The sequence below is a fragment of the Equus quagga genome, chromosome 15 (genome assembly GCF_021613505.1).
Source record: "Equus quagga isolate Etosha38 chromosome 15, UCLA_HA_Equagga_1.0, whole genome shotgun sequence".
Lineage (NCBI taxonomy): Eukaryota > Metazoa > Chordata > Mammalia > Perissodactyla > Equidae > Equus > Equus quagga.
Window position 1 is genome coordinate 71,743,071 of NC_060281.1, and position 144,179 is coordinate 71,887,249.

The 144,179-nt window shown below is 38.8% G+C and overlaps 1 protein-coding gene across 2 annotated transcripts; it reads left to right on the forward strand.

The window, feature by feature from the left end:
• The first annotated feature begins 28,464 nt into the window (after positions 1–28,464).
• On the forward strand, positions 28,465–110,596 carry IFT81 (intraflagellar transport 81). 2 transcript variants are annotated; one of them, XM_046641366.1, is made up of 19 exons: positions 28,465–28,591; positions 31,171–31,335; positions 31,850–31,953; positions 32,485–32,665; positions 35,330–35,419; positions 37,786–37,851; positions 38,165–38,275; positions 39,515–39,599; positions 49,198–49,361; positions 50,670–50,765; positions 57,658–57,804; positions 78,744–78,893; positions 88,878–89,006; positions 89,985–90,074; positions 99,045–99,131; positions 100,165–100,236; positions 100,321–100,406; positions 104,305–104,350; positions 109,855–110,596. In XM_046641366.1, the coding sequence occupies exons 2-19, from the start codon at positions 31,192–31,194 to the stop codon at positions 110,035–110,037; spliced, it is 2,031 nt and encodes a 676-aa protein (XP_046497322.1). In that variant the 5' UTR covers positions 28,465–28,591; positions 31,171–31,191; the 3' UTR covers positions 110,038–110,596. The 2 variants fall into 2 exon arrangements, with proteins under 2 accessions (XP_046497322.1, XP_046497323.1); XM_046641367.1 differs by lacking the exon at positions 28,465–28,591 and adding an exon at positions 28,602–29,009.
• Positions 110,597–144,179: the final 33,583 nt, after the last annotated feature.

Here is a 144,179-nt window from a genome sequence, read left to right on the forward strand (position 1 = left end):
TAAACACAAAGATAAGTGGGAACTTAGCATATGATAAAAACATTTAACATCAGGGGAGATAGAAATTACCTCCAGTAATTTCAGAGCAATTGGCTTAGCCATTTAGAGAAGGGCAGTGGAGGGAGGGGGATATGGTATTCTAACTTGTCATATTTAAAAAGATGTGTAAATGTTTGAAATGTGATAGAATCATCCAAAGTGAGCAAAATCAGGGCCGGCCCAGTGGCGTAGCGTTAAATTCACGCACTGGGACTTGGCGGCCTGGGGTTCGCAGGTTCTGATGCAGACCTAGCACCGCTTGTCAAGCCATGCTGTGGCAGCATCCCACATTAAATAGAGGAAGATTGGCACAAGTGTTAGCTCAGTGACAAATCTTCCTCAAGCAAAAAGAGGAAGATTGGCAACAGATGTTAGCTCAGGGCCAATCTTCCTCACATACACAAAAAAGTGAGCAAAATCAGCTACACAAAACAGGACATGCAACTTACTGATATATTTGTGTTGTGCACATTTTGCATTATGGTGGAAAGTGCGAACAGAGATAATGGATTGTTATTTGAAATACCTCAGCTGATAAGGACACTGTCACCTGGCTGGTGTTTGGTTCTTCCTCCCACTCAAACTCTGTTGGTGTCAATACCAGAGTGGATTTGCACAGTGACACAATTATACCAGCCTTACTCTCCTTCAGGAGTGCGATATTTCAGCCAGGATTCACTGTAGTTTCTTTCTTGGGAACCAGAGCTACTAAAAAAGCATGTCACAGTGATATTTTTTCCTATTTCTCCATAGCAATTCCTCATTAACGTGCCTTTCTATCCCTCTCTTCTTTCCTTCTCATCACCTAATTCAGAATCCTTATAAAAAATTCACTGAGTCTACTGCTTAGGGATGTCACTGAATTAGGAGAAAGCCCAGTGCCCTGATATTCAAAAAATGTTTTTGGGGGGCCTGCCCCACAGCCAAGTGGTTAAGTTAGCGTGCTCCACTTCAGTGGCCCAGGGTTTCACCAGTTTGGATCCTGGGTGCGGACATGCCACTGCTTGTCAGGCCATGTTGAGGTGGCGTCCCACATGCCACAACTAGAGGGACCCACAACTAAAATATACAACTATGTACTGGGGGGATTTGGGGAGAAAAAGCGAAAAAAAAAAAAGATTAGTAACAGTTATTAGCTCAGGTGCCAATCTTTAAAAAAGAAACCCACATTTTTCTTGGAGTTACACTGAACCAGTGTTGTCTATCATGGTGGGCACTAACCACATACGGCTATTTAAATTTAAATTAAATGAAATTTAAAATTCAGTTATTCAGCCACACTTCCCTAGTTTCAAGTGCTCAATAGCCACATGTGGGTAATGGCTACCACAATGGACAGTGAAGATATAGAACATTTCCACCATCATAGAAAGTTCTATTGGACAGTGCTGCTGATAAATCTGTGGGATAGAGGAAAAGGTGAGTACGGTTGCAGATGAGGAAGGTGAGGGCGGGCCCGGTCAGATGGCATCTATTTTCTGTGTGAAATAGGAGGAAGTTCCCTGATGAGAGAGAAAGGGAAGGCAGAGGGGTAGGAGGTTTGATGAGAGTGAAGAAAATTCAAAACAGTTGCCATGGTGAACAGGAGACGAGAGCCAATAGAGAAAACAGGAATTCCAGGGTGGTGCTGAGAATTAAAGATCATCAATTTGTTTTTGCAACAGTCTGCGTGACTAAGATTATGAAAGAGGCTGGGGCCTTCCCACCTCCAGAATCTACCTCCCACGTCCACACCCAGAGACCCACCAGGTCTTGCCAAGTGATTCAAATAGTTTTAGAATTTGTATCATTGATATCTACTACGTTTATTCTGGTCTTCTACATTTGTTCCTGAAACAGTGTGAGCAAAGCTCTATCTCTTGCCCTCCTTCCTCCTAAGTCACCCTTCCCTGGGGCTTGTATCCTTTACAAACAGGGCAAGAGTCTTCCCTTTGTCCCCTAATGCAACCCAGGCACTAGGGAATGACTTGGTTCACTCAATTTATTCTGGGTATAATGGTTCTATCCTTCTTATGGATGCTAGATTTCTTTGAATCTTGGGGTCTCCCCTCCACTTCACTTCACCCAAGCCCAATATACATATTCTCCTTGGGAACTTTTCAAATCCATTTCCAGGCCAGCCATGGTGGCCTAGTGGTTAAGTTCGGCATGTTCCACTTCAGTGGCCTGGGTTCCAGTGGGCGTGGACATACACCACTCATGTGTCAGTGGCCATGCTGTGGTGGTGGCTCACATACAAAAAGAGGAAGATTGGCAGTGGATGTTAGCTCAGGGTGAGTCTTCCTCAACAAAAACAAGATAAAATAAAATCCATTTCCTAGTCAAGACAGCTGGCCACTTTAGGTAGTAACTGAGGTCTTCTGCAATCCTAAACACAGAGGCTGGGGATGGGTGGGGAAAACTGGGGTTCTCCTTCTAATGATAGATGGTAGCAAGGTGTCTGAGATTTCTAGGGGACCAGGACCCGTTGTTTTCTCCATCAGTCTTAGCAGGACAGATACGAAAACTGAATAGAAGGAAATTTACATTGATTGAGGGCTGCTTTTGCTGGGGGCTGAGAATTACGTCATTTAAGGTGCTTTTGTCTGAATGTAACAGAATGCCTGACTCAAAGTGGCTTGAATATGAAAGAAATTATTATCTCATTTATAGGATATGCAGAGAGAGGACAAACTTCAAAAGGGGTTGATTTAGTGGCTTGACGACATCATCAAAGGTCCAGGTTCTTTCTATCTCTCTGGACTGCCACCCTTGTTGTTGAGTTCATCCTCAGAAAGAAAAACCATCAATTCTTTTGTCTCTTTCATGGAAAAATCTTGGCCAGAGCCCCCCTCTCTTCACCTCACCCTACCGTCTAGTTCTGGAAATGAATCACATGCCTATTCATCCCCTGACAAGAGAGAGGGAATCACCATGACTGGTTTGGACCAATCATCTGAGTTGGAGTGGATGTTGGGGTGTCATCCCCAATGTCCACTACTTGGGCACTGGCAAGAAAGTGGCTAAAATGAGGACCAAGGAATCTATCCTGGATAGGGAAGGAAGTGGAGGAAAGAGGGTCCTAAGAAGGAGAAAGTAGAAGGGTCAAGGGATTCTGGAGTTCAGAGAACTGCTAAGCCTGGAATAACTGAAAGAACAGAGCCTGTAATGAGAGGAGTTGCAGACTTCAGAGGAAGATTAGTTCCAGCAGCAAGTGAGGTCCAGGACACAGTCTAGGGAGGCAGTGGCTGAAGTAGAGTGAAGATCACGGAATGAGGAGGGAGAAGAGCCAAGGGGCCTGGAGGCTGGCCAGGTCTTAGGTCATCCTAATAGTCATTAAAGTCATTGATATGGTGGTAGGAACTGGGGTGGGTAGGAAGGATGAGCCAGATGCCCAAGTCCTCTGAGAATAAGGGTTGACTGTTTTAGTAGACACCAGCAATGAGAAGGCATAGAAGGTGGCACGGCTAGATGCAATGAACCTCAGAGTTTACTCAAAATGGAGGACCATTGATCTGGAAATAGAGTTGGGGAGCATGGAGGACACTGTGAGAGTGGAAGAAAGATTAGCATCCTCTGGGGAGGACTTCCAGGATTCTCAGAGGAGAGCCAGGTTTTACTTGGGCCAAGGAGTAGAAAGAACTCTGTGTACTGAGGTCATGACCTAGAAAAGAAAAGAGAATGCCCTCCGCTCTTCTCTTTCTCCTTCCCACAAGCTGGAATGAAATCTGGAGGTGAGCCATCTCTGACCCAGAGTATAGGAACTCATACTCTCACCCACTAGTTCATGAGAAAAGCAAGTCCAAAACAACCCCTCCCAAGTGCCCATTAAGCCCCAGAGCTTATTGTATCCGAGGGTGTAGCAGACATTTTTGGTTGCCCATCCAAAATCCATTCTCCTTTTCTTTGCTAACAGAATCTCCAATTTTGTTCAGGTTTCAAACCCTCAGGCAAGATAACTCTATCCCCTGCTCAGGGGTATCATGTTAATCCTGCTCTACCCATGGGTGACTACTTTAGGTAGGAATGGGTATGAAAACCCATTTTGGCCACTGAAGCACGAGGGAAAGTTTGTTAGTGTCTTCAAAAGAAAGATTTCATTCCTAAGAAAGAAGCATGAGAAGAAATGGTCTTTCTAATGTGACATGCTCAGGATGGCAGAGCAGAATGAAGGAAAGAATTTGTTGGAACTGCTGAGTTAACTAACTCTCGATCCATCCTTCCTGGGACTTATCCATTCACCCCGTTGTTTAAGCCATTTTAACTGGGCTTTCTTTTACTCATGGCCAAAGCATTGTGATTTAAGCATTGCTGGGGAACCCTTATAAAGTTCATCAGGAGGCTGGCAGACAACATCTCTGAAGCACAGAACAGACAGAGATAGAATTTCTGTGGTAATCAAAGATATTGGACAGCATCCCTGAAGCAGAGACAGGCGGGGACCCAAGTGCCAAGAGGCAGACTCCTTGGGTGCTGGGATGCATTTTAGGTCCAGCACCTCGGCAGGCCACCCCCTGTGTCATCTTTTCCTTGGTGTCCTTTCCCTGGCATCTCCTGGTCATACCCTGAACCATAATATTGGAATGTGGCTCAGTATCTGCTACCTTGTATACCCAAGTCTCAATTCCCTTCCCTGTCCTCATTCCCTGTGCGAGTTCTGCCAACTTCTCCTTTAGACCAGTTAACACAAGAGATGCTCTCACTTGAATAACGGATGGGTTGACTACCTCTAACTTTCCAAAACCCAAAAGCTTTTCTAAAAAACTGTGGTAAAATATACATAACAAATTTTACTATTTTAACCATTTTTAAGTGGCATCAAGTACATTCACATTGTACAACCATAAGCCCCGTCCATCTCCAGAACTTTTTCATCATCTCACACGGAAACTCTGTAGCCATTAAACAGTACCCCTCCATTCCTTCCCTCCCAGCCCCTGGCAAACACCATTCTACTTTCTGTCTCTATGAGTTTGACTACTCTGGGTGCCTCAGAGAAGGAAATCAGACCATATTTGTCCTCTTATGTCTGGCTTATTTCACTTGGCATAATATCTTCCAGGTTCATCCATTTTTGTAACGTGTCAGAATTTCATTCCTTTTTAAAGCTGAATAATATTCCATTTTGTATATACCATTTTGTTTATCCATTCACCCACTGATGGAGATTTAGATAGCTTCCACCTTTTTGGCTATTGGAAATAATGCTGCTATGAACATGGGTGTACAAATTTCTGTTCATCCCTGTTTTCAATTCTTTTGGGTATATAACCTGAAATGAAATTGCTAGATCACATGGTAATTTTATGTTTAATTTTTTGAGGAACCAAGTTGTTGGGTGTTTTTTGTTGTTGTTTTTTCTTTAACCTACCAGGCTATCCACATGTGCTTGACAGCTTCTTCTTTTTTAAGGCAAAATCTGAATTCGTTACCCTTGGGAAAGGAAATACCTTCCTTATATCAGTGAGTTACCATCTCTCTCATTAAAGTAGAGATAAAAGCCATTAGTTTAATTTCAACAGGGCATTCTGTTACAGAGAATAGAGGGGGAAAACAGAATAAACTTATGCCAAGGGGCTGGCCTGGTGGTGCAGTGGTTAAGTTCGTACATTCGGCTTCGGCGGCCCAGGGTTGGCCGGTTCGGATCCCGGGTGCGGACATGGCACTGCTTGGCAAACCATGCTGTGGCAGGCATCCCACATATAAAAAGTAGAGGAAGTGGGCACCGATGTTAGCTCAGGGCCAGTCTTCCTCAGCAAAAAGAGAAGGACTGGCAGCAGATGTTACCTCAGGGCTAATCTTCCTCAAAAAAATTAAAAGATAAAAATAAAATTATGCTGAATAGATGGGAATTTAGCACATGAGACAAAAAGCAGAAGCAGAGAGAGAGAGCAGACAGAGTGGAGCTGAGGGTGGGGCTGTGGCGTGAAGACCCACCGGCTCCAAGGTCCCTAGAGTGATTCTGAATAAAGAATTCCTCCCTCGTTCTGGACTCCAAGAAGACTGACCCAATTACATTTCTGGCTTTTTTTTCCCGTGAAATCCTATTTTCCATATTTCTCTCTGAGCGTGTGCATAACGAACCCTTGTGTGACTAAAAGGAGAAAGCTCCGTCTCCCTCAACGCTCACACCACTTCTGACACCAAATGTGTGGGTTTTCCACATCAACCAATTCTCCAACTCTCTGGACACCAACTGGGTGTCCTACTATTCAATTATGACACTAACTTCCTGGAGTTAGCACAGACCCCACAGGTTAAGGGCTCAGTCCCACAAGACTGTGCCCACTTCAAATGCCAATCCCAAGTACTGGGTCCCCAGGTTACCCACATTTCTGTCTGACTGGACTACAAATCGGGAGTTCTCACAACCCCTTCCTCAGGTTCAAGAATTTGCTGTAATGGCTCACAGAACTCAGGGAAACACACTTACTGGTTTATTATAAAGGATATAATACAGGATACAGAAGAACAGCCAGATGAAGAGGTACATAGGGCGAGGTCTGGAAGGGTCCCGAGCACAGGAGCTTCTGTCCCTATGGAGTTGAGGGGTGCTACCCTCCCAGCATATGCATGTGTTCACCAACCCCGAAGCTCTCTGAACTCCACAGTTTAGGGATTTTTATGGAAGCTTCATCATGTAGGCATGACCAATTATTAACTTAATATCCAGCCCCTCTTCCCTACCCAGAGGATGGGGGATGGGACTGAAAGTTCCAAGCCTCTAATCATGGCTTGGTCTTTTTGGTAACCACCCCTCATTTTGAAGCTATCCAGAAGACCACCAAGAGTCGCCTCATTAGGACAAAAGATGCTCCTGTCACTCAGAAAATTCCGAAGGATTTAGGAGCTCTGTGTCAGGAACCAGGCGCTGCGACCAAATATATATTTCCTACTATATCATGGTGACAATGTGACTGAGTATTTATTACTCACAATCAAACAAACTTAACCAAAACACAGCCTCGTTGTCTTGGCCTCCACCAAACTGATATCACCTTCATGTCAAAGATGTTGACTCACTTTGGCCCTTTTTGTTGAGCCAGTGACGTGGCATTCATCAGGGTAGTCTCAATCCAGCTCAAGGGCTCCAAGCCAAATGAAGAAGCCAATGGAAGGGGCAGGAACAGGGGTCAGGTCACCAGGCTGAAGCTAGACACATGGACATGGGATAGAGCAGTACAGGAAACAGGAAGTGAGAGCCAGAGCCCAGGGGCAGGTCTGGAGGCCCTGGAAGAGGGTAGGGAGAGCACCCTTGTTCTGCTCACTTGCTGGAAGAAGGAGCGGGTGGTGGTAGAGTCCATGATTTGAAGATCTCTGTACTTGTCCCTGCCCATTTCATTGCTCTTACCAAAACTCACTGTCCATTTTATCCAGTCAAACCAAATTTCCCTTGGCTCTCTCTCTCTCTTGCTTTTTTTCATACCCACCCCCATTTCCCTTATGCCTGGAACAGTCTCCCACTTAGCATCTGCCTGCCCAGGGCCTTGCCTTCCTTTACAACTCCACCTACCACTTAGTGTCTCTGATTAAGTGAAAGTTGAATAATTATACTTCTTTCCCCAGAGCACGCCTCTTAAATCCCCAATGCCCCTAAGGCTGCCATATATGATGAAAAGTGTCTGACTGACTGATTTTCTTTAAGGGAATTAAATGAGATTACTCATTAAAAGTTCCATCCTTGGTACATAAAATACTGTCCAGTGAGTTGCCACTATTAATTAATAATGAAATGTTATTAGTAATAGTATCAAGAAGAAGAAGAGGATATAAGCTCTTAGAAGACAAGGAGAGTGGTTACTCTATACCCAGGTTCAATAACCCAATATTCAAATATTTAATTATAGCAGAGATTAATAGACTTTTCTGCCAGGCCTAACTTCTCCTTTTAGCTCAACCTGAAATCAGCAGGCCTTTATATCCCTAACCATGGCTGATTGGACCAGGACCTGCATCTGCCCAGGAGAGCCAGACCATTGGCTGGCCAGTGGCCAACTGGGATCTCTCTATCAGGAATATTAATTAAGAGACAAAGACACTAAAGGATCAAGTAAAAAGAAGAGGACTAGAGTGAAAGTTCTCTTCTCCAGCTCTAAATGATGTGGTCCCTGGAACCACTCTGATTCTTGCCCTTCCTGAGGCCATAGCTTTTCTAGAAGATTCCATGAGAGCTACATCCTTATTGTGAAAATTATTCTCTGGAGTTAATTTAAATAAGTGGTTCTGAGCTCATATCACAACTCTGCCACTTCTATGTGACTTGGAGAAAGGTATTTAACTTCCCGGAGCCTCACTTTCCCTATCTGTAAAAGGGGCTGATAATGCCTATTTTATGTTTTCCTGATGATTAAATGAGGTAGTGCTCTCTTGTACTAGCATTTATCAAGGGTGTAGCATCTTTATTTCTTCCCTTTCTCTTCCCTAAGGACATTCGCAATGTCCAGATACAGGCATTATATCAGTTAGGATATGAGTTCAACTGCATGCAATAGAGATCCCAAATAACAGTGACCTAAATAATATAGAAATTGATTTCTTTCTCACATACAGTCTGGATGAAGATGGTCTTAGAGCTGGTATGGCAGCTCTGAGCAATGAATTCATCCAGGGACCCAGATCTGCCATCTCTAGAGTATTGCCCCCATTGGCATGGTCCAAAATGGCTCCCCACTAGGATCAAATTCCAAACAGAAGTCTGGCAAAAGGAGGAAAGGAGAAAGAAAGGGCATGTTCCTCCCTTCAAGGACATGACCTGTCACTGCCACTTGCAGCACATTGGTCAGAATTTAGTCACATGGCCATACCTACTTGCAAAGGGAGGTGGGAAATGTAGTCCTTATTTCTGTTCAACCATGTTCCTTGCTTAAAAACAAGGATCCTCTTACTTTTATTGAGAAAGGAGAATGGATATTGAAGGGCAAACAAGAGTTCCTGCCACTGGTACCGATGAAACAGTCCTCTGACCTGGAACCTCTCCCAAACGTGAAAGGAAATCTTTGTGTTCACAGGGAACCTGGACAGCTATAAGGCAGATGAAACAGCCCAGCCAGGGAAGAGCTCCATAGAAAAGAATTTATTTTCCCAGGGATATACAGATAAAATGATCTGTTTGTGTTTTTCCAGAGGGAATGGGCCCATACAATTTGGTCTATCTAGCTTGGCACTGATGAGGGCATCTGAAGATCAGAGTCTCAAGGATGGAGTATTGCTCTGACAATCTCCTAGGCTATGTGTCCTGGAAATGTGCTGGGTCTCTAGATATCCTCAAAGGTCACTGATTTCACAAGATCCACAAAGCCTTCCCTGATCCACTAGCTAAAAGAAATTGCTCTCCCCTTTAAATTCCCATTATACCTGGCGTAGACATCTGTTGGTTTTGATGTCTGGCTTTACCTTCTCTTCTGGTTTTCCTTTGGCAGAACTATGCCTTCTACATTCTCATTGGCCATTTGTGTATCTACCCAGAGAAATGGCTAAGTCCCTTGCCCACTTTTGAACTGAGTCTTCTTGTCATTGAGATATAAGAGTGGGGGTTGAACTTTTAAATAGCGTGATCAGAAAAGGCCTCCCTGAGAAGATGACTTTTAAGTGAAGACCTTAAGAAGATGAGGGAACAAGGCACTGGGATGTCTGGGAAGAGCATGGCAGGCAGAGGGAACAGCAAGTGCAAAGGCCCTGAGGCAAGTCATTTTCACTTGTCTGTAACTGTTTTCCTGTCTGCAAATGGGGGAAAATATGACCGTGAAGACAATATCACATAGAATGTTAGCAAACTGTCAACACCTGGGCTCGCCTGCACACTTGAGCAAGATAACTTCTCGGAGCTTCAGTTTGCTCATCTGAAAATGGGGATAATAATCACTATCTACCTCACAGCGTTCTCGCAAGAATTAAATGAAATAACATACCCAGCCAGGGCCTGGCACATGATAGTGCTCAGGAATGTGGGGTTGGAACCCAGAGCAAGAAGGCTTCAAATCCTGAGGCATCCAGGAGGGAAACGGCTTACAGGAGAGTTTGAGGGGTGGCATAGCTGGGAGCCTGCAGGCCAGCCTGACCCAGGCTACCATATACTTTCCTCTATTTGTGGATTTGAGAGCATAATTTATTTGTATACTAATAGCAAACAGGAAGATTCGAGAGTCTGAATGCTGGCTTTCGCTGAGTGACCTCAGGCAAATTTTTTAACCTCTTTGAAGTCAGTTTCCTCATTCGTGCCTCAATATTGTGGACGGGATTCAAGATCATATAATTGTCAATAGAAGAATTAGCAGCTAGTGTACGTGAATGTCACTGGCATGTGGTAGGTTCTCAAAAGATTTCCCTCTCTCATTGCTTCATCATGTGTCTGCTCAGTATTCAAAAAACCAACATTACCTTTAATCCTATCTTCAACACAAGTTGCCATGACATTTTGCTTTGTTTTGTTTTTTGGTGGCAGGTAGAATGTGGGCTTTGGGGTCCCAGGCAAGAGTTCAGATCCCGACTCCCATGCTTACCAGCTATTGGACCTTGGGTAAGTGTCTTACCTCTTTGAGCTTTAGTTTCCTGGGCCACCTTACAAAGCAGTTGTAAGAATCTGAGATCGTTTTTGTAAAGCACCCAGACCAGAACTCTTGGTCTCAGGGCCAACGGTGGCTGGCTTGGTATGAAGAAAAGGACAGGAGGTCCATGCAGGTTGGGTGGCAAGGGAAGAACAGGAGAGGAAAAACCCTAATCAGACTATCTAGTAAAGCTCCTGAAAGCCTAGCAAGCGTGAAACCATAATAGGTGAGTTTCCAGTCCTCGTTTTTCTCCCTCTGGAAAGAGCTAAAATTCAGGAGTCCCAAATGCTCTGTCCAAGGCTAGCTCCACACCCTCAGGCAAGTCCCTTCCCCTCTCTGACCTCAGTTTCCCAGGGGTCCCTCTCCAAGGACCCTCTTCTCTCTATAACCATCTGTGACACCACTACTGACCAGCAGAGGGCAGCGATGCACCAGCATCCGCTATGGAGTCTGTGCCTCCAAGTCGGGTTTGCTGAGTTGCTATTGTCCGACCTGGAGCCAGAAAACTGCAGTAAATTAACAATAGTGGTATGTTTCTCTTTTTCAAGGAGCCTTATTTCATCGTCAATGCACAGTCAGAATGAGGCCTTGCCACAGTATACAGATGAGGAAGCAGAGCCTCAGAGGCATAAGAAACTTAAGGCCGCATATAAACAATAGACTGACAATTTTGGTCACAGCAATCCGCAATTCATTCCCCACACTGCTGTATATCTGGTCTGCTGAGTATTGATAACCCGTCACCCGCTTTATGATTCAGGAAGTATTTTCTGATCCTCAACATCAGAGGATTCTCATCTTGTTCTCCTCAGCTTACAGATAAGCAAATTGAGGCTTCTAGAGGTTATGCCACTTGGCTCAGCATTTTCTTTTCTTTTTTTTTTTTTAAAGATTGGCACCTGAGCCAATATCTGCTGCCATTGCCAATCTTCTTCTTTTTTTAATTCTTCTTTTCCCCAAAGCCCCCCGGTTCATAATTGTATATTCTAGTTGTGAGTGCCTCTGGTTGTGATATGTGGGACACCACCTCACATGGCCTGATGCCATATCCGCGCCCAGGATCCGAACCGGCAAAAGCCTGGGCCACCAAAGCAGAGCACACAAACTTAGCCACTCAGCCATGGAGCCAGCCCCAGAATTTTCTTAATCAGCTCCGTCTTAGAGGCTGTTTGGTGAACTCCAAGAAATATTAGCCTAAAAACTACAGAACTTGGTGTTTTGCAGCAATTTTCATGTGATAGGACATAGTGGGTTCTAGGCCAAATATTGCTCCTTGTTTTGCAGAAGGAATTAAGCCCCACTCTCTGCCTCAGCATCTGCACAGGTTATTAGCAGTTATTCCTGGAATTGGAATAGCTTTTGATCAGTAGTGATACTCAAAAGGGACTCTCAAATGATACACCTGTCCCCAGCTCTAGATTCTGATATCCACCCCCAACCACCCAGCAAATCACTGTTTTTAATGGTCGTTTTATTCATATGTGTATGCAAGGCCTTTTTACAGACCTCTGGGTTGGTTAACACACTGTAATAGAATGGCATGACTCAAATTAGCTTGAACACTTAAACATTAAGGAAAATTTTACTTCATATATCAAGTAAACTCCAAGGTGGCTCATGCAGCAACTCAACGTCTGCAGAATTATCCTGCCCCAAATGTCAGTAGTGCCGAGGCTGAGAAACCCTGGCTTAGACCCAACAGGATTTACCCTCTAGTGCAGGGGTTGGGGCTGGGGTTTGCTTCGATGAAGCACATTGCAGTGAGGAGGAGGTGGGAGGACACTGCACGAAATCGGGGTTTGGAGCATCTGAAAGAGGAAAGGGGGACTGGCTTCTGGGAAGGGAATCAACAGTCTCTGTTATAAGCCTGGATTGCTGTTAATTTAGCTCCCAATGAGCTCTAACTGGCTCTTACACTGTGTGTGCCCCGCTGTTGGGAGTTAGGGGGCTATAACAGGATCAACACTTGGTCCTTACCCCCACCTTGCTTATAATCTAGCTGTTTAAACCAGACTCACATTACTTCCGTCTCACTATTATCATTTTGTTGTCGTTGTTGTTTAATTGTAGAAAATACTGAAAGGAATAAACCCAGAATTACCCATAACCCGTCAGGATAGCTACCACTAACATTTTTGTTTCTTTCCTTCTCGCCTCTTTTTTCTAATTATTGCAGTTGGTGCGGATTATCTCCTCATTCATTCATTCAACAGCTATGGAGCTGAGTGCTGCTGTATATGGTTCAGATTCTCTCTGTACTAGGAGTTCCCAGAAAAACGATTTCATTGTAGCCTTGAATGGTTGAATAGGGGAGGCTTAACCTGGGTCTTGAAATCGATTTGAATGAGGAGAGAGGATACAAGGATAGCCTTCCAATGAGAGGAAGGGCAGGTCCCAGGAACAAAGGCAGGGCAGGTTGGGGTCGAGGAGAAGACTAGTGTATACTGGAAAGCTAGAGAGAAGGAGTGAGAAGTAGGGAAGATTCTGGGTGTAATGGATATCTGTTTTTTTGGCCTGTCCATCATTGTCCCCCCTTCTAATAACAATACCTGCTTTTTGTTTGGGGAGTCACTCCTTCTCCATTCCAGCTCCTATTTGGGTGTAGCTAATCCCACCTTCTTATTTAGAGGTGATCACATGACTGAGTCTGACCAATCAGAACACCACATTGCTCTGGCCAGTGATTGGCTCATGGGCGGGCACATGACTAGATCAGGCCAATCAGGACCAGTGAGATGCAATTCTGCTTGTTGGGACTGTCTGGAAGGAGAACTTTTCTTTCCAGTTGGATTGGAAGCTACTAGGATGAAGTCTAGAGCTGCAAGTAGCTGTCTTGCCATCATGAGGGGAGAGGCTGCCTTAGAACAAAGCCAACAGAGTAAAGAGTAGAACGGAGAGATGGAGAAGGATTGACAGAGTCCTGAGGACAACGTTTGAGCTCCTAGATCCAGTTGTTCTTGAAGCCCATGGCTCCTTTTGGTCGCCCAGTTGCATAAGCTAATAAGTTGCATTTTTTGTTTAAGCAAGTCTCAGTTAACTTTTTGTCTTTTGTAACTAAAAGTTTTAATACACTTTAGAGCCTAGGGTAATGAAAAAAGTATTGGACTTAATGTCAGAAGGACTTTCCTCTGCCATCTATGTCCTTGGCAAACCACTTCATTTCTCCAGGACTCAGCTCTTCTCTAAAATGGAGGCAATAATATGTGCCTCTTGGGTTGTTGGAAGAAGTGAATGACAGTGCTTTGTGAACTGAAGGGAAATAAAAATATGAAGGATTCTTATGAAACCACAGGGATAATTTTAGGCAGGGGATTCCAGAAAGGCTTAAAAGAATGACAAGCTTAAAGGTAAACTTGGATGCTGCCGATGCCAGGCAGCAATGTAAGAGGGTGAAGTGGGACAGGTACAAGAAAGATCATAGGCGTCGTTGTCTACCTTTCCCATTTGATAAATAAATAAGACAAAGGAATATTATTCCAAGAAAAATGACAGCATGACTATGATGATAATCAGTAACTGACACTGGTTTCAGGATCACATATGATAGGGAGTGGTGGGGACTGTGGCAAACTGGACAGTAACGTGTCCATCTGAAGCAGGCAGCCTCTTCTCAGCTCCAGCCAATCTGCCACACAGTATATCCAGATTTCCTAAATTTTCAAGGGAACCCAGAAATCCAGACAGTCCCAACAAATGGAATTGAATCTCATTGGTTTTGATTGGCCTCATCTTGAAATATCTCAGTTTTCAAATGGTTCACCCTATTTGTTTGTTTGTGTAGCACCCTGTGAGCCAAAGACAGCTTGTCTATCTGTCGAACTTAGTCGTGGGGATGCTGGTTTGTTGTCCCCGTGTGGGTGCCAAGATGAATCTTAGTTGGAAGGATGAGAGGCTAGCAGGGAGAGATTCATACAAAATCAAGGGATGGGCAGAAAGTTTGTGCAGGAGGACTTCCATCTTCTCCTGAAAAGCAATTCCATAAATATTCATTCAATCCTCACATCAGCCCTATGAGATAAGGCAGGTTAATTCCATTATGCAGAGTGGGGAAACCAAGGCTCAGAGAGTGCCCACATCCACAAGCTACACGGTAGCCCCTCAAGGCTGTGCTCTTTGCCTCCTTGCTGGTTGTACCCAAGTGAGAGCTGACTTTGAAGATCACCAAGAAACTTGAGACATTGCAAGGAAAATGGACCCTTTTGCTTAAAAGATGCCAGCCTGGCTTTTTTACCCGCTGCATCTCTGGTGCTTTTTGTGTCTTCTTGCCTTAAGGCTAATGTAACTACTGGGCAGCACTTCTCTGATGATGTGGCAGCCATGGGGTGCACCGCTCAGAACTCCTTTGAGAGATTCTGCTGTGAAGAGCATGGTTGACTGACAGCCCTAGTTCCTACCACTCTCGATCCACCAAGTTCATGCCAAGGCCCAGGCTGCTCCCAACCAATGAGTGAGCACAGTGCAGGTGCTAGTGCAGCCCCACGGCTGCCTGACCTGGGATTCCTCTTACGGCTGACTTTGGCTCAGGAACTCCCGGTGAGTATGGCCGAAACCTTCTCAGGACTGCACTGCTCTTCAAGGTCTTCCTGCCCACTCCTTCCCTCCCCCTCTCCTTCCACAGGCATCAGACCAGCACTGCAGTCTGAATTCTCTCCTGCCTGCTCTCACTCCCTTCCCCCTTATGCTTCATAGGCATAAATAAAAAAATCCTCAGTAAATGTCTTGCAAGTCTAAGCCCACCTTGGTGTCTCCTCCTCAGAGGATCTGAACTAGCACAGATGACTTCCATTTTGTGGAATGAGCTAATGAAGTCTACAACCATCCAAAACCACAGTCATCTGTTGTCAAGGAAACAGGGTTTCACATTGTAATGGTTAGGCCCATGGGCCTTGGAATCAGAATGACTAGGGTATAAGTCCTATTTGTCAGTAGTACGACCTTTAGGAAGTTTCTTAACCCACCCAGAGCCTTGACTTCCTTGTCTGTTGAATCAGTGGTTCTCAACCAGGAGTGATTTTGTCCCCTGGGGACATTTGGCAATGTCTGGGGATGTTTTTTGGTTGTCACAGCTGGAGGAACCTGAGGGAGAAAGGGTCATTGCTACTGATGCTTAGTGGGTGGAGGCCAGGGACGTTGCTAAATATCCTACAGTGCATGGTGCAGCAGCCCCAACACACACACACACACACACACACACAAACACATACACGCACAATAAAGAATGATCCAGCCCAAAATGTCCATAGTGCTGAGGTTGAAAAACCCTGTATTAAATGGAGATAGTGATGGTAGCTAATTCAAAAAGCTGTTGTGAAGGTCCAATGGGATCACTTGTTCAACATTTGTCATTTCTAGTCTCCTCCACAACACTTGCAATCTCCACAAGGGCAGGGACCAGATGATTCTAGATCAATGTTCTGTATTGCCAACGAGTAGAAAGTGAAACATATTAGTAAACTGTTATGAATTGAAATATTTATCAGATGAGTGCAAATCAACAAATGGTAACTATTGTCATCATCATCATCAATAACAACACTGTCTTCCCAGCGTCTGGCTCAGAGCCTGGGGCATAATTGGTCCTCACTGTTTGTTGAATGAATGAATGAGAAATGAAGGGGTATTTACTCATTAACTACTAATTTATGTGCTTTGGAGAAATATTGGAAAATCTTGGGAAAGAGGCCCCAGTCTTTTCCTTGTTAATTCCAGAGACGAATCTTGTTCGTCAAAGAAATGACTTTAAAGGATTGAGACCTCTGCCAAGCCAGACTTGGGGGCCCACCTCAAAGTCATGGAGAGCTCAGGACGCACATCTTGCTCCACTTAGGCAAAAAAGGAAAGCGGGCCAGGCTTTGTGCGAACTCGCCGTGAAACAAGAGCTGTTTTCAGGGCCCAGGAACACGCTCTGTCCCATGTTTAATTTCTTCCATCTGTCTGGTATCTGACCTCTGCTGCCCTCTAAGCCATTGCCACACATTGTCTGCGCACGCTCCCATATAAGGTGATCTCTCTCTCTCTTTCTCTTCCTCTCTTCCCCTCTCCCTCTCTTTCTCGGGGTTGGACTGCAGCAGCACCAGCTTCCTCCTCCCTGCTCTCCCTCTCTCCGCCTTCCCTGGCAGACTCTGCTGTGAGGATGGATGGCTGGAGAGCGGGAAGGGGCAGGGGGCTGCCAAGGAATGTGGCAGGTTTATTTTTGTTCGCGCTGCATTCTTTGCCAGGCCTGCAAGCCCCAGCCACTTGGGGATGTCACATGCTGATAAGACAGTGGGGGGTGACTGAGACCTGTGGCTCAAATCTGCAACACCCCAGGTGTGAGCCGTCGTCACAGAGTCGGGGGCTGGGGGCGGGGCCAGGCAGGGATTCTGAGGTCATGGGACTTGCCTCTTCCCACTGCCGTGTGTCTGATTCCCAAAAGAGAAGTTCGATCCTTCAGGGAAGCAATTGCAGGAACTGAGATTTGTAACCAGTCAGGCCCATCTCTGGGTAAAACCCAACATCTGTGGCAGAGTGGAAAAGAGCCAGGTATCAGGGTGAAATTATTAGCTGTGTGACCTTGGGCAAATTGCCTGACCTCTCTGACCCTCAGCGTCCTTATCTGTCAAAAAAGTATCAACAAATCTGCTTGGTACTGTTCTAGCATCATAGCAAAATGTAAACTCTGTGAGGGCAGAAATTATGGTCTATTCTGTTCATTGTTATTTCACCAACACACAGTAGGAGCTCAACTGTGTATGTGTGGAATAAGTTAAATGAGATAATGCTTTTAAGTGCTCTGCACTCATAAATGATAGCTATTATTTCCTATTCAACAACACAGATGTTTATTCAGCACCCATTAAATGCCAGGCCCTATTAGGTGCTGAGGATACAGCCATGAACAGGACAGACAAGGTCCCTGCCCTCAGAGAGGTTATATTCTTTATTTTTTTTGAGGAAGATTGGCCCTAAGCTAACATCTGTTGCCAATCTTCCTCTTTTTGCTTGAAGAAGATTGTTGCTGAGCTAATATCTGTGCCGATCTTCCTCCATTTTATGTGGGATGCCACCACAGCATGGCTTGACAAGTGGTACTAGGTCCTCGCTGGGGATCTGAACCTTTGAACCCTGGGCCATGGAAGCCGAGCACGTGAACTTAACCACTATGCCACGGGGCTGGCCCCGAGAACTTATATTCTAATGGGGGAGATGTATAATAAATTAGGTTCAGAGAGTACTAAGTGCTATGGAAGAAATTTTAAAAGGGATGTGAAAGAAGCGTGTTTTTCAGATCTTTTGACTGTGACTCAGCAAGAAATATGTTCGCTGCGTGGCCCAGTGAACACACGTGCATGGTTATTAAACTGAAGTAAAACTTTCAAAAAACAGTTGTGGTAGATTGTCTGCAAAGATGTCTGCCAACAATTTGGCAAACATCATTCTTGTTATGCACATGCCACTCCTCAATCAAGAGGTAGAGTCTATTTCTTCTTTCTTTGAACTTGGGAGTGTCTTATGACTTGCTTTGACCAAGAGAACACGATGGAAATGACACTGTGCTTGTTCTGGGCCTCAGCTTTTTTTTTTTTTTTAAAGATTGGCACCTGAGCTAACATCTGTTGCCAATCTTCTCTTTCTTTCTTCTTCTTCTTCTCTCCAAAGCCCCCCAACACATAGTTGTCTATTCTAGTTGTGAGTGCCTCTAGTTGTGGCATGTGGGATGCCGTCTCAGCATGGCCTGATGAGCGGTACCACGTCCGCACCCAGGGTCTAAACCAGCTGAAACCGTGGGCCGCCAAAGCGGAGCACGTGAACTCAACCACTGGGCCATGGGGCCGGCCCCTGGGCCTCAGCCTTAAGAGACCTGGTGGCTTTCACCTTTGTGCTCTTGGTACAGTAATCATCCCTTTATGCGCGGTTTCACTCTTCCCTGTTTCAGTTACCTGTGGTCAACAGAGGTCTGAAAATATTAAATGGAAAATTCCAGAAATAAAGAATTCATAAGTTTTAAATTGTGTGCAGTTCTGAGTAGCATGACGAAATCTCACGCTGTCCTGCTCCATCCTGCCCAGGATGTGAATCATCCCTTTGTCCAGCGCATCCATGCTGTATACGCTACCCACCCATCAATCACTTAGCAGCTGCTTCGGTTATCAGATTGACTGTCATGGTATCGCAGTGCTTGTGTTCAACTCACCCTTATTTTATTTAATAATGGCCTCAAAGCACGAGTAGTGATGCTGGCAATTCAGATGCGCCAAAGAGAAGCCATCAAGTGCTCCCTTAAAGTGAAAAGGTGAAAGTTCTCAACTTAATAAGGAAAGAAAAACAATCATATGCTGAAGTTGCTAAGATCTACGGTAACTTTTAATACAGTATATTGTTATAATTTTTATATTTTATTATTAGTTATTGTTAATCTCTTACTGTGCCTGATTAGTAAATTAAACTATATCATGGTATGTATGTATAGGAAAAAACATAGTCTATATAGGGTTCAGTACTATCCGTGGTTTCAGGCATCCACAGGCAGTCTTGGAACATATCCCCTCAGATATGGGGGGACGACCATACTGTTAAATTACTTTAAAAAGAAAGCCATTAGACTGATGTGACTGTAATGCCGTGGTGGCCTATGTAAGCAAACCAAAATCTAACCCTGTAAATGCCTCAAGGTTACGAAATCAAAACACTAAGGACAACCAATCATAAACAGCCAACTAGGCTTTTAGCTCTAGCCCATCCAATAATTTCCTTTCTTTGCTTCTGCGCTTTCCTCTATGTGAGTCTTTCCTGTGGCTCCTGTCCACAGAGGCTCCTGCCACTTCTGGTTTGGCACTGCCCGACTGGAATCGATTTTTGCTCAAATAAACTCTTAAAATTTTGGGGCCTGGGGCCGGCCTCGTGGCCGAGTGGTTAAGTTCACGTGCTCCACTGCAGTGGCCCAGGGTTTCACTAGTTCGGATCCTGGGCGCAGACATGGCACCGCTTGTCAAACCAGCTGAGGCGGCATCCCACATGCCACAACTAGAAGGACCCACAACGAAGATATACAACTATACCTGGGGGGATTTGGGGAGATAAAGCAGAAAGAAAAAAAAAGAAGATTGGCAACAGTTGTTAGCTCAGGTGCCAATCTTTAAAAAAAAAAAGAAAAAAAATATTTGGGGGCTGGCCCGGTGGTGCAGCCATTAAGTGTGCACGTTCCACTTCAGCAGCCCAGGGTTCACCAGTTCAGATCCCGGGTGCAGACATGGCACCGCTTGGCACACCATGCTGTGGTAGGCATCCCACATATAAAGTAGAGGAAGATGGGCATGGATGTTAGCTCAGGGCCAGTCTTCCTCAGCAAAAAGAGGAAGATTGGCGGCAGTTAGCTCAGGGCTAATCTTCCTCAAAAAAAAAATAAATTTTAATGTGTCTCAGTTTATCTTTTAACAGAACCAGCTGCCAATGAACGATGAGAGACCACAAGGAGAAACAGAGAGTTCACATGAAGGAGAAATGGCAGCCAGCACTGAGGGCCAGAAAGGAGGGAAGCCATCTTGGATGTTCTAGCCCAGGAGAAGCTCCCAGCCGAAGTCAGCCACGTGGTGACCCCAGCAGATACCACGTGGAGCAGAAGGACTGCCCAGCTGAGCCCAGATAACCCACAGACTTGTGGAAGAAAGGTATTGTTTTTAAGCCAATAAACTTGGACTAGTTTGTGACACAGCAAAAAACAGTTCTGACATAGAATATTTACCCTTATTCTGTGAGATATTTTCTGTTCCATTTCATTTCAGCTTCTTCAAATGTTAATGAAGACCCACTAAACTGATTTCAATACTCACTAAGAGGCCATAGCTAATAGTCTGAAGAATATGGTGACGGAGAATGACTGGTAGGTGGGTTACGTTAAGTAAGAGATTCAGCTAAGGTCTCCCTGAGGAAGTAGCATGTGAGCTGTGGCCTGAGTGATGAGAGGAGCCAGGCTAGGGAGGATCTGGGAAAAGAACAGCCAGGCAGAAGAAACAGCAGTGCAAAGGTCTTGAGGCTGAGATGGGTTTGGTGTGTTTGAGCAACAGAAAGGAAGCCAGTGGTGGGGGAGTGGAGAGAGAAGGGAAGCCTGGAATGAAATTAGGCCTCACACCAAGCAGCGCCTGGGATGTCAGCTGTGGAGAGCAACGACAGCTCGGGAAACTTGGGGCGGACAATTGACCTCCCAGGGCCCTGACTACCCATCATTTTTTAAAAAAATTGAGGTGAGATTCACATAATATAAAATTAACTGTATTAAAGGGAACAACCTGGGGCCGGCCCCATGGCCAAGTGGTTGAGTTCGCATGCTCCACTTCGCCGGCCCAGGGTTTCACTGGTTCAGATCCTGGGCATGGACATGGCACTGCTCGTCAGGCCACGCTGAGGTGGCGTCCCACAGGCCATAGCTAGAAAGACCCACAACTAAAAATATACAACTGTGTACTGGGGAACTTTGGGGAGAAAAAGGAAAAATAAAATATTAAAAAATAAAAGGGAACAACTTAGTGGCATTTGGTACATTCACAATATTGTGCAACCACTACCTCCGTCTGTTTCCAGAAGATTTTCATCTCCCCAAAAGGAAACCCCTACCCATGAACCAGTTGCTCCACATTCTCCCCTTCCCCAAGCCCCTGGCAATCAGCAATCTGCATTCTTCTCTATGGATTTACCTTTTCTGGATATTTCATATAAGTGGAATCATACATTATGTAGTCTTTTGAGTCTGGCTTCTTTCACTTAACATAATGTTTTCGAGGTTCATCCATGTTGTAACATGTATCAGTGCTTCATTTCTTTTTATGGGTGAATAATATTCTGCTGTATGTTTATACCACAATTTGTTTAGCCACTTATCTGTTTGTCCGTAATTTTGATTCTATAATTCCATCTATAGCACACTTAGAGACCTTGATTTGACGTCATCAGCCCAGGAGGGAGAAAAGGCCTTGGCGACATGAAAGAGAAGGACAGTTTGTGCGTGCTGATCTTGGCCTTTTCTTGTTCCCTCCCATGAACCATTTCCTCTGTGATTCTGAGCTTCCTGATGGCCCAAAATGCAGCTCCACTGCTGGTTACCCTTAAATACTCCCCCTGAATTCTATAAATACACCAGCACTCAGCTGGGAAAAAAGGAACTTGAAAGGCATCTGAAATGAAAATACACTTTTTTCCCATCATCGGCCAAGTGTTTTCTCCCTGCCTTCCCTCCCTGTGATTCTGGGGTAAGCACTTGGATTTCAAACCGTCATCCCTACCTGGGTAAGAGAAGAGTTTCCCTGGCAAAGCCGTTGTAGGCAGAGAAAGCCAGACAGTGTGTTAACACTGGCCCTCCCACACAGAAAATCCCTCTGCCTGCCACCTCAGCGGCCTGATTTATAGTCCTTCTTCCAGACTCGGCTGAGCCGGTTTTGAGCCAGTTTAGTAGGTTGGTGAAAATGACTTTGGGATCAGGCAGACCTGTGTTTGAATCTTGGCTCAGCAGGCTGCCAGCTGTGTGAACTTGGGCCCTCTATTCACTCTCCAGGCCTCAATTTCCTTAATTATAAAATGGAAAAAACAATACCTTCCTTGCTGTCTCGTTGTGAAGATTAAATGAGATGGTGTGAGTGTGGGCAGTGTGCTGAAGTGAAATTAGGCCTAACTCCATGCGATGCCTGGAACTTCAGTTAGGGAAGCCAGGGCAGCTTAGAGATGTGGGTGTGGTTTAGTTGACCTCACAAGGCCTTTCTGCCCGGCATTTTGATTGTATAATTCAACATATAATTCAATTTATAATTCATTCCATCTGTCTGAATCCTCCAGATCCCCACCCCACCATTTTCTTCCTTGCTCTGTGTCTTGGGAATCCAATCTACATGGATGATCTCAAGGTGTTGCCTGCCCCTTTGGTGCCCTGTTGGGTTTAGCCAATGGGAGGCCCAGGCAGGAGATCAGAGGGTGGGAGGAGAGTGAGGTCAAGACTGGCTGCATCTAAAGGCTCCCATTGGGCAGCGTTCTCTGTACAGTTGCTCTGTTGGGCTTCTGGTGCCTGTTCCCTTCTCTTGCTGCTTCAGGCTTAGGGCAGTAATGGCTGCCTTTGTCGCTGGACCCGTGCTGGTTTCCCTAAACCCTGCCCACACCTTTATAAATAGTCTTTTATTAAGTCTCCTCAATTGCCCAGAGTGTGCCATCTGTATTCTGCCAGGAAGCTGACTGATACAGAGGGTATTCATTTTAGTCCACGACTCAGATTTGCCAGAGGAAGGACATTATTTTATAATCAACTGACATCCAACTCGGAGCCCCTATCCTGTCCTTATTGGGCATCTCCCCCTCACACACACCTTGGGGGATGCCAAGTCCCTGGGCTCTTTTGCAGTGACAAAGCTTCGGAGAGTCATTTGCACTCTTCTGTCAATAGCCCATCCTGGTGACTGCTTGGTCACCCACCTATCACCCCAGGCTGCCTGGTCCTTTTCTGTCCAATGGCATTGCTGCGTCCATGTTAGGCCTAGGACAAGGAAAGCTTTGGCTACACTGAAAGCCACTGGATTAATGATGTGGCCTCCCCAGCGTATTTCCCCCTTCTCAGGAGCTGCCCCAGAATTATCAACTTGTGATCCTTTCCCAGTCTTCTTAGCATCTCTCTTCTCTCTTCTTACTTTGGAAGGAAATCCTCTCTCCACTCCCTCCTTGAGGACAACAGGTATAATCTCCCCCAAAGACCTCTACAGAAGACAAGAAGTATAGCTTCTGATTTCAACCTGCAAAACTTCAAGCCATGCAAATTATTTCAAGAGGAGGGGAAATGGAAGGAGTACACACATAAATTAATGTTTTAATAAATTCTGACATATAGGTGGTGTATTTAACAAAGTTCCTGACATACACTAAGCACTCAGTAAGTGATAACATAATTATTAGTTGAGCCCAGTAAAAATGTTAGGTACATTCTCTATTTCAATCCATACTTATAACCAAGGAATTAATATGGATTGCATGTTATTTTGACTCCTCTACCTTGCCCATTAATCTCAAAAACACATTAAAAAACTATTTGACAAAGATGTAGTACAAGGCACACATTTAATAAGACCTCTGGAATCTCATCCATTCAGTTGAATGTTTCGCGTATTATTTATCTTTTCACCTTTTAGAAAAGCCCATTCTGCTACTAAACATACCCACAAGATTAAATTGCCAGAGCAGAGACAATTTAGGATATCTGCAAAACTCAATTCAGGCTTCCGTTTAAATTTAATTTCTTTCATCTCCAAGTAACCCAAATGGCAAAAGCATTAAATGACAATTAATGGCTAACAGAATAACCCACTTCCGAATTTGTTCCTGCGTCTGGGTTGTTTTTCCCAGGTTTAAAAGAATGAGATAAAGTGGGCAGTGTTAAGAGTAGCCCCAGATGGGATAGCATCTTGAAAACTGGCATGCACTGAATACTCATGCAGAATCCAGAAATATCTCATGGTCAGGATGAAAGGTCTAAATTTAATACCAAAAACAGAAAATTGGCGTGGCTTCCCTGTACTCTGCACAGGAAAGTTCTTGTTCGGAAGTTCTGAAAAGAGAAGGGGCTGGAGACATTATGTTCACGGCATACTGAGATTTTTGGGGGGATCTGGAGGGTCTGATGTTATCCCAAGACATCATATGGCCCATGATGGAAGCCTGCATTGCAGAAAGATAATTCATTGGAAAGAAATTAGGGAGAAAGTTTTCATTGATACAGATACTCCCTAAAATAAGTATAGGCTTATTTCTTCCTCTTCTGGTTTTGCTTAGCCAGCTTTCAAGATTTAACTACCTTCCCTGACCACCTGTATGAGACATCTGTTGTTCTTGTTGGCATTACATCTCTGCCTCTGGTAAGAAAATGCAGCCCTTTGTTTTGGGGAGCCACTCTCACCCAGTCTGTTACTATGTCCATCAGAGTCCTAGCAATTGATTCAAGAATGGTCTGCCACCTTTCAGACCATTGAGAGTCAGCTGTGGGAATTTGCTGGAACTATTGGAGAAAAGATTTTACTTTTACTGAGGTTGCTAGGCTGGCAGAATGTAAGGCTGTTGCTACTAGCAGCTCATTCTGGGGAGTAGGGATGGGAGACGGAGAGATGGAGGGAGAAAGCATGTCAAGATGACATCATTGAGCTTTTAGATCAAGCTATACCTGAAGGTAATAATATCCTTGGATTTCACAACTGCATGAAATAATGACCCCTCTCCTTATTTTTTATCTTGTACTAAACTGAGTCTTGAAAAATACACCTGACGAGGAGTGATTGTTTTCCCCTCTGAATAACCAGAGCAGAGGTTCACAACTGTGGATCGTCCTTTCAGTATCTACAAGGTTAGGTAAGGGAGAAGCTTCCAGTTTCTCTCCCACCTCCTCCATTCCCTTCCATCCTCTCCTCCACTAGAGGCTGGTGAACACTGAAAGGACGATTCCATATAGCAGCATCTTCTCATCAGAGGGCTCATCAGAGAAGCAGACTGGGAATTTTAATGGTTTGGTAGCAAGGGACACGTAGGTTTCAACAGCTGTCTGTTGTTACAGTCGAAAACTGCTAAGGAATCCACATCTTGGGTCCTGTAGTCTACAACCACGGGCCCCCAAGAGGCCAAACTTAATAAGAACTGCAAAGAAAAGACAAACTCAGGAATGCATGGCCACCCTCCCGCCGCTTACCCGTGTTCCTGATGTGCATACCATGTTCACCTGACTTAGCCAATGGAAGTGCTTTATATAAAGTGGAGGAACGTACATGAATGTTCATGGCAGCATTGTTCATTACAGCCCCAAAGTGGAAACAATCCAGATGTCCATCAACAGATAAATGGATGAACAAAAATCCATACAATGGAATATCATTCTGCCATAAAATGGAATGAGGTACTGATAAATGCCCCAACATGGATGAACTTTGAAAACATTATACCAAATTAAAGGAGCCAAACACAAAGAGCCACGTATTTTATGATTCCATTTGTGTATATGAAATGGCCAGAAAAGGCAAATCCATAAAGAAGGAAAGTAGATTAGTGGTTGACAAGGGCTGGGAAGTAGTGGGGTTTTTTAATTGCAAATTGGGAGATGATGGCTAAAGGGAATAGGGTTTGTTTTTGGGGTAATGAAAATGTTCTGGGATTAGATAGTGGTGAGGTCGCATAACTTTATGAATATGCTAAAAGCAATTGAATTGTACACTTTAAGTAGGTGAATTGTATGTATGTGATTTATATCTTTTTTTTTATGAGGAAGATTGGCCCTGAGCTATCATCTGTTGCCAATCTTCCTCTTTTTTTTTCTCCCCAAAGTCTCAGTACGTAGCTGTATATCCTAGTTGTAGGTCCTTCTAGTTCTTCTATGTGGGATGCCACTACAGCATGGCTTGATGAATGATGTAGAGGTCCAGGCCCAGGATCCAAACCCACAGACCCAGGGCCGCCAAAGTGGAACATGCGAACTTAACCTCTGGGCCACCGGGCCAGCCCCCGAGTGATTTACATCTTAATAAAGCTATTTTTTTGGAAAAAGAGAAAGAGTCAGGGTAGAAGTGGGAGTCTTTCAGAAAGGCTGTCTCATACAAATGGGACTTCCCTTCACCTAGTAAAGATGTCAAATATAGTCCAGCCAAGAGGCATCTATCTTGAGGGGTTTACAAGGAAGACTCAGCATAGCATCTAAGGAAAAAAAGTCTTCAAGTAGGTGGTTTGACTTGGGATGTAATCAGCAATGCCTTCACTGTGGTGAAACTGTGCTGAGAAATTCCTCTCGGATCCCTCCACGAATCCGTCCACGGTTTTATCATAAATGAATCAGGGAGTGGTAGCAAATCTTCCTTTGGCCTGTGTCTGGGCCCTGTAGATAGGCAGGGACCCAATAAGTGCAGGCCTCTCTACGTCTCTCTTTTTTGCTTCAAGTTGGAACATAAGCTTCTCGGTATATGGATCCCAGGAAGCATAGTGACTGGCCTCAGATTCTTCCCTGTGTTCCAGAGCAATCACAATAAGCATAAGATCCCTTCAAGTTTGAGCACAAAGAGCAGATTCCACTGCTTACTTGAATTTACATAGTTTGCAGTCTCATAACGGAAAAGTATAGTGTTTCTATAACAGCTGTAACAGGCAGAAGAGGAACTAAAAACTGTTAGATAAGCCACTCTTCTCTTTCCATAAGTTACATCTGTAGACCCTACAGAAGGAATAAATCTAATCATCTCATTTTTTTAAAAAGAAGAAAGTGGTAAAATGTCCTTAGCTCTTCCAGTGTCAGACACTGTTCTAGTCATTTTATCTGTATCAACTCAATCCTCACATCAACTCTTTTGGGGAAGGTATTATTACAGCCACATTTTACGGGTAAGGATACAAAAGCTCAGAGAGGTGAGGCCACACAATGGCAGACCTAGGATTCGAATCTGGGCAGCCAGGAGAATCTCCCAATACACTAAACCGGATCAATTAATTATTGTAGTCCCTTATATGAATCTTTTATTGTTTTTCCCAGAATTATTTCAATTATTTAACTTTTCAAGGTTTTAAGTGTTTCCTCCTCCAACTGGTTGTGAGCATCTATGATCTGGTATCGGTCTTCATTTTTCACCAAGTGTCTCGCAGAGTGCCTTCGCTTGACAGTTCAATAGTCAGAATGCAGAATGTTCTGTTCCCTCTGACCGGAAAACTCTCCCCTTTCCTATTTGGCTAAAATTTTTACCGATACATAAACATCACTTTGTCCAGTGGAACTTCTCCTCATGGTACGGTCCCTTCAGCCCCAAATAAGCTTGGGATCCTTACTCTGGGCTCCCTCATCATCGGATCCTTTTATGATAGCATTTGTCACAGTTGTCTTAGTGTTGCCCATTCAATTGTCTCTCTTCCTGCACTAGACTGTCAGCTCCATGAGGACAGGGGCCAGGTAATTCCTGCCCTCCACTGCATCCCCAGCAGCCAGCATAGTGCAGGGCATAGAGGAGATGCCCACTATGGAATTTGTTGCTATTATTCTTATTTTTGTAAACCTGATGCTAAATCTGTAGTTGGTTTCTTCCAAGATGTTTGAGCAGACAACAAAGTTTTCAAGGTGCGAGGAATTTCGTGTTTTTCTTCTTTTTATTGCCAGCTGCCATCACCAAGTACAGTGGTCTCCAGTCTAACAGAGGTGGGTTCAAAATACCATTCACTAACTAAGGTCTCCCTTAAGTCAGCTAGTGCAATCCTGGGGTCTCTAGTTCCCTAGACTTCCGATCCTCGTCTGTGATCTGGGCACGAAAATCTTCCTCCTGCCCACCTCATAAGATATGAACTCCAAGACGACGACAAGGAGGACTTCATTTCTGCTGGTGCCTAAAGACACTTTCAAAAGGAGTCTTAGGCCATTTACTTTTTTTTTTTCCCCCAGGCTCTCAGCATATTAAAAAAATTACCGGATTTAAAGAAATTTAATTCCCAGTACAGGCTACGTGGCCCAATAACGTGAGAAAGAAGCTGAAATCTCTGTGATGAATGTGTCTTCTTTTAATCCTGCCGGAGACTCTCCAGCTGTTCCCACCTATAACCTAATTTGTAGATATTTATGTCAAAAACTTAAATTTGAAGCTCAGGCCAAATGCTTCCTCAACCCAAATCCCACTGGCCCTCAAAGAAGTCATCACCGATGCTTGGTGAATGAATGAAAGGGCACACTCACTTCAATGGGTTAATAATGAAGAGAGTATTTTGTAAACTGCAGAACGTCCGGGAAAGTTTATTGCCAGGGTGATAACCGCGCATTCCGCAGGCTGCCCGCAGGGGCTCGGAGGCCCTGAACCCGCTTTGCAGGGGGCGCGGCGCCGGCTCTGCGCTTCGCCCTCCCGGGCCTCGGCCCAGCGCGCGCCCGGGGGCCCCGCGGAAACGCGCCCGCCCTCCCCGCCGGAAGTGAGCGAACGCCACGGCCTAGCAACCGTTGCCAAGGAGCTCGTCTCTAGGAACCCGCTGGAGCCCGGATGCCTCCTGGGGGGGGGGGGGGGGGAGTGGTTTCGTGAGGAGAATTTGAGGTAACCTCCCCAGCCCGCGGTCGGAAACTCCCCCGAACCCCGAAATAGAGGAGAACTCCCGCCCCCTCATTCCCAGGGCAGCGCCTCACAAGTGGAGGGGTCGCAGCAGGGAAGCCCTCAAATTGGGGGTCGGCCCGTGTGGGGCCGCGCGGTGATCCAGGCCGCTCCCCGGCGGGGTGAGCCGTCGGGGAGCCCAGATCAGCCCCCGCTAGGTGCCCGGGGCGGATGTGGGGTCCCCTCTCCCTCTCCCGAGCTCCGGGGTGGGGAGGTGGGGACACTATTCTGGGGACTCTCAGGAGGCTGCTGGTCCAGCGCTCGTGCCAGCCTGGGACCAGAGCGGCGTCGTTTCTGTCCCGAGTTGTGCCAGATAAACTCACGTCCTGGTTTTCGCCCCCTCCCCCTCCGGGTTCTTACGTGGGTAAGTGCTTGTGAATCAGTGGGGCGACTTTCCGCTGCAGGAGGGAGAGTAATTGCTTTTGCTAATTTTAGAGCGCAGAGCCCACTGGGCATAGACAACCTACCTGTTCAGAACATCTTTGTCCTTCGCGGGTGACCGTCTGAAAGCTGGTGGGCCGCTAGGGGGAACGTCTCCTAGTTTCTTTTCCTCTCCTGGCAACGTTGTACTTTTTATCCAAGTGTTCTGTTTTTGTTTTTTTGAAAAAAAGAATATGTATGTGTGTGTGTGTACATGTTAAATATTATACATATTAAAATTTTAAATCGTTGAAGATTAGATACATGTGCGAAGATTGTGACGTGGACTTTTACTTAAAATACTTTTAACTGGAAAATTTGCATCTCCAATGTGAATTTGTACTTAATTTATGTAAAGATTTCCCTTTAATAGTTTGAAGGAAACTTCAAATTTTAAAACCACATTGGTTATCCTTTCTACCGTCTTTTGACTTATATGTTTAACAATAATAATCATTTACTCATAGTTTTATCATAATTATGGAGAAAGGATAATATCTTCACATTTTTATGTTTTCTAAATATCTGGCTCCACCCACCCAATTTTAAAAACCTATTACAGAGCAAGATGCATGCAGCCCCACAAATGTCTTTGGGTAAAATAGCATCTGTCCATTTCATGGTTAAAAACTACTGGAGCACTGAAGTAATTTTTTTCTTTGTTTCTTTTTTAGCATTTAATTTTTAACTCATTTTTTAAATTGCTAGTTTAAAACATTGCCTGCCTGCAAAATTTATACTGCTTCTTCCCATACTAAACAAGTGACATCTGCATGGAGAAAACACTTGGAACCTTAGTAAAGCTGTTTCAGCAATTAAATAATGAGATAGTTTTTTAAAAAGTTATGGTCTTTTTCACTGCCAGCCTGCTTAGGCTTACGTTTTTTCTGGCCTTGATCCTGTGAACAAATTCATTCATTCTAGTGGAAGAAGTCACTGTTTGAGATGCAGTGGATGTTCAGAGATGGAATTAGGCACAGGTGTGTCCTGGTGGAATTTACAGTTTTGTAGGGAAGACAAAAATGTACATTAGTAACTAGTACAAAATACAAAAGTAACTGTAGGAGAGCAGTGCAGATAAAGTGTGGTCAACTTGGAGGAGCAGGGGCTGTTACTCTTGCAGAATGTGGGGGCTAGCTTGAGAAAGATTCCCCTGGAGGGACTTGCATTTGGAGGGCTCCAAGGACAGTTAGGATTTGCACCTCTGGTGACCTGGAAAGGGAGAATAGTCCTTCTAGGCAGAGAAAACAGCATTAATTGAAGGCAAAGGTGGAAACACTATTGAAAGTCAACTGAAGTTTGAAAAGGTGAAAGGTAACAATTTGGAAATAAACTTGGGAAAGGCTAAATTCACCTAGATCTTAAACAGTCTCAAAATCCAAGAAGTTTTGACTTTATTTTGTGTGCAATGAGAAGCCTACAAATGATTTGGAATGGGAGAGTCAGAAACTAGAAAACATGAGGCTGTTTCCATGTTGAAGGCAAAGGAAATGGAGGCCTGAATTACTCTAGGGTGGTGGAGGCGATCCCTCCAGGGCTAAGCTGACAACACAAATGGGTGGAGAAGGCTTGGTGGAGGAAGCCAAAACAAAGCCGAAGAGCGCATACCCAGGCTGAAGCTTGCAGCCTACGCTCTGCTTCACTTGGATGTGGCCCGGTACCAAGTGGGCCCAGGGTTGCCAGATCTGATTTTCAAGAGAAATTGGTAATCTAGATTAACATGGGTTACTAATAAAAAAAATTAGAAGTATGTCTGCCGGTTAACAAGTTTTTACCCCTAGATAGAAGTTGTGGAGATGAATGGGAGAGATGTTAATGTAGGTGGGATTTATTATTCATTTGTTCATGTTAATTCAGATGATTGCTATCACAGCAGTTGCATATGTAAAAACATTTGGCATTAAATATTAACAGTATGTACAGTAGGATCCATATTAAAGTCTTCATACTCTGATTTCTTTCAACAAAAGAACCCTTCTCACAGCATTTTGTATGCCATGTGGAGTTATACTTTTCATGCCTACTTCCTATCAACTTAATGCTAATTTTTTCCGGAACTTTTGTTACTAACATTGAGGAATTTTTCTCTGTTTTTTACTTTTTAGTTTATTTTATAAGACCTAATTATGAGTGATCAAATCAAATTCATCGTGGACAATCTCAATAAGGAGCCTTTTAGGAAGAACTATAATTTAATCACATTTGATTCCCTGGAGCCAATGCAACTATTACAGGTTCTCAATGATGTTCTGTCTGAGATTGACCCAAAGGTAAGAGTTTTCTTTTTTTCTGTGATGAAAAGGGTGTCAGGAAAGCCAGTTTCTACCTCTAAATATTTGTCAGTCTTGGGCAAAGTATTTAACTTCTCTGGGCCTTATTTTCCATGCCTGAAAAGTAATAGTAAATGATCTTTAAGGTTTCTCTGTTGGCTCAAAAGTTAAATTTTCTACTTACACCTTATTTAGAAATTATTTCTCTACTTCCAAACATAAATAGAATGAAAATGCTTTTACAAAAGGTTTTATTGTGTTGCAAGTTACCTCATATCTCTCATACACTTGTCTTTTTCATAAGACTTTTAAGCTTGATGTTCTTAATAAGAATCCTGATCTGACTTGTATGTACCCTCACTTGGAACCTAGGAGCCTTCATACTTAATCTATTTTATGAAGAGACCATTGTGCCTGTTGTGTTCTAGCAGAACAATTTTGTCAGTGAGTTTAAATATTGTCTTTGTTAGATATACAATAATAACGTATTTTTTCCAATTTCTTTATTTGTTAGCAAGTTGTTGACATCAGAGAGGAGATGCCAGAGCAGACAGCCAAACGGATGTTGAGCCTTCTTGGTATTCTTAAATACAAACCTCCAGGAAATGCCACAGACATGTAAGAATCTGAGAGTGTGTTGCTTTATTAAAACTGTGCTTTAATATCTAAGCCTTCATAGGCTACAGTCAATCTTTCTAGGCAATACCTGGTCTCCCTAAGCCAGTGGCCTCAGAACATCACTAAATTTCAAAATAATCTTGAACTTTTAATGTTATTTGGTCATGCACAAGTCTTAAGTGAGTCAGTTCTTTCTCCTAATCAAAACAGTCAGATAAAGCCACTATTCCGTTTTATCATTTGTCTGTCATCCTAGATAAAAACAATAACTTAAACTTGCCTAATTAGTGAAGTATTAAAGCTGACTGTACCAATTAATGGTTCCAATACAACCTCCCCCTATATTCCAGTGATATATTGAGGGCCTAATTTTATGTTTATTGTTAATATACAGACTTACTTTAGAATAGTCTTGGTTTTATCTTTTTTAAATAGTCATGGAAAGCAGTCATGAAATTGTAAGTAGGATTTTGAACAAATGTTTCAAGGTTTACTTATAAGCCTGTGTGTATGTGTGTGTTCTTTTCATAGGAGCATCTTTCGTCAGGGTCTCGTGATTGGAAGTAAACCTGTAATTTACCCAGTGCTCCACTGGCTTCTTCAGAGAACTAATGAATTGAAAAAAAGAGCATATTTAGCTCGTTTCTTAATAAAGCTTGATGTACCAAGTGAGTTTCTTCAGGATGAAACGGTTGCTGATACCAATAAACAGGTATACAATACATAAATGGTAATTTAAACTGTCTGTAATGGATTACAAGGTGCACATGTTCAAATACGTTTTAATCTCTCTCTAGTTTATTTGCTGTCTCTCTGTTTCCAGGTGACACCAAAAGGTAAAACAGTTATCAGCAAATGTTCAGCTGTAATCATGTATGAAAATATTGACTTTTGCACACAAATACCATTTCAGTGATAGTGGTACGTGGAAGAAAAAAACTCTGAAATTAGGATTTTAGAATAATTTAATACTTAAGAATTGTGTATAGAAAGGATACTGGGCTTGGGACTGCAGAGCACTTTGGCGATCAGTTAGGTCTATACAATTTGTCATCCAAATCAGAGGGAAAGGGATTGTCATTATAATTACATTAGGACAAAAGGTATAAATTGACACTATCCCAGGCAAGTCTGGACATGTAAGCCCCTGTGAGGGTTGTGTGTAGGCAAAGAAGCTTGGCTTTGCATTTCAAAGGACTTCTCAATCAGGCAGAAGATAGAGAAAGGGCCTGGAGTTTGAAATATCAGTATACTTTTCTCACCAGAATTCTGGGTAATATTAGGCTCTGGCCTTAAGATCCTAAAGCTCTTAACTACTGAGGATTCTGGATGATCTGGCTCCTGGTCCTGGGATTTCAAAGCACATTGCTGATCAAAGACTATGAAAAGAGAGGATTCGCTTGGCACGCCATGCTGTGGTAGGCGTCCCACGTATAAAGTAGAGGAAGATGGGCATGGATGTTAGCTCAGGGCCAGGCTTCCTCAACAAAAAGAAGAGGACTGGCAGTAGTTAGCTCAGGGCTAATCTTCCTCAAAAACAAAAAAAAGAGGATTCAGGCTTAAGATTTCAAAGGACTTTGATTAAAAAACACAAAAAGTACCTCTGTTTAACACTTTATGCTTTTATTCCATAGTAGGTACATAGACTGATTTGTGCCAGTTTGTTGTGAATGGCTTGTCAATCTGTCTCTCTCTCTAGATTGTGAAGTTTATGAAGATAGGTATCATGTCTTATCCATCTTTTTTTTCTTCTAGAGTTTTGTAGAGTTGCTTCTATATGGTATGTGCTCAAAATTTGGATTGAGTCAAAACAACCAACTAAATGTTTTTTCATAGATTTTGTTATTTTGGGTAGCAATAGCAGGCGCTCAGAGTCAATATTGATCTCTTAAGACATTTCTGCAGTTGAAAGGTTTCTGCAAATAATTATGTCAAATGTCACAGAAGATGCCATGGGAGAAGTACAGCAGAATGAGACCACACCAGCCCCTACTTTTGAAGGCTTTATATAATGTAGGAAATAGGGAAGTGTAACTGTGAAATATTTTCTCCTCCCTACCCTCCTCCATCAATAAATTTGATAAATACTAATTCTTCTGAAGGAAGTTTATTAATAGTTTTTACTAAATATGCCCAGTTAACTAATGGAAGAATTAATGATAATAAAGACATATTTGTTCTCGAAGTATATTTGAGGTGTGTATATATAAAATGACTTACATGTTTAGCCAGTCATTTAGCAGAGAACCTAATAAAAAATTCACCTTGTCTTTCTGAATAAAGAGTCTTTGAATGAATGATTTACAGATTTGTAGGATATGATCAGTCAAGAAAAATATTATTAATTTCCTGTCATTGCTCACCAAAAATACTGTTTTTTAAAAATTTTGGGTAAGAGTTGTGATTTTTTCCATTCATTCAACTACTTTTTATTGAACACCTAAATGGGTTATGCGCTGTGCTAGGCTCCAGGGATGCAAAAGTGTACACGATCAATATGATTTTTGTCCTCTTGGCTCTTACTGTCTAGTGGAGGGAGACAGACAAATAACTAGGCAATTATAATTTTACATGATATCTACTCTGATATCATGATACTCTGATATAGGATAGGTACAGGGCTGGAGAAGCTTTCTCTGAGGATAGTGGTATCTATGCTGAGACCTGAAGGATGAATAGGAGTTATCCAGGTTAGAGATGAGGGCGTCAATAGAGTATTCTTGGAGGGAATAAGGTGCGTAAACTGGAGATGAGAGTATGGAATGTTCCAGGAAGTGAAAGAAGATCAGTGTAGCTGGAATATAGACTGTAAGGTAGAAAAGTAACCAGAGGGGCCAGCCCCGTGGCCGAGTGGTTAAGTTCACGCGCTCTGCTTTGGTGGCCCAGGGTTTCGCCAGTTTGAATCCTGGGTGTGGACATGGCACCGCTCATCAAGCCATGCTGAGGCAGCATCCCACGTGCCACAACTAGAGGGACCCACAACTAAAAATACACAACTATGTACCAGGGGCCTTTGGGGAGAAAAAGGAAAAATAAAATCTTTAATAATAGATGGAGTAGGATGAGGGGAAGAGAAAGAAGAGGAGGAACAGATAGAGAGAAAAATCCAAATTACTGCAATTAAGAGCCTAGATGAGATGGGAGTTTTTTTTAAATAAAAAAGGAAAGAAAAGTAACCAGAGAGGAAGCTGGAGAAGTATTTAGTGACCAGATTATACACACTTACCTTGTTGTGTCCCATATAAATGTTTAGGATATGTTTTTAATACTGTTCTATAATGATTTAAGTAATCACTATAAGTTAATTGATAACCTGATTAAGAAAAGCCTACTTGACCTAGTCATTAGTTTATAATTTTTTAACTTGTTCTTTTAGTATGAAGAATTGATAGAAGCCTTTAAAACTTTGCATAAAGAATGTGAGCAGCTCAAGACATCTGGATTTTCGGCAGCAGAAATAAGAAGGGTAAAGAAAATAAAGCATAATAATATTTTTTTGAATGATATTAGATTTAGTATCTTTGTTAGTTAATTGAGTATAAGTCTTAAGACTATACAGAAACTAGTGACAGCAGCTGACAGATTTTCTTTTGTAGGACCTTTGCTAGTTCTTTACTGAAGAAATTAATGAGGCCAGAGTAAATTCATAGTGAGTTCTCATAGACCACTGTCATAGATTAAAAAGATTACGTTTTGGGTCTTTATCTAATATATATACATCAGTTATATATTATAGACAATAGAGAAAAGAACAAAAAAGAAAAAAATCATCCAGTTGTTAATGTGTTGTATATCCTTCTAGGCTTTTTTTTGTATGTATGTGTGGATTTGGGCTCACGCCATACATAGTAATTTGTATCTTGGTTTTTTAATTATTACATTGTAAATATATTCTCATTATCTTTCTATAGTATGAATTTTAATGACTAATATTCCGTAGTATGGATAGGTAAATCATTTTTTGTTTTTATTTTTTGCTATTAGAGATAATGCTATGATTATCTTCTACGTGAATTTATTTTTGTGTAGCTGTGATTGTTTCCTTAGAATAAATTCCTAGAAATGCAATTGCTCATTAAAGCGTCTGGAAATTTTTAGGATTTTTAATGCATGTTACTTAATGTTCTCCCAAAAATATTTTTACATTGTCATCAGTCATATAAGTTCCTTCTCTAAACACTTGGTAATTTTCACTTTCATGGATTTTGTGTTTTTAGAATTCCTGAGTTATCAACACCGTCTTTATCTTATTCAGTCAGGAGACATTGGAAGCTGCTTCCTTGGGGAGGCCTTTCCTGATTCTCTAGATAGATTAGTTTCCCCAATTCTTTTTGTCTAATAACGCTCATTACACTTATAATTACTTTAATGTCTATCTTCCCAACTACCCTGAAGCCCTATGAGGGCAAGAACTATGTCTGTATATCTTGTTCACCACTGTATCCCCAGTGCCTGTCACAGTGCCCTGCACATGGCATGTTCTTAATAAGAGTTTGTTGAATGTATTAGGAATGAAAGATGAATTCACATCTAGTGGGGGAGAAAGACCCATAAGTTGATACCTATAACATAGTTTGGAATAAGAATGATAAATGTCCGTCTGCTGTTCCTCCATTATGTCATGTGAGTAAACTGAAAGATAAAATAACCTAGAGTCTATAATTTTAATTTCATTAATTATTACCAAAGTATTTTTGAGCGTATTCTTTGTAGAAAATATGATTAAGCAAGATATAGAAACTAATTCACTCATAAACCCATTCTCTAGAGATAATTACTATTGACATTTTAGTGAATATATTTAAATCTTGATATTATACTGTAAATAAATGTAATCTGCTTCTTTCAAGTAATGTCATATCATGGCTTTTTCTCATGTTATTAAACATTCTTCTGCATAATTTTTAATGACTTTCATTGTATTGTGCCATAATTTATTTAATAATCCTCAGACATTTGGGTCATTTCCAAATTTTAGATATAATTAGCATTTATGAGAATCCTTATAGAGAAGTCTGTGACCTTTCATGAGTATTTTTTTAGGACAAATTCCCAGAGGTGGAATTACTGGGCTAGAGGGTATCAACATTTATTTTAAGACTTTTGATATTGTCCTTCAATACAATGCCACCAGTAATGAGTAAGAGTGCCTGTTCCCTCAAATCCTATCAATACTGACTACTATGTATATTTTTACCTTTAGTATTACTATGCTGGATAGGCTATTCGTTTTTTAGGTTTAGGAAGGAGTTTTTACTTGTTTGTTTTCATTAGAAAATATGGAGCTGGTTAAAAGGAAGGTGGCTTATTTTTGAAGTCCTTATTTTTAGGAAGGGAATTGGTTAATTGACAAAACCAGATACAAATTTATGTCTTGAAAACACCATAGCCTTAAAAATAATTTTGATGGAAAATTGGCAGAATATATAGTTTGGTATTTAACAGAGCAGATGGGATGTCAGCAGCTGTTGTTCATGTTTTTAGACCTGCATACTTTCCATTATAGAAGATTTTTGAAAAATCGTGTGGCCATATTTGGAAGCAGAACACAAATGTGCTGGTTGGCAGCTTTACCTTGCTACGTTATAACCTGTCCTAGTTGCTTTTCTAGATGAACACCAAGCTGCCAGATAAATTACCCTGCATATAAATAAAGAAAGAAAGAACCCTGGGGGGGGAATAGAAATGCCCTTCACGCAAAAGAGGATCTTTGTTCCTTAATACTCTGGTTTAAGTGATAAAAATGGTAGATGCATAATCATATAAAACCTTATCTGAAGTGTACAGACAAAGAATACTTTTTCTTATAATAATTTCTTGACTAATTTTTAGGATATCAGTGCAATGGAAGAAGAAAAGGATCAACTCATTAAGAGAGTCGAACGTTTGAAGAAAAGGGTAAGGAAAGAATTAGCACTGTTAGACTTTGGCCCTAAGTCTCAACGACTTGGAAAGGTTTAGGAATGCAAATGAAGATTAAGCAAAGCATGGGTATACATCTGAGGATAGACTCAAGTAACACTGATGGAAAGAGAATCTCCCTCAGCAGTAGCCCAACACTTTTAAGGACCTGTAGTCTAGAGCTTTACTGTCATCTCTAGGGAGTACTGTTTACCAAAAGGAAATGATGAGTGGATGGCTGAGTCACGTGACTTGCTGATTTCTTTCTTAAATTTGACAGTAACATGTACTACTTATTCCCTTACTGTAGGTGGAGACAGTTCAGAATCATCAACGGATGCTTAAAATAGCAAGGCAACTTCGGGTTGAAAAAGAGAGAGAAGAATTTCTTGCACAGCAGAAACAGGAACAAAAGAATCAGGTATCCACATAAAAGTTTATATTCTCATGATGAAAGAAATAATTCCTTCTGATAATTCAAATGTAAAGAAAGAAGAATTTTAGAATTGTAGAAGTTCATATTTCCCTTTCTTAACACTTTGGAATACTCTTTTAAGAGTACTTTGTGGTGCCAGTAGCAACAACAATACCACCTTCGGGTTCTGAACTCTGTGTGTATCTATACGATATCTTTTGACCTTTGTTTAACTCATGTTGTTCCAACATTACAGAACATTCATTGTAATGCTAAGCAGCAAGGTCAACTGCTGATAAAACTTCTAGAATCTCTCAAGGGTGTCCTGAGATTCTGTGGCTATGAGAACCTCCTTTCTATTCCACTGACCACAGTACCCTCTACACTTTACTCCAGTGGCAAATAAGCAAATCATGAAAAGGCTCAAAATCACCCACACTCCACATTTTTAGACTTTGTCTTAAAGAAAAAATAATTTGTCCAGAAAGTATTACTTTTATTTTGTTAAAAGTCTATCTTAAAACTAAGTAGACTTAATACATTAAAAATATAGTTCCTGGGCTGGCCTGGTGGCGTAGTGGTTAAGTTCGTGTGCTCCACCTTGGTGGCCCAGGGTTCATAGGTTCAGATCCCAGGCATGGACCTAGCACTGCTCCTCAGGCCACACTGTGGTGGCGTCCCACATAAAATAGAGGAAGATTGGCATAGATGTTAGCTCAGCGACAATCTTCCTCACACACACTCAAGTATTTATATATATAGTTCCAGTTGGTGCCATTTCCTACAAAATAGGCAGTTTAGATGTTTGGCTCTTTTGGAACTTGAGTTGGCATCATAGGAGTTCCACTGCAGCAGTAAGCTGCATTGCCCAGGCCCGGAGTGGTTACTTCGCATCAGTTTCTGATTCTGAGACATCATTTGTGAGGATGCTTGCAATCCTTATAATTAAGAAAACTATGTTATGACAAGAAAAGCCTGGTACATATATTTTTTTAACAAGTATTTTTCCTTGATCACCAAATTCAACAAATAACTAAAAAAATTTCTTAAAACTTTTTTTTTAAGTTTTATGTGAAAGCGTATTGAGTTACATTTTGGGTTTAATATAGTAATTTTCTTAGTTTTTATTATTTGTTCCTTCTATATCACAACAATTATGTGCAACTTGTGTTTTTCATTGCTTGTCTATATGAGTGGTAAGTTTCAATAGACTAAGCAAGTAATGAATCTAATTGTATTTTAAAGCTATTTCATGCAGTGCAGAGACTGCAAAGAGTACAAAACCAGCTGAAAAGTATGCGCCATGCAGCAGCAGATGCAAAGCCTGAAAGTAAGTAGAAGTTGTTATATCATATAGGTGACCAGAAAATATTAGTTTAAATCACTTGTCTTCCTTAAAGTAATCGACTAATGGAAATTAATTATCATCAAGTGATATCTCAGCATATTGGAGCCTCATTTCCTAGCTAGTAAGTGAGAGTCCTAATGAAGACATCCTTAAGTTTTCACCTGGGGTTTTATATTCCCCTTCAGTGTTTCATCAGAAGGTGAGGGTAGTGGAAAGCACCATGGGGGCTGGCCTGGTGGCGCAGTGGTTAAGTTCACATGTTCCACTTTGGCGGCCTGGGGTTTGCTGGTTTGGATCCCAGGTACGGACCTACGTACCACTTGTCAAGCCATGCTGTGGCAGGCATCCCACATATAAAGTACAGGAAGATGGGCATGGATGTTAGCTGAGGGTCAGTCTTCCTCAGCAAAAAGAGGAGGATTGGCAGCAGGTATTAGCTCAGGGCTAATCGTCCTCAAAAAAAAAAAAAAGAAAAAGGAAAGCACCATGGAGGGAGGAGGAAGGTCTCCTGTGTGTGAGTATATAAAGTACTTAGGATGGATGAAAAAGGTGGATGGAAAAAATGTGAATCATTATTTTAGAACCAGGACTACAAAGAAAAAGAATAAAATACTGAACCCTTAAAACTGAGTGTTTTTTCATATTTTTGGTTGTGCTGATGGCATGGATATCCCTGACTCTGTTGTCCCATTAGCTTTCTATAGAGGATAAATTGTTCTGATATCCCAGATTACACCACCAAATCCATCCTAGGCATTTTTAAAGTGTTTTTGCTCATCAGAAGGGACCACGTAAATTAGAAGAACAGTGCAAAGCTCTCATTGGTATTGGAGAAATATTCCAATGTAAATTTCCAGCTGTTAGAGGGGTAATTCATCTTTCTGTAGTATTCTTTGGAATCTACTCTAAGGTATAATATATAGAATGACTATAATAAAGAGAAACAATAACAAGTATTGGCAAGTATATGGGGAAATTGGAATTCTCATATGTTGCTGGTGGGAATGTAGAATGGTGCAACTCCTTTGGAAAACAGTTTGGCCTCAAACGTTAAACATAAAATTATATTTCTCAGTATCTGCCCAAGAGAATTGAAGACATATGTCCACACAAAAACTTGTACATAAATGTTCATAGCAGCATTATTTAGAAACAACCCAGTGTCCCTAAACAGATGAATAAGTAAGCAAAGTGTGGTGTATCCATACAATGGAATATTATTCAGAATAAAAGGAATGAAGTATTAATGGATGCTACAGTATGTATGAACCTCAGAAACATGTTAAGTGAAAAAAACTGGTCACAGAAGACCACATATTATATGATCCCATTTGTATGAAATGTCCACAAAAAGCAAATCCATAGAGATAAAAATCAAACTAGTGTTTGCCTTAGAGTTAGGGGGTCAGCTGTTGGGGTGGGTGGGGGGAGGAAGTGATTGCTGATGGATATAGAGGCTTCTTTTGGAGCTGATAAAAATGTTGTAAAGTTGATTGTGGTAGTAGTTGCATAAATCTTGGAATAGACTAAAAACCATTGAATTGTATACTTTAAATGGATGAATTTTATGGCATATAAATTATATCTCAATAAAGCTGTTAAGAGATAATACAGTATTTCCTTAATTCTAGACATATATTCTGTCCCATTTTAGTTGTTTTTATAATCAGGATGTATCTTACATTATATATGTTCATTTAACGTGGTATTTGTAATTTAGTTAATGGCACATTAACTAAAATTCTTGGCATCTTAAAATCAAGGAAATATGGTATATTTAATTGATATTTAAGAAGCCAGTACAGTACTCCCTACAAGATGTATGATTAATACGTTAACTAGTAGCTTTCCATACAATTTCTCACTCCTCTCAGTCATTATAAATTCAGATTCAAGCAATACCTGGGAGCTGCTATGCATTTAGTTGTTGGTGTTATTTGATTCTTTATTTGCTAAGTTTTCACTTTTTAGGAGAAAGTTAATTTTCAGGACAAAATAAAATAATTTTTTAATGATTTTTTCCCCTTAGTATAATATGTATCTTTTCAGTGTATGTTCTTTGGATTGGATGTAGATTCCTTCACCACATCTTTGTTATAAAAAATTAAGATGAATCTTCAAAAGAAATTCATTAAATTATAGCCATTTAAAAATTAATATCAGTAAGCAATTTTTAGGCCTACTCTTGTTAAGAAATTATTAGAACTTATTATTAATAGTGAATTTTTGGAAATGAAGATAATGAATATAAGAATTGAAAGATTTGGTATGCAGAAAAATAATTGATTGATCAGTACAGTTTAATACCATTTAAAATGTTAGCCTGAACATATATTTCTGCAATATCTATTATCCTTAATTTTATTAGGTTAAATATTTCTTGCTATTATGTTTTAGTTCTGGCAACTAAACAGAATAACCAGAGATATTTGTAGTATTAGTAATATTTCATTTTTTATTTGAGTTAATAGTCTTTATTTTGCTTTGGCTTTCTAGCCTAAATAGAAATTGTTTGGGCCAGGAAATATGTAATTATTTAGTAATAAAATAGACAAATAAAGTTCTGTTTGGGGCATCTCTTGGAATGTTGGTTTAAAATATTAATGTAAGTAATATGTTAGTAGATGCTACAAAACAAAATCTATTGCATTGTTTAGCAATAGGAATAATCGGCTCAAAACCAATAGTCCGTTAACTCAATATTTATTGAACATCTTCCACATATCAGGTACTATGCTAAGTTCTAGGATTAGAAAGAAAGATATTTCTATTAAAGTACTCACAGTCTAATGGAGGAATGACAAACAGCGGACAATTGTAACGCAGCACGACGATGGAGCTCAGGATAAGGTTCTGTGAGAAAGAAGAGATAAAGCAAACCCTACAGTGTCAGATGGCTTCCTGCACATGGTGGCAACTGAGCTAAGTTAAAGTTGGAAAGATGAAGGAGTAGAAGACATCCCATACCAAGGCACGGTGATCTGAAAGAATGTAAATACAGTATAGTGGGCTGAGCAAATAATAGATGAAGTAGAGATAATAGAGTAGGCTTCTTCTGACTGCTTGTTTTTGAAAAGAGGGTAAGAGAGGGAGTGTGCAAATGAATGAGAAAGACAGTACTGTGCCTAGGTTGAGGGAGGGTAGTAGTGTAGTGGTCTTTATATGCTGGAAGAAAGAGTTAGACAAATGGAAATTTGAAGATTCAGAAGGAAAAGGTGAGAACTGATAGCCTTTCCTGTGTGCTCCCATTGTACTCCATGCATTGCATTGAATGTTCTACAGCAATTACCATGATATGTTAATTGTTGGCATATCTGACTCTGACTCAACTAAATTCCAGGCTAGTCACCAAGTCATAATTGGTCTATTTCCAGGCCCTAGCACACTAGGTTACACATGGCAGGTATTCAGTAAATATTCTGTTAAATTGTTGGGAGGTGAGAGTAGAGACCTTAACCCTGGATAGGAAGAAAATTATCTTTTCTACAGGTAGGAAGGGAATCAAGTAAGAAAAAATGGCTGAAAATATAAAAATAAGCCATTATGTGTGCAATATGTGTTTTTTTCTGGGTAGAACGGGAGTAGGGAGCAAGAAGTTAAGGAGTTCTTGCCTTGTTGACATCTTTCTGGGAAACAGAGTCTCAAGGGTTGTATTCAGCAGCCTAGGAAAAGAGTAGATTAAACAGATGTTTAATTGATCCAGGTTTTTAGTTTAATAAGGTCTACCTAAATTTTTTACTAAGAAAGAATGTTACAAAAAGTTTCTTTCTATTTACTTAAGTGACAGAAAGTGTTTTTAGTGTAACGATGTAATTTGTATTTTTTCAGAATAATGACCATATTATAAAGCATTCATTGAAGTTAATTCATCTTTATACTCTACACATTCAGGACATTTATTATATAAAAGGACTCTGCATTCAGTTATAGTAGGATCAGTGAGATGTTGTCAGAGGGTTTTTAATCAAAAAGTTTGATGAGATCTTAGTGACCTTATTTTTAATTTCATCAGGATTTTGAAAGATATTTTTTAAAAAACTTTAGAAACATATGACTACTTTTCAAGGTCTAAGTTGATAGTTTTTTTATTTTATTGAGGTTGTATTGGTTTACAACATTGTGTAGTTTCAAGTGTATGTTATTTTGTATCAGTTTCTACATAGGCTGCATTGTGCTCACCGCCAATAGCCGAGTTTTTATCCATCAGCATACATGTGCCCCTTTACCCCTTTCACCCACTCCCGCACTCCTCTCCCCTTTGGTAACCACTAATCTGTTTTCTTCATCCATGTATTTGTTTGTCTTCCACATAGGAATCAAATCATATGGTGTTTGTCTTTCTCTGTCTGGCTTGTTTTGCTTAATATTATACCCTCAAGGTCCATCCATGTTGTTGCAAATGGGAGGATTTTCTCTTCTTTTATGGCCAAGTAGTATTCCATTGTGTGTGTGTATATATATATACACCACATCTTCTTTATCCATTCATCAGTTGATGTGACTTAGGTTGCTTCCACGTCTTGGCCATTGTGAATAATGCTGCATTGAACATACGGGGTGCATAGATCTCTTTGTATTGTTGATTTCATGTTCTTTGGATAAATAACTAATAGTAGGATAGCTGGATTGTATGGTATTTCTATTTTTAATTTTTCTGAGAAATCTCCGTACTGTTTTCCATAGTGGCTAAGTGAGTTTGCATTCCCACCAGCAGTGTATGTGGGTTCCCTTTTCTCCACACCCTCTCCAATGTTTGTTGTTTTTTATCTTGGTAATTATAGCCATTCTGATGGATATGAGGTGATATCTCATTGTCGTTTTGGTTTGCATTTCCCTAATAATTAGTGATGTTGAACGTCTTTTCATGTGCCTGTTGGCTATCTGTGTATCTTCTTTGGAAAAATGTCTGTTCATATCCTCTGCCCATTTTTTGATCAGGTTGTTTGTTTTTTTGTTGTTGAGTTGTGTGAGTTCTTTACGTATTTTGGAAATTAACCCCTTGTTGGATATATGATTTGTAAATATTTTCTCCCAATTGGTGTGTTGTCTTTTCATTTTGTTCATGGTTTCCTTTGCCTTGCAGAAGCTTTTTAGTCTGATGTAGTCCCATTTGTTTATTTTTTCTTTTGTTTCCCTTGCCTGAGTAGACATGGTATTCAAAAAGATACTGCTAAGATCCATGTCAAAGAGTGTACTGCCTATGTTTTCTTCTAGGAGTTTTATGGTTTCAGGTCTTACATTCAAGTCTTTAATCCATTTCGAGTTAATTTTTGTATATGGTGTAAGATAATGGTCTACTTTCACTGTTTTGCATGTGGCTGTCCAGTTTTCCCAACACCATTTATTGGAGAGACTTTCCTTTCTCTATTTTATGTTCTTGGCTCCTTTGTTGAAGATTAGCTGTCCGTAGATGTGTGGGTTTATTTCTGGGCTTTCAGTTCTGTTCCATTGATCTGTGCATCTGTTTTTGTGCCAATACCATGTTGTTTTGGTTACTATAGCTTTGTAGTATATTTTGAAGTTAGGCATTGTGATGCCTCCAGTTTTGTTCTTTTTTCTCAGGATTGCTTTGGCTATTTGGAATCTTTTGCTCCATATAAATTTTAGGATTCTTTGTTCTGTTCCCATGAAGAATGTCATTGGGATTCTGATTGGGATTGCATTAAATCTGTATATTGCTTTAGATAATATGGACATTTTAACTGTGTTTATTCTTCCAATCCATGAGCATGAATATCTTTCTATTTCTTTGTGTCTTCTTCAATTTCTCTCAATAATGTCTTATAGGTTTCATTGTATAGGTCTTTCACCTCCTAGGTTAAATTTGTTCCTAGATATTTTATTCTTTTTGTTGAGATTGTAAATGGGATTGTATAATTGACTTCCCTTTCTGTTAGTTCATTATTAGTGTATAGAAATGCTGCCACAACTCGAAGGACCCACAACTAAAAAAAAACATGCAACTGTGTACCAGGGGGCTGTGGGGAGAAGAAGGAAAAATAAAATCTTTGGGAAAAAAAAAAGAAATGCAACTGGTTTTTGTAAGTTGACTTTATACCCTGCCACTTTCCTGTAGTTGTTGCTTATGTCTGATAGCTTTCTGGTGGATTCTTTAGGGTTTTTTATATATAGAATCATGTCATTATTCTGGCTATTTATTTCCTTGCTCGAGGTTTTCTAAACCTTTCCCTTTTTGTTACAGGTAGGAGGGCTTCCTTCCTCATTTCTTGTGAGGGAAGTCTAGTGGTGATGAACTCCCTCAGCTTTTGTTTATCTGGGAAAGTTTTTATTTCTTCATCATATCTGAAGGATAGTTTCAGTGACTAGAGTATTCTTGGCTGAAAGTTTTTGTCTTTCAGTATTTTGATTATATCATTCCATTCTCCCCTAGCATGTAAGGTTTCTGCTGAGAAATCCTCTGAAAGTGTGATAGGGGTTCCTTTGTAGATTATTTTCTTCTGCCTTGCTGCCCTTAATATTTTTATTTGTCATTGACTTTTGCCAGTTTTAATAGTATATGCCGTGGAGTGGGTCTTTGTGCATTGATGTAATTAGGAGTTCTGTAGGCTTCAAGTACTTGTAAGTCCAGTTTCTTCCCCAGGTTTTAGAAGTTCTTGGCTTTTATTTCTTTGAACAAGTTCTCTGCTCCTTTCCTCCTCCCCTCTCCCTCTGGAATACCTATAATCCTTATGTTGCTTTTCCTAATTGAGTCAGATCTTTCTCAAAGAATACCTGCATTTTTTAAAAATCTTAGTTCTCTCCCCTCCTCCACCTGAAACATTTCTATATTTCTATCCTCCAAATCACTAATTCTGTCCTGCATAATGTCAGATCTATTTTTTATGAATTCTAGATTATTTTTTATCTCATTAATTGTGTTCTTCATATCCAGAATTTCTGTTTGGTTTTTTTTTTAGAGTTTCAATCTCTTTGGTGAAGTATTCCTTCTGCTCATTAATTTTATTCCTGAGTTCACTGAACTGTCTTTCTGAGTTTTCCTGTGACCTGTTGAGTTTCTTTATGATAGCTATTTTGAATTCTCTGTCATTTAGATTGTAAATTTCTGTGAATTCAGGATTGGTTTCTGGAGACTTGTCATTTCCCTTCTGCTCTGAAGTGTTAATGTAGTTCTTCATGGTGTTTGATGAAGTGATCCTTTGCCAGTACATTTGTGGTAGTGTCAGGTCACAGATTCCACCTGCCACCACTGCGGGTAGAGGGTGCAGGCAGGAGCTGTGTTTTCTGATCCCACGCTGTCTGCTGGAATTTGTGTGGGTAGGGCTACTCTGTGTTTTCCCAGGCTGGCTGCAGCCACTCTGCAGGTTGCACTCACGTGGGCAGGGCCTTTGTGCTGGGTGGGCACATTGGGTACCATAGACAGGGCCTCTGGGTTTGGCAGGGGACTCACTGAGCTGCTGCATGCTAGGCAGGAGGGGCACCTATGTGGGGTCTGAGCCGCCACTTGGTTGGTCCCGTGGGCTGCTGTGCTCCATGGGCGAGGCGCTTTCTTGCCTGTGCTGCTCTAAGTGTGAGGGGTACCCACAAGGGGGCTGAACTGCAACTTGGTGGATCCCTGGGGCTGCTGTACCCCATCGGTGGGGGCATCTTCTTACCTGTGCTGCACTGCGGGGAGGAACACCCATGCAGTGGCTGAGCTTCCATCACTCGGTGTAGAATGTTCCCACGGGTGGGGTCACAGCAGCACATTGGACACTCCCGTGGGCCAGGCTGCAACTCCAAAAGCATTGGCTCAGGCTGGGCTGTCCCCACCTCCTCTTATGGTCATGCATGGCTGCTATGTGAGGATCTGTGAACTGACTCACCACCGCTGGGCAGGGAAAGGGGTGTGCTTACTTAGTTCCACTGCCCCATCCACCTGCCTTCAGATGTATAGCTGCACGGATCTCTCAGAAGTGTTGTGCTGTGCAAGGCATCCTATGCTGGTTAATTAATGTCCATTTAGTTATAACTTAAAGGGGAGAGCCTGAGGAAACAACTCATTCTGCCATGATGCTGATGTCACTCCTAAGTCAAAATTTTTAAGAGAGGAATTGAAAATGTGATGGAAATCTGTTTTTATGTTTTTTAACAGCTTTATTGAGGTAAAGTGGATATAAAATAAACTGCACATATTTAAAGTATGTACCTGATAAATTTTGACATATGTATGCACTGGTGAAACCATCAGCCGTAATCAAGATAACAGATATGTCCATCACCCTCAAACATTTCCTTATGCCCCTTTGTAATGTCTCACTCCTGCCCTCTCTGCCCCTCTACCCATCCCCAGGCAACCACTGATCTGCTTTCTGTCACTATAGACTAGTTGGTATTTTCTAGAATTAGCAACTTTTTTTTAAATAGGAAAAATAATATTTAAAACTTTAAATCTTTAAAAACATTTTAGATTTTGGTTCCTCATACCTCTGATTACATGCAGTATGTTTAAGAACTTGAAGATGGAAAAACTAGTCATGTAATAGCCCGAGAAGCCAGGATGTAGATTTAATCAGAAACTACAGAGGAATGACTGCCTAATTATAGTGTGATTCATTAAGCGTTTTCTCTTGCCTCCCCTTCTCCAGTCCCTGAAAAGGGGGGAATATTGTAGGGATGAATGGAGAACTTGTGAATTTGCCATTAATAAATTTTTACATGTTAATATATGGCTAGCACAACAGAACTAAAAATAATTTTAAGGCTTTGGGCCAGATTTATTATGCAATCTACGCACGCAGATTACTTAAACCGGAAATCCAGTGTTTTAAAAAGTCAAGCCAGAATTTGTAAATGTGTAATGGAAAGATCTGAAATAAACTTTGTAAAGCTCTCTAGGCTGGGAATTTATAACAAAGCCATTATTCACTGAAAATCTGTGTGTGTGTATATTTGTGCACTCTGCCAAAATAAAACTATTAAGTCTTAAAAATACAGTTTAAGTTGCCACATAACTTTAAACGAATACTTTGCAAAAGCAAAACGACCAAACATGGAAAACTGCAAACATTTATGAATGTAGATAATTTCTCTTTTTTGGATTTTTAACTTGTACTTTTAGTAATGTCTTCATTGGTTTGAAGCTGACAAATTATAATGTATTACCATTTGTGGAGTATTAAAATAGATATAAATTGCTTCAGAAGTATTGCCAAAGAAAAAGAATAAATGACCGCTTATAGAAGAAAGAATCTGGGTTAGATTTCATTTTTGTTGTCATTTGGTTTGTGGATTTCTTAAATACTTACAAGGCAAAATGTGACCCGACAATATATCTGGCTCTGCAAATGTTATTTTTGCATATTGTAGAGTATAAAAGAATTAGGTGGTAATTTAGAAGATCATAATATAACTTTTTCTATAATTATTTAAATATTCTTCTTTGTAAATTGTCCTCCTTCATTATCGTTCTAATTAACCTCAAAAGATTTCAATGGCCAATCTTTTTTTGTACTATACTAGATATTATACAGAATGCTTTAGACAGATATGCCCTACTACCCAGGTCTTATATTTTCAAGTGTACAAAGTATCAATATACCTACTCTCTTGAGCTGAGTATACATTTATTTTATTTTTAAAGGTTTAATGAAGAGACTAGAGGAGGAGATAAAGTTTAATTCATATATGGTAACTGAAAAATTTCCTAAAGAATTAGAAAGCAAGAAAAAAGAATTGCATTTTTTACAAAAAGTGGTTTCAGAGCCTGCTATGGGCCATTCTGATCTTCTTGAACTTGAATCTAAAGTAAGTGACAATCATCTTCTTTTAATAGATCCCAATTTTATCTCATCCACAGTTCTGTGAAACTTATGTGAACTGCTTTCTATAGTGTTCTACTCTTGACTCTTAAGTTGACAGCTCTTATGAACAGTTGTTCTTTATGAGAAATTATAGCATATAATTCTTTTACTTAATCCACATGATGTTGTAAAAACCTAGTCAAATGATTAGGTAACTAAATAACTTGGATATATAAATTAATGCATATGATTGGCTCATAGGTTTATGTATTCATAATGGGATCATTTAGAAGACAAATTTTAAAATATTTTAAATATCATTAATTTTTATTTCTAAGAATAATATTATAGCAATTTTATATTTAAAGCTAATATTTTTTATTAGCCTTTTATACTTGCTTTGGAATTACTAAACTTTCTTGTAATGGTCATTGAAACCTGGTAACATAACATTTTTGTTCCCTAGAAGTAAAATGCTAATCAGATGTATATTTCTTAAAAGTAATTAAATATCATGAAAATTGATTGGAAGGTTTTGACTTGCAAATCCTTTAATGTGCTTACTATGTGTTTAATAGCCACTACAATTAAATATATAATTCTGACCATTTTATTCTTTTAATTTACTTATAGAAATTAGATGTACAAGTCATATTTGGCTCAATTTTAATGTCATAGAATTGACAGGAGAACTCTAGTCTTTTCAAAGGAAGGATATACTGAAAGCCATGTAATTTTTTTTATTTTTTGAGGGACTATATGCTTCTCTTGGCTTTATTCAGTTTTATTTTATTACGTTTGGGAAAGGTTTAGATTAATGAGTATGATAAATGACAGCTATGATAGAATCACAGATCATTAGAACAGGAAGAGTTTTTAGATGTCATCCATGTCACCTCCCAGCTGGGTTCATGAATTCCTTGTACTAAATCCCTGGGGAATGTTAGTCCAGATTTGCTTTATCACTTGCAGTGACTTGAAAGTCACAACCTAGGTGAGCGGATAACTTCAGATTGTTAGAAATCATCTTTTTTATAATAATGCATAAATATTTCACATAGAATATTTTAGGATAATTTAGACATGGATGGTTGAATCCATATAAGTAATCAAATTGTGTGAATATGTATCCTGAGCTGTGAAATGTAAATTGTTTTTAAAAGTAATTGTTACAACCCACATTAATGGAACTGTTCCTCCCATGAAATCACTGATAAGAACTGTAAATTCAAAGCTTGGTTTGACCAGATGTCCCTTAGTTTATATAATCATAGGAAGAGTTTTAACCTTTTCTACTTTCATACTGTTTTAGATAAATGAAATGAACACACAGATCAATCAGCTGATTGAAAAGAAAATGATGAGAAATGAGCCAATTGAAGGCAAACTCTCACTATATAGGCAACAGGTAAGACCACTCTTTTGGCCCACATAGTTAGATCTGTATTCTTATTGGTGAACACCTTCATAAACACCAGGGGCTGTATTATTGATAGTCTTAAAGGGAGAAGGCAATAAAGAATAAATGTTCTTCTGTCATTGCTAGTCTCCAGGTTATAACGGAATTTGTGGAAAAGCCACAAAAGATGCCTGTGTAAGTTTGAAATTCAATATACCTGATAATGCTTAGTTTCTTTAGTGTCTGCCAACTGTGCTGACAGAGCTGTTGGTGTTTATATCTGTGAGTGTGGAATTTGATTTTTAAATGAAAGCTTACCTTAAGTGATATAAATCAAAATATTCGTGATCTTTAATGAATTAAGGTAATATAACTTTTTCAGATTTCAAGTTAGTTTGCAAGTATAGAATAAAGTAAATTTTAGTACTAAGGCGTTTATCATTTTATCCACAACTATTAGATTATGAGAGTATATATGTTATTATGTATTTCTAGACCAAAGATTCAAATGAAAGCCATGGATTATCTGAAAAGAACCCAGGTTGGGGGAGTTTAGTGTGAAGAGAATTCTATGATCTCAGAAAATACTGAGCTACATGACAAAGCGTTAGTCAAGGATGCTAGAATTTTTAAAAACCTTTTTATAATGGAAAATTTCAACCATATACAAAGGTAGAAAAAATAGTTCAATAAACCCTCATGTGTCTCTAAACTATAGCAATCATGGCCATTCTTGTTTCATATGTACCCTTGGCCCTGACTGGATTATTTTGAAGCAAATCTTAGACTTCATATCATTTCATCTGTAAATATTTTATAACGTATTTCTAAAAAAATAAAGGCTTTTAAAAAACTTAGCAACATACCACATCTGAAAAATTTAATAGTTCCTTAATATTGGCAAGTATCTAGTCAGTGTTCAGATTTCCTTGATTGTCTCTTTCTTTCTTTTTTTAGTTGCTTTATTTTAATTAGAATCCAGACAGGATTCATACACTGCATTTGGTTGATATGTTCAAGTCTCTGTCTTTTTTTTTTTTTTTTTTAAGATTTTATTTTCCTTTTTCTCCCCAAAGCTCCCCTGGTACATAGTTGTATATTTTTAGTTGTGGGTCTTTCTAGTTGTGGCATGTGGGACGCCACCTCAACGTGGCCCCTGATGAGTGGTGCCATGTCCGTGCCCAGGATCCGAACTGGTGAAACCCTGGGCTGCCAAAGCAGAGTGCACAAACTTAACCACTCGGCCATGGGGCTGGCCCTATTCAAGTCTCTTTTTATCTATAGGTTCTCTTTCCCAGTTAGTTATTTGTTTATTTAATAATTTTCTTGCAATTTATTTATTGAAGAAACTTGTTTATTTATCCTATTTCGTTTCCTATAGTTTGTAGTTTACTGATTGTGACCTTATGGTTTCCTTTTAACATGTTCCTCTGTTTCCTGTATTTCCTATATATTAGAACAAGAAGCTTGAACAGATTCTAGTTTGATTTTTTTTTTTGGCAAGAATATTTTCTAGGTGGAATTATGTACTTTGATTTGGAGGTAATAATGTCTGGTTGTCTCTCTATGATGTTAGCAGCCATTGATTATCATTGCCTATCCATTAATTTCATTAGCGATTACAAAATGTTGGTGCTGTGATTCCTTCTTCGTTTATTAGGTGGACTACTTCTGCAAAGAGAAACCTCCTCTCGTCAACTATGTGGTTATCCTGCTCTCTAGTTCATATAGGAAAGGCAGGGTACTTGCTTGATTCTTATTTTTATCAATTTTCAAAATAAATTGGTTTTCTCCAACTCGTTTTCTTCCTCCAACAGTAAGTGTGATCAATAAGGGTTAGTTTTTTATTTTTTGTTTGCTTGTTTATTTAATGTCATTTTGAATCATAGATGTAATCATATTTGATAAGTTTCAAACATTTTCTTTAATGATGCTCAAATTGTCCCATTTGGGGCTAGTAGGAGGCTTTTCAAGTTAACTTCTCAGTTCTTTTAAGATTCTATTTGTCTTTGATGATGTTCTTGCTTTCTGATATGATTAAAATATTTCTAAGCTCGTTTTTTACATTTCCTACCCTAGACCTGGAATTAGACTTTCTTCTATGAGTGTGATTTGTTTTAGTAGGAAATTATACTTAGAGACCACAATCTGGGCTTTGCAGGACCTTTAGTCCTGTCCAAACGTCCATAAGACGTGTGGTCCGTAAGACATTTGGTCTACGCTAAAAGGTCCTTGATATCTGGTCATATTTGGTCCTGTCCAAAACGTCCATGGAGAAATTGGGTCTACACCAAAAGGTCCTTGGTAGTTGGTCCTGTCCAAAACCGTTTGGCATGGACCAAATGTCAAGGACCTTTTGACATGGACCAAATGTCTGCTAATCCAATCTGGGTAGTATTAGGATTTCTCCTTGCTACTGGGGTGGCCAGTTGTTTTTAGGTCTTTTCAGTGGACAGAGCTAGGAAGTAGTTTTTCTCTTTTTTTTCTCATGAAGTACACTGTGTACATCAAAATGTACTAAAGTACACCATGTACTAAAGTACATCATACTAATCCTTCCAGTTCAGATTCAAGACTACTGGGTTTTTACTTAACCTCATCAATCTCACATCTTTCTCCTTATGCCACAATGAAAATTCTGGTTCTCAGTAACACCAGCATAATTTAATTTGTTCTCTGCTTTAGTCCTTTGGCACTGTCATAATTTGTCATTTGCTTTAATCCATACTTTACATACAATAGTTTCAAAATAGAAGTACCAGTACTACCACCAAAAATATGATTACTGCTGAAAATTGTTCTTTAGTTTGTTTTTTCTTTAGCGTATATCCCACTAGGGACATAGAGTCGAAATACTGTTTTAAAGTCATTTAGAATAGTTCTTCTGTGTGGTTATGCCAAAAATTAAACTGGATACATAGATGTGGTTTTTTTATATTTTTAGGCATTATTTTTTAGGGATTAATTTGTTTTATAATTATTTAAAATATTTACATGATTCCAAGTCAAATCTACAAAGCAAGAAATATTCAAAGAAGTTCCTAGCATCTACCCCTGTGCTATCCACCCTATTCTTTCCTTTCCCCATAGGTAATTATTTTTTTAACTTTATAGTTTATTATTCCATTAAGAAATAATGCTATATATTCATGTATCTCCCTTCTTAGGGAAAGAAGAATATATTATACACACTTTTATTCTCCATGCTTTGTTTATTCTTAACAATATATGCTGGTGAATAGTAGAATAATCCTTATTCCTGTTTTTTATAACTTTATTGAGATACAATTCACATACCATACAATTCACCCATTTAAGGTGTACAATTCAATGATTTTTAATATATTCACAGAGTTGTGCAACATCACCACAATCAATTGTGGAACATTTTTATCACCCCAGAAAGAAACCCTAAACCCATTAGCAGTCACTTCCCCTTACCGCCTGAACCTCCAGCCCTAGACAACTACCAGAGGCCAAACTGTCTCAATAGATTTGCCTGTCAGGGACAGTTCATATAAATGGAATCATGCAGCATGTGGTCCTTTGTGACTGACTTCTCTCACTTAGCGTGCTGATTTTGTAGTTCATTCAAGTTGTAGCATGTGTCAGTACTTCATTCTGTGTTTATTACTGACTCATATTCCATTGTATGTATATATCACATTTTGTTCATCCTTTCATCAGTTAATGGGCATTTGGGTTGTTTCTACTTTTTGGCTATTATGAGTAATGCTACTATGAACATTCTTGTATAGGTTTTTTTATGGAAATATGTTTTCATTTCTCTTGAGTATATTCCTAGGAGTGGAATTGCTGGTTCATGTGATAATTCCTTATTCAAAATTTTGAGGAAATGTGTGACTGCTTTCCAAAGCGGCTGTACCATTTTACATTTCCACCAACAGTGTAGGAAGCTTTTGCTTTTTCCAGGTTCTCGCCAGCACTTGTTATTATATGTCTTTTTCATTAGAGCCAAAGTAGTGGGTATGCTTATTCCTGTTCACAGTCACGTAGTACTCCACTGAGTGGGTTTTCCACAGTTCATTCAACCAATCCCCAGTTGGTGGACATTTGGGTTGTTGCCATTCTTTTGCTATTACAAATCGTGCTTCCATGAATAGCTTTTTGTTTATGTCTTTCATGTTTTTTGCTAGTGTATCTTTAGGATATAGTACCAGAAGTGAGATTGCTACATCAAAGGGTAAATGTATATGTAAGTTTGCTAAATATTGCCACATTCCTCTCCATAAGGGTTAGAGCATTTTACATTCCCACCTGCAATGGAGGAGAATGCCTGTTTCCTCACAGCCTTGCCAATAGAATATGTTGTTGAACTTTTAGAGTTTTGTAACCAGAAATGATATCTTATGATAGTTTTAATTTTCATTTATCTTACTATAAACAAGGTTGAGCATCTTTTCACATGAGCAACAGTCATTTTAACTTCTTTTTATGTGAATTGTACCTTCATATATATATCCATTTTTCTATAGGGTTCTTGGCCTTTTATTCTAGTTTTAGAAACTCTTTATGTATTAGGAATATTTACTTTTTGCCTAGCTAATAAGTGTAGCATTTTTCCCCAGTTTAGTATTTGCCTTTTTACTTTGCTTATGGTGTTACTTTGCCATGAAAAAGTTCTTCATATTTATGAAATCAAATTTATCAATTCTTTCTCTTATTACTTCAGATTTTGAGTCGTATTTAGGATCATTTTTTCTTCTTGCAAGTAAAAAAATTTACTCATATTTTCTTTTCAGACTTCTACAATTTAATTTTTTATATCTCTGATCTGTTTAAAATTTTTTCTGATGTATGGTATTTATCGTCTGTGGCTATCCAATTATCCAGTTGTCCCAACACCTATTAGTAAAAAGTCCATTTTTTCCCCTGTGGATTTGAGATTCTACCTTTGTTTTATTTTAAATGTAAAAATGCTATTGGATTTATTTCTAGATTTTCTATTGTTCTACTGGCCTGTCTGTTTGTGTACTCATATTAACTGTTTTATTTAAAGAAGCTTTATAATAAAGTTGTAATATCTAATAAAAGTAGCCACCTTCACCCCAACTGCTTTACTTTTTCAGGGTTATTCTGAGAATTCTTGTTAGTATGTTTTTCCAAATAAGCTTTATTATCAACTTGTCTAGCTCTGTTAAAAAGCCATAATTTTTTAATTATTGGATTTGCTTTATATTTATTAATTACCTCAGGACTTACATCTTTATGATATTGAGTCTTCCTGTCTAAGAATATGGTGTGTCTCTCCATTTGTTTATTTTTGTGTCTTTCAGGAGTGTTTAATAGTTTTCCTCATAATGTTTTGGAACTTCTCTTGTTAAATTTATGGTTACATACTTTATTTTATTTTTTGCTTTTATAAGTAAAGAGTTTTTCTTTCCTTATGTCTTCTGACTGATTTGTTTGTCTATGAAAGCTATTGATTTGTTTATTGTAGTTTTTACATAGATTCATTTGGTTTTTTAAGTATGTAATCTCATATATACTATGAAAATTCCAATTTTTCTTTTCAAATTCTTATACTTCTTATTGCTTTCTCTTGTCTAATGGTATGAGTAAATACCTTCAACACGATATTAAATTGTAGTGGAGGGGCTGGCCCAGTGGCATAGGGGTTAAGTTTGTGTGCTCCACTTTGGCGGCCCAGGTTTCTTGGGTTCAGATCCCAGGCACGGAGCTACACACTGCTCATCAAGCCATGCTGTGGAGGCATCCCACATACAAAATAGAGGAAGATTGGCACAGATGTTAGTTAGCTCAGGGACAGTCTTCCTCAAGCTTGGCAGCAGATGTTAGCTCAGGGCCAATCTTCCTCAAAAAAAAAAAAAAGAAAGAAAGTAGTGGAGATAGTGGGCATTTTTATTTTGTTCCAGACTTTAGTGGGAGATAACCTCATGTTTCCCTATTAAAGAAGATCCTGGTTTGGACTGAGGTTTATATTTATTTATTCTCTCATGTTAAGGAAACATATCATCAATTCCTATACAATTCCAGTACTCTTATCATTTCTTCTCTCCCTTTTTTTTGGTGGAATAATTCTATAGAGAGAAATATTCCTTCCTCACCTGTCTTTTCATTTTTTAAACACAAAGGACAATAGAATTTTTTAAAGGATTTGTATTAGAGATTTCCCCTCTCCCATCAAATCTTTTTGAAGAAAATATTTGTACTATTTCACTTAAGAAGGCACTTTGGTTAATGTTTTTGTTAAATTAGTATAGCCATGATTCATTTAAGGAAATCCCCCAAGAGTTGCTAACTAATACAAAATGCGGCATTCATGGGTAAGAGCAGCCATTTGGGTTTGTAAACATTTGCATAATTCTGATGAGTCAGATGTTTGGTTTTAAACCTGCATTTTGTTCACTAGAATGCCCCAAATATAATAGATGTTTTAGTATTTCATTTTAAAAGTATAGATGTTGAACTTAGATAAGATGACCTGTGTTGTAGTTGTGAGAATAAACCATTCTTGTTTTCTTTCAATAAAAAGAAACCCACCAGGCAGAAAAACAATAGACTTAGTGATAGCTTCTATTTACTTACCTAGAAGGTATTTTCATTAGCATTTGAGTGTTACTTGACAAGATCTTAATATTTTTATTACTATTGAGTTTTTGTTTCTCTGCTGATGTGCCCTATATTTCCAGTGCTTTTGTCTTCCAAAATGTTTTTAGGTTAATGTTTAACATATATTGCATGCTCATTCCTAAAAATATAACTGGTGATGATAGATGGTAGGGCAAGAAGTATTGGTCAGGGGAAGCCAAACTGATATTAAAAATTTAGCTCAGTAAAATCTAAAAAACAGATAATTTCACAAGATAATAGAAAGTTAATTGTATCTTATTTTACATTCATTTTAATGCTCAATTAGGCATCCATCATTTCTCGTAAAAAAGAAGCCAAAGCTGAGGAACTTCAGGAAGCAAAGGAGAAGTCAGCCAGCTTGGAGAGAGAGGTGTCGGTGAAGACAAATCAGACCCGTGAATTTGGTGGCGCTGAAGTTTTGAAGGGAGATGAGGTAAGTTGGGCTAACGGGACAGAGATATAAATATGGTTTTTGTTTGAAACAGTTAATGTTTTTGACTTTTTTAGTTTTAATATCAATAATGGGAAGTTAATCTTATTTTATAAAACCTTTTTATTTAAAACTGAAAACTCTTTGCAATAATATTGAGATATTCTTGATGTATAATGAAAGAGATCATAGTGATTTTTTGAGATAATGTCCCAGATTTTCACTTTTTAATTAAGTGGATTTATATATTATAAGTATTAAGTTATAAAAGTGAAACAAAGTGAGTAGGAACTAACAAATAAGACAAATTTTTTTTTTTTGAGGAAGATTAGCCCTGAGCTAACTGCTGCCAATCCTCCTCTTTTTTCTGAGGAAGACTGGCCCTGAGCTAACATCTGTGCCCATCTTCCTCTACTTTATATGTGGGACGCCTGCCACAGCGTGGCTTGGCAAGCAGTGCCATGTCTGCACCCGGGATCCAAACCAGCGAACCCCGGGCCACCGAAGCAGAACGTGCGAACTTAACCACTGTGCCACCGGGCTGGCCCCAAAAGAAAAATTTTTATTTGTTGATAATTGTAATTCCATAAAGGGCTGAGAAAATATCACTGCTAAGTTACTTGTCAAGGGTGTGTATTTGGCCAGTGGGACTGGCATCATTAAAATGACTTCATTGTAGATGCTTACAAATTGTAAAAATACAGTTATATCTTATGTTGCTGTACACTTTAAATTTTGAACAATGCTTTAGCAGCTGTTATTTCATTTAGGCTTCTGTTAGACTCATGAGGTTACTAGGGCAAGTAATATTGTTTATAGATGGCTAAACTTAAGCATCAAAAATATAATTTCCCATCTCCTTTTCATAAAGTTAGCTCAAGAAAGAGTAAATGAATGAAGCAAAATATCTTGTCTTTAGCTCAATACGTTTTTTTAGCAATTCAACTAATAGGTCTTATTTTAATTCCTAGACATTGCCTGTACTTTACCACCTCTTAATGGCTTTTTAATTTTATATTAGCTGCTAGGCCTCAGCAAAAGCTACTTGGAAAATCTGTTCATGTCCAAACCTCATTTTTGGCTTTGAACAGTTATCGAATTCATACTGTTACAAATTGGTAGTGAACCTTGCCTGTGCCAAAAACAAATGAATTGTTCCCACAGCACCACTTTTCTCTGTGGTGCTTCTGATTGTAGCCTCGCAACATGCCTTTTAGCTGATCGAGGAAGTAGTAGATTTCAGAAGTCAAGACTTGATTGAAAAATTCCTTTGGCTTTCAACATCTACTTCCAGATTGCTTTAAGACATGGGAATATTTTTAAATGATACTTGGAAGCCAACAGGATGTGCTTCGTGACATCCTTGCTATCCAAGGAAAAAAAAGATTAATTATATAGCAGTTTTGATTTATGATCGATCATGCTACCTCCTAGCATTTTATCTTTTCTTAAGAAAATGCTGCCCAATTGACAAGAAATACTAATTGCTATGGCTGCATTTAGCATGAATAGTGCTTAGAATTCAGTATTAGATATTTCCTCCATGAAAATGTGAGGGAAAAGAACCTAGTGCCAAGCTATTACCTTTTATTTTTGATAAATTATGGTGAATAGGAGAAGTGTCTGATGACAGAAAAAGTAATGATTTTTTTTAAAGGGTAAAAGATAACTTTGGAAATGCTAAGGTCAACTTAATTTTTAAACAATGTCTGATCAGAAACTAGAACAAATCAAGTAAATCATTTGGCAGTTACCTAAAAGAACAGAAGGTATTGGGGAACATTAAGCATAATTTTATAAAGAACAAATCTTGGTAGACTAATTTTATTTTCTACTTTGATAAAAGTGATAGACCATATGGACAAAAGGGAGGAAGTTTATTATACTTAAAATTATATAATATCGCTGGACTTCACTGAGGTTTTATTTGGTGTCACATGGTAACCACCAAAAAATAATGTTCTTTGCCACCCAGCTGTTAACATAGTTGGTAAGAGGGTATCAAGAAGTAGTAGCATGGTGTTTGGAAAGATTACTATGTGAGGAGTCACAAATAGGAGAGTGAGGTGGGGGGGGCTGACATTTACTGAGCACTTTATATGCAAGGCTCTGTGCTAGATGCTTTGCAAACAGATGCTTCTTTACCTCTTGTAAGAGATGTTATTGTTATGTACGTTTTACACTTGAGTGAAGCTCAGGGAGATTATAGATTCACACAGCTAATAAGTGGCCAAGATGGGATCCACGTCTCTCTTATGTGTTCCTATTGACCTTAAGTAAAATGGGGGATGTCACAGCTTCCAAGAAACTCACAGGTTCAGTGAACATATAGTATCTGGCATCTGAAAGTAATTATTCCTGTGGGCTACATGTTACTACATGTGTGAGAGGCAGTATAATGGAATGGTTAAGAGCACAGATTCTAGAACTTGGTTAAGTGTAAATCCTGGTTTTGTCAAGTTAACAGCTGGGTGACTTGGGCAGGTTCCTTACCTTTTTGTACTCAGCTGTAAAATGTGACTTGTTACTAGTATATATCTCCTAGAATTCTTATATATATATATATGCATATATATATATCACATATATATGATACATATGTATATATGTATATACACACACATACATATGTATATTAGAAAATATCCTAATTCGTCTTCTCAAAAAGCCTATGAGGTAAATATTATCTCCGTTTTTTAGTTGAGGAAACAGGCTTAGAGAAACTTAGGTAACTTGCCTAAAGCTACACCGTTAGTGATTTGCAGAGCAAGGCTCTGACCCCAGTTCTGAAAGTCTCTGCAGCTGTGCTCCTAAGTGAATACTGTTGCTATTCTCCAAGTCACTATTAGAATGAATTAATTTCAAGATTCACATTTGACTCTAAACAAGACTACAATGTAGAGTCATTAACTGGAAATGTTAGCTTGCTGGAAACTGTATGACAGCCATTTGTTTGCATGTAAACCTTATTTCTTTGATTATCCATATGTAGTTGTTTGATTAATCTTTTGGAAAAATTTAGGGATATAACTGTGTTAATAAGGATAAATGTAACCAATACTATGCATATAGTAATTTTTATTACTTTGTCGTTTTCTTTTTAGAGGTCAGATAGCAGTTTTTAAAGTTCAGTGTTGAAATATGCTTTTTTTTTTTTAAAGATTTTATTTTTTCCTTTTTCTCCCCAAAGCCCCCCAGTACATAGTTGTATATTCTTCGTTGTGGGTCCTTCTAGTTGTGGCATGTGGGATGCTGCCTCAGCGTGGTTTGATGAGCAGTGTCATGTCCGCGCCCAGGATTCGAACCAACGAAACACTGGGCCGCCTGCAGCGGAGCGCGCGAACTTAACCGCTCGGCCACGGGGCCAGCCCCTGAAATATGCTTTTTGATGCTTTTTGATGCTTCTGCTGCCATTAAAGTTAATATTCTAGATGTTTAATTTTATCTAAGAATTTTAGCTCTTCTGATTGCAGATGACAAGTGCTACAGGCATTTGTTCTTCACTAGACTTTTTCATTAGTATTCCCTTGGTTTTTCTTATTAATAAAAGATAAAGTATCTAAAAATGCTCTTTTTCATTATACTTTGGTTATCATTTTAGCATTTTATTTTCATTGTGTTACTTTGTTTAAGGCAATGCACAGTAATAATCACAGGAATGTGTTTCTCTTACTCTGCCAGACTTCTGATATAAGTAGGAATTTCTTGAAGAGTTGAAATTATCTTCTCAGTGATAGAAACTTTCTTGCCAGTCGAGGCTATCTTCATTTCTTTCTCTTCACACCAGTATTTGGTAGGTGATAAAAAGGTTAAGTTTAGAGACTGCAGTCTCTTAACATAATTAAAAATTGATTATAATGAATATCTGTTTTTTATATCTTGAAGTTTCTTATATTGGGTTTAAGTATATTATAAAGTATAAATCTGGTTGAATTGATATTCTCAAAGAATTTTGGTTGCTGTCATCTCTGAGAGAAGTCACCCAAAAAATGCCATAAATCTTCGCCCTTGATCCTGACCTGTTTATTATTCTTATCAATAATTTAGATAAGTAATAATAATTGTTTATTATATAATTACAATGTGCCAGATACCATACTAGACTTATTATATACATTATCTCATTTATTTCATTGAATAACTCTGTGAGATAGATATGATTATTATTCTTAGTTTTTATAGATAAGGGAACTGTGGCACACAGAGGATTTATGCTAACTTGCCCGAGATCACATTGTTATAAGTAGTAGTACTATGATTTGAATTGAGGTAGTCTGGCTCCAGAACCCTGAATAATTTTCACACGACAGGAAACTAGAAGGAATAGTCAACCTGAGACAGACGATAGAATTACGATTCAAAATGATCTTGGTCAGTAGGAGCATTGTGCTTAAACTTACAAAATGCCTAATGGGATTATAAATATAATGTCATAGAACTCGAGTTTTGTCTGCCAGCTCAACATATCACCCATTAGTAATGCAGCTTTAAAAAACAAAATATTAAACTCCATTAGTAAAAATGTAATATCCTATTTATGGTGAAATTATGCCTGGAATATTAGTTTACATTTTTGGCTTCATGTTTTAAGAGGGACGTAGTCAAGCCAGAGTGCAGATGAGGGTGACCAAAACAGATGAAAAGTCTGGAAACTTTCATAGAAGGAGTTGATTATATATTAACTGAGAACAAAAAACTGAAGAAAGACATAATAGAATTTCATTTAAATATCAAAAGGATTATGCAAAGGATGCTGTGCAGAAAAGAATTAACATAGCAGGCCTGAACTGCTATTCTTAGAAAAGCTTGCTTGCAGGGTTGGCCCTTGACTGGAATCTGAGGACTTGGATTTTAGAAGGATTCCCACCATTCCCCAATTAGAATGGCTCACTGTGCCTAAATTGAATGCACAAAGAGTGTGGTTTATATTGAACGCCTGCTTTCCTTTTGGGAGTCTGGAATTTTAGTATGGGCTAGACAAGTGTGCCTACGTGACCAGCCCCCAGTAAAAACCCTGGGTGTTGAGTCTAATGAGCTTCCCTGTTGGGCAACATTTCACACGTATTGTTACAACTCGTTGCTGGAGGAATTAAGGGAGAAGATTCTTGGAAGCTTGCCTCTGGTTTCTTCTGGGCTTCACCCCATGTGCTTTTCCCTTTGCTGGTTTTGCTTTGTATCTTTTCACTGTAATACAGCGTAGCCAAGAGTGTGACTGTCTGCTAAGTCCTCTAAGTCCTCCTAGGAAATCATTGAGCCTGCAGATGGTCTTGCAGACTCCCAATACAGATGGATTAGTATTATTCATTCTTGTTTGCTTGACAGAGGGCAGAATTAGGACCAATGGATGGTGGTTAAAAAGAAGCATTTGATTGACTATAAGGAAAATCTACCATTTAAGCTTTTTTTCAGTAATAAAGCAGGGTGAAGTAGAGTGCTCTACCATTTAAAATATTCTAACAGAAGCTGGATAAAGGACATTTTAGGAGTAAAGTGTGCATTGAGTAGAAAAAGATTTTACTGGATCAGTGTTTCGAGTTTTTTAATCTTAAAAAATGTGATTATACAAGGGATACCTGATTACATTCTTGTGGTGTGAAAATCAAACATGCACATAAAACCAAAGTCCCCCTTGATTGCCTCCCACCCCCAATCCCAGTCCCTCAGTCCTTTTTCCAAAGAGAAACCACTGCTACTAGTTTTGTATATCTTTTCAGTCCTTTCTCTGGAGATAAATACAGATATAGATAATATGTTTTGGTTTTTTTAAAAATAGGAATGGTATTATACTGTGTACATTGTGCAATTTGCTTTTAATAATGTATCTTGGAGATTTTTCCATGTCAGTAAATAAAGAGGCTTTTCTGTAGAGGTTAAGAAAATCAGCTTTGGAGCCAGAACCCCTGTGTGCAGATTGCTGTTCTGCCACCTGTTAGCTGTTCAACCTCCACGTGTTACCTAACTCCTCTGTGTCTCAATTTCCTAGTCTATAAAGTGGGGATAATAACAGTACTCACCTCATATGGTAGTTGTGAGGGCTAATGAGTTAATATAAGTAAGCAATATACAACAGTGCCTGGCTTATAGGAAACAATAAATATTACCTGCAGTCATAATAATAATTATTGTCATGTACTTCTTTTCATTTAACTGCTATACTGTGTTCCATGGAATGGATATACCAAATTTATTCCAAGAGTGTACAAGAGTATCTGTCTCCTCTGTTAAACTCTTTACCAGCACTTGATCCTCAATCTTTTCATTTTTTGCCATTCTGACAGTATTTTTTTTCTTCTTTTTTTTTTTTTTGGTGAGGAAGATTAGCCCTGAGCTAACATCTGTGCCCATCTTCCTCTACTTTATATGTGGGATGCCTGCTACAGCATGGCTTGACAGGCGGTGCATAGGTCTGTGCCCGGGATCTGAACCTGCGAACTCCGGGCCACCAAAGCGGAGCACACAAACTTAACCACTACACCACTGGGCCAGCCCCATCCATTCTGACAGTATTTTGTTTTTATTTTCATTTTTCTCGATTAGGAGTGAGATCAAGCATCTGTCCACATATATGTTTGGTCGTTTATATTTCTTCTGTCATGTGCCTGTTTCTTTTCTTTCTCCATTTTTTTCTAATGGATTGAATGTTTTTTCTTATCTGTCATATTTTTACATATATTCTGGATATTAATCTGGGTAATTGTTTTCTTCTAGTCTGTCATTTGTCTCTTATCCTTGTGTACGGTGTCTTTTGTCACAGAGTTTTCTTTCTTTTTCAGACAGCTTTCTTGAGATGTAATTAACATACAATAAACTGCATTTATTTAAAGTGTAAATTATTGCTATTATTCCAAGTTATGATAATATTAAAATCCTGTCCCAATGTTTGAAGTTAAGTGACCTTAGTGTTCCATAATTTGGAGTGTTTTAAAAATGTTTACGTAGAAATATCTTACTTTATGCAGGATTCAGTGTGAGAGGAGATGGAAAAACAGAGTATTATAGCATAGTATAATAGTTATGGTCATAATTATGACTCTGAGTTGTCAATAAAAGGTTGCTGTGATCATTATGATCTTTTTAAGATAAAAGAAAGAGGTTAAGTAGCATCTCTTCCAGGAAACATACCCTGTTGTTTTCCCAGCTCACACCTACAATCTGAAATGTGTTCCCATAGCACTGTTTGTGTGTGTCGTAACATACAGCATGCTTAAGATCGCTTGTTCAGTTTCTGCCTCCCCTGAGAAACCGGTAAGTTCCATTATGGCAGGAGCATATCCCTTGTTCACCACTATTTACTTAAAAGCTGGCATGTAATAGGCATTTGGTAAATGTTTAGAAAACCTGAATGAAAGTGTATAATCTAATCTAGATTTTTTTCCGTTAGAAAAGTGATAACGTTAAAAATGTCTTGGCGCTTCAGTTGATAAGAAGAATTGTTTATTTGTAACTCTTCGTCCTATAGTTGTTTATTTTATTGTGTAAAGTTATTTTTAAATGCCTGACCCAAACCTATTTGCCATTTAATATATAGCCTCTGGTCAATCCTTTTGGTAAGTTTGATTTTTGCCCTTTCATAAACAGCGATCTGAGTTTGATGACTTTGTCTCACTTAATGGAAGAGCAAAGAATAGAGCCTATGCTTCCTGTGGTGGTGCCACATAGCTGCTGTTCTTTACCGTCCGGGTCACCTTGATATCTCTGAATCTCTGCTTTAATTATTTGAAAAGCAAACAAGAAGTCATTCCTAATGATACAGTGCTAGTACCCTTCCCAGAGCTGTCATTCAAATGAATGCATGCTTTTTGGGTCTGAACTTTTTAATAGCAACAAGTGAACCTCTGGTTAAGGTTCCACTGGCACTTCATCCGTTGAAAGGTCACTCCAGGTTTATGGAGTGTGGGAACAAGGTCCACTGTGTTTCCTCCCTAACCAGCACAAGAAGCTCAGCTGTTTTTCAGTTAATGGCTACTTTAAAAATGTGCTGGGTCAAATAATATTTATAAGCAGCTTTAGAAAGGGCCAACCAATTCATTCTACAGCTACCGAGAGAAATCCTAGAGCTAAATTGCAAAGATTATGAAATCTTCTTTAAATACTTCAAAGAGAAGCACAATGAAGATAAGGGAATCCTGGCAAGATTTGCTGCAGCTGTCAGATACTGAAAAATTAGGAATCAAATTTTGACACTTGTAATTGAATCATCCACCCTTCTAAGTGATCCCAGACAAACCTGTGGTATTTTTAGAACCTTTCAAATCACATTACACTTTTCAGAGTTCATAGCAGGACCTGAGGCCTCTAACATTTCCCAAGAGATGGAACAAAACAGAATCAAGTAAATTTGGCTCAAATTCTATTCACTGTAATAGAAGTAGTGTATTCTGCATGCAATCTAAGTAATGCCACAATTTTAACCCAAAATTTGAAAACTTTTCATAGACCTTTTTTTGAGAGGTAACTGCTTGGACAGTAGTTGAAAACCCACTGGAGATATAGTGACAGCTGTGCGGTGGTGACTTGATTTATAATAGAAGCACAGAGACCTTGGATGGTGTGATTAACTGTGTTTCACAGATGGATGTTCCTGTGCCACAAGTTTGTGTTGAGACAGATTCGTACCACATATATCATAGCGCTTATTATAGACCCCTCAAAAGGATTAGCAGGTAACCATTCTCTACCATGTGTAGGTAATTACATTGCTTATGCTTGACTTAGTGAGATTTTCTACTTTAAAGTTAAAAATGTAATGCTAACAGGTTGTAAAAGGTTAGAATAGGACTTGTACGTGTGTTTATATATATGGTACTAGTTATAATGGGTAATTTGAAAAGACTGTCATTTTAGCAGAAAACAAAGGTTGCTTTGAAACATTTTTTCCTGCTTTAAAACAAATAGCTCTGAGACCAGGCTTCAGGGAGTTCAAATGATTTATGACATGAAGCGTGACATAAAAAGATGGCCTTTTCAGGTTTTCTGCAAGTCTGAATTCAGACAGAATACGAGCCACTGACAAATGGGCAAAAAAATTGTGACCATTTGAGCATATTCATGCTACTCTTGAATAGTTGGTGTTCTCTCTTTTTACACCTAACTCCCTTGGGCCTATTTCTATAGTTTTCTATGCTTAAAAATCATTTCATGAAATACTTGACAAAGATGTGATTTAATTAAGAAATGGAAAATAGCATGGATATTGGACTAACAGGATTTGAGGACAAAAGTACTCAGTCTAGTCCTGTTTTTCTAACTTGCTGAACTTTGGTGAGTTGCATTAATTTCTTTGTAAGTAATTAATTGCTCTGTAAAAGGGGAATAGTACTTTTTTTAAAAAGGAGCTCTTTCTGATTCTTCACAATATGAAGTACTTATCATATGGTTGTCTCGTAAATTCTTCACAGCTAATTGTTGTGGACGTAGTTTTCATGTCAGATACTGAGGTGGAAAATTTGCAACAGGAGCAGAGATTCTTGTTTCCACGTACGTATCCAGAATGAGGTCTGGAATCCAATAATAGTTTTGAGTTCCAGATAAGCTTGAAAAGCATTTGTAAATGGTTACATACTTAGGGAAAGAAGCTGCCTTGTGCGTTTAAAAAGCTAGCCCAGATTTTGATCATTACTATTAAAGGTTCTAAAACATGGTAAATGGATAAAAGGAGAAAGGACATCTGTCAAGTTCCATTTTGATCACAAAGGACCCTGAGTTTGTAAAATTGGTCCCTAAACCAGAAGCTAGCACTATAAAGCATTAAGATCTCAGCATCTAAAATGATGGCTGCTCTTTCATAAATGACCAATTTAGATTACAAATGTATATTGGTCCAAATGATTAGTAATAGCGGCTGTAATGGGCCTTCCTGCACAGTGGCAAGCTTTATAGTTCACTTTAATTTGCTTGATTGACCTGCTATTGTGCACTATAGAAAGCTTTTTCCTTAATGTTCCAAGGATTTATTGCTTATCTCCTGTGCTATAGTTCCTTTAAAAATGTTTTTTGTTCCACTCTCGCTGTCTGCAGACGACATGATCTTATATATAGAAAACCCCAAAGAATCCACTGGAAAACTCTTAGAAGTAATCAACAACTACAGCAAAGTTGCAGGGTATAAAATCAATTTGCATAAATCAGTAACATTTCTATACTCCAATAATGAACTAACAGAAAAAGAACTCAAGAACACAATACCGTTCACAATCGCAACAAAAAGAATAAAATACCTTGGGGTAAATTTAACTAAGGAAGTGAAGGACCTATATAATGAAAATTGCAAGGCCTTTCTGAGAGAATTGGATGACAACATAAGGAGATGGAAAGACATTCCATGTACATGGATTGGAAGAATAAACATAGTTAAAATGTCCGTTCTACCTAAAGCAATCTACAGATTCAACACCATCCCAGTCAGAATCCCAATGACATTCTTTACAGAATTAGAACAAAGAATCCTAAAATTCATATGGGGCAACAAAAGACCCCGAATTTCTAAAGCAATCCTGAGAAAAAGGAACAAAACGGGAGGCATCACAATCCCTGACTTCAAAATATACTACAAAGCTACAGTAATCAAAACAGCATGGTACTGGTACAAAAACAGGTGCACAGATCAATGGAACAGAATTGAAAGCCCAGAAATAAAACCACACATATATGGACAGCTTATCTTTGACAAAGGAACTAAGGGCATACAATGGAGAAAAGGAAGTCTTTTCAACAAATGGTGCTGGGAAAACTGGAAAGCCACATGTAAAAGAATGAAAATTGACCATTCTTTTTCACCATTCACCAAAATAAACTCAAAATGGATCAAAGACCTAAAGGTGAGACCTGAAACCATAAGGCTTCTGGAAGAAAACATAGGCAGTACACTCTTTGACATCAGTATTAAAAGGATCTTTTCGGACACCATGCCTTCTCAGAGAAGGGAAACAATAGAAAGAATAAACAAATGGGGCTTCATCAGACTAAAGAGCTTCTTCAAGGCAAATGAAAACAGGATTGAAACAAAAAAACAACCCACTAACTGGGAAAAAATATTTGCAAGTCATATATCTGACAAAGGCTTAATATCCATAATATATAAAGAACTCTCACAACTCAACAACAGAACATCAAACAACCCAATCAAAAAATGGGCTGGAGACATGAACAGACATTTCTCCAAAGAAGATATACGGATGGCCAATAGGCACATGAAAAGATGCTCATCATCACTGATCATCAGGGAAATGCAAATCAAAACTACACTAAGATATCACCTTACACCCATTAGAATGACAAAAATATCTAAAACTAATAGTAACAAATGTTGGAGAGGTTGTGGAGAAAAAGGAACCCTCATACACTGCTGGTGGGAATGCAAACTGGTGCAGCCACTATGGAAAACAGTATGGAGATTCCTCAAAAAACTAAAAATAGAACTACCATACGATCCAGCCATCCCACTACTGGGTATTTATCCAAAGAGCTTGAAGTCAGCAATCCCAAAAGTCCTATGCACCCCAATGTTCATTGCAGCATTATTTACAATAGCCAAGACATTGAAGCAACCTAAGTGCCCGTCAACAGACGAATGGATAAAGAAGATGTGGTACATAGATAGAATGGAATACTACTCAGCTGTAAAACAGAACAAAATCATTCCATTTGCAATAACATGGATGGACCTTGAGGGAATTATGTTAAGTGAAATAAGCCAGCGAGAGAAGGATAATCTGTGTATGACTCCACTCATATGAGGAATTTAAAATTATGGACTAAGAACAGTTTAGTGGATACCAGGGGAAAGGTGGGGTGGGAGGTGGGCACAAAGGGTGAAGTGGTGCACCTACAGCACGACTGACAAACATTAATGTACAATTGAAATTTCACAAGATTGTAACCTATCATTAACTCAATAAAAAAAAAAAAAGAAAAAAAAAGTTTTTTGTTCCAAGGATTTGTTGCTTATCTCCTATGCTAGAATTCCTTTAAAAATGTTTTTAGGGGCTGGCCCAGTGGCACAGTAGTTAAGTTCGAACATCCTGCTTCAGCAGCCCGGGGTTCGCTGGTTCAAATCCCGGGTGTGAACCTATGCACCACTTGTCAAGCCATGCTGTGGTAGGCATCCTACATATAAAGTAGAGGAAGATGGGCACGGATGTTAGCTCAGGGCTAGTCTTCCTCAGTAAAAAGAGGAGAATTGGCAGCAGATGTTAGCTCAGGGCTAATCTTCCTCAAAAAAAATATTTTTTTTTAAAGATTTTATTTATTTTTTCTTTTTCTCCCCAAAGCCCCCCAGTACATAGTTGTATATTCTTCGTTGTGGGTCCTTCTGGTTGTGGCATGTGGGACACTGCCTCAGCGTGGCTTGACGAGCAGTGCCATGTCCACGCCCAGGATTCAAACCAACGAAACACTGGGCCGCCTGCAGCGGAGCACTTGAACTTAACCACTCAGCCATGGGGCCAGCCCCACGTCCTAGTGGTTAAATTCTTCGTCACACTCTGCTTTGGTGGCCTGGGTTTGGTTCCCGTGGACAGACCTACACCACTCGTCAGTGACTATGCTGTGGTGGCGACCCACATACAAAATACAGGAAGATTGGCACGGATGTTAGCTTGGGGCAAATCTTCCTCAAACATAAAGAGGAAGATTGGCAACAGGTGTTAGCTAAGGGTGAATCTTCTTCAGCAAAAAAATATATGTTTTTTAAATTTTTTAAATACTTAAGAAATAAATCTCAAAGAATTCACTCATACCCTACCTGCCCAACACAATAATTAAGAATTATTTCTTAATTCTCTCCCAATATTGGTTTATAGACTTATATACAAAATTTTTACATAGTTGTACTCAGAGTATGTAGATCTGTAGTTGCTTACAGTAGTAATTATTCTGTTTTAGTTCTAAAGAGCATCCATCACACCTAGATCTTTACTTTTCTGTTCATTCCAGTTACTTGACATTTCTTTATTTCTTTAGTATTTAGAAGGAACAGTAATTATCTCTTATTTTCTAGGTACTCTTTAACTGTATTCAAACATAATGACAGACATTATTAATCATTATCCATTAGTCAATTTTTATAGAATTTTAGTACATTCTATAGATCTTATTTTAAAACTACCTAGTTTTATTTTAGGCAAATAATCATTCATTTTATGATGTTTAATATTGTATGTTTTGATCCTCAAATGTTATTTAAAAAACCCTTTACACAGTAATAAAGTATAATGAAGAATTGGCTACTAAACAGTGGCGGTTATGATTATTAATAATTGCAGACGTTTAAGTCAAGAATTTGTTTCATTTTATTAAAACATTATAGCATAATTAATTATAACAATGAGAGCTTCTATTTATTGTATGCCACACTAGGCATTGCCTAATTGCCTTACATACATTTTCATGTCTGAGGTAAGTATTGTTAGCTCCCTTTTTGTTGTTGATGTTGAAGAAATTGATATATAAAGACAAACGTAACTTGCCCAAGTTCACTTTACGTGGTGGAGCCAGGATTTGAAATTACTTTTCTGTGACTCCAAAGCCCTTGATCTTAACAACTCTCTGGACAGTTTCTGTGACCTCGTTGTACTGTTGCTAGGACCTTTAGTGACTAAGTTCTAAATGAAATTATTTGTGAATTTTTGCTCATATAAGTTATTATAACACAGAATTATGAGTAAATTTATTTTTTAATACTCAAAGTCTATTCAAAATAAAATCTATCAGCTATTAGGTTTTTGTTGGTGCTGAGCTTTTTTAGTTGGGTTGTTCTTTTAGTTTAATTATAATTTTTTAAGATTAATACAAATATGTAGTTTAAAAAGTAAAACAGTACTACAGAATTCATAATGAAAATAATGATCCTGTTCTATACTCTGAAGTCATGCTTCCTTGAGGCAACCAATCTTAATGCTTTTAGTTATTTCTTCTAATATTTACTTCTGTATTTCTTTTTTTCTTTTTGTTTTTTTTCATTGCAGTAACATTGGTTTATAATTTACTTCTGTATTTCTAAATAACATGTTTATACCAAAATTTCTTGATTTTTTTCAATCTTGGACATACTACCATGGGAAATGAGGATTTAGCTCTACACTCCACATCCCTGCCTACTCCCCCATTCCCATCATTCCATTCTTTATAGCATCTCAATACAATTATAATTTTTGGTTAAATCATTATTTAGTATATTCATTATGATGATTGTATAAACCTATTATTTACAGCTGAGCCACATAGTATACTATGATTATATATCCTTTCCTGTACACTTTTTTCCTTAAATTGATACCTCACTTTTTTTCATTTTTGTTTAGTTAGGTTTTTTTATGTACTTTTCACTCACTCAGCTCCAGACCTTCTAATAGAACTGTACAATTTCTCTTAATATGGCATGTGGTCATACACAGTAATCTTTTAATTATGTTTTTTAAACCTTGGATTCATTGTTTCTGGAGCCCTTGTCATTCTTCTGTTCCAGTGTGGGAAGATTAATTTCTAGGCTTGTTGTACAGCTGTAATCTGGGGCTTCACAATCATCATCCTGGGAGTTTCTCTCACTACTCCCCTACTTTAGATCCCCTGTTTCCTGCATCCCAAGTCTTCTCTTTCTTGCTTTATTTCCTTGTTCTAATAGAGAATATTCCTGAACAGGGGGACTTGGAAGATAAATTTTTGAGACTCTTGCTTGTTGGAAACTGTCTTCGGTCCATTCTCATATATGATTGATAGTTTGACTGGATAATAATTCAGGTTGAAAACTTTTTTCCCTGAGAATTTTGCAGGCTGTTCTGCTGTCTTGCAGTGTTCGCTGTCGCTGTCTGAGGCTGTTCTGATCCCCAGCCTTTGATGTGACCTTTGATTGTTGTTATTGTTGTTATTTTACCTCTTCTTGAAACTTTTGTAATCCTCTCTCTACCTCTGATTTTCTAAATTTTTAACATTATGGGCTTAATTATAACTCTTTTTTTCATTCATTGACCTGGGTATTCCATTGGCCATTTTAATTTAGAATCTTATGTCCTTCAGTTATGGGAAATTTTCTTGTATTCTCTCTACGTTTTTTTTTTCTCTTCAGACTCACTGGTTAGATTTGGGACTTTCTAGATTGATTCTTTAATGTTTATTTACTTTTCAGAATGCTTAATTTTTTAAAATTGTGTTAAGTAAGAGTAGGTGAAAATGCGTTTTTATACGTGTGTGTGTGTTATATGTGAGGAGTAAAGAATAATGAGGTCATGAATATATATATACTTATCACTCAGCTTAAAAAAATAACCTTTGAGGTTCCGTGTGTGCGTCTCCTCTATCCCATCCAATTTCTACCCTTCTCAAAGGTAGCTACCATCTTGAGTTAGATATTTATCATTCTCTGACTTTTATTTACTGCTTGACCACATATTTGTATCCCTAAACAATATATTATTTAGTTTTCATAAGCAATACTCACGGGAGCATACTCTGTGTGTTCTGTAACATACTTTTTTTGCTCTACGTTATTTCTTGAGCCTATAATTATCTATTTTAATTATATATATTGTATGAATATACAACAATTTGTTGTGGCTTGTTTTCCAATTTTTTGCTATTGCAGTGTTTCTGTCAATGTTCTTATATATGTTTCCCAGTGACCATGAACAAGAATTTTCCCAGGGCAGTGTTTCCTAACTTTTTTCATGGTATGACACTTAAAGAAAATGATCATTGTTTAGCATATGAGGTAAAAGGACAAGGCTGCTTATAGCTGAGAGTGACTGGCTTGAGAATTCTTTATACTATCTTGCCCAGCTGCTGCAAAGTCTAAATGGATTAATATCTTGGCACACCTGTAGTATTTGTGCCATCTGAGTGTTCTGGAGCATATCCCATTTAGGAAACTCTGCTCTCAAGCAGTGCTACTCAGAAGGGTGGTCTGAAGACCACTTCTAGTCCACAAACGGTTAGTTACTAATCCACAACCTTCTAAGTTGAAAAGAAGCATTTAGAAACATTTATAGTAATTTGCCTAACCATTTTTATTATTTTATAAAAGTATCCAGTCTACAAATGATCAGAAATTTTTAAAAACTCCCCCATCACCATAGATAAGTTTGTTGAAGCAGAGTTGGTGAGACATAGAGTAAGCACAATGTCAACTTCAGTTGATACGCTAAGTTGTTTTTCAAACTTGTTCTAAATTGTATATCCCACACTCCCAGTGGTGCATAGCTGTTCCACTTCCTCCACATCTTCATCAACACCTAGTATTGAAGGATGTTTTATTTTTGCTAATTGGGTGGGTATTAAAATCGTACCTTATTGTGGTTTTAATTTATATTACTAATTTGATTACTAATGAGATTGAGCATCTTTTATATGTTTATTAGCCATTTGGGGTTTTCTGTTCTATGAAGTGCCTATTCAAGTATTTCATCCATTTTTCTGTTGGATTATTTGCCTTTCTCTCACTGATTTGTAGGTTGGTTTATATGTTTTGGATACAGATTCTTTATTGGCTTAATGTGTTTCAAATATGTTCTCCCAATGTGTGATTTATATTCTTTAAATTTTGTTTTTTAAATATTGGTCCTGAGCTAATATCTGTTGCCAATCTTCCTCTTTTTTTTTTCCCTTCTCCCCCAAACCCCCAGTACATAGTTGTATATTCTAGTTGTGGGTCCTTCTAGTTCTGCTATTTGGGATTCCGCCTCAGCATGGCCTGATGAGCGGTGCCATGTCTGCGCCCAGCATCCGAACTGGTGAAACCCTGGGCTGCCAAAGTGGAGCGCGCGAACTTAACCTCTCAGCCACGGGGCCAGCCCCTGTGATTTATATTCTTAATCTCTTAGTATGTATTTTGATGAATGAAAGTTGTTAATTTTAGCAAAATTAAGTTTATCAGTCATCTATTTTCAGTTTGTGCTTTTTTTGCCTTTTTTTAAGAAATCATTTCCTATCTAAAAATCATAGTATTTTCCTATGTTCTAAAAAATTTTTAGGTTTATCTTTCACTTCTAAGTCTATAATGCAGTTAGAATTGATTTTTTATTGTTATGAAGTAAGAGATCCACTAAATGAAAATTCTATTCTTTTCTCTCAAATTTACTCTGCCAGCAGTCTACATAAACAAAATCCCTTTGAGATCTTCAATAGTTTTTTTTAATGATTTTGTTTACTTTTTTTTTTTTTGCAAGGAAAGATTCACCCTGAACTAACATCTGTTGCCAATCTTCCTCTTTTTTTTTTCCTCCCCAAAGCCCCAGTGCATGGTCGTATATCCTAATTGTAAGTCTTTCTGTTTCTTCTCTGTGAGCCATTGTCACAGCATGACAACTGACAGATGGGTGGTGTGGTTCCGCGACCAGGAAATGAACCCAGGCTGCCAAAGCAGTGAGAACACTGAGCTTTAACTACTAGGTCATCAGGGCTGGCTCTTTAATAGTTTTAAAAATGTATAAAGGGTTCCTGAGGGGTTGGTCCAGTGGCGTAGTGGTTGGGTTCGTTCATTCTGCTTTGGCAGCCCGGGGTTCACTGGTTTGGATCCTGGGTGTAGACCTGTGCACCACTCATCGAGCCATGCTGGGGTAGGTGTCCCACATATAGAGTGGAGGAAGATGGGCACAGATGTTAGCTCAGGGCCAGTCTTCCTCAGCAAAAAGAGGAGGATTGGCAGCAGATGTTAGCTCAGGGCTAATCTTCCTCAAAAAAAAAAAAAGTAAAGGGTTCCTGAGATCAAAAAGTTTGAGAATCACTGTTAGAAATCCACAGGAAAAAGTCAAAGGCTCCAATAAACTTGGACCAAAGACAGGCAAGTCATTAAAAAAAAAATCCCCACAGATGTACAATGAGCATGACAAAAAAGTGATGACCCCTAATAAAGAAATGCAAATAAAAAGTAAATATGCTATTTTACTTATCAAATTGACAATTATAAAAATACTTATAAGTAGCCTTTGAAAGGCAGTTTGGCAGAATGTATCAAAACCCTGTTTCCTTCCAGCTATTTCTGGAAATATGTCCTATAGAAATTATTAAGAATGTATCTGAAGATTTAGCTTCAGTATGTTCATCATGGTTTTTTTTTTTAATTTGAAAATTCATAAATAATCTAAAATCCAAGTGATAGAAGAAACTTCCAGTGGAAGAAAAATATTGATAATGGGTTTTCTTTCCTCTAATTCATTTGAGGTAGTAAAGCCCCTGGAGTGCTTTGATGGCCACCTGCTGCTTTGTTGTGTGGAACCGTCATTAATCTGACCCTGACTACCCTCCCCTTTAGAAGTTTGTCCAGTAAATGTCAAATAATAACCAATCAGCATAGAGCACATTAAGTAATTGGTGGGTTTGTTCTTTCACCAAAAACATTTATAGCTTTTAGCTTTTAAAAATAGTTTTGGAGTGCAGCAAGACAGAGAAGGGGAACATTGGCCTAGATGATACAGAGGATAGCAGATGAACAGGGTTGATTTCATTTTGGGCACTTTGCCCAGGACACTTTTAATAGAACATATAGTTACTCTAGGGATTCTGAGTCTGTGGTTATGTCAGGCTTACACATTTATTCTTTAAAAGGAAAAATTGCACCTTATGAGACTCTAGGTACACCCATATGACTTAAAATCTTAAAACTGTTTCTACCTGGTGGCGCAGTGGTTAAGTGCTCACATTCCACTTCGGTGGCCCGGGGTTCCCCGGTTCAGATCCCAGACATGGCACCGCTCGGCAAGCCATGCTGTGGTAGGCATCCCGGATATATAGTAGAGGAAGATGGGCACAGATGTTAGCTCAGGGCCAGTCTTCCTCAGCAAAAAGAGGAGGATTGGCAGCAGATGTCAGCTCAGGGCTAATCTTCCTCAAAAAAAAAAAGTTTCTATAATCCGGCCATTAATAATTTGCTGTGTGTAGGCTGGATTCCTTAATATTAAAACTATCTTAATCATGGGTAGAAAATATTTTGAACTTCCTTCCTCTAAAACACAATGTGTTCATTTCTTTCAAAGTTTAAGTTCAAAAAGATGTCTAAACTAGGAATTGGAAGGTTATTTTTATGTGAAGAATTTTTAATCTTACTATATTTTTAAGGACTTTTTGTATACTCAGGAATCAATCAATTTAGAATTGCTGATCTTAGATTTAGACCTAAAAATTAGAAGGAAAAATACCAACATGGTAATAGAGCTTGTGTTGGGATAGTGGCTTTGAGTGAATTTCTCCTTTTTGCTGTTTTCCAAAATTTTAGTAATATGTTCGTTACTTTTATTATTTATAAAATTATTTATAATCCTCTCCCCAAAAAATTAGCCTTAAAAAGGATGTGACATTAAAAAGGCTAAGATTTTCAAAGAACTATCTCATATTAGGTAATATGGAAGTCTACTTTTGTTTTGAAGTGATGTGTTTAAATATAATGGGCCAGATTCTTACCATGGAAATATTCTTATAATTTGGTTAATAAAAGGATAGTTAGAGTAGAAAAAAATTATTGTATGTGGTAAAAAACATCTGGGAATTATTAGTTCTAATGATACATAAGAGGAAGTGACTTTTTATTTATTTATTTTTTTATTTCTTAATAAATTCTTTAGTTTGTTTTTTTCTTCTTCTTCTTCTCCTCCCCCAAACCTCCCAGTACCTAGTTGTATATTCTAGTTGTAGGTTCTTCTAGTTGTGCTATGTGGGACACCACTTCAGCATGGCCTGATGAGCAGTGCCATGTCTGTGCCCAGGATCCGAACCAGTAAAGCCCTGGGCCGCCGAAGCAGAGCATGCGAACTTAACCACTCGGCCATGGGGCCAGTCCCAGGAAGTGACTTTAAAAAGTACTATGTTTTGTTTCAGAAATACCAGAAATTTCTCACATTTGCTTCTCATATTGAGCAGTACAATACTTTTAATGAGCCAGTGCCTCAGGACCTTTATACCTGCTGTTTCTTCTACCTGAAATACTCTTCCCTGCTTCTTCCTCCTTCCTCTAACACACTCCTCCTTCTTCAGTCTTGGTTTAAATATAATTATTTTGACAAGCTTACCATCACCCACCTCCCCTAAATCCCAACCCCACCTTTTCTATCTCCCTCAACCCAGGTTAAACTATTCTTTGTTTTCAGGCCCCTCCACTTTTTCACAGTGTTCACTGTGGTTGTAAACATCAGTTCAGTTTGTTTGTTTTCCCCACTATTCCTTAAGCTTGATGAGGGCAGGACCTGTGAATTTCTTATTTAGAGTTGTGTTTTCAGTGTCTGGCACAGTGCCTAGTACATAATAGTTAATAAATAGTACTTATGAAATGAATTCCTTTAAATATTCATTTCATTTCCTTTTCTAAACTCTAGTTGGTATTACTTAATAATGGAGTCTTTCCATTAGAGTAGAGTAGTTATAACTTTAATTAATCATTAGTAAGTAAATAGCTGAAATAAGCAGCTCTGAGTTCCCACTAACTTGGAATATTCTTAGCTTTTTAACTTTAGGGATAAGTTTCATCCCAATGTCTCCGATGCTTCTTAGGGTACACGGTCACAGTACATTTCTTAAATGATAGATCGTAGCTACAAGTGTTGACTCTTCTGATTAGCTGTATTAATCCGAGTAGATCCAGTGCTGCCCAGATAGTACAGTACATAAGAAATACAATACCCCAGCCAGAACTGGTCTCTTGCTTTTTCTTCTTCCCCCTTTTCTTTTTTTTAACCTTTTTACTTTTATAGGGTTGAGTTTCTGTTTTCCTAATCCTTATTTGTAAAGCCCAAAATGAATAGCTTTTATATAAGGATTTACAATATTTAGATAAAATAAAAACATACACAAAGTATTTTAATTGAGCTGTTAGTCTTTTCAAGTTTTCTGATAAAACTAAGTTATTGTATTCTTGTGACACACGTGTTGGACAGTATAAAAGAAAATTTTTTCTAATGTTTTTATATGTGATCTTTAGCAGCTACTTTTCTACTCATTAGGTTACATATTGTTTTCTTTTACAGTTCAAACGATATGTCAGTAAACTTCGAAGCAAGAGTACAGTTTTCAAAAAGAAGCATCAAATAATAGCTGAATTTAAAGCTGAATTCGGTCTCTTGCAGAGGACAGAAGAACTTCTTAAGCAGCGTCACGAAAATATTCAACATCAACTGGTAATACAATATTATCTTGGGGTGCTAGAAATACAAATGCCAGGAGGTTTATGGGTTCCAGCTTTATCCTGAGGTCATTATTTTTACTGAAAAAAACATAAAATTATTAATTTTCTCTGATTAATTACAGAGATGTCATATAAGCTGATTCATTTATTTTTAATGTAGCAGTAAACACTAACTGATTTTTATGTGTGCTGACTTTGGGTTAATTAATAGAAGTTGAATTCCAAGTAGGTTTTTCTTTTGTTTAGCTATTAATATGAGCAAAATTATCATACCAATAACTGTAAAGTATTTATTTTTCATGGCCTGGTGGGCAGAAATTTCTAAGCAGTCACTTCTGTGGAGCTTTGGAAAGAAATATCAGGGGAAGGTACTATACGGGAGTTTGCCTGCAGGCTCGTTCCTTATATGTCTGTGCCTTCACTGTCAGAGAAGAGTTAAGCCCAGAGTAGTCCCTCTAACAGCAAAGCTGTTCTCATTGTGGATGCCAGTCCTCTGAGTTCTCTTGGTTTCGCATTTTTTTTTCTTTTACCCTGGGGCAATTATTTCGTTAGGATGTTGGTTTCCCAGCTAGTAATAATTTGGAGAGGTAAAGAAAGTTTCAACCAGTTGTGGTTAGCTGGCAATATAACTCTTTCTGTCTCGTGCTGTTGAATATTGTTTGCTTCTAGGGAACTTAAGATTGAAAATTTACCTGCATCAAACATAGATTCTAATGGCAGTTTTAAAATATGTAGTAACTGCATTATTGTTCACTTCAAAATATTTTCCAATTTCCATTGTGATTTCTTTGACCTATGGGTTATTGCTTAAAACCAAGCATTTGGGGATTTTCTAGTTGCCTTTTTGTTGTTGATTTCTACTTATTTCCGCTGTGACCAGAGAACATGCTCTGTGATTTCCGTCCTTTGAGATTTGTTGGGTGTTGCGTTACGGCCCAGCATACGGTCTGTTTTGGTAATTGCTCCATGGGCAGTTGAGAAGAATGTATACTCTGCAGTTGTTGGGGATGGCATTCTATATGTGTCAATTCTGTCAAGTGTGTTAACCATGACATTCAAATCTTCAGTATTCCTATTGATATTTTTGTCTGCTTGTCCCATCAGTTATTGACAGAGATGTGTTAAAATCTCTAAATATGAATATTGTTTTGTTTGTTTCTCCTTTTAGTTCTATCAGTTTTTGCTTTCTATTTTTTCTTAAGTTGGGTTCCCTAGAAGCAGAGCCTGAGAAGGGAATACTTTGTACAAGTGATTTATTGAAAGAGGGAGAGCCTTCAGAAGAAGCAGACTGAGGGAAGCAGAGGGGACAGCAGAAAAAAACAAGCAAGAACATAGCTCTGACTGAAGACAGCTTCATTTTGAGCCCATGAGGAACTTTAGAGCACAAATTGCATGATGGAGTTGATTCCATCTTGAGGCAGGAGGCTGGCCTTTTATACTCCCATATTAGTCAGTCATTGGCTGTGGCAGGGTGTAACCTCCTAGATGAGGCAGCTCCCAGTGGGCTGAGGGCATTCTCTGGAGAAGCAGCAACTGTGAGACATTAGCAGTCAACACTCATAGCAGCTTGCAGATGAGGTCTGCGTGGGGCACCAACCTGCTTGTTTATCATGTTAATTCACTCCATCCAAGTATAGCTTCTATAGGATTCTGGTTGGTCACAATTTCTAGGAAAACTTAAAGGAGGAGGGGTAGTGGGACAAATTAAAACTCTCATTTCTACATTTGGTCCCAAGGATATAATTGATACTCAACATCCCCTTCTTCTACATTCTAGATTTCTGTCACCTTTGGCTAGCACCTCCACTGGTCTTGATGACTTACTTGGTGGGATGACCCAGTCCCTCATCTTTAAGAGGGCTGAGTTTCTAATAATCATACCCTTATTAGGCTGGGGTTGCTGTATTTACCCATATACTGATAAAACTGGGCATAGGAATACCAAGATACACCCTCGTGGCACCTGAGTGCCAAACATATTCCTATCTGCCCTCATTATATAGCAGCATCTGTATCGTCTTATGATGTCCTGCCAATATAATAACTCTTTTCTTTGCCCACTTGTCTACATGCATGACAAGCCCAAGTGACAAAATGATAGCCAGAGCTTAAGTTTAGAGGACCTCTTAATGTACCTTCTAGTGGAAGCATGCCCACTCTGGAAACCAGAACATCTGTACCTACAGAGCATAAAGTTATCAAGAAGGGAGGTGTAGGGGCCAGCCCAGAGGCACAGTGGTTAAGTTCATGCGTTCTACTTCAGTGGCCCGGGATTTGCTGGTTCAGATCCCGGGTGCAGACCTATGCACTGCTTGTCAAGTCACATTGTGGCAGGCATCCCACATATAAAGTAGAGGAAGATGGGCATGGATGTTGGCTTGGGGCCAGTCTTCCTCAGCAAAAAGAGGAGGATTGACAGCAGATGTTAGCTCAGGGCTAATCTTCCTCAAAAAAAAAAAAAAAAAGGAAGTATAATTCCCTAAGTGGATAAGTGGGAATCCTGGTGAGTAGTGACACTGACACTTTTATCTCCAAAACCCACATGTTCTGTCTGTTTGGAACACAGCACCATAGAATGGGTATTGGTTTAAGATGTACACTCCATCTTGAAGAATAGAACCCATTCTCATAGGTGATCAGTTCCAGGCTGACACCTTAGCTGTACCTTCATGAGGCTCTTCCACTATTCTATCAGGCCGTTAGCTTTCTGGATGGTGTGGTGTGTGGTACAGTGACTGAATCCCATGGTCATATGTGAACTACCATACCTCCTTTGCCATAAAGTAGATCTCTTGGGCTGAAGTGATATGATGTGGAATTCCACATCCGTTGACCAGGCACTCTGATCCCTTGTTTAGTAGTGCGGGCTGAAGCACCTTGGGCAGGAAAAAGTCAGAATATGAGTCAGTCCTAGTCAGGATGAAATGTTACCCTCTTCCGAATGGAAAGGATCTGATGTTATCAAATTGCCACTAAGTAGATGATTGGTTTCCTCAAGGGATGATTCCATACCCGGAGCTCAAGATTGGTCTCTGTTGCTGCCAGGTCAGATGTTTGGTGATGGCAGTAGCTAGATGCATATTGGTGAGGGAGAGCCCGTGCTGTCTGGCGCATTCTTAGCCTTCATCTCTGCCAACATAGCCATTCTGTCCATGAGCCCACTGTCCAAGCACTAGGTGGCCAAGACAGAGGCTGGCTGACATCTACTGGCCAAATCATCCTTTCTACTTGGTTGTTTGGTGCCTCTTCTGCTGTGGACATTCTCTGGTGGCCATTAACATGTGATGAAAAGAACTTCATACTTAGTGCCTACTCCTATAGGTCCATTCACATACCTCTTCTGCAGACCTCCTTGTCTCCAATCTTCCAGTCTTGCTATCCTGCTTTTTCTAGGCCCTGACCAACAAGCTAAGCCACTTGCCACTGCCCAGAGAATACAGGATGATCTGAGGGTTCAGCGTTCTCAAGTGAATCTATCTAGATATCCCCACCCCAGACTCAGCACCCTTTCTCTTCCCTATCAGAGCTCTGACTTTGACATAGAATATATTCAGCCTTCTCTGAAGTTTTACTAATCTTACATTTAAGTCCTCTGCTTGGTTTCCAGCTCTCTCTGCCCCTGAGCCATAGGAAATGAGAGTTTCTTTAAAGCTCCTAAGGAGGTTCTCTGACCTTATCACTTTGTTTTAAATTACTGATTAATGGATTTGAGCCTGTTATTTTCCCTCTTCAACTATCAGTGGAGCTTAGCAACAGCCACCTCAATTCCATAGTGCTTATAATTACTATTTCTCCGTACTTCTCAAACACCAGCAACATTACACCAGCTAGTGCATCAGCCTGTGACAATTCAGGTTCCCCAAGAAGCAGACACCAAGATAGGATTAGATGTACAAGAGAATTATTGGAGGAAACACTTGTGAATGATAAAGGGAAGGGAGCAGAGAAGGCAGAGAAAGCCTTTAGGCTCTAATGCAAGTCTGACATCTGTAAAGGGAGAAGGAGAAGGAAGGAGGATTGGATAGGAAGACCTCAGACTACAGCACAGTTTTCAGAAAGTTTTGGTTGGGATGATGGGAGTTCCTGACACAGTCACCAATTAGGGGAGTCCTCTTTCAGGCAGGAATGGGCTAGCACTAGTACTACTGCCATGCTCAGTCATTGGCTGGGGACAGCCCAGGGGAAGCATGGCCTTGGAGCAAACATGATTGAGCCAGAGAGGCAGCAGTTATGGCTGTCAGTCAACTCTGTTCCTCTCAGCAGGCTCTCTTGAAGGAGATCTGAGCAGTCCATTTTCATAGCCACCACAATCCCCTCCCACTTATATTGTGCCCCAGTTCACCACAAATCTTAGCAATTGCATTGCTAAAACATGCCTCAGACTAACAATACTCTTAACTGCCACCAGTGGTGAAGCCCTCAGTTCAGTCAGCCAGTAAGTGACCCCACTCTAGAAGCCCATCCTTATAGTTTGGTCAGATTCTCTAGAAGCAGAACCTGAAACAAGAATTCTTATTCCTCCTCACATGGTTAATTCAGGCAGTGCTCTTAGGAGAAAGGAAGTGAAGGAAGCAGATGAAGCGGGGGGAAATGTGGATTCAGTTGGAGTCCAGTTTCAGTCTGAACCCATGAGGATCTCTGGAGTACAAATTGCATCACCGAGTTACTCTCATCTTCAGACAAGAGGACTACCCTTCTGCACCCCTGTGTCAGTCAGTCATTTGCTATGGACATTCTCAGTACCACCCAGAAGGTGGTGTGATACAGTTTGTGTTTAGCCCACAGCACACTTTGAAGAAAGGGCAACTGTAAGCCATTAATAGCCTATTCTCATAACAGCAGAGGGGATGAGTATATTGGCTCAGGAAGCAGATCAGGGCAGAGGACCCACGATATTGCCTGCAAATATCCTGAGATTATGTTATTCATCCATACAAATTTAGTATTATTATCTTACTGTTAAATTAGCCCTTTGATAATTATGAAATGTCCTTTTTTATTTTTTTGAGGAAGATTAGCCCTGAGCTAACTGCTGCCAATCCTCCTCATTTTGCTGAGAAAGACTGGCCCTGAGCTAACATCCATGCCCATCTTCCTCTACTTTTTTTATATGTGGGATGCCTACCACAGGATGGCTTGCCAAGCGGTGCCATGTCCACACCCAGGATCCGAACCAGCGAAACCCAAGCCACTGAAGCGGAACGTGTGAATTTAACCACTGCACCACTGGGCTGGCCCCTGAAATGTCCTTTTTAATCTCTAGTAATATCTCTTGCCTTAAAATATACTTATCTATTATTAATACAGCCACACAGCTTTCTTTTAGTTAATGTTTAAATGACGTATATCTTTTGCATCCTTTCAACCTTTCTCCATCCTTATATTTATTGTGTATATCTTGTAAGAAACATATAGTTAGGCTTTATATTTTTATACAGTGTGGTAGTCTTTGTCTTTTAATTGAAGTATTTAATCCATTTATACTTAACGTAATTACTGATTTTTCAAAGTTTTCTATTTGTCCCGTCTGTTCTTCATTCCTTTTTTCTCCTTTCTTCCCTTTTCTTGTATTAGTCAAGTATTTTTATCTTCCATGTGTTTCTTCCTTTTAGCTTACTGGTTATAGCTTCTTTTTGTTATCCCTGTTAGTTTTTTAGTGCTTATGCCAGAGATTACAACATGCACCTGATTACAGTCTTCCCTAAATTTTTTATTTTACTCTATCCTGGGCAATGCAAGAACCTTACAACACTTTAGCTCCATTTACCACCTCCTCGTATTTTGTGCTATTGTGGATATATATATTTTAAATTCTCTATATTACTTAAATTCCACATATTATTATATTTAGTGTTATTCTAGATTTATCTATATATTTACTCTTTTCATGCCTCTTCTTTCCTTCCTGCACCATCATTATTCTATTGGGATCATTTTTCTTCTGTAAAATGAGCTCATTTTCAGTATTTCATTTAGTGTAGGTCTGCTGGTGATAAATCCTTTCGGTTTTTGTTTTTCTTGAAATATCTTTACTCCACCTTCATTTTGAAGCACATTTTCACTGAATATAAAATTTTTGGTTGGCAGCTATTTTCTTTCAGTACTTCAAAGATTTAGTTCCATTGTCCTCTGGCTTCCATTATTTCTTTTGTAAATCTTGTTGTTTTCTAAGGTAGTGTGTTATTCCCTGGTTGCTTTTAAGATTCTCTTTCTGTCTTTGGCTTCTCAGCAGTTTTACTATGATTTTCCTAAGTGTGATTTTCTTTTTTGTTTATCTGGCTTGGAGTCTGTAAAGCTTCTCAAATTTGTGGCTTAATGTCTTTTGTCAGTTTTTGGAACGTTCTCAGCCAATATTTCTTTGAATATATTATTGTCTCATTCTTTCCTCCCTTACTTGAACTACTGTTACAGTTAGATGTATGTTAAACTTTTTCACCATTTGCCATGTTTCTTATGGGTTTTGTGTTTTGCTCTTTTAACTTTTTTGGTTTTTTCATTTTCCTTTTTTTGTCCTTACTGTGATTTAATCTGGATTTTTTTTCTTCCGTGCAATCTTCCAGTTCATTAATCCTCCTTTTTTGTTGTGTCTAGTCTGCTATATAATCCATGTATTGACTTCTCAATATCAGTTATTATGTTTCTCAGTTCTAGACTTTCCATTTGATTCTATTTTATAGATTTCAGTTATTTATAACATTCTCCAACTTTTCATTTATCTTCTTGAATATATTAATCACAGCTATTTTAAATGTCCTGTCTGATAATATTCATCTGAGTGTCTATTTCTCTTGTCTATATTTTTTCTCCTGATTTTCAGACATTTGTTCCCATTACTTTGCCTACCTAGTAATTTTTTATTGAATGTCAGGCTCTGGATGTATTTGTCTTCCTTGAAAGAGCATTTGGATTTTTTTTCTTGTAGATTACCTTGATCCAGTTTTGTTAGAGCTGGCACTTTTCCAATCTTCTTTTACTCCTAAGATGCAGCCCTTATTACTGTGGCAGAAACATTACTCCTGGAAAGTAATCATTCCTAGGGCCTAACTCTTCCTCCTAGGATATGGCCCTTACTCCTAAGGAGTAGCCCTTCTGAGGTTTTAGATGATAGTCTGGGGCATTTACCAAGGCCCCTAAAGTTTGACAAGTTTTGAATTACTACGTCTATCTATCTCCCTGGCACTATGAGACTGCTGAAATCTTTGCTCAGCTCTTTAGCAACCTGTCTGCTGATTTCCACTTATCTTTTGGGAATCTTACCCTGCTTCTGCACAGCTTAGGATTTAGTAGTGCCTAAAGAGGAAATTGCATACAAACTTTGGGCTAATACTCTTTAGTCCCCTCTATTTCTTTCTTAGGAATCCCAATGTTGTTGGCAGCCCTAAATTCCAACTCTGCTTCCATTCCCTCTCTCCTTGTCTTTCTTTCCATTTGGTTCTTCCATCCTCTTTTAAACCCTCTCCAATCAGGTTTTCATGCCTACATTCCACTGAAATTTCCCTTGTCAATGTCACCAATACATTCATGTTGCTAAATCCAATAGTCAATTCTTAGTCGTTTTCCTCCTTGACCTGTTAGCAGTATTTGACATAGTTGATCACTCCCTCTTCCTGTAAAATTTTGGTTTACTTGTTTTCTTGTACTCTACACTCTCCTGGGTTTTTTTTTCCCCTTATTAACACTCCTGTTCCCACTCCATGGCTGATTTCTTCTCATTTCTCCAAGGTCTAAATGTTGGAGTTTTCTAGGCTTAACCTTTGGATCTCTTCTCTACCCTCACTCTTTTGATGATCTTATCCTGTCTCATGGCTTTAAAGACCTTCTATATGCAGACAACTCATGAATTTATATCTCCAGCCTGGATTTCTTCTCAGATTCCAATCTTGTACATATAACATCTTGACCTCTTTATTGGATATCTGCTAGACATTTCAGATTTTTTTCCTGAGGAAGATTAGCCTTGAACTAACACCCGTGCCAGTCTTCTTCCACTGTATATGTGGGTTGCCACCATGGCATGGCTGATGAGTGGTCTAGGTCTGCACTTGGGATCTGAACCTGTGAACCCAGGCTGCCAAAGCAGAGCATGCTGAACTTAACCACTACGCCGTGGAACCAGCCCCATTTCAGATTTTTAACATGTCCAGAACTAAGCTTCTGATCCGTACTACTCCCTCAAACCTGGTCTTCTCAAGTCTTCTTCATTTCAAAAAATGGCAACTCCATCCTCTCAGTTCTTCAGGCCAGAAACTTTGGAGTCATTTTTTACCCCTCACTTTCCCTCACACCCTACATCTAATCTGTCATGATTTCTTATTTGATCTATCTTCAAAATGTATACAGAACTCCTCACTACCTCTACCATCACCACCGGGTTCACACTACCATCGTCTCTATCTTGAATTATTGTAATAGTCTTCTACTGACTTCCCTGCGCTGACCATTGCCCCTCTATAGTTTGATCTCTGCACAGATGTTTGAGTGATCATTGAAAAATTCCTTTATTCTGAACCTTCCAGCAAGCATCCCATCTCATTTAAAATAAGTCCAAGCTCTTTCATTGGCCTAAAAATAAGGTAACGGTATAATTTATATGTAATTTATCATCTAAACTAGGATACTTGAAAATGCAAAGGACAATAGACATAAACTGTGACTATGCCAGCAAACCAGCTGTGTTCTGTATGATTCCTCCCCCACTCCTACCTCATTCTTAGTTCATTTTTACCAATCTCCTAGCTGTTTCTGGAAAAGGCCAGGTGTGCTCCTGCCTCGTGACTTTTGCACTTGCTGTTCCCCAGGTGTCTGTGTGGCTTGCTCGCTCACTTCCTGCGGGGCTTTGCTCAGGTGTCATCTTCTCAAGAAGACCTTTTCTAACCAGCCTGTTACTTAAGATTCCAACCCCACTCTCACCTCACACTATATGTATTTTATTTGTTTACATATTGTTTATTTACTCTCACTAGAAGTAAGCTCTTTGAGGGAGGGATTTTTTTTTTTTTACACTCAACATCACCAAATAATTTAAGAACATTTGACAGTTGTGAAATTTATATTTATTCTGATACTTCCCATCAGCAGTACAACTAATCTAGAGCAAATTACCAGGTAAATTTTACATTATTTCTTCAGGACTGGGTTTTGTCGAAGACTTCAAATTTGAGAGATCTTCAAATTTGAAGTTAGGGAACGTGTTCATGTCTGCTTTACCGTACATTTGCTTAAGTTTAAAAAGCTCCCTCTCCAGATCTTGCTGATACTCTGGGCCAACATCAACAGGTGAGGGAGGGGATTTTTTTCCCCTATTTTGTTCACTGCTGTATATTTTGTGCCTGTAGCTGTGCTTGGCACATTTACGTATATAATAAATTTTAGATAAGTGAGTGAACACAAGTGCAATTGATCACCTGAGAATTAATTCATTCACCAAACATTTATTGAGTACATCCCATGTTTTTGACTCTGTGCTCAGTACATAACATTATTCTAAAGTCTAAGATTAGATATGTACCTGAAGATACCATAGTAAAATTTAGTGTAAGTTTATAACATATAAAGGTATGTAATTATTGTTGAAGTCAATAAAGATTGTCCTTTAGGATTTTAAACTGATTTATTTTATTTACAACTTTATTGTTATATATTAAATCTGGATACTTCTTATGGAATCATTGAGGTTTTGACACCCATTTTCTGGACCCCTCCCCCCTTTTTTTTTTTAAAGATTTTATTTTTTTCCTCTTTCTCCCCAAAGCCCCCCGGTACATAATTGTATATTCTTAGCTGTGGGTCCTTCTATTTGTGGCATGTGGGATGCCACCTCAGCATGGCTTGATGAGCAGTGACATGTCTGTGCTCAGGATTCAAACCAGCAAAAACCCTGGGCCGCCGCAGCGGTGTGCACAAACTTAACCACTTGGCCACAGGGTTGGGCCACTGGACTCCATTTTTTACACCTATTTTTTATCTTTACTTTTAGCAAGCTATTGAGGAGAAAAAGGGTATATCTGGATATAGTTACACCCAAGAAGAGCTAGAAAGAGTATCCGCATTGAAGAGTGAAATCGATGAAATGAAAGGACAAACACTGGATGACATGTCTGAAATGGTGATTACATATTTTTTCTTAGTTTTGTTTATTGTGTAGCTAAGAGGCAAATGCTTTTGTGTTTGTTCTGTTTCCAGTGAAACATTCAAATTTTCATTTCTGCAAATTGTTTACTTTATATTCTTTCATCTATCTTTATCAACATCTTTTGAATTTTTCCATTTAGTAAGATTATTCAACTTGTAATCGTTTATGCATTTTGTGGTTTTCGAAGTGTGTAAAAGTTATATAAAATTAAAGAAATACTTAAGATAAAAAGTAAGTTTTCCCAAATCATATGACTCTAACTAATAAAATTACTTCATTTTTGTGTACATCCTTAGTATCTTACCATATTCAGGACTGCTTTTCAGCCAGAATGCACTGATCCAGCTTCATTAGGCATTAAAATGTTGAAATCTTTCCTTACTTTTTGGTAAATAGCTGCTGCCCCAAACTCTCAGAGTACCCATCTCCATCTGTCGTGTCCACATTGGCCCAGAACCTTCTGGATCTCACCACAATCTAACTCCTAGAAAAATTAACATTTAGCACAGCAGAGGCCTCCAAGACCCTTTTCATCTCTATAGCTGGTGTCCATTCATCTCTATGGCTGGGTCATTACTTATGCCATTTGGATTATTAAGTGTTTTGACTATCACTTCATCCATTTTATATGATCTACGTAATTTTTTATATAATACAACATGATTGTAGTTGTATGCAGGCAACTTTGTAATTTGTTTTAGTCATTCAGTGTTAGATTATATTTTCCCATAATGGTTTGCAATATTAATAATTGACATTCTGAATAGCTAAGTGTATTCGATCTTACTGAGGAATCAAGATTTACTAAATCACTTCCCCAATGTTTGACTGAAGTAATTTATAGTTTTTTTACTCTCATGTGTAGCATTTCAATAAATGTCTTTATGCATGTAGTACTTTTGTTCTTTTGAATTCTTTTTTTAAATTTCATTTATTTTGTTTAAATGATAGGTAAAAAAACTGAATTCACTGGTATCTGAAAAGAAGTCAGCTCTAGCCCCAGTTATAAAAGAACTACGACAGTTGCGTCAGAAATGTCAAGTAAGTAAATTTGATTTTGTGATACTTCTGGTATTCTATCTTGTTCATTTGTACTAGTTATAATCCTGAATATTTTACTTGGACAATTTTAAAAAATTATTATTATTATATTGACGTGATTCTGCAAAAGACAGTAATAATGTGACCTACAAAGGTTTTTGTTTGATTTATGCTATTTGTATTGTCATAAATTATTGGGGAGAGGAGAGAAGGAGAAGACAGAGTTTAAGCTGGAATCACAAGTGCAGCCAGATGAGATTTTTTTGCTTTAAATCTATGCATGTCAGAGCTATAAATGTGAAGTCACATTCTTCAGTGGCCAGGTAAAAGCTCAGAGTCTCCCAATGAGTGGTGACAAATTAACTTTAGATTAATGAATTTGCTTTGCTGGTGAGCAGGGTGGGGGGCAAACTCTGATATCTTATGATAAGTGATGAAATACCATCACTTGGGAGCTAATTCTAACCACTACTTTAAAGTTAAACTGTTAGAAGGTAAATGCCCTCCACAAATACAGATCAGGTGGCCTCTGCGATTTGACGTTAGAAGTTGTTATTTTATCACTCTCCATGTAGTAATTTTAGGTTTGAATGTGAGCTGTACTGCATGTGCCTGAGGTTGGAACTATAAAATTCTTCTGAATGCCATCCATCAGAGTCAGAGAAGCAGAGTGAAAAACCACATGAACTTTGAAATCAGATAAATATCATTTCCTTTTTATAGAAAATGCCATGGAGTCTGAGACAGGTTTAGTGACTCATCCAAATAGACAAGTAGGAAATCAGAGAGTTGGGGCTTGACTCTAGCATCTATATCATCTTATTTCAAATCTCCTGCCTGTTCCATTACACACCACTGCGATCACAAAGAAATGGAAGAGACAAGTCGTTGTTCTCTGAAGTTCATACTGTAATAGGTCAGATGGGATACACACATGAAGAGATTCAAGAAAAACGAAGATAACCCAACTTAAGAACCATGTAGAAAAAACTATAATCATAACCACATACTTAAATCATGAGGAAAGAAGACGCAAATGAAGAGATTGTTAGGAAGGAAAGGTTTCAGAAAGGAGATTTTTAAGCAAGGTTTTCAGACTGAGGACATCAAGAATTGCTTTTGTGAATACTTTCTAATTCATTGATTTTCTTAATGCTTTTCTTAAGTAAACAACGTGCAGACAAAAGGGACTGGTCTATCTAGTGATGAAAAATTTTTCCCTAATAGTAAGCTAATAAATCTGTTTGTATTTAGTTCTTTTATTAAATCCATTTACATTTTAAATGAGTTTTATTGAAAGGATATTTTGGACAATAAAGGAAATGTTCTGTCATGGAAATCCAAGACCAGAACCATAGTCTACTGTAAGCAGAGAGCATTTTGGTTCAGGGAAGCTTCAGGAAGCTTAGCATCAGGAGCTTATGGATCATGATGATGAATGTGATAGTAACAACATTTATTAAGTGCTTCCTATGTACCAGGCACTATTACATTACTCAATTAAGGCTCACAACCACCCAATAAGATAGGGACTCCTCTTTACACAAATAAGCAAATAAAGGCACAGAGAGGTAAGGTACTTGCCCAAGGTTACACAGCCAGTAAATGGCAGAGCCCAGTTCTTTATACTAAATACTCTATCAATAACGTGATTCAGTGAATCTCTTTGTATTGACTTCTCACTCTCTTCCTGCCACCAGCCAGGTTTTTCACCCCTGTTCTTTCCTTCTTTCCTCTGTCTTATAGTTTCTCCTTACTCTTTGGATTAGCATCCTCATAACCTCGGCTTGCTTATGGCTCCTCATTGTTCATGTCTCACGTTATGGCCTTTATATATACTTTGTGTTGAATTTTTCACTACCAACTGCCCTATTTTCTCTGCATTTTCTAATTCAAATTCCTGGTGCATCTCCTCTCTTTTTTGGGCAGTTCTTCATGCCAGACTACCTCAGAGACTATTGGCTATCCTCAGGTCAGGTCAGGGGTCCATCATTAGTTCAACCAGCTATGCTGGTAGGTAAGGGTGGGAAGAAAGGAGAGTGAATATGGTACCAAGTATGGCCGCCTAGAGAATTTTTCCCTCTGCAAAGGCTATGGGTATATCAGGTATTTCAATTGACATTTTTGGTACACCACCCATTATCCTATTACTAACAGCTGAACAGCATTCATCTTTGCATTTTATCCTTATCCCTTTCATTTATACTTTTTTACATGGTTGCAATTGTAGTATCCATTGCATTTATAGTCACGCATCGCTTAATGACGGAGCTACGTTCTGAGAAATGTGTTGTTAGGCTATTTCGTTGTTGTGCAAACATCGTAGAGTGTGCTTACACAAAGGTAGATGGTATAGTGTTTAATGGGTATGAGTTTCAGTTTCAGTCTTCAGCTTTCAAGCTGAAGAGTTCTGGAGATGGCTGGTGTTGATAGTTGCACAACAAGGTAAATGTGCTTAATGCCCCTGAACTGTACACTTGAAAATGGTTTGTCTTAATTTTTGTTTTATGTCTATTTTGCCATAATAAAAAGAATCTTAAAAAACAGTTCAGGGCTTGCCTACATTTGCATTAACTGGTTCTGAGTTCAATGCAGTTGGTGAGTACCTGATACTCATTTTGCTTATCTCCATATGCCAATCTCCTACATTCCTGTATAGTTTTATTTTTACCCAGAAACCTTTTGTAATAAAAAGTATACTGGAAAAAAAAGCCACTTCATTGACTTTAAGCTGTTTCCAAATATTAACTGAAATTCTTAATTGTTCTCTACTTTGAATATTATTTTTTTAACTTAAGTATATTTAATACTCAAAACTACATACATGTATTATCATATTGTTAAAGTGCAGCAGTACTTAAAAAGACTTTATGCTTCTTGCTTTAATGAGTAACTCTCAAATATTTAGAAATTTTATAGTGAAGTGCTAGTACTTTTCCTTTCTATTGTATTTGCGCTGTTCTAAATTTGAATATTAACAACTATTTTAAAATTAAAGACTCACAACTCGAGATGTGTAACTTATATTTATCTAAATCTTTTGTAATTATCTAAAATTAGAATAGCATCTTGAAAAGTTTCATGTTTATCATCCTAGGAGCAGTTCTGTAAATTATGTGTAATTAAATGGCATAATACATATAATTGCTAATATATGGGGAAAGGCTAAAATACTCATTTTGGAGTATACAATCTGATAATTATTGATTTCACTGAAATATTTCTTATTCATTACTTTTTCTCATAAAATTAAAATCATGCTCTTAGCAAGAATTCAAACTGTAAAGAATTGTTTAAGGGAAAGAATAGAAATTATTTGTCTCTGCACACCCCCAGCACACTCCCCAGAGGTAATAACTATTAAGAGTTCCTTATGTATTTTCTAGAAATTTTCTGAGAATTAATGAATGGATAATTCTTTATTGGCTACCTAAAGTTTGTTCTCCACATCTTTGTTCTACTCTGAAAAAACAGGCTTTCTTTAATTTTTGGTCAGAATTCAGCTCTGATACTAAGATCAAAATGCTTCCTTTTGTTTGCATTTGCCTGCTATACTTTTGCCCATCCTTTGCTTTCAAATTTTTAAAAATTACCTTCTTTTACATGTGTCTCTGAATAGATCTTGAATTGGGTTTTGTTATGTGATACCATCTGAAAAGTTTGTTTTAATAGATAAGTTGAGCCCATTTATATTTATTCATATGCAGACATATTTGGTCTTAGTGCATTTTATGTTTTGCTTTCGATTTTAAAGCCTGTAAAAAATCCTCTGTTCTTCTCTGCACATGTGTGTGTGTTTTGGAGCTTGTGGTTTTGCTCTAGCGGTTATATTTGTAACTCCAACATTAACCATCCATTTCTGTAGACAGTATCTATTAATCCCCACTGTGAGCAGTGATAAAAGTAGCATATTTCCTCTGACTTCTCGCCCCCTTCCCGCTCCTTTAGCACCTGATTTTAGTCAATTGTATTGTCTTTCTTACTGCTTGCCTTTATACTTTGAATCTGCTTTTACTATGACTTGATTCGTCAGCTTTAGATTATATCCTTTGACGTTCCCCCACCCATTCCTAGCAATTAAAAATTGAAGAAACCAGCTTACTTATTCTACCTTCCACCTTCTTTTCTCCTTCCCCTCCCTGCAGGTCCTCTTGTATCACTTCTACGTTGTCAGGGCATGTAACATTTACCTTCTGTTTTGTTGCCCTAGTTCCCACTTTTGTTTTAGTGGTAGGCTTGTAATTATTAGATTCAATGCTCATTACCAATCCTTTCACTGCCCTTTTTCCTACCTTTTTTATTGTCTGTGATTTGTCCTATAGTAGAGTTCTCAAAAAAGGCTAGGAACAATATTCTCCGAGTTCTTGCATGTTCTAAAGTTTGTTGCCTTAAGTATTTCAACAACAGCTTGACTGAGCATAAAATTCTTACCTCATGCTTTCTTTCCTTGAGAATTTTTTTTTTTTTCAAGATTGGCTCCTGAGCTAACATCTGTTGCCAATCTTTTTTTTTTTTTCCTTCTTCTTCTCCCCAATGCCCCCCAGTACATAGTTGTATATTCTTGTTGTAGATCCTTCTGGTTGTGCTATGTGGGATGTCTCCCCAGCATGGCTTGATGAGTGGTGCTAGGTCCACACCCAGGATCCGAACCAGCAAAACCCTGGGCCACTGAAGTGGAGTGCATGAACTTAACCACTCTGCCATGGGGCCAGGTCTCCTTGAGAATTTTTAAAGTACAGCTCCACAGTCTTCCAGGGTTAAGTGTGGTCATGGAGAGATCTGAGGCCAACCTAATTTTTTTAGTAACTTGATCTGGAAGAGAATGTGTGTTTTCCAGTTCTTGAGTACTGGGTTCTCCATGTGTTCATGAGATCAAGCTGCTTAAATGTGTTGTTCAAAACTTCCTGGTAAATGGAGGAGTTATCGTGTAATGGGTACAGAGTTTCAGTTTTGCAAGATGAAAAGAGTTCTGGAGATTGGTTGTATAGCAATGTGAATGTACTTAACACTACTGAACTTTATGCTTAAAAATGGTTAAAATGGTAAATTTTATGTTATGTGTATTTTACCACAATTTTTACAAGATTCCTGGTTTAAAAAACAAAATTCCCTTGTAAATTATTTGTTTATCATTATTTTTTGACTCTTTTAAAAAATTCTTGGTAACATTTTTTTGTCTAGGGGTCTTATCCTGTCTGCTATTAACGTAGGTATACCAGCTTTCTTGTGATTAGTATTGCTTGGTATATCTTTTTATTTCTGTTGCTTTCAGCTTTCTGTATCCTTATTTCTGTCGTGTATACATGTCTCATAAATAGTATGTAGCTGGACTTTGTGTTAAGTATAGTTTCTTACACCTAGTTTGAGAATCTGTCTTTTAATTGGTGAGATTAGTCTCATTACATTTACTCTTATTATTGGAATTTATTTCTATTTTGTATATCCTATTTACTATGCTTTTTCTTGGCTGTTTTTCTTCTTTCCTACCTCCATTACACCAATTCTCTTTTCTTTTATCTTCTTTTTTCCCTTTATTTCCTTTTCAATCTTTTTCTATTCTGATATTGTTTACTCTTAAATTTTTAACATATTTTCCTGAATTAACAAAGTCTAAAGTTAGTCAGCATCTCCTGAACAATACAGGGGCCTTAGAATATTTTAACACTGTCTCCTGCCTTACATGTGTGATTTTTATGCTCTGGTATTTTATTTCCACTTTCTTTCTTTCTTTTTTTTTTTAATTTTTTTTGAAGGTTGGCACCTGAGCTAACTAACATCTGTTGCCAATCTTTTTCTTTTCTTTTCTTCTTCTTCTCCTCCCCAAAGCCCCCAGTACATAGTTGTACATTCTAGTTGTAGGTCCTTCTGGTCGTGCTATGTGGGACACCACCTCAGCATGGCCTGATGAGTGGTGCCATGTCTGCACCCGGGATCCAAACCAGTAAAACCCAGGGCTGCCAAAGCGGAGTGCGCAAACTCAACCCCTCAGCCATGGGGCTGGCCCCTCCACTTTATTTCTTTATCTCTAAAAGTAGTTGTCATGGTGGTCATTACTGTTATAATTACTACATTATACAGTCATTTCCTGTTTGGATTTATCCACATATTTAGCAATTCTAAACATTGCTTCTTGTCTTTTAATCCTTCCTTCTAGATTCAGTTTCCTTCTTCCTGAAATTAAATGTCTGTGTTTTGTTTTATTTTAGTATATCTCTCAGTAAAGAATTATTATGATAAGTAAACCATCTTTTCTTTTCTTCTTGAATAATGGTTTGGTCAGAAAAAAATTATTTTCGTTGCTTTCTAGTTTCTCTTGTGTTGAAGGGTCTGCTATCAGTTAATTATCATTTCTTTTTAGGTAATATCTCCCCTAGATAGTCATGGGCTACATAAGGACATTTCAGACAATGACACACCACACGTACAATGGTGGTCTCATAAGATTAGTACCATATATCCTAGATGTATAGTAGGCTATACGATCCAGGTTTGTCTAAGTACACTCCATGGTATTCGCACAACAGCAACATCACCTAACAACACATTTCTCAGAACATATACCTCCTTGTTAACTGACCATGACTGTAATTGATTTTAATATTTTTATCTTTGTCTTTGGTGTTGTCTAGTTTTACTACTGTGTTCTAAGCATGGATTTAGTTTTATTTGCTCTGCTGGAATTTGTGCTTTTTGTCTTTCATTAATTCTGGAAAAGTTCTACATAATATCTTCAAATATTCTCTCCCATTTTTTTTCTAGCCTATTCTCTAGCAACTCCTATTAGATATATGTTAGACATATTTATTCTCTTCCCTATTGCATAACCTCACTTTCATATTTTCATGTTTTTTCTGTCTGTGATGAATTTTAAATAATTTCTTCATCTCTATTTGCTAGTTCATTCTTTTATCTCCTGAGCTGTGTCTAATCTTACTGCCGTCTACTCATTTTCAATTTCAGTGACTTTTTTTTTCATTTTTGTGTGTTTTTACTCGCTGCACCTTTTTTTTTAATCTTTTGTTTTCAGTTCTTCCTTCATCACTTTAATTATTTTAAGCATACTTATTCAGTAGGCTTATTTCTAGTATCCAAAGTTCCTGGAGGTATAGTCTTACTGTTTTTTATATCTTCCGGTTCTCACTCAATGGATCAATCATTTCCTCATCTCTTTATACTTTCGGATTGTGAGCTTCTCTTTAGTACAGTGTTGTCTCTTCCGTCCTGGTAGCTAGGATGGAGAGTGTGTCCCTTTAGAGTGGTTTTGCAGTTGTTCTGCCAGGTGTTTTAGGAATACCACAAGCTTGGAGCTAATTTTGAGTTAATGTCTCAGCTTGGGAGTTCTTCCACTATTTAGTAAGATAAATTCAAACCCAGACCTGCCTGGGGACAGGCTCCCTTTTCCCATCTGCCTCTGCAGCAGCATGGCTGCATTTACTAATCAGTTTGGCCATCAGACTTACAGACCAAAAAAAGGCTTTCATCTACTCTAATGCCTTCATCTCACTGAGAGGCCCAGCAGCTACCTAAGTATACAGCCTCTGTTGCCCCTTCTCCCACTTAGGGAGTGTATCACTGTCACCCATGGGAGCCTTAGGTGTCTATAGGTCATTTTGATACTTAAAAGCCACAGCTCCTTTTTCCCACCAATCTTTTATACTGTGCTTGTCACCCCAAACCAGATGCAGTCTCACACAACGAAGGAAGCACACACAGCATTACCCATTTATGTTAACTCTCAAGTTCCCGAGAAAATGGTGCTATGTGAAACCAAGGTCCTTCTGAGGCTGGCCTACATCAGTCCAGGCCTGGTGTTAACCCTTTACTCGCAGGTTCCCAAGTTAAAAAACAGCTTGGATTCTGTGGGGTTCTCACTTCTAATTTCCCACTCTGCCTTTTGCCCTGCCTGGACATTATAATCATTCTGTCACCAAGATTGACTGTTCCCGACTCCCTTCACCAAAGGGTAGCCACAGGGGGTCATCCTTTGTTTCTGATCCATAATACCTCTTACTTCCTTGAGAATTCAGGTTAGCTCTGGATTGGAAAGGATGTTTGGTCCACCTTATCAGGCGTTTGAAGATACTTGTAGCATTTCTAGGTATTTGTAGTTGAAGATTTTCAGATTACTTAATTCAAAATGTTATGTTAGAAGAAAGTTTGAAACTACTCAAACAGCCTGAATTAAAATTCTGACACCCTTTTCCATCAGTGTATTTTTGGTGAGGTACCTGGCCTCCCTGAACTTTGTCCAAGCATGATATGAGGATATTAACACATACCTCAGGGGGTTGTCATGAGATTTAGTTACTGTCAAGAGGAAAGCTCAGACACCCTAACATGGTTTACAGAGTTCTGATCAGGACCCTTCCGAAGTCTTCAGCCTCTTCTCATACTTCCCAGACACACTTCAGCATAATAAACTACTTGTACGTCCTAAATTATTGTTCTTCTCTCCAGCTTCCAGCCTTTATACATAGTGTTCCTTTTTTCTGAACATTCTCCTCCCCTGTCCACCTTCCCCCTGGCTATTCTTACTAATCCTTCGTACCTCAACTGAGATATCAGTTTCTCCAGGAAGTTGTCCCCGCTGATCCCCAAGCCTGGGTTAGGTCCGGTGAAAGTCCCATGTGCTCCCATAACACTTGTATTTTCCCATGATAGCATTCTGCAGCCTGTTTACTTGTCTGAACATTACTTGAGGAGAAGGGTTTTTGGCTGTTTTGTTCACTCTTGTATCCCTAGCTCCTAATAAAGAGCCTGGCACACAGCTCATTACATGGTAGCTATTATTTTTATCAGCACCTTCATCTGTCATAATTCTCAAATGTCTGATTGTTGTATAAATAACTCTTAAGTATGGCAGGAAGCTTAGAGTTAAGTTACAAGACTGACAAGGGCATGCATTGTTTCAGAGCCACATTTTAGACCTTTGTTTTTCACTTATTCAATCATTTACCCTTTTCATATTAGGAACTAACCCAGGAGTGTGATGAAAAGAAATCCCAGTATGATAGCTGTGCAGCAGGCCTCGAAAGCAATCGGTCCAAATTAGAACAGGTAAGAAGACAGTTTTTATTTTAATAATTTAGCAGAAACTGCCTGTGTGTGTGCATATTTTCACTACACCGATGTCAAAAGATTCCCAAATCTTTACCCTCATCTTCTGAGTCTGCCTCCTAAGCTCCAGAGATCTTTATTTCTTCACACTGGATGTGTACACACTGAATTCTCCATTTGTACCACTACTGCAAAGTCCAGGCCAGCATCATGTCTTTCCTAGACTCCCACAGTTACCACCACATGCTTCCCACCTCTACTTTTGCTATCCCAAGGTTTTTTCCTCCATAGAGCAGACAAAGAAATCTGTATAAAACTTAGGCGACCCTTCATTGGCTTCCCGTTCCTCTTAAAATCAACTTCCAAACTGTGGTGTACAAGGCCCCACCTGCCTTATGAGCTTCACATCCATGTGCTCCACTCCTCATCCATGGGGCTCCAGCCACACTGCCTTCTTCTTGTACTTCAAACAGGCCAAGCTTGTTTCACCTCAGGGCTTTTGTTTGTGCCCTTCTCTCTCAGGGACACTCTGCCCCCATCTCTTTGCCTTGATCTCTCCTTTTCATGTTTCAGATCTCAGCCTAAATGTCACCTCCTCCTAGAAGTCTTCTCTGATCACCCTATCTAATGTTGCCCATGCAGTCATCCCATCACACTCTACTGCTGAATTTTCTTCATAGTCCTTATTCCCATCTGAAACTATCTTCATTATGTGTTTCCTTGTTTATGTCTGTTTTCTCTACTTGAATGAGAGTGGAGACTTGTCTCTTATTCACTGCTGTGTCCCCAGCACCTAGCACAGAGCTGGGCACACAATGGGTACTTAATAAATCAATAACTGAACCTGTAGGTTTTAGAATGGTATGAGCGTTCTCTAGAAAAGATTGCAGCCTAGGCTATTATAGTAAAGAAAGTTACAATTGCAGACGGGGAAATGACCCTGATGGTATTTCTTTTGTTGTACGTTTAAAGTCATCCTCTCCACATCTGATTATTCTTTCAATAATATTTCCCATTTAAAATTATGTTGTAGGAAGTCAGAGGACTCCGTGAAGAATGTCTTCAAGAAGAAAGTAGATACCATTATACGAATTGCATGATTAAAGTAAGACAAAGGAAATGAATCAAAAACTTTTCTGAGGTTCCTCTGTATTAAGGACATAACCTAAAACTTCGTCTTTCCACTTAGAACCTGGAAGTACAGCTTCGTCGCGCTACTGATGAAATGAAGGCATATGTCTCTTCTGACCAACAAGAAAAAAGAAAGGCAATTCGGCAAGTAATTTTGTTGTTTTTATATTGTTACTTAAAATTTTCCCCTATATAAGATTTGTAAATAAGATGGAATTATAAAATTTGGAGTACTTAAATGAGCAAGACACTAAGATATTATTATTTAGGGTTAAATCTTGTTAAGCATCATCTAGATAGTCCAGCTCTGCTAACTAAGTCGGAATACATATAATTTTTTTTCTTGCTTGCTTAATTTTTTTATTGTGGCAAAGGATATATATGTAACATAAAATTTGCCATTTTAACCATTTTTAAGTGTACAGTTCAGAGCATTGATTACATTCACAATATTGTGCAACCATCACCACTATATTTGACCAAAACTTTTCATCACCTCAAACAGAAACTCTTGTAATCATTACCCAATGGCTCTCCATTCCCCCCTCCCCAAGAATACATATAATTTCATAGTTGCTTTTTTATAAGCACCAAGGGTGGTCTATTTTTAGTCCCACATAGCCCAGACTCTAATCATCTGCCTACTTATTGTGCAGTGTGAGTGACTGCATTTCAGCTAGAAACTGTGTCGTTGCAGAGTGCCAGCCTTCAAAATGAGGAAGGGTGTGTAAATACCACTAGTCCTTATATGGTGAATTTTTTTGTAATCCTAGCTTGCAGCCTACAAGTAATATATCAAATGCTGCCTTAGAAAATACATTTATATTTGAATTGATAGCTGTGATAAAATGCAGTAATTGAACAAGAGAGCTTTTTTTGTCCCTTATGATAATTCAAATATTTTGCTTTTATCATACAGTAACACCTCAAAGTGTTAGAATTGACATTTATTTTATATTGCAGTTGAGATTTTTAGTGTCATTATACATTAATGTTACAAAAAGGAATCTAAGAAATACAATGTCTTGCAGAGTCTAAATTTTTTTATATATAGTGCATTGGAATGCAAGCCAGACTGAAAATATCCTATAAATAGAACAATATTTTTTAATATGCTACCATCAAATGTGTTTATTCAGATTCTTTCATTGAATGTAAATTTTGCTCAAATAAATCTATATTGTCAATAAAAAAACTATATGATCAATGCTAATATTTCACAAATATGAGAAGTTAATTTTGTTCTTGAAAAGTAAAACGTTTTAGAAATTGTTTCATTTCTTCCAAAGTTATCAATATAAATAGTAAAGAAGGAACTATTGCTCCTAAACTATTGGTTTTCTGATCATTTTTCAAGCTGGATATTCTTATTCTTCATTTTAAAAGTTATAAATTTTACCATTCCTTAGTTTTCCTGTAGACAAATATTGTGCCCTGACTAGAGTAGTACATGATAAGAATATTTTGAATAAAATAGAGTTAATTGTACTCTAAACTCACTGATACATGTTTAAAATATTATTATTATAGACATAATATTTTACTCTTATTCCATTTTCTACTTTTATGATACTTTCTGGTAAGGCCAAAGGCATAAGAAATTAGCTTGATTTGAAAGATTGTCTGAAAATTTTAATTTTGTTTGAAAAGGCATCATGTTTTATTTCAGAGTACTAGAGAAGGACTCATAAAATTTTGTTTCTAACCTGGTTTTTCCAATTCCTAGTTTTGTGACCTTGAGCAAATCACTTGCTCATCTATAAAATAAGGAGAACAATATATACCACAGAAGATGAAGTTAAATATGATGTATGCAGCAGTGTTTTGGAAATTATATAGCATGAGTTCCTGGAGGGCAAGGACCCTGTCCTGTTTTCTTCTTGAAACCCCAGGGCATGCTTAGTACATAACAGGTGCTCTGTAATTATTTCTTAAATAAAGTTCATTGAATAAATTAAAATTACATATTAGTGTTATATAGAAAAAGAGCGCGAGCCTGTTGATTTCTTGAGAAAATATAAATGAAATTCTAAAATAATTTGGATGTTTCTCAGGCCTACGGTAATAAATGAATTATTTAAAGCCATCTGAACTATGACCATGTGTTCTTCTTGAGCACTATGTCATTTACATCCTCCTAGCTGTTTTTCATTGGCGAGCTGGAGAGGCAAACAGTTTGACTCAGTGTCTTATAAACTTTAAGGGCACAATGAAGATTTGTCAGGATTGTGTTTGTTCCCTTCCACCCTGTTCCTGTGCATACGTTCTGCCTTCACTTCAGCTCTGTAAGGACTTTGGATACTTTTGATTGTCATTTTCTCTATTCTAATCACTTCTACCTCCCTTTTTGCATAAATGCGACTCTTCTTTCGCTTAGGCTGCTAGAGTTTCTCTTTGTGGTTTATAACTAAGATCCCCAAATTTGTGTTGTTTAATTTCTCCTTAAATACTACAGTTTAGCTTTACGTGGAAACATAGGCTGTTTCCATCCAAATTTGAGGTCTAAATTCTCTCGTATCTTCTTTGTCATTGGTTCTTTTGTCTTCATCTTTGTCCTTAACACTTTAAATCTCACTTTTTCTCTTACGTAGTGTTAAAATGTAATTATACTTTTGTTTAAAAGTGCAATATGGTGTTATCTGTGCTTTTTATTTTTACATTAAAAACTTTTAGGTTTTTTTACCTTGCATAAGAAATACTTGTAAAAACAAAAAGGTAACCATTATGAAGTATAGTACAAAAAAATTGAATGTTGTCCACATTGGCATGCCTCAGAAATGTCTGCTGTTAATATTTTGATGTACATTATTCCATATTCTTTTCCCATGCATTTGCTAATATGTCTGTATATGTATGTGTGTGTGTTAGCAAATGCATGGGAAAATTTTATGTGTGTGTATAACAAAAATAAGATTAAACTACATATACAGTTTTTCTCTTAATAATTTATCTAGAATTCTTTCCACTTCAGTATTTATAGATCTACCTCATTTTTTCTTTTTACTATTCTATATTATTCCTTTGAATGGATGTACTATAATTTATTTAAGCATTTCCCCATCTATCAACATTTAATTTGTTTGCAAATTTTCACTATTACAAGCAATCTTGAATTAAATAGTCTTTGCTTTTGTCTTTATTAACTTATGAGAGTTTTTGTGTAGGATGACTTCCTAGAAGTGGAATTGCAGGGTTAAGTGCTGTTAACTGTTTATTTAAAATGTGTATCCAAGGGCCAGCCCTGTGGCATAGTGGTTAAGTTCACACACTCCACTGTGGCGCCCCAGGGTTTGCGGCTTTGGATCTGGGCGCAGACCTACACACCACTCATCAGGCCGTGCTGAGGCAGCCTCCCACGTAAAAATAGAGGAAGATTGGGGGCCAGCCCTGTGGCACAGCAGTTAAGTTTGCACGTTCCGCTTCAGCTGCCTGAGGTTTGCCAGTTTGGATCCCAGGTATGGACGTGGCACCGCTTGTCAAGCTATGCTGTGGCAGGCATCCCACATATAAAGTTGAGGAAGATGAGCATGGATGTTAGCTCAGGGCCAGTCTTCCTCAGCAAAAAGAGGAGGATTGGCAGCAGATGTTAGCTCAGGGCTAATCTTCCTCAGAAAATAAAAAATAAAAAATAGAGGAGGATTGGCACAGATATTGGCTCAGGGCCAATCTTCGTCACAAAAAAATAAATAAAGTAAAATGTGTATCCTTTCTCCTGTCTGCAAACCTCTTCAAAAACAAAGTGTAATTTAAGCAAATGAGTTGCCATTGTTTTAAGGGTAGATTAAGTAGAAATAGTACTTAACATTTTAAGTCTCTTAATTTATTATGCAATCTTTTGCCTTTTTTCCCCTTAAATTACTATTTACCAGAACAACTGACTAAAGATGGGGAAAGAAAGTATTTGCTAATGAGTTTCATTCTGACTCCAGTGCTCTAAACTATATTGTCTAACATCTTTAGAGAACTATGTTAATTTATAATTTAGTTGTGTGGTGAAATCAATTGAAGTGAATTGAAACTAATCATTATGTTGACTCCCTAGGGAACAGTATACCAAAAATATTGCTGAACAGGAAAACCTTGGAAAGGTAAGAATGTATTTGTTATTTTTAAAAATTTGTCCAATATAGGTTTTCAGTACGTGGTTATAATATTGTCATTCTTTTTAAAATGTTATGGTACAGTTTTCAAGGGGAAATTGGATCCTTAATCCCTTTTAAAGATAAAAACTCCTCTTTAGGAATTTAGTTTTATAAAAGTAAAGGCACATGGATTTTTGAAAAAAAATCTAGTTTTAAATAACAAAGAGCTCATGAGAAGGTTCTGCATAATAAACAGAAATATTATGTGTAATGCACTACAAGATTTCAGATTATTCTCAGGTATCTCTGTTTATGAGATAAGCATAAATGTATTCATTTATTTTATTTGATAAATACAAAACTCTTACCATGAGCCAGGCACTGGTCTAAGCCTTTTACAAATATTGATTCATTTAATACAAATAATCGAAAAACCTTACTGGAGATATTCAGCTCCCTCCCTGCCAATTTTATATGAGGGCTACTGAAAATAGGAGTGTGTGATGGAGTGTTGTTTTCTCAGTTCTCTGAGCCACTCCTAGTAGAAGACATGGCAAATAGTAAGGGCCTTGACCATCAAGCCCAACTAATGACCAACTGGTTAATTACTCTAATTGATTTCAGAAAGCAACACATTTTGACAGTCATTTTAAAGACACTGGCTCTGTCATTCTTTTTTTTTTTTAAAATACCTGCATTTATCAACAACTCAGGACCAGTCATCAAGTACACTGACTTCAGTCCTAAGTTTGTGATTCTGGACAAACCCCTTAACCACTTTGGAGTTTACTTCCTCATATTTAAACTGAAATAGGTAGATTAGAAATTTAAAAGTTAAATTGCCTAAATGAGTTCTAAGATCATCTTTGGTGATTTTAGGTCCATGTTGCATAGTGAGGGCTAACCATGCTTCACTATACACCTTTTTATCCATTTCTTATTTAGTTTTACCAGTGAAAATTGAGGTTTCTTATTACTTTTTATAATAAGAGTGTCAAGTTTGTAGCATCATAGTTAGGGATTGTTTAGCTGCAATTTTTCTTTTAAAATATCGACTATATATAGGTGTCTAACTTCACTGTTCAAATATTCTTGAGTCTACAACCTGGAAATGATTTTATATATACTGTATTAAAGCTTATCCGTTCTCAAAGGACAAATGAAAAATATGGCTTTGTTTCAGTCTAATGCATTGTACAGTTTAGCTATTGGTCTGACTAAATAAATTGATGATAATGAAATTATTCATCTTCATTTATATTTTCTGATTTGAATCATTATTTAAAACATACATGTATCTATGCTTTTATATGAAAGCTGAATTAGCTCCCATAAACCTAAGTAGTAATATTCTAAAGGTGAACCTCAGAAAAACAAATCGTATAGAAAATAATGGAGGGACCGGCCCTGTGGTGCAGTGGTTAAGTGTGCACGTTCCACTTCAGTGGCCCTGGGTTCACTGGTTCGGATCCTGCGTGTGGACATGGCACTGCTTGTCAAGCTATGCTGTGGTAGGCGTCCTACATAGAATAGAGGAAGATGGGCACCGATGTTAGCTCAGGGCCAGTCTTCCTCAGCAAAAAGAGGAGGATTGGTGGCAGATGTTAGCTCAGGGCTAACCTGCCTCAGAAAAAACAGAAAGAAAGAACATAATGGAATAATTGCTAAATAAAGTGGATATGTTCTCTGCTTTATCAAAACAAAACTTTTTATTATGGAAAATTTCAAGCCTATATAAAAAGTAGAGAAAACAATGGAATGAACTCATGTGTAACCACCACCCAACTCCAATAATTAAACTCATGAACAGTCTTGTTTTATCCATGGTTCCACCCCTTTCCCTCTCCACATCATTTTTAGGCAAATCTCTGGTCATAGTTCAGTGTGTATCATAAAGATTCTTTTTCAACATAACCACAATACCGTTATCATGCCAAAAATAATTTAACAATAATTGTGTAATACCCAGTTCCCAGTCAATGTTCAGACTTCACTAGTTGTCTCATAATTTCTTAGTGGTTTATTTGTTTGAATCAGCATCCTACTGAGTCCATACATTGCTATTAGTTAACATATCTCTTCTCTCTTTTTCTCTAGAATTTTTTCTTTACAATTTATTTGTTGAAAGAAAAAAGAAAGTCTGATCATTTGTCCTGATGGATTTCTAAATTCCTGAACTTTGCTTATGGCATCCCTGTGGTATCAGTTAGTGTGTTCTTCTGTGCCCAGTATGTCCTGTGAATTGGTAGTTAGATCTAGAGGCTTGATTAAATACAATTTGATATTTGGGAAGCACACCTCATAGGTGGTAATATATACTTTTATCAGGAGGTTCTTCTTGTAATGTAGGCAGCCATTGATAATCACTTCCTAGATACATTAATTCATTAGAGGTTGCAAAATGGTGACATTCTAATTATGTTGTTCCTTCTTCGTTGGCCTGGAATAAGTCTGTAAAGAGCAACTTCTTATCAAATAGTTAACCCTGTGATACAGTTTGTATAAGAAAGGCAGAATAACAACTTGATTTGCTTATTTACTTGTTCTCAAAATGATGAGTTGGTTCTTTATCACTCTTCAAAAGTATGTTTATGACTCCCAGATTTAACATATTTGTTATGTTTTGATCTATTGCAATTATTGTACCCATCAGTGCTCAAATTGCCCCATGTTTGGCCAGTGGAAACTTCTTGAAGTCAGCTTCCGAATCCTTTTGAAACAATCCCGCTAGACTTTGATGCCTTCTTTATTTTCTGGCATGACAAAATGTTCTAGGCTCATCCGATACATTTCCTGTCCAAAACCTAGAATCAGCTATTTCTCTAAAAAGTGTTCATCTGTTCCTTCTGTATGATTTGTGAATAAATGTCCATCATATTAACGATAGTAAGTGAAAAATAAAAGGAAACCTTCTTAAAGATGATTTCTCCATTTTATCAGAGAGATTGTGAATTCTCTGCACATTATTCCATTGGTGAGATGACATGCCATACTCAAAAAGGAAAAAAATAATTTTTATGTTTGAAAGCATATATTTGAATCAAGTTGTAAACATTCATTTGTACAATATTTTAATTGGAGATTTTTGGGTTTTTAGGATTTAGTATGAATATCAGTAATTGGCTTTCATCCAGACATTTCATATGTTAGGTAATGTAATTTTTCAGATGAAAACATTTCTGTTTCTTTTGTTTTGAAAAGTATCTGGATGGATGCTGTGTGTCCCTCTGTATCTGTGGGTTCTGCATCCGTAGATTCAACCAACATAGATTGTGTCCTATGTCCATGATCTGTGGTTGGTTGACTCCTCGGATTTTGGTATGTGCAGGGGGTCCTGGAACCAATCCGCTTTGGATACTGAAGGTTGACTGTATTTATAACCTTGAATCCTTTCAAAAACGCAAACTTTCTTGTTAAATCTAATTCAAGATTATTATTTTCCCTTCCAGTGTGGTGTTTTACTGCAGAGTCTTTGGGAAAAGCGGTAGCAGCAATCTGACATCAAGTATATTTCAGAGAAATGAGCTGTTGACTGGCTCATTCCTCAATTCAGGCAGAATCATTTAAGCTCCTCGATCTTCACACTTCTGGAGTAGATCTAAATTTTCAAGACAGAGAACAAACCTAGACTTTCAAAGTAGTGATAGCCTGAGCCTTCCAAACTAGCATAGACTGGACACCCACAGACCTCCTCACACCAACTGAGTTTCTGAAATTACGTCAACCTATAGGGCTACAATTCACACTACCGTATGCTAGATGTTGCCTTACCAAGTACTCTGGAATATCGTACTGAAAGTTGCAACCTTCCCCCCTACTATACTGCTTCCTCCTTTAAAGAACACTGAAATCTGTGACAAGTATTTTCTGTACCTTGAAACTATCAACAAAATAAATCTGTATTAAGTGACAGTAACCTTAAAAATAAATTTATACTCAAGTCAGTTGTATTCATAAAGATTTTAAACACACGTGGTTGTGAAGCAAATTAAATTTAATATTCCTGACACAGACAGTGCCTACAATGTATCTTTGATTCTTTAAATAACTTTTATAGGTTGTTAGGATTTTGACAAGGAAACTGTTCCAGTAATATAAGAAAAGTTACAGTTTAAGTGGGACCTTAATCTTAAAATCATGCTCAGAACTCTTAAAATTCTTGATCTGACTTACTATTTTTGTTTTAGGTTATGAGGATAAAAATATTTGTTCTAAGATACTTTATTTGTAACATAGACTTAAACAGATGTGTTTGCCTGCCAGGTCTTGTCTTCAAACTGTGCTGATTATATTTCAATCGTATTTTCTTCATTGTGTTTTGCTTCCTGTTGCTGTTTGCTGTCTGCTGTGCTTTCATTGGCCGTCGCTGGGGAGGGCGGTCTTCAGAAAGTGGTTTGAATCTGGTCCTCAGCTCAGTTTAGTCTCTTATTTGGGCAAGTATCAGCGACCAGCTTTCTCATTTGTGTGCTTAGATCGACTATTAGATCAACCATATACTAAAAGAGGAAAAGCTGAGGATGTTCCTGTGTAATCTGTTTCTGGGTCTTAGCTTGTTTTTCTGTCCTCATTGGTGATTTCTCACACTCACTGTCAGTGTGTGAATTTCTGTCACACTGTTTCCTTATGTGGGCACTATCATGTTCTCTGTTTCCCTCTTCTTTGCTTCCTTCTTTTCTTTCTTTCCTCTCGTTGTCTCTGACTTTGTGCTACACCTCCATTCAGTCACCCTTCCTCAGTTTGCCATAATTTAGAACCAAAGGATATTTTTGCAATTTATTGAAAGTTTTTCTTATTCCTGTTTATAATTTTAGAGTCAATGAGTAGAACAGTTTTGGCAGGTGGAACCATATAGCCTATTAGTAAGAAAAACAATTCTGATAAGGATTTGGGCCTATTTAATAATGTACTTTTTAAAAAACCACTAGACTTTCTTCCTGAGGATTATCTGCATACAATTTGATTTATTTGGATATACATAGAGCATACACTGATTCAGGAAATAATACAGTATTTAACAATAACATATATAATGCATGATAGTTTATCAACTTTTCCCATGTCTATTAGGTCATGTGAAAAAAATCTTATGAGGCAGATACGTTTATAATTATCCCCTATTATTAGCCTTAATTGACAATTGAGAAAACTGAGGTCCAGAGAAATAGTGTCTTACTTATAGCTAGTCACAAAGCTGAAGTTGAGACTCAAGTCTTCTGACTTCCAAAATCTGCATTTTTTTCTACACCGTGATACTGTTCCACTTTCCTGATTCCCTTTAGTTTTTCCCCCTCGTTTTCTTTTATATTTTTTCTGTTCTTTTTAACTTCAGGTTGTCCTATGCCTATCATAAGTTTAATTAACTCTTAGTTTTCATACATCGTAGGAGAACCTGGTTTAGTTTACGTTACTCATCAAGTGTACATAGCATACCATGTTCTTCTGATTATACCAATAGGAGTAAATCCCTATACCTGAGATTTAATTATTCTTGATTTTTTTTTTTACGATAGAAACTCCGGGAAAAACAAAAAACTGTACGAGAAAGTCATGGTCCAAATATGAAACAAGCAAAAATGTGGCGTGATTTTGAACAATTGATGGAATGTAAGAAACAGTGCTTTCTGAAACAACAAAGCCAAACTTCCATTGGTCAGGTAATTCAGGAGGGAGGAGAGGACCGGCTGATCCTCTGAATTCATGTGCCATCATTTGGGGTTTCAGTTGATGCTACTAGCTATAAGCATAATCCCATGTGTCTTTCTTTTCTTGAAAGTGATTTGTACAACATTTTGCTTTCGGATTAGCCATTCCTGTTAAGTTTTCTTGGAAAATAATGTTAAAGGAGATTTAGGTTTTAAAGTTTTTAATATGAAAAAGAGACTTTTATGGTTTTGCTTAGTTTAAACATCATTGGTGTCTTCTGACTTTTATGAGAGAAGAGACTAAGTTTGCTATCTGTAAACATAAACCTATGTCCATTAAGAAATGTAGTTTTTTTTAAATGTAATAACCCAATGTCTTAATGTTTTTCTTAATCTTTTTTTAACTTTAGAGGAATCTTTTAGGAGCTAGTATCTCTTGTTTTGAAGAAACATTTATCTGAAGTTCAGCAGTTCCTACAGTTTCACTTCAGTTTCTTTTTCTTCTGTAAAACTCAAGAAAAATTAATATTTTGAATAACATATTTGTTCTATTTGTATTATTTAAAGACAAATAAAACTTGATGTGCATATTATGGCTACTTAAAAATTATATAGTGCGTCAAAATTGATTATTTTTTAAGTAAAGTATTAATGTTATTATATTATATTAAATTTAAGAATTATTACTTATTTTCACCAAAAATCTAATATAGTGTTTAGGTCTTGGGAACTATTATTTTAAATATAAAAAATTGTCATGGAATATAGATGTTATCATGTGCTGAAAAGTCAAGCACAAGATTCCAAGTGAAATTTGAAAGAGTTCAAAGTGCTTCCAATCTCTACTTCATCTGAACAAGATACTTGAAGATGTCTTTGAATTTGTCCTTAAAGAAAGAAATTAAATTCATATGCTACCCTTTACTTCATTTCAGTTTCAGTATACTTTTCAAAATGTCTTTCCTTTAGATTTGAAAGCCAAGATTTCACATTGTTAGCATGTCCATCTTGAGTTAGTTCTTTCTAGCTTTCCTGGGGAAAAAAATTTTAATGAAGAAAATTGTTTTTACCCTGTGTGAAATAAACAATCTCGATTATGGCTTTGGATCTCTTTGTTTCCAAGTATGTTCTACTCTTATTTTTTGTTTAAAAGCTGCTTTTTTGATAATCAGAGAACCTTACCAGCATTGAGATATGTTGCAAGAAGAGATGGGATCAATCAGAGCAAGGAAGGACTGGACTTACCAGGAAAGTGTAGAAAGAAATTTCTTTTAACAAAGGTTAAGAAAAAAGAAGCATCTCAGTGTTATTATTGGTTTGAATCTGGTCCTCAGCATACTTTAGTCTCTTATTATTAGTCAAGTATTAGCTACCAGCCTTCTTATTTGTGCCTTTAGATTAACTATTGGATCAACCATATGCTAAAAGAGGAAAGGCTGTGTTTCAGTGTGGAAACAAACCCTTAGTAATTCAATAATCTGTTTGTGAACATTGAGGTAGATATATTTGTTGAGTGTTGGATACTGGCTTGTTATTTTTTTTTTTTTTAAGATTTTATTTTTTCCTTTTTCTCCCCAAAGCCCCCAGTACATAGTTGTATATTCTTCGTTGTGGGTCCTTCTAGTTGTGGCATGTGGGATGCTGCCCCAGCATGGTTTGATGAGCAGTGCCATGTCCGCGCCCAGGATTCGAACCAACGAAACACTGGGCCGCCTGCAGCGGAGCGCGTGAACTTAACCACTCGGCCACGGGGCCAGCCCCGTGGCTTGTTATTTTTAAGACAATAGTAAATGATGTTTCTTTAACCAGAGTATTAATTCCTTTGCAAATATTTCAAAAAGACTAGATGCCCTTCAGAGAAATATTGTATTCCCAAAGAAAAGTCAACTTGCAAGATTAGTAAGCCTAGTGATTCAGTTTTTTAGCCTTCACCATCTTTGGTGCTCTTCTCTCAATTTTTGAAATTGTTAACGACAGATACTCCAAGGAATGCTTGTGATTCTGATTTGATTATTGCTTGCCATCCATATTCCACACAGAAAGAGTATGTGGATTAAACCCTAAGGCAGCTCCAAAATGACTTTATTAACTAAAGCAGAACATCATTAGTACTTCAAGAAAAGCAAATTGGAAAAAAAAATAACCTAAAAGTACAAAGTTATTTATAGTTTTTATGTAACATTGGACATTTATTAGTGCAGCTTAGTGGGTTTTGTGCAGTGAGTTTCCACTCATTTCATGATTTGATTGGAACATTAAAAAGCTTTGACTAACTCTAACAGTTTTTGACAGCTGGCACTTACAGAACAAGAGCTTACGACATTTTTCCTTCAGGATTGATACTCTAGCTGGCTAATTGATGAGAGTACTTAATCATTTTGGAAAATAATCTGTCTTCCCTGTAGCCCAAATAAAGGAGAACGATGCAGCCTGTGAGATCTGCTTCTGCGCCCGTGGAGCTCCTCCTCCTGGGGCTCAGGGCTGCCGGCTGTTGCACGGGACTGACTGTACGAACTGTAAATTTCAAAAGGCTGCTGCTTATCTCGCGTTCGGTATTAGTTCGGGAAATAATCCAACGTTAAAGGTTGTCCTTTAAGAAGGATCTTGTAATAGGATAATGACTTTTCTGTTTTAAATCTGTTAACAACTGAATCCAAGATCATGTGTTTTCTCAGTTCAGAGAGTGTACCAGAGGGTCTTAGGACATCATTCAGAGGCATGTGGAAATCAAACCAGATCTCAGGAATTTGCAGAACACTTAACTTACTTCTTTAGATTAATACTTTCTGTCATTTTACTTTAATTCAGCAGGCAGGAATAATAAAAGAAGCCATTTCCAAATGTATTATTTATTCCGAATAAATCCAGATGTATTATTCTGCCTAATTCATTTGTATAACATATGTAATTTTTTTGGAAAATGTTGAGCTCTGTGCATTTTCCATGTATATTTGTTTCTTAAGATTTTAGGCTAACATGATAGAGAGCACTTTTTGATAATTTGAGTAAAATAAGAGACTGAATATGTTGCTAAAACTAAAAATACATAAATTTGCAGAATTCTTCTGAATTAAATTTGAAAATATGCACAAATGGGTAACTTGCCAAAGCTACCTTTACAAAGGCAAAATCAAGGTTTGTATTGAAAAGTGACTTCGTATGAATGTGTGTGTCTTATAGAAAGCTTCTTGTCTTATGTAGGCTTTCACCTAATGTTAGTGACTAATGAGTATGAATCAAAGACTTGTTTCTACGAAGGGTTCTAGGCGCTTACATCATGCCTCTTGCTTGTCCTCAAGGAGTGTTTAGCCCTAGGGAGTGGGTAAGTTAGCACCCAATGATTAACTTCCATTAAACTTGGTTATAACAATAGCTTCTCCATTGTTGTAGTGTGGGTGAGATCTAGATTGCATATATGATGAATCCTTCTTTTTTAAAAATCCATGGCAGACAGGAGAGAAATAAAGTTAAATATGTCATTGTTTTTCTGCTCAGGAGGAGCTACTGCCATAGCTCCTCCTCCCTTTCCTTTTAATAAGAGCAGTTTAATTAGAGCTGTTTGACGTGTGGCAGCCAGGCATGAGGCGAGCATTTTATCTCGAGAGGATAGAGAAGGAGCATTCCAAGTTATCTGTGTATTTTCAATCTTTGACCCTCCTGTCTTAAGACAATCTTAAAAAAAGAGAAAGCTGGTGTTATGTCGTTTAGTCCCATCCTAACCTTGCAAAAGAAATGAAACCAACATTCTCTTGGATACAGAATCAAACAAGGGTTTTTTAAAGACTTGGACAAACATGCTTTCTGCTCCCATGCTCCCTCTTATGGCAAACTGGAAGTACTTTCTCAGCAAACCATGAAATTTCAGTTTCCTTTCTAGAATTGCTGAGAGACTTGAGTCATCAAACTTGGTTTGCTGCTGTGGAAATTCACTATTCAGAACTCAGGAGGAAATTAAAGATTTCTGTTTTTCAGTGAAAGTATTAGTTTCCACCTCAGTTCAGAGTTTAACAGCAGATTCCTGGCAAGGCTGCTGCTTAGCACTGCACGTGATTTACCTGGTAAATAGTCATAGCATTTTGGAGCTTGAAATGAACCTCAGAATGATTCGTGTAATCATTTGTTAGATTGGGACCTTTGAGGGGTCTCTTTCCACTTCTCTTCAGGGCAGACATCAGTACTGTAGTGCTCATAGCAGATTGCTTTCCAGCATCAGGAGAGTGACCGCAATGCAGTTCACTCCTCAGGAGGGAGCCTGTTCCATTGTTAAAGAGCACAGCCTAATTAGTTTCTTGGTTCTAAAGGTAAAGCAAACTTAGAGGAAGGAAATTCTTTTAAAGCAGCAGCTAGGCAAAGCAAAATTGAACAAATTTTGCTCCCTGGAATTCTATAATCATAATAATCATAATCATATGATGATGATGCCAGCGACTAACCCATTATTGAGCACTTGTTATGAACCAGACACTGTCCTAAGTGCTTTATGTGTAGGAACTAATGTAACTCTCACCATAACCCTATGAGGTAGGTACTATTATCCTCATTTTATAGATGAGGAAACTGAGGCACAGAGAGGCTTCCATGGCTAATAACTGGCAGAGCCAGGGTCCAAGACCTGTGCTCTTAACTACTGTACTGTACTGCATTGTGACTCATTTATATACTAGTTGTATATATGCAGACAGGACATGTACATATATGATGTCCATTTATGAGCTGTAATATATATATGCAATTATTTTTAATGCTTCTTCTAATTCTTTTTTTAATGTATTTGCTTACTATACCTGAAGAACAAACTTTACTAAGTGATTAAAAATAAGCTCTAGCAACAATATGAGGGAATTATACTAAAAATGAATGTCAAGTAAATGCATAAAAGGAATGAGTAGTAGTTTTAAATACAGAGCAAAATTGGAAGCTTTACAGGTTATAATTAAATCTTTCTCTGTGAAAGTATTAAAATCGTATACATCTCCTGTTGCTGGACATTTAAATTGATTCCAGTTTTTACTTTATGAACAATGCCGCACTGAAATAAAGATTGAAATGTAATAAAATAGTAAGCAAAACCACAAAATTTATTTAGTCAATTCTGGAATCTACTGCGTCCTCTGTGAAAATGCCAGGGCTAAACCAAAGAAATTAGCAAGATATTACTTGATTAATTGGAGAATGAAATTGTAAGTTCATTCATTTATTTACATATGAATATTTATTGAGCCTCTTCTGTATGCCTGACACTGTGCTAAGTGCTAAAATATAAAATGAACATGACCTGGTTTTTGCTCTCAAAGAGCTCATAGCCTAGAAAACTAATGTTATGTAGCAAAAATAAAAAAGGACTATGTATAAAAAGAACAAGGAGCTCAGAGGAATAAGCAATTAATTCTGACATGGGGGATTGAGGAAAGATTAATGGAACAAGTGGGACTTAAGTTGGATTTATAAGGATAAGTAAAGGTTTTGATGGGCATAGGAAAAGTGGAAGACAAAGGCATTGGAGAACATGGCATGTTCAGGAAATGACAAGAATTGTAGTATGGCGCAATAAGTTGCCCAGTTGTGTGGAGGAGGGCAAAGAGTTTCTTTTATGTGCCAAGCTCTTATGCTCTATAAGTTAGTGTGCAGGGCACTTAGCTAGACTCCATGAAAAGGGACAGTAAAGTATAAGACACAGCCCCATCCCTAACTGGCCTACCAATATGTTAAACAACAGTAAACGCACCAAAACCTAATAACCAAGTGCTGAATTTTGTCGTGCTAAGTTCAAACAAAACAGGGATCTAGGGAAGACCAAAGAGTCAAAGGAGAGTCCAGGAGACTTTGTTGAAAAGGGCCTGGGAAGATGAGTGAGATTTGGATAGATGAACGGGACAGCATGAAACCGGCAAGTATTCATTAGCCCTCTCCTGCCTCCAGCTCTGTATTGAGCATATCAAGCAGGAAAAGGCATGACTCCTCCTTTCAGGGAGCTTAAGTCTAGTTACCAAGACGAGAAGTGTAACCAACAGTTGGAGCAGTTTGTAGGCAAGCAGATGCACCCTGAATTTTCTGAAAGTATCTGATATTTCAGAAATCAAAGAAGTTTTCATTAGAAAAATCGGAACTCAGACTTCTTTACACTCTTTTTAGGATTTAGGATCTCTAAAAGTTTCAATTCAGTTTTTTGGAATGTGATCAAGAGTTAATAGTCCTAAGGAAATTCAAAGGAAAAAAAACACTGGACTGAAGCAATCTGGGCAGGCTAGAGAAGGAGATGATACAAAGTTAAAACCCTTCTGGAAGCATGGGTAGAATTTGGCTCAGGGAGAGAGCAAGAGCTCCATGGGGAAGAGGAAGCCCCAAGGAAGGAATGCCCTAGGGAACAAGCCAGACAAGTCTGGAGGGAATAAGGGAGTTGAAGCTCAAAAGGGAGTTGGAAACCAAATTGCTGAAGGTTTTGAGTTGATGCAATTGCGAATCATTGTCTGTTTGATGTGTAATGGTCGGAGTTGTTCTTAATATCCCTGCTTCCTTTTAGACCCTTGATGAAATGAAAGATTGACACCTTTGTAGAGAATGACAAATGATCATCTCCACGAGAGACTGCTATCATGGACTAAGTTTGGTTTGCTTTTTATGACAAAGGAGAGCAATAGGCAATAAGCTAGTTATTTGTTTCATTGTATTTTGGGAGATACTTTTTACACTAACTCAAAGATTCAGCATTTGTTCTTTGATTCAGTTTACAATTCTATATCATCTATAACATCACTTTTTTATTACATGTACCATCTTCAGATATGTGAGAAAGATTTGATAATTCCAAGGCATTTAGCTGAGAAACAGAATATTTAAAAGTTATATTTTTGTTGGGAGACATTTTTATAAGTTTATATGATTTCCTATATATCAAAAAATGTGATAAAAAATTCAGAGGCGGTGATTAACTGTGCTTAATTTCTTTTTCTTGAGCATAGGAAAAAGAACTCCTTTTTGTTGTAATAATTGCCGAGTTGCCAAGGAGAGCCTCAGCCCTTGAAGAGACCCACTTGCTAGTGACTTGGCAGTGTCAAACAAATGTTCAACTTTTATTCTGACACTTCTTGAAGAATTTGATTGAAACTATATATGTCCAGATAACACTCAGCAAAGTGCCCTTCTTGCATTTGTTTCAAGATATATTTGGAAACAAGAGAGATGACCTTGGACTCAGCTGCTTTTCCAATTTAGGACTTCTCTCTGGGTCTACTGAATAATATTCCCCAACGTTGAAAATCCAACGAATGGAAAAACATTTTAGTTACTATATGCTATAAGTCCTATGATAGAGGATTTTTTTCCCCCAGCAATATGTTCTGCCTCTAAAAGAATGATAAATTTAGACCACAAACTCTATATTAGCTTTCTAACCATCTACTTCAAAATATATTTAGGGACACATTTGCTTTTCATCAGAGTGCCTTTTTGTAATTTAAATTGAGCTGTCTTTGCTTTTTAAAATATTTTACCACATAAGAAATAAAAAATAAAGAGGAGTTAACCCTTTACTTTTGCTTTCTGGCATTCAAAATTTGTTTCTAAGCCAGGGTTCATTGTAGCTTGATGTAAGATCTAAAAGAAGACTTTGGAGGCTCTGACATCCCCGTCTAAGGTTATTGCCACCTGTCCAGATGACAATAGAAGTCCTACTAGTCTAACCTCAAGCCTGAAAGCCAAGGTTAGCTTCCACTTGTATCTACATTTAGCCCATGGAGATGGATGGTTTTAACTGTCATTAAAGTGATGTTCTTTCAGTTACCATTTTGCATATTTTGGAGATTTAAGCAGTTCCATTTTTAATTTGTTGCCACAGTCAAAGGACAAGACTTAGGTAACCTTTTTAATAAAGCAATTTTACTTTTAAACAAATAAATAACTAGTAATTATAGTCTGATCATTATCCTACATGGCACATTACCAGGGATAGTAAAGTTTTCTATTTTCATATGGTTTCCTAAGATGTTATAGTCAGTCAGAGCATTTACAGAGATGATTATGTTGTTGGCAACAGTCCCAGCATGCACAATACATTAATTCACAATAAAATGTTGTGTTACACACGTGCACACACACACATGTACATGTAGCAATAGAAAAACACACCATATTCTAAAACCTCAAAGGCTAGCTTGTTCTCGAGGATTCCTTATTGCTTGATTTGGTATCAAGTGTTACGTCAGCTGTTAGCCATGGGGTGAGTGGTTTTTAACAGTCAACAGGTTTTAAAGCTGTTACCACTTAAGATACTTTTAAAGATGATCCGTCCCATCAGATAACAGACTGATCTTGAATCTTTAATTGTTATAAATTATTGCACCAGCGTTACTTTGCAGTTTCCTAGTTTAAAAACTGGTGACTTTTATTTTAATCTGACATTTACTCCTCTGTAAAAACAGGTTTTGCATGGGTGTGACTATACTGTGTACATTTCCATTATTTTATTGATGTTGAACTTGACCAATTGCTGCAGTCACCACATTGCCCTAATTAAGTAAATAAGAATTTGTAGTATCCAAGCTAATTGATTTTGTAGGATAAGCAGTGAAGTTTGCTTTTCCTGGTGCCAGAGACTCCTCCAACTGCATAATTTTGAACTGTGCTTTTTAAAGATATGAAAAAGGAAAATAAGGTGATCTTCTACAAAATGTTCCTAAGATCTGTAGTGCTCAAGGAAGATTTTAATGAGGGAAAAGTCTCAGAGAAAAGGTAATTTTCTTTTAAGTAATACAGAGATTAAATATGAGTTTTGCTGAGTGTTTTCATAAACCTTTATCTTTCAAGTGTATGTTTTCTCATCTTTCTAAAAACATACACAAAACTTTGAGTCAAAGAGTCAGACCAGGGGCCAGCCCTGTGGCTGAGTGGCTAAGTTCACAGGTTCAGATCCTGGGCGCGGACATCACACCACTCATCAAGCCATGCTGAGGCAGCGTCCCACATGCCACAACTAAGAGGACCTACAACTAAAAGTATACGACTATGTACCGGGGGGCTTTGGGGGGAAAAAGGAAAAATAAAATCTTAAAAAAAAAAAAGCAGCAGACTATTCATGCATGGTTTGTGCTTATTAATTTTGTCAGTATGTTTCAGGAGCCCTTTTTTCTCTTATCGGCTCTCCTTCTCAGAGACTCTTAACCAAATCAGAGCATTATTGATGTTAATGAGTATTCATTGCTTGAAGATGAGTCTCTCTCTGTCAGCCTTCCTAAGACAGGAGAGATTTCTAACAACTACAAAGTAAATATATTTCTTTCTTTCTTTTTTTTTTTTTTTGAGGAAAATTAGCCCTGAGCTAACATCTGCCGCCAATCCTCCTCTTTTTGCTGAGGAAGATTGGCCCTTAGCTAACATCCATGCCCATCTTCCTCCACTTTACATGTGGGACGCCTGCCACAGCACAGCTTGCTAAGTGGTGCGTAGGTCCACACCCAGGATCCAAACTGGCAAACCCTGGGCCACCAAAGTGCAAACTTAACCGCTGCATCACCAGGCTGGCCCCTAAATATATTTCTTTAAACTCTTTTTATCTGTGTCTTCCGTAGATAGAATTCATATCCAGCTGTCTGTAGATTTATATAGAATCTGATTTATCTAAATATTTGCAGTACCATCAAGTCAAGGGTTTCTTTCTTTTCTTTTTCGTTTCATGCCCAAATATCTTACCTTGATCTTTGTGTTACAAAATCCAGATGTGTTTATTTGATGAAGGCAGATCTAATATGTTTCTAGTTAAAACTCATTTTAACATATTCCTTTTGTTCTGTCTCTGACCCTCTCCATCTTTTTTTGTTCTCATATTTTTTTCTTCCTGTTTATGTGTATCATTCCCTTACTATTCAAACTTTTTCTGACCGTGTCTCAAACAGACATTCTCTTGCCACTGGTAAGTTCACTTTTGGAGCATCTTTCAAAAATATTTTTCATTTAAAAAAATACATGCTGTCATGATGATTGTACAACTCTGTGAATATACTGAAAAACATTGAAAAGGTGAATACACTGAAAACCACTCTAAATTGGTGAATTGTATGTTATGTGAACTATGTCCCAAGAAAGCTGTTAAAAATAAAAATGCATGCTCAATGTAACAAAATTCAAAGAATATCAAAGAATATAAGTTTAAAAAAATAAAAAGCCCTCACCTACCTCAGTCTTCTCACTTCTCAGAGGTATTTCCAAGTTAGGTTTAGAACATTCTTCCAGACATTTTAATTGTATTCACAAGCACATATATGTATTTATAGCCTTTTAAAGTTGTCTACAAAAGGAGTTATATCGCTTTTCTGCAACTTGCTTTTTGCACTAAACAGTAAATTATAATCATGTACATACAGAGTTACCTTATTCTTAACAGTTTCAGAATATTCCACTATATGGATATAGTATAATTTAATTAACAAGTTCTGTATTGAAAATCCTTCTATACATATCTTAGCACCCTTCTGCAAGTATATCTATAAGAAAAAAATCTTACAGGCTGGCCCAGTGGTACAGCGGTTAAGGTCAGACGTTCTGCTTTGGCGGCCCGGGGTTCGCTGGTTCGGATCCTGGGTGCAGACATGGCACCGTTTGGCAAGCCATGATGTGGCAGGCATCCTACTTATAAAGTAGAGGAAGACAGGCACAGATGTTAGCTCAGGGCCAGTCTTCCTCAGCAAAAAGAGGAGGATTGGCAGCAGATGTTAGCTCAGGGCTATCTTCCTAAAAAAAAAAATCTTAGAACTGTTGGATTCAGAAGTGTGTGCATTTAAAATTTTGATAGATATTGCCAAATTGCCCTCCAAAGAGCTGGTGACAGGGGCTGGCCCCGTGGCCGAGTGGTTAAGTTCACATGCTCCGCTGCAGGCGGCCCAGTGTTTCATTGGTTTGAATCCTGGGCGCAGACTTGGCACTGCTCATCAAACCACGCTGAGGCAGCGTCCCGCATTCCACAACTAGAAGGACCCACAATGAAGAATATACAGCTGTGTACCGGGGGGCTTTGGGGAGAAAAAGGGAAAAAATAAAAATAAATAAAAAATCTAAAAAAAAAAGTCAACATTAAAAAAAGAAAAAGAGCTGGTGACAGTTTGTAATCCCATCAGTGTGTGACGGTGCCTAGCTTGCTTTTCCCTCACCAATACTAGGTATACTAGGATCTTTTTCAATATGATAGGTTTAAAGAATTATTTTAATTTGTATTTTTAAAATTATGGGTGAGGTTGAGTTTTTTATGGCCTATTTTTAATTCTTATGTAATATTTTTTCTAATTGAAAAGTCTATAATATTAATTATAGAAATTTTGAGTAATATATAAAATAATTAAAATCACCTGTAATCTCACTACCCAGAGATTATTGCTGTTTACAGTTTTACTTCTAGTCTTCTTTCTATGAAATTTATCTTGTGATATTTTTCAACAAATAATGAGAGTTAGTAAAGGAGCTTATTTTTGTATTTAAAATACTCCATTTACAAAATGAAGTTATAATTCATCCAGTTAGAATATTGCTTTGAGCTCTTTTAATCAAGGTGCTGTATAAATATTCAGTGGACTGCGCTCCTCTCTGCCAAGCTTTTGGGATCAGCTAGTGGAAAAATCATTAGCATTCTTTCCTTGACGCTGTCCTATCACTACCAGGGCTCAAACTGGATGAGATTTCCTGGGAGCTAATAGGTCTCTTAGCAGAGGAGATGGAGCTCTTATGATCCCTTAATGCCATGGAAGATAGGGGAATCCTGTACTTTAAAAAATGAACACACGTATTTCCTTTAAATATATCTATATGTATGTGTGTATGTGTGTGTATATATATATATATACATATATATTCGTTATTCTCACACACACACATAAAACAGGAGCTGAGATTAGTGAACCAGGATAGGAACATGCACAATGTGTGGTGGACACCTGGGGAACAGTAAGGGTCAGACATTCAAAGACAAAAGTCCTGTATGATAATCCCATGTTTCCTTATCTGATTCTCCTTTTGGACTGTAAGAGCATGGGATGCAGGATTGGTTTCTGTTCACCTTTGTGTTCCCTGTGCCTACTTAGGCAAATAGGCAGCTTTGATCAGTAAATACTAGTTAAATGAATGAATGAATGAGAGTGAAAGGATGTGACCTGGAGTAAATCACTTAAATGCTTTGGACCTCAGTTTCTTTCTCTGACAACTTCAAAGAATTATTGAAAGAGTCAAATAAGGTACTGTATGAAGGTGGTGGGTGAGACTGGGAGCCCTCTCCAAGCTGTCTCCTCATTATTTTTACAGAGCTATATACAGTTGCCCATTCAGACCCTAATCAAGGAGGCCCTACCGTAGCAATGCCTGAGTATCATCTTCTTGGTTAACCAGACAGAGAAAAAAGTAAATATAACACAGGTTTTTTGGGGGGTTTTTTTGAGGAAGATTATCCCTGAGCTAACATCTGCTGCCAATCCTCCTCTTTTTGCTAAGGAAGATTGGCCCCGAGCTAACATCCGTGCCCATCTTCCTCTATTTTATATGTGGGACGCCTGCCACAGCATGGCTTGATAAGCGGTGCATAGGTCCACATCCAGGCTCCAAACCAGCAAACACTGGGCTGCTGAAGTGGAGTGTGCAAACTTAACTGCTGTGCCACCGGGCAAGCCTCAGAATGCAGCTTTATAATTAGAAATAATCACCAGTATGTCCTGGAAACTTTGACATCTTAACCACTGCCTCATTCTCAGTATCCAAGAGTGTCTTACATAAATCTAATACTAGAACATTCATCAAGCTTAGGATAAAGTTTATAGACAACAGATGCTATCATGCCTTTAACATGCTTAGAAACGCAGCTGTGTAATTATTGTTTAAAAGCAGAGATGACAACTCAGGAAAGCACGTGGTATATGTATGAAATAGTAGCTGTTCTCAGAGTTGACCTGTTGTACATGATTATAATGAACATCTGTCCTTTTTGGCTTATCTTGTATCAAATTATCAGAGGTAGTTCCAAGCAATGGTTACATTTCGGAGTTAATGTGATGAAATCAAAAAAATTTATGAAAGATTTTGTGTATTACTCAAGATAGAGTCTGTGACCTTTTAAGTTTGTTGAAAGAGGAAGCTAGTGTGTTATAAAACCAGTTAATAAGAATACACTGGAAATATAAAATAACATCAGCTTGTAGACCTTAGGGGAGATTACCTTTCCTAATGGCCCAGCCCCCGAAATTCCAATTTATTTAGAAATAAGTTTTTATAAATCTTGATATAATAGAAATATTTCCCAGTCCAATTCTCTTTAATGTTAACACCATAAAAATAATAGACTAGCACATAAACTTTCCTTTTTTTCTATTTGTAACCAAAAGCATTGCATAATCAGGCAGGAACCAGGAAGTAAAAATAATCACAAAATTAAACCAAGTGATCTGTTTTCATTACGCCAACAGAAATAAAAAGTAAAGATAAACACAGCCAGCAAGTTTCTTTATCAAATTCGAAAATTCTTTCCATGTCAGTTATACCTTAATAGCAGAATAAAAATGAAATTTATATTGACTTTTAATTCAATACTTTTAAAAAAAATTTTTTAAATTGTGGTGAAAAACATAACCTAAAATTACCATCTTAACCATCTTTAGGTTTACAGTTTAGTAATGTCAAGTATATTCACACTGTTGTGCAATAGAGCTCCAAACGTTTTCATCTTGCACAACTGAAACTCTGCACCATTAGATGACTCCCCCATTCCCCTTCCCCTTGGCCCTGGCAACCACCGTTCAACTTTCTGCCTCTATGAATTTGACTCCTCTAAGTTCCTCATGTAAGTGGAATCATACGGTATTAATCTTTTTGTGACTGGCTTATTTCACTTAACATAACGTCCTCAAGGTTCATCCACGCTGTAGGATGTTACAGGATTTCCTTCCTTTTTAAGACTGAACACTATCCTTTTTAATATCACTTTTATGGTACAGTCTATTCTGCTCTTAAACATGTTTGCAAGTATTGTCTATTTTAATGTCCCAGAGCATGATCAAATAGAGAATGATGAGGAGGAAGTTGAAATGCGCGTTTGACCGTCCAAAGTCTCTCGTCAAGAATTCAAAAGAGGTTATAAAGTAATTAAACAACGTACTACTTCCTCGGTGTGAGAAAAACTATTTGATGCTAAATTAGCAATCAGGCCTTAAAGACCTTTTGTAAGTCCCTTTTATTGAAGGTTTTTAGTTGTTTTCTTTTTCCAGAGTTGTATTTGACCTATTACAACTTTTTTTGAAGTACCTTCTAATATATCTCTACTGCTGGGTTATTTCTTTCCTTCAAGTCTGCAGACATTCTTTCTAACTTCTTCAGATTGAGTCAGCTGTATTCCTGTTTGTGAATTACACTCCTCACTGTTCTGTCTTATCAACAGCCTCATGTTCCACAGTTCAGTAAGAGAATGCAGTCGTCAACTGTAGATCACAGAATCTAACAGTAGTAATTTTTAAAAAGAAGCAGAGTTCATTCATTTTCAGTCTTCCTACCTTAATTTCTTAACAGCTTTACTGAGATAAAATTCACATACCGTACAGTTCACCCATTTAAAAATTCAATGGTTTTTAGTATATTCCCAGAGTTGCACAACCACAACTACATTCACTTTGAGAACACTTCATCACCCCCAAAGAAACCCTGTACCCATAAGCAGCCACTCCACAATTCCCCAAGATTCCCCAGCCTAAGGCAACAACTAATCTACTTTCTATCTCTATAGACTTGCCTATTCTGAAATTTCATCTAAATGGAACCATACAATATGGGATCTTTTGTGTCTGGCTTCTTTCCCTTAGCATAATGTTTTCAAGGTTATCCATGTTTTAGTATCTATCATTACTTCATTCTTTTTTTAAAAAATTGTGTAAAAATACACAAAACATAAAATTTATCATCTTATTTTTAAGTGTACACTTCAATATTTTAAGTACATTCATATTGTTAGGCAACCAATCTCCAGAACTCTCTTCTTGTAAAACTAGACTCTATTCCCATTAAACAACAATTGGCCCATTGTCCCCTTCTCCCAGCCTTTGGCAACCACCATTCTACTTTGTCTCTATGAACTTGACTATTTTAGGTACTTCATATAAGTGGAATCATACAGTATTTGTCCTTTTGAGAGTGGTTTGCTTCACTTAGCATAATATCCTCAAGAGCTTTGTCATTCATGTTGTAGCATGTGTCAGAATTTCCTTCCTTCTTCATCTTTTTTTTTTAATTTTTATTTTTTTCGGATGTACATCATATTTCGAATTCTGTATACATTACATCATGTTCACCACCCGAACACTAATTAGAGTGCATCCCTTCACATGTGACCCTAATCTCCCCTTTTGCCTTTCCCCCTCCCCCCTCCCCCTTCCCCAATGGTAACCACCAGTCCAATCTCCAATGCTATGTGTTTTGTTTTGGGTTTTTTTGTCGTTTTTATCTTCTACTTATGAGTGAGGTCATATGGTATTTGACTTTCTCTCTCTGACTTATTTCGCTCAGCATAATACCCTCAAGGTCCATCCATGTTGTCACAAATGGCCGGATTTTGTCATTTCTTATGGCTGAGTAGTAGTCCATCGTGTATAAATACCACATCTTCTTTATCCATTCGTCCCTTGATGGGCACCTAGGTTTCTTCCACGTCTTGGCTATTGTGCATAATGCTGCAATGAACATAGGGGTGCAAGTATCTTTATGCCTTTGTGTTTTCAAGTTCTTTGGATAAATACCCAGCAGTGAAATAGCTGGATCATATGGTAGATCTATCCTTAATTTTCTGAGGATACTCCAAACTGCTTTCCATAGTGGCTGCACCAGTTTGCACTGTCACCAGCAGTGAACAAGGGTTCCCTTCTCTCCATACCCTCTCCAACATTTATTGTTTCCTGTTTTGTTAATTATAGCCATTCTGACTGGAGTGAGGTGATACCTCATTGTAGGTTTGATTTGCATTTCCCTGATAGCTAATGATGTTGAGCATCTTTTCATATGCCTGTTGGCCATCTGTATATCTTCTTTGGAGAAATCTCTGTTCAGATCTTTTGCCCATTTTCTAATTGGATTGTTGTTGTTTTTCTGTTGTTGAGCTTATCCTTTTTTGTGTGTGGTTTTTTTTTTTTTTTTTTTTTTTTTTTTGGTGAGAAAGATTAGCCCTGAGCTAATATCTGTGCTAATCTTCCTCTACTTTGTATGTGGGATGACTCCACAGCATGGCTGATGAGTAGAGTAGGTCTGCGCCCAGGATCCGAACCCACGAACCTAGGCTGCCGAAGTGGAGCACACAGAACTTTAACCACTTGGCCAGGGAGCCAGCCCCTACTTCATTATTTTTTTTTTTTAAGATTTTATTTTTCCTTTTTCTCCTCAAAGCCCCCTGGTACACAGTTGTATATTTTTAGTTGTGGGTCCTTCTAGTCGTGGCATGTGGGATGCCACCTCATCATGGCTTGGTGAGTGGTGCCATGTCCACGCCCAGGATCCGAACAAATGAAACCCTGGGCCGCCGAAGTGGAGCACACGAACTTAACCACTCAGCCACAGGGACTGCCCCTACTTTGTTCTTTTTTATGACTGAATAACATTCCATTGTATGGACATACCACATTTGTTTACCCATTGATCAGTTGATAACATTTGGGTTATTTCCACTTTTTGATTATTAATAATGCTACTATAAACATTCACATACAAGTTTTTGTGTAGACATGTTTTCAGCTCTCTTGGGCACATACCTTGGAGTAGAATTGCTGAGTCATATGGTAATTCTATGTTTAACGTTTTTGTGGAACTTCGAAACTTTTCAAAGCAACTGCACTATTTTACATTCCCACCAGCAAAGTAGGAAGGTTCCAGTTTCTCCACATCCTCACCAAGGATCTTAGAGGAAAAGATATTGTCATTGTCCATCTTTCTTATAGCCAACCTAGTGAGTGTGAAGTAGTATCTCATTGTAGTTTTGTTTGCCTTTCCCTGATAGCTAATTTTCATGTATTTATTGGCTATTTGCATATCTTCTTTGGAGAAACATCTGTTCAGATCCTTTGTTTTTTATTTGGGTTATTTGTCTTTTTGTTGAGTTGTAAGAATTCTTTATATATTCTGAATACAAGTCCCTTATCAGACATGTGATTTATAAATATTTTCTCCTATTCTTTGGGTTGCCTTTTCACTTCTTGATGGTGTCCTTTGAACCACAAAGGTTTTTAATTTTGATGAAGTCAAATTTATCTGTTTTTCCTTTTGACACTTTTACTTTTAGTGTTGTATCTAGGAAGGCTTTGCCTAACCAAAGTGCACAAAGATTTACTCCTGTTTTCTTCTAAGAGTTTTTAATAGTTTTAACTCTTATATTTAGGTCTATGATCCATTTTTAGCTAATTTTTGTGTATGATGTAAGAAAGAGATCCAACTTCATTATTTTGCATGTGGATGTCCATTTGCCCCAGCATCTTTTGTTGAAAGACTATTCCTTCCTCATTGAATTTTCTTAGCACCATTGTTGAAAATTAATTGACCATAATTGTGACAGTTTATTTCTGGAATTTCAGTTCTAGTCCATTGATCTATCTGTCTATATGTATCCTTATGCCAGTACCACACTGTCTTGATTACTATAGCTTTGGAGTAAGTTGAAATCAAGAACTTTGAGTCTTCTAACTTTGTTCTTCCTTTTCAAGATTATTTCAGCCATTCTGAGTCCTGTGCATTTCCATATGAATTTTAAGATTGGCTTCTCAATTTCTACAAAATGATAGGGATTGTATTGAATCTGTAAGTCAGTCTGAGTAGCATTGCCTTCTTAACAATACTAAGTCTTCTAATCCAATAATATGGGATGTCTTCATTTGTTGCTTTCAACAATTTTTGTAGTTTTCAATGTTCAAGTCTCTCACTTCTTGTATTAAATTTATTTCTAAATATTTTATTCCTTTTGATGCTATTGTAAATGGAGTTGTTTTCTTAATTTCATTTTCAGATTGGTCATTGCTAACAAACAAAAAAAATGGTTTTTGTATATTGACCTTGTACCCTGAAACCTTGCAGAATTCTTTTATTAGTTCTAACAGTTTTTAAACAGATTCCGTAGGATTTTCTGTATACAAGACCATGTCATCTGCCAATAGAAATAGTTTTACTTCTTCCTTTCCAATCTTGTATGCCTTTTATTTCTTTTTCTTGCCTAATTGTCCTGGCTAGAACTTCCAGAACAACGTTAAATAGAAGTAACAAGGGAGGGCATCCTTGTCTTATTCCTGATCTTAGGGAGAAAACATTGTCTTCCACCATTAAGTATGATCTTAGTTGTGGGTTTTTAGTCGATGCCCTTTATCAGATTTAATTTATCAGATTAAGGAAGTTCCTTTCTATTCCTTTTATTATAACAATGGTGTCGGATTTTGTCCAATGCTTTTTCTGTATCTATTGAGAATAACATGTGGGTTTTGTCTTTCATTCTATTATGATGTATATGTTAATTGATTTTCAGATGATAAACCAACCTTTCATTCCTGGGAGAAATCCTACTTGTTTATAGTGTATAACCATTTTTATATCTTGCTAGATTCAGTTTGCTAGTTTTTTGCCGAGGATTTTTTGCTTTGAGACTTTTTGCTTCGTATGTGATACTGGCCTATAGTTTCTTTTCTTGTGATGTCTTTGTCTGGTTTCCTCTCTTACTTTTGTTCCTTGCTGTTCCTTTTAAACATATGTTACATGGGATGATTATACTTTTGACTTGTTCATTCATTTATTTTATTTATTTTTCTCTCCTCAAAGACCCAGAACATGATTGTATGTCCTAGCTGTAAGTTGTTCTAGTTCTTCTATGTGAGCCGTCACCAGCGCATGGCAACTGACAGACAAGTGGTGTGGTTCCGCAACTGGGAAATGACCTGGGCCACCAAAGCAGTGAGAGCATGGAACTTTAACCACTAGGCCATCAGGGCTGGCTCCATTCAGTTATTTTGTTGAATACCTGTTCTGTGCCAGACACTATTTTAGGCACTGGGATCCCTTATAGAAAAGACAAAGTCCTCTGCTTTTGTGAAGCTTATACACTAGTGGGATAAGACACTAAAATGTTAAATAAGCCAAGAAAAAATCACATAGTAATAAATTACCTCATGCCCACTTTAGATTAGATGTGCAGGGAAAGTTTCTCTGAAGATGTGTCATTTGAGCTGAGATATAAATAAGAAGCCAGCCATAGACGAATATGTGGAATGTGCATTCCAAACAGAGTATACTACCAGTGCAGAGGCTACAAGATAGGAAGAAGTTCTGTGTGTTTGAGGACCAATAAGATGGCCAGTGTTGCTAGGACAGAGTTGGGGAAGAAAGATACAAGATGAGATGGGAGAAACATACAAAGTCCAGATTATGAAGTGCTTTGAAGCTAGGGTAAGAAGATTGTATTTTATTCTTAAAGTACTGAGAAGACCTTGGAAGCTATTAAGCAAGAAAGGAAATGATCTGATTTGAATTTTAAAAGATCGCTAACTGAACCAGCCCAGTGGCATAGTAGTTAAGTTCACCAGCTCCACTTTGGTGGCCCAGGATTCACAGGTTCGGACCCTGGGCATGGACCTACGCACTGCTCATCAAGCCATGCTGTGGCAGCATCCCACATACCAAATAGAGGGAGGTTGGTACAGATGTTACCTCAGTGACAGTCTTCCTCAAGCAAAAAGAGGAAGATTAGCAACAGATGGTAGGTCAGGGCCAATCTTCCTCACACACACACACAAAAAGCACTAACTACTAGGTAGAAAGTGGATTAAAGGGGTTGTGTAATAGAAGTAGGGAGGTCAATCGAGGAGGCCATTGTAATATCCCAGATGAGAGAGGACGATGGCTTCAACTAGGACAATGGTAGTATACATGGAGAAAAGTGGACAAATACAGGACGTGTTTTGGAGATAGAGGCAATAAGATTTTCTGGGGCCTACCCGGTGGCACAGCAGCTAAGTTTGCACGTTCTGCTTCTCAGTGGTCCTGGGTTCATTGTCCAGATCCCAGGTGCGGACATGGCACCGCTTGGCACGCCACTGCTGTGGTAGGTGTCCCACGTATAAAGTAGAGGAAGATGGGCATGGATGTTAGCTCAGGGCTAGTCTTCCTCAGCAAAAAGAGGAGGACTGGCAGTAGTTAGCTCAGGGATAATCTTCCTCGAAAAAAAAAAAGATTTTCTGCAGGTAGCGGATGAGGGAAAAGGGGTATCAAGGATGACTTTGAGATTTTTGTCGTGTACTGAGTTAGAAAGATTAAGAGAGAAGCAGATTTAGGTAAGGTGGGTCAAATGAAGAGTTATACTCTGTCCATGTTAAGTTTGAGGTGCCTATTGGACATACAAGAGGAATTGTCAGGTAGGAGCTACATTTAGGAGTCTGATATTCCAAGGAGAGGTCAGAGCTGGAAATCAAGATAAAGACTTGAAATTATAAACATATAGGTCTCATCACTCCTTCCCATGCACTTCTCCATCCCTCTGTGCTCTATTGGGTTCCCCCCAACAGTCTTTCTCAAATTATTTTCTTACAGCTTCATAGGTGCTCCAGACCACAGAGTTTCTCCCCATGTTGTCATTCTCTGGAAACCTTTCTGTTATGGAACTGCCTACACCAAGGCTGAAAATCTTTACCCCTCAACCTTTCAATTGTGCCTTTTCATTTAGATATTAAAATATTCGATTACCCAGGGAAACCAAAAGGGATGAGTAGGTTTGGGGAAGGGGAACTTTGGAAAGAGAGGTGTTTATGAAACTGATTCAGATTTGGATTGGCCCAGAAATCATTGCTAAGTAGTAGGGATGGTGGAGCCTGAAACGAAAGTGGAATGGGGAGTCAGTATTGCATTACTACTCTCCAGCTTGATATTTCCAACTCTTCCAGCTCAAAAGGACTTTTGGTACCTTTTAGGAGGCTTATTATAGTTTAAGAGAGAAAGACGTCACAAAAGAAGGCCAGGAAGGGCCTTCCCAGGGAAATCAACACCTTGCTGAGATCATCACTTTGCAGAGTCCGAGTAAAAGTTTTGTAGATCTAGGCCAGTGGTGATGGTTGCACAACAGTGAGAATGCACTTAACGCCACTGAACTTATGTTTAAAAATGGTTAAAATGGTAAATTTTATGTTATGCATATTTTACCACAATTTAAATGTTTTGCAGATCTGGAAGCCCAATCCTTTTCTTTTTTATTATCTATTATGGAAACTTCTTTTCTGTTATCAAGGGATCTAAGACACCTAGTTGGTAATCAGAAGCTCTTATAGGGAGACTAGAAAGTAGCTGAAGACTCTGAAGTATTTTTACTCCCAAGGATGTAGGTGTAGTCCTGCAGTGGCTGGAAAACTGAGCGGGAGACTGTGCCTCTGCCCTGGCTGCACAATGCTGTATAAACAGGGTCAGATTCTCGTTGTGGATGGAGGTCGCCTTTTGTCAGCATCCTGTAGGCCATCCTTCCATTTGTTGGTACACATCCTTGAGTCTAATTAGAGGATAGATGAATAAGGTGCAGTTTCCTTGGGTTATCCATGGTGGGGAGTCCCCAGCTGTCATGTATAAAACGACCTAAAGGATGGATAGAAGTCAGCCTAGTAATTGGAAGTTCACAGTCACTTCAGCTACACATCTTTTGTGATGTGTCTGCCTTTAAATGGCAGACATTATTATTTTTGGATTCTTAGTAGTTTTCTTCTGAGAAGTTAACCTTATAAAGAGGTTCTGAGGGCTCTCTCCTATCTGATCCTTTGCTCTGGGTCGCAGTCTTCCTTTCTGACTTCTTCTCACCAATAAAACCCATTTCTCTATCTTTTCATGCCTGTGTGTGCATATATCTAGCATATGGGAAGGGGATTCGGGAGCACTGGGCTGTTTTTATTTTTTTTTAATTTTTATTTTTCTTTAATTTTTTCTTAAAAGATTTTATTTTTCCTTTTTCTCCCCAAAGGCCCCTGGTACATAGTTGTATAGTTTAGTTGTGGGTCCTTCTAGTTGTGGCATGTGGGATGCTGCCTCAGCGTGGCCTGATGAGGGGTGCCATGTCCATGCCCAGGATCCGAACTGGCAAAACCCTGGGCCGCCGAGGCTGAGCACACGAACTTAACCACTCAGCCACGGGGCCAGCCCCAGCATTGGTTATTTTAAGTTTAAGGCTAGAATAAGGTTGAAGGATAGTCAACCAAACCCAAACCTGAGTCCACTAATGGCTCAGACTTTACAAAGCACTAACCAGCCTTTCCAAGTGCCACGTCCCGCCAGTCCTTCCTTCTGTCTTGTCTTGACATCTTTGGACCTCCATGGTGGTGTTTTGTCACCTTCCTGCATTCAGATTTTGAGGGTCATTGACTTTGCCTTTGTCAGCTGCCATTTTCTGCCCTCTAGCTAACATGACACAGGGTCCATGTTGTGGTTCTGTCTGCTCTGGGTCCTTAGGAAAGGCACCTGACAATATCAGCTTAATTTCTACATTAAAAGATTTTAAGTCTGAAATACTTAAACCAAATCACTCCATTTTCCTTTCTTTATAGCTTAAAGAAAAGAGAGGGGAATCCTTTCATAGTCTTTGAGAGTCACAAAATGTGGGCAGCAAGAAATGAGGGTGGCTCTGCAGAGCGCTGTGTGTGTGAAGGGGTAGTAGAAATGGCAGACAATGTGCAGAGCTTCTCAGCATTCATGCTGAGCTGTGGGCATTGACAGTTCTGGCTCCTGAAGCCTCAGCAGCTATTCAGTATAAGCCAACTCAGTCCCCTTGCCGTGAGTTGGGGGAATCAATCAGCTTTGCTCCTAAAGTTAGATTCTAGGCTGTCTCAGAAGAATTGTAGATAGAGAAAGAGGAGGAAGGATGAATGAGAGAGAAGCTAGAAAAAGATTTGTATTGATGGCAAGAAAAAAATGAAAGCTCTTCATAGGTTTACTTACCCAAGGTAGAGTGCAATGCCTTGACCTGTCAGTTGTTTCACACCCCTGACTACCTTCCAAATTCACACACACACACACACCCCCCAGACACACAGAGCAATTCAGAGCTCTGATCTGGAAAATCTTCCCAGTGGGGCATCAATAGTTTGCCTTGTGATGACAGGTTTAGTGGTTTTATATCTCTGCATTCCACTGAGACCACCTACCCAGAGGCTCCACCCTACTGACCTGGTTAGCCAGGGCCTGAGACGAAGCATAAGAGCACAAGGGCAGTGCCAATCTGGGAGTCAGGAGAGCTGAGTTCTGGTTTGGTGAATTGCTCTGACTTGCTCTGTGACTGCATCCATGTTGCTTGCCCTTTCTGTAATTCAGGGTCCCAAATTATATAATGGGCCTGATGGTTCTTGTCTTCTAGAAGTATGAGACAGAGTAAATTATGATATTCAAGTGCTTATGCTTGTTGAGATAAGGTTTGCTAGACTCTCTTATGCAATCCCTTAGAAGACATTTAATCAGATAATAGTCTGAAAAAAAGTAAACCTGCTCACAAAAGAAAAGAGCCTTGAGTCTCTTTAGCTTCTTCCAGACAGACGTCCAAGAAGTTCTTCAGTAGTTTCTGGCCAGCAAACTGGAGTAGGGGGATAGAGGTGATTTATTTTTCTTTCTTCCCGTTTGCCTTTCTGGTTAGATCTCTCTTTGAGTGACGCTGGTTGCGGGGGCAGGGGCGGAGGAGCACAGATTATGCGAGAAAACAATATCCCAGCTGTCAAGTCTACCTATTGGATAATACATTGATCAGCCTGCCCTGTCAGTGGGTTTAAAAAGAAAAAGCAGTCTTTTTATTGTTTTATATTTATTTGATTTGTTGTTTAAAGGAAGCCATGATATACGAGAGTGAATCAGCCCAGCTGATTCAGTGCCCCCTGATGGTCTGGTCATCCGTGGTCAAGTGCATCAAGAAGGAAACACCTTGGTTTCCCTGTCATCTGCCTGCAGTGCTAGAATACAGAGTGCCCAAGAACTACCATAGGTTTCTTGTCCTTATAAGAGATCCTTGCGTTCTCAGTTGCTGTATCAGTCTCCTATTGTTGCTTTAACAAATTACCACAAACTTAAAACAACACAAGTGTATTTTCTTACATTTCTGGAGGTCAGCAGTCTTATGAGGCTGAAATCAAGGTATCAGCAAGGCTGTGTTCCTTTTGGAGACTCCAGGAGAGAATCTGATTCCTTGTCTTTTCCATCGTCTGGAGCCACCTGCATTCCTTGGCTTGTGGTCCCTTTGTCTGTCTTCCAAGTACATCACTCCAACCTCTGTTTCTGTCATCACATTCCTCTCTAACTCTGATCCTTCTGCCTTCCTAGTACAGGGACCCCTGTGATTAAGTTGGGCCCCAGCCCTCTTTTGTCTTGGGTTTCTAAGGACTTCTCAGGAATAGGAGTTCTAGTCATTGTCAGGGCTGGGAGCCAGGGGGCAGTATATTGATTAGAATCTTTAGAACTTTCCTTAGGACGAAAGGCAGCCTGACATCGCAGGACCTTTGAGCCTCCTGCCTCCATAAAGGTGTTGATGACCATGGAAAGAAATTAAGAGTCTAGGAATAAAGAGAAGAAGGGCCCAGGGCCAGCCCAGTGGCATAGTGGTTAAATACACGCACTGCACTCCAGCAGCCCAAGGTTTGCAGGTTCGGATCCTGGGTGCAGACCTATGTACCACTCATCAAGCCATGCTGTGGTGGCGTCCCACGTATAAAATAGAGGAAGATGGAATGGACATAGATGTTAGCTCAGGGCCGATCTTCCTCAGCAAAAACAGGAGGATTGATGGTGAATGTTAGCTCAGGGCTAATCTTCCTCACAGAAAAAAAGAGGGGCCCAATATGTCTGGATTATAAGAAACTTGGTAAATAAGGATGAAATCAGGCAAATGGGCTGATGCAACAGGAAAACAGCCTCGTTGATACCATTCTCCTCCCCAATTTTGGAATTACTTCACCAAAGCACCACCACACTTTCCATCCTTTAATGCCTTTATTTTTAGTTTGGGGTATTTTCTATTGTTTGAAGGTTGCCTTGCAACCCATTTGCCTGAGGGTTTAAACAATATAGAGTTTCTTTGCTGAGCAGCAACGGTAGCCAAGAGAGACTGAATATAAACTTTTAAGTCTATTTTCTCAGAGTTTGTGCATCAGCAATGGCTTTAAACAGAATAGCTCACGCCCCCTGGCTTGCCTCTCCCTGGGGGAGGGGAGGAGGGTGGCTGGTGGAGAACATTTTGTGTTCTCTTATCTTTCATGCTAGTGGAAGGGGATAAGCACCAGAATAGGAAAACAAAATATCTGGCTATTAATATACCCTAAGTCCTCTAGCACATGGATTGGATTTGTTTATTTGTGAAAGAGAAGGATGCTTCTCTCTGACCGTGGGCTCCCCTGCCAGCTGGAAGGAAACTGGCAGGCATAGTGCTCTCCATAAGGTTAAGGGGATAGAGAAGCAGGGCCTAACTCCTTACTTAAAAGAGAAAACCCTCAGACTTTTCTCAAGAAAAGGTGCTTTTCTGGCCCAACCTTTCTCAAGCCCTAGCAGCATCATTCAGGGAAATTAAGAAAAGAAGAAAGAAAGAGGAAAAAAAGCAGGAGGATTTACCATGAGAGAGCCAAAGAGTACCCACACCTCCTCACCAGATATGTGTGTCCATCACTCTCCTTGTGTCCAATCTGGGGAACCAAAGCACTGGAGAACCTTTCCGGAAGAAAGAACACACAGGTTCCTCAGGATGACACTTAATTGGCAACCAGAGGACAAGCAGTGCAAAGAGGAAAGCAACCTGCTGAGCTCAGATTGGGGGTGCTGTCCTTTACTATGATCCCGTGGACCCCTAGTGGTTTTGAATGAAGGAGTGCCCCAAAGGAGATAAAGAGTTTTCTAGAGGAGCAGATAGCTAGTTAATGATAAGCCTTCCAGCTGGAAAAAAGCCAGAGAGGAAGAGATTTCTTTTGGAGACAGGAGGGCACACACACCTGTGAGCTGTGCCCCTGCCGTGTCTTGAAGGAGGTTCAGAGCGCCCTTTGACTGCCTGAAGAGGTCTCTGCTTGCCACCCACCAGGGTCAGGCCCTCTCTGGTCCCCAAGAACATTTTGATTAGCCAGGAATCCCAGGCAGACACCGAGTGAGGAGAGCAGCATTGGCAAGGCCTGCCCTCCCCAAGAGCAAACAGGGACAAAGGTCAGTGTACTTATGGCTACCTCTCCCAGCCTGCCTGCCAGCCTGCCAGGCCAGATGCCCCAGGTTGTCCCGGCGTTGCTACATGATGCAGGAATCTGTCATCTCTGTGCCTGCTGGGTCACCCATTACCCCAGATCCAATTCCCTGGCAGGGAAGGTTAGGACACCTGAGCAGAAGCAAAGGTTTTGGCCTTCAGTAGCTTTAGAACAGAGATGCTATCGTGTCTTTACCTGTTCAGTTGGAAGCCAAACGTGTTTGTTACGCATGTTATGACGCTATCGTGGAAGTATGTTTGAGAGGAAAGAAGTTGTAAGCCAGCTGCCCTGCCTGTGTGCAGAAGGGGGCTCTCTGTGTAAACCACAGCTCTTCAGGCACTCTTAGAATTTGAGCAAACTTTCTTTGCGATGATTTCTTATACTACATTTCACTGCCACCCTAGCGCATTTAAATTTGTCTCTGCTCCAGCAGGTCTAAGATCTGTTGGGATTCTCTGTGAGAATAAACAAGTTGGAAGTCACAGAAGTTGCCAAGTATAACCAGGTCTGGCACAGATTTGGCATGAGAGTGAGCAGGAGAAAGAAGCTTTGTTGAGTTATGAAATCATTGACGCTCTGGCCCACAGCCCTTACTGTTTGGGACTAGAATTAGAAGTGGTATTGTTTGTTTGTTTGTTTGTTTTCCTTCTTTGTACCTGGGAATGGCCTTCAGCCAATAAGATGATGATGATATGGCAGCTAACAGTCATCGAGGTATTAGCCTAAGCACTCTCCTTGAATTACCTCATGTAATCTTCACCTCAAACCCAGTAGGTGGACATGACACGATCCCCATTTGTAGGTGAGGATCGAGGGTCAGAGAAGTTGAGTAACATACTTAAGGTGATCTGCTATATTCATCTGCAGTTGTGACTTGCTAGCACGCTATTCTGAACATAGAGGAGGAAAGAATATGAGAACAAGTATTTCTGAGGGCTGCGGTTGTATACAAGTTTCTTGGAAGCTAGGGCCCTCTTGATTTATATTCCATGGGGCCATCTGAGGAAGTTGTTTAGCTTCTGAGGTGATAGATGAGGGCTGGGTCACTTCTGTTTGCGGAGCGTGGGTTGAAGGGTAAGTCAGGACAACATTTCTTCTCTGGTCCTCATCAGGGACTCCACAGGCTGACTTCTGTGGCTATGTTTATATCATTATTTTTAAGGCACCAGCACAGCAGCTCTAAGCTCTCTCTTCCTTTAGCCATCCTCCATATGGAAAGAAGCCAAATGGGAGAATTTCCCCAACCATTTCCCCTCAGTGCAGCTGGTACCAACTTGAAACCTAAGACATATAACACTGCAGCCCAACTGAAGCCTGGCTAAGCCGTTTTTCTTTAGACACAGCAGGAAGCCATTCCGTGCACTAGCATCAAGAACCATCTCAGGCCCAGGGGGGCTCTGCTTCCTTGGTTTGACCCCAAGGGCTCAGCTGGCTGGTGAAGCCCGTCAACAGTGATTTTGTAGACGGGGACCGTCAGCAGCAGCTTACTGGGAGAGAGGGAAGAGGATGCCCAGGATTTGCGTATTTAATTTAGGGCCTCTTCGTGAAAAATAGTCTCTTTGGAAAGGAGAGATGATAGAAGAGTTCCTGTAGTGTGAAGAGATTTGTTGCTCTGAGAGGAGAGTGTGGATCCAATGCCTTGTCCCACCCCAACTAGGATTCCTCCAGCAGCCTTCAGAGCCATTCATTCTCCTTTGTCCTGGCTGATGGAACTCTATTACGGACAGACAATGTTGGTAGTGAGCCCCTGGCTCTCTTGGCTGCCCCCACAGGTCACAGGACCCTCCAGTCTGATGCTTCAGCATGGTGACGAGAGTCTGGTTCCGTCCTGCCAGGCTACCTCTGTCACGTAGACTGCACACGTCAGCTTTGCTTCCCTCTCTGTTTCTGAATTACTCTCGCTGGCAACTGGTACCAGCTCTCCCCTCCCAGTGTCTTGATATCCTCTGGTTAATAAGCAGCTCACATAAAGACACCAAGAACTGTTGCAAGATGGGGAGAAAGGCTGAGGCTCACTGAATACAGGCCAGCAAGCCCTGGACTTGGCCCAGTAGCTCGGTACTCGGCCAGTAACTCGTAACAGTAACTCGGTAGCTGTTTCCATTCTCTGCCTTTTAGTAGCCTTCCTCAGGGGTTATAGAAAGAAGAGAAGCATGAATGCTTCACCTAAAGCTGTAGTGGACCATAAGGCAACAAGGTATCTGTTAATCAATGAGAGACGCTGAAGCCTGAGGTCCCTTCCTGGAGGTATTAGTCCTCTCTAGAAGAGACCAAATTTCTGCCCTTTATTCTTTCAAACCTATTTCTAGAAGAGTCTTAGGCCCCTGTTAATTAAAGCACTGGTCTCCCCCATTTCCTTCTCTCCTGTCTGCCCAGATGGCACGCTTCTCGCCAACAATCCCCATCCTCTGTCTCCTATACTGTGTTTTATCCTCCAGGGTTTAGAGATGTCCTTGAGATGTCTCTGTGGAAGGAACCAGTGGGGAGTGTGTGCCAGACCCCACCCCCCTTGTTGTCACTTTGGTCTGAATACAGCCCCACAAGGGGAGCTAGAGCCCTCTCCCTGGGCCTGCCCGTTGTCAAGGTCCTGGTCACCTTTAAAGCCTTCTGCAGGGATCCCCATTGCCAGCGGAGCCTTTCTGTAGCACGGCACCATGACATTTTAGACTTGGAAATCCCTAGACAAATATGTCTCACTTAATCCTCACCCCTAGGCTGGCCCCCAGCAGAGACTCTCGCTTGGCCAAACTTATCAAGTACCACTAGTTCTTGCAACAAACGTTCCCTTTGTTCCAGGCATTGTGTTCGGGGCCAGGAATACAGGATAAACAAGGTAAGGTCCCTGTCCTTGAGGAGCAACCAGACTGTCAGAAGAGACACACATAAATCAGGGGCTCCTCTCGTTCGGAATGCCTCATACCCAACGTTTCTTTACTTTCCAAGACTCTCCAAGGCCCTACTCTCTGGCCTTTTACCAACTCTGTAACTTTAGCTTAATTGCTTATTCTAAGCCTCAGGTTGCACATCTGTAAAATGGGGTTATTAATAGTATCTGCCTTGTAGAGACACTGTGAGGATTAAGTAAAACCACTTAATTTGTAAGGCACATAGGGCTGAGTAAATGCTGGCTGTTATTATTTTCCTCCTGAGGATAACGTTGGCCAGGGAAAGTGGTGGAAGCAGGCAGAGCCGGATTTGAACCCCAGTTTTACCACCCACTGACAACTGTGTGCTGACAGGCAAAATCACTGTTCTCTCAGAGCATCAGCTTGGTGGGTGGTAATAACTTACTTAATTAGAGTAAATTAGTTGATATATGTCAAAGTACCTAACATATAGCAAGAGTTCAACATGTTGGCCTCTTTAAACTTTTTAAAGATCTGAAGACCCTCAAGCTCCAGGAAGCCAGAGGAGACTCAGGAAGATACCAGCGCCTCCTTTAGGAAATAGCCCCCATTCTCCTGGCTTGACCCTCCCTGATTTGGTTCTCATTCTCCCAGAGGGGCGTGCTCCGTGATCAACTGTGTTCCCTCCCTCTGTCCTCTGTGCTTCTGCAATAAGTACCTGGAGGCCCTTGTCCTGTCCACACTCAGGCATCACTCGGCCCAAGATATCCATTCAGCTCCTCTAATCTTTCCCCACAACTCAGCCTCCCTCTCTCCTCACCCCCCACTTCATCCCTTGTTCCCCTAGCTCCTTAATCAAATTAAGGGAAAGAAGAGGATTTAGATAGAGTTACTAAATATATTTCTGTTCAGGGGAGGGAGAGAAAGAGAAGAGCTTGGAGGAGGAGGCAGAGTGTGAAATTCCTTAATGGAATGTGCTCTGAGAGCCTCCTTTCTCTAGAATAAGCCCCAGAATCACCTATCTGGATAGAGTTTTCTCTTTGGCAAAGTGCTTTCACAAACATTATCTCATTATGATACAGGCCTGGGTGGCAGAGTGCCCACTCCCCGGAAAGGTCTGCCGAGGCCATCGTGCCTCACGAGCTGGTCTGACCCTGGTCTATATATTTCACAGGACACCCTGGCCCCACAGGGGTGACTCGGCTTTCTGTAGAGCGTGACACCAACAGAGGGGCCACTCACAGCTGGAGGTCACAGTTTTCCCTTCTGTATTCTTCCCACACCAGATTTGGAATCTTGAAAATTTTTACTTTTTAAGAACTATAAAGTGCTTATCGTAGAAAGCTTTGAAAATACACCTTGTATAAAGGAGAAAACAGAAATCACCCATAATCCACAACTTAACTACTGTTAATATTTTGAGGTAGCTCCTTTAAGTGTTTTTGAAATGCATGCATATATATGTGTACGTGTGTGTGCATTTGCAAAAGTAGGATTATATGCACACATGTTGTCTGTATTCTGCTTTTATATTTAATGTTATTTTTGTGTTCCATTTTATCAAAAATTCTTCTGAAATGTTATTTTAAAATAACGTGAATTAGGATTTTTTTCTTATTAAAAAATTATATGTGTCCATCATGAAATAATCATTGCTCATGTTGACTGAGTCTTATAATAAGCCGGGAACCCTGCTACGCACTTTCCATACAGTATCATATTTAATTCTCACAGCAACTCTCCCAGGTAGATACTGATAAACTCATTTTACAGTAAAGAGAATGAGGCCTCAGACAGGTGAAGGAACTTATCCTAGCCAGCAAAGACTTAAAATGCCACAGGATTTCACACACATTTTTGGATCAAGTTGCCTATACCAATGACCATTTTTAATTACTACATAATATTCTCCAACATGGGTTTATCATGATTAACCGTTCTCTTTTGCTAGACATTTAAATTGTTTCCTTTTTCTTTTTTGCTATTACAATAAAGCAGTGATCGTCTCTGCATAAAATCATCCTTATTCACTTCTCTTGTTATTTCTTTAGAACCATTTCCTAGAAGTGGAATTACTGAGTCATCATGTCTCAAGTCTTGTTACTTATTACCAAGTGACGCTTCAGAAAGCCAGTATGTGCTCCCACCAGCACGTGTAAGAGAAGGCCCTTTTAAAAACAATTCAGTTTGGTAGGTGGAAATTGTATCTCTTAATTTGATTTACATTTCCTTGATTAGTAGGGAGGTTGAACTTCTCTTTCATGCTTTTATTAGTTGTAAATCTGTGAGTAATTAGGACTTGTGTCCCCATTTTGCCCCCTCTCTCCCTCCTCCCACTCTCAGCCACACTGTGTAGCTCCCTCAGAATTGCCCCACCTCAGAGGCAAGGTCAGAGTTCAGGATTGCCCTTCAGACAAACTGAAGTTCAATCTGCAATCTCAGACCATTCTGGAGGCGGTATAGTTTTATTCAGGATGTAACTGAGCTAGAGCCAGGAGCCCCATGCACTCTGCTTTCTCTTTCCCAGAAACTTCAATTCCTTTTGTTCTCAGGGGAGGTGAGAAAAGGATGGGAGCCAGAAGCAACTGGCTTTCTCGTGAACCCCATGGCTGAGGCTGCCTAAGTGCCCCCTACTGAGCTTTTTGATAGGGACCTCCATCTTTGAAGAACCCCTGCAGTCCTTTGAGCTAGACAGGAATGCACTGTCCTCTCCAACAGATTGCATAGTCCCCTTCTGCCTGAGCATGAGGAGGACAGAAGTGCAGCCAGGCACTGAGGAGAGGCAGGCAGTAGCTGGTGAGTCACGTGCAGCTTCGAAGTCCAGAAGGAGTTTGCACAAGAGCTCCTTGCTTCAGGCTCTAGCGTGTTCCCTTTGGGTGGGGCTCCTGCACTGCAGTCACCCTGTCCTGCCCGCTGCTCCAGGACCCCCTAGTGCTGCCTCTCAGGCTTCACATGGAGTTGTTCTCTCGCTGTGATTGGAGAACTTGGGAATCTCCCCTCTATGGACTCTCTCCTCTGCCAGCCTCCAGTTTTTAGCCCCCATTTCCTTCCTTGTCACCTCCACTTAGGAACTTTGGCTCAGGTTGTTGGACATGCAATTCTGTCAGGTTTTCCCTGCATTGAGCCAGAGGGGACTTCAAATCCCTGCAGGTAGAGGAATTGGAAAAAGTGAAACTCTGGCCTGAAGACTGAGCAGCAAGACCTTTCCTCAGCCTCTTTACATAACTCCTATGTGTTTCTACATCAAAATCAGGTCTTTGGCTCTATTCCCTATTTGAATCATGTTTCAAAGGGCCCCCTTCTGTTATTCTAGCATACCTGAGCCCCAGAAGATGGGTGGGGATGCTCCACACCCTTAAAAAGGTTGGCACCTGTGAAGGGACAGGAATTATGAAATGCATCAGAAAGCTAAAGAGGGCCCTCTGCTTATGCTGGTAGAGCTTCAGTAATGTCTGAGTATATTCTTTGGGTAGAGCAGCAGTTAGGATTAGGGAAACAAAGATGTAGAAGTCATGGTTCTGGGGGGCAGGCCCCGTGGCCAAGCGGTTAAGTTCACATGCTGTGCTTTGGTGGCCCAGGGTTTCACGGGTTCGGATCCTGGGGGCGGACATGGCACTGCTCATCAAGCCATGCTGAGGCAGCATCCCACATGCCACAACTAGAAGGACCCACAACTAAAAATACACAACTATGTACCAGGGGGCTTTGGGAGAAAAAGGAAAAATAAAGTCTTTCAAAAAAAAAAAAAGAAGTCATGGTTCTGACCCTTCTAGGGTTATAGCAGGATAAAGTCGGTCTGCGGGCCAAATGAGTGGTCACCCGCAATGCTGTATGAATTCAGAAGAGGGAGCACTGACAGATCTGAGGCAGCCAGGAAGGCTTCACAGAGGCAGCTCTTCAAACTGGTCCTTGAAGGCAAGATGTGAGACTTGAAAAGTGGCCTTGTGGAAGAGGACATTCCAGCAGCGTGTAAGGAACAAGCTGCAACACAGAGGTGGAAATGCAGTTGGCACATTTGAGGACTATGAGATCATTCTAGCTCCTCCAGAACACACATGCAGGGTACTGTGTCAGCCAGGGTTCTACTAGAGAAACAGAACCAGTAGGGGACATATAGTAAGAGATTTATTGCAAGGACTTGGCTTATGTAATTCTGGGGGCTGGCCAGGAAAATCTGAAATCCATAGGGAGGGCATCAGGAAGGGCAGGTTGGAAGGAAACTCTTCAGCAGAAACTGAAGCCGCTCACCACAGGCAGAATTGCTTTTTCCTCAAGGAAGTCTCAGTGCTCTTAAGGTCTTTCAACTGATTGGATCAGATTATCCAAAATAAATTCACTTTCTTAAAGTCAACTGATTTTTTTTCAGCTTTATTGAGGTATAATTGACAAAATTGTTAGATATTTAAAGTATACATCATGATGATTTGATTTACATATACATTGTGAAAAGATTCCTCCCGTCTAGTTAATTAACGCATCCATCGCCTCACATATCTAGCTATCTGAACATTTAAGTTCTACTCTCTTAGCAGACTTCACTCATACAGTGCAGTGTTATCAACTATCATCACTGTGTCTTACATTAGGTGCTCAGACCTTATTCATCACATAGCTGAAAGTTTGTACCCTTTTACCAACCTCTCCCTGTTTCTCCCACCTCCAGCCTCTGGGAACCACTTTTCTACTCTCTGCTTCTATGATTTTAACTTTGATTTTTTTTTTTTAGATATAAGTGATACCATGCAGTATTTGTCTTTCTCTATCTAGCTTATTTCACTTAGCATAATGCCCTTGAGGTTCATCCATGTTGTTGCAAATGGCAGGATATCCTTCTTTCTCATAGCTGAATAATATTCCGTTGTGTGTATATATATATACACCAAATTCATCCATTGACAGACAGGTTGTTTCCATATCTTGGCTATTATAAATAATGCTGCAATGACCATGGAAGGGCAGATATCTCTTCGATATCCTGTTTTCATTTCCTTTGGATGTATACCCAAAAGTGGGATTGCTGGATCACATAGTTGTTCTACTTTTAATTTTTTGAGCAACCTCCATACTGTTTTCCATAGTGGCTGCACCAAGTTACATTCTCACCAACAGTGCCTAAGGGTTCCCTTTGCTCCACATCCTCGCCAACACTTAT

What these genes read in the sequence shown, in the direction of transcription:
- IFT81 (XM_046641366.1), top strand. Translation starts at nt 31,192, where the DNA reads ATGAGTGATCAAATCAAATTCATCGTGGACAATCTCAATAAGGAGCCT. An exon ending in TTGCTGATACCAATAAACAG is followed by an intron (nt 32,666 to 35,329) that starts GTATACAATACA and finishes TTGTTCTTTTAG; the next exon opens with TATGAAGAATTGATAGAAGC. An exon ending in TCTCACTATATAGGCAACAG is followed by an intron (nt 50,766 to 57,657) that starts GTAAGACCACTC and finishes ATGCTCAATTAG; the next exon opens with GCATCCATCATTTCTCGTAA.